The sequence below is a fragment of the Prionailurus bengalensis genome, chromosome F2 (genome assembly GCF_016509475.1).
Source record: "Prionailurus bengalensis isolate Pbe53 chromosome F2, Fcat_Pben_1.1_paternal_pri, whole genome shotgun sequence".
Taxonomy (NCBI): domain Eukaryota; kingdom Metazoa; phylum Chordata; class Mammalia; order Carnivora; family Felidae; genus Prionailurus; species Prionailurus bengalensis.
Window position 1 is genome coordinate 66,946,137 of NC_057353.1, and position 134,961 is coordinate 67,081,097.

General features: G+C 43.8%; 2 protein-coding genes, 2 long non-coding RNA genes and 1 pseudogene across 5 annotated transcripts; 2 read left to right on the forward strand and 3 right to left on the reverse strand.

The window, feature by feature from the left end:
* Window positions 1-30,873: 30,873 nt before the first annotated feature.
* KLHL38 (kelch like family member 38) lies at window positions 30,874-39,362 on the reverse strand. The gene is made up of 4 exons (XM_043601702.1): window positions 39,030-39,362; window positions 37,024-38,615; window positions 32,894-32,999; window positions 30,874-31,986 (listed from the first exon to the last, which is right to left on the reverse strand). Exons 2-4 carry the CDS (start codon window positions 38,410-38,412, stop codon window positions 31,697-31,699), a joined length of 1,785 nt encoding a protein of 594 aa, XP_043457637.1. The 5' UTR covers window positions 38,413-38,615; window positions 39,030-39,362; the 3' UTR covers window positions 30,874-31,696.
* Window positions 39,363-59,405: 20,043 nt separating this feature from the next.
* LOC122495785 lies at window positions 59,406-80,019 on the forward strand. The gene is made up of 2 exons (XR_006300574.1): window positions 59,406-61,085; window positions 78,931-80,019. It is a non-coding gene; the product is annotated as an uncharacterized LOC122495785 (long non-coding RNA).
* Window positions 61,342-112,961, reverse strand: ANXA13 (annexin A13). Its single transcript, XM_043601703.1, has 12 exons — window positions 112,856-112,961; window positions 111,348-111,470; window positions 89,039-89,114; window positions 80,861-80,955; window positions 76,923-77,093; window positions 74,569-74,602; window positions 74,384-74,463; window positions 73,712-73,780; window positions 72,960-73,061; window positions 68,240-68,315; window positions 64,793-64,905; window positions 61,342-61,923 (listed from the first exon to the last, which is right to left on the reverse strand). Exons 1-12 carry the CDS (start codon window positions 112,868-112,870, stop codon window positions 61,804-61,806), a joined length of 1,074 nt encoding a protein of 357 aa, XP_043457638.1. The 5' UTR covers window positions 112,871-112,961; the 3' UTR covers window positions 61,342-61,803.
* On the forward strand, window positions 83,793-110,581 carry LOC122495784. 2 transcript variants are annotated; one of them, XR_006300572.1, is made up of 6 exons: window positions 83,793-85,560; window positions 86,971-87,151; window positions 88,664-88,797; window positions 89,053-89,135; window positions 108,728-108,817; window positions 109,903-110,581. It is a non-coding gene; the product is annotated as an uncharacterized LOC122495784 (long non-coding RNA). The 2 variants fall into 2 exon arrangements; XR_006300573.1 differs by lacking the exons at window positions 108,728-108,817; window positions 109,903-110,581 and adding an exon at window positions 94,004-95,000 and having other exon boundaries at window positions 83,800-85,560.
* A 12,664-nt stretch (window positions 112,962-125,625) lies between the features above and the next one.
* LOC122496094 lies at window positions 125,626-126,581 on the reverse strand (annotated as a pseudogene).
* Window positions 126,582-134,961: the final 8,380 nt, after the last annotated feature.

Here is a 134,961-nt window from a genome sequence, read left to right on the forward strand (position 1 = left end):
AGCAGCTTTTGACACAAACACATCCTTCACCTGGACTCCGGATGATTCTTTTGCCTATTTGCTGGACTAATGTCCTGCTCCCAACCTGTAAAGTCTCACGTGGGAATACCAGGCTAGTATTGTCCAGTCTTGCAATTATTCCAGGAAGCTAGAAGCCTTATATTTGAGTGAAATTTCTCAATTTTTAATGTTGGAAATGAATTTATAAAATTTTAAAAACACTACCCAGGTCAAACAAAATGTATCTGTTGGCCAAGGACCTCTTTGAAATGATTGGAAGAAGGAGACAGAGAATAAGTGGTCAGACAGGTAGGAGGAGAACCAGGAGATTTTAGTGTCATTAAAGTCAAGGGAATGGAGAGTTTCTAGGAGGAGGCTATGAGCACGAGTCAAATATGAGAGGGAAGTTGAGTCAGCTAAGGTCTAAAGATTTACCAGTGGATCTCTTTTTTAGGGGGACACTGGGGATTGAAGAAAGAATGGATTCAGTGGCATTTGGGGCATGCACAATCCAAACTGCAGTGTGTTTAGGGGTAAATGGGTATCAAGGTAAGGAAGACATCAAAATGTCTGTATCAGGATGTTTTCAGCTATAAACAATAGAGAACCTTACTTAAAGTGCCTTTAAAAATTAGGGATACTTATTAACTCCTATAACAAAAGTCCTAAAAAAGGGGCCATTTCTGGATTGGTTAATTCTATGGCTCCATATTATTATTGTCGACCCAGATTTTGCCTGCCTTTTGGCTTTGCTACCCTTAGTGCATATCACTCAATCCAACTGACATCCACGTTACAAGATGGACACCACTTTCAGAAAACACATCCATATACACCAATAGTCAGAATCTGAAATCCAGTGTCTCTTCCTCTTCTCTTCCTTCCAGTGTGTCTTTCTAGGAGCTAAGATATTTTTTTCCATAAGTTACTTCTCCCTATATCTCATTGGTCAGAATTATGGCATGTGCCCATGGCTAAACCAAGACTGGCAAGGGCAGTAAGATCCCCCTGACATGCTTGGACCAATCCTGACTCCTAGCTTGGGCCTGCCCCCCGCCCCTGGCCATCTGGGGGCAGATAGCTGGAAATCAGCTACTGTGTTCAGGGAAGGGGAACATGGCTACTGTGTAGATGAGTCTTCTTAAGGTCCTTATAGGACCTTCAGGAGGCAGTGCCATATTCCAGGGGAATGATTTTCATAGCACTTGCTGAACTTGGGGAATAGCTATTTTGAAGTCGGAATATGTTTTGTCTCCTTCAGCTCATACCATTTGTTATGGTAGGATGGCCTCCCCCACCTTTTTATCAGGCTAATTCTGGGAGAACTTAGCATAAGCAAATAGCCCATTTTATTTTACTTAAAAATTGGCTTTTAAAGTCCATACTCACATGTGTTTTATCCCCTTGAATTGTCTGTGGATGGTGGTGGTCTGATCGAAATGTTCTTCCTAGTGATTCAGTCTTGGTTGGTGGGGAGGTGGTGGGGAGAATGGTATGTCTACCATGGGAAAGGTCAAATCCAGCCAAGTCAGATGTATTTGTTCCTTTCCAAACTCACAAAGGGAAATGAAAAGCTAGGGACAATTATTTCAGGAGAACCAGTCTCTGAATCCTAGTTCACAAGGAAGAGAAATCCCTTATTTATTTATTTTTAAAGACTGAATTGGTCCCAGGTGTTTTCCACATTTTTGAAACTCACTAAATAATTTCTCTGCTGCTGACAGAGCCACCCTGTCATTTTAGTTTAGAGGCTTCCTTACCTTCCTTAGATTTGGAACTGATCTCCAGTAGCAATGATTTTTTCTTTGCTCTCTGATTGGGGGTGTTTGTTTTAAAATTCACACCTATGAATCCCAGATCACCTGCACCCTGAACCCCAGGTTGCCTGTACTCTTAATCCCAGGCCAGCTGTACCCTGAACCCCAGATTATCTGTATTTTGCATCTCAGGTCACCTGTATTCTGGGACCACTTCCTGCCTCAACAGGAGGTTTAAAAGATTCTCTAGGCTCAAGCCTTAATGTAGCCCTTGGCCTTTGTCCATGTTGTTCCTCTGCCTAGAGTGTCTTTCCCCTTATTTGGAGGTGCTCTCCTATTCATCCTTTAAGGCCAAATGCATTTGCTTTTTGCACACTCTGCCAAGGCACCTGGCCCAGAGGGTGAGTGGCGCCTGAAATCTGGCCCATGTTCCTCTCACCAAGAGTTGACTCTGTGTCAACCCATAAGTAGGAGCCTCTTTTCTAGTTTGTCTCCCTTTCCCAAATTTGTTCAGACCAGCTGAGGCCCTATAGATTGACCTCCGACATTGTCCCCCTGCACTGAGCAGAGGATACTTCTCTTCTTGCTCATTCCTGGATTGGAGTCTTTAGGAAGTTGAATGATTTGGCCTGTACTCCTGTGTCTGTCTTATTCATCGTGACATTCCCAGCTCCTAAAATGTGGCCTGGACAGTAAGAGTTTGTTCCATATTTGAAACCTTTGTGTGCGTATCTCTGATTGCTGATGCTGGGACTCAGATGCCTGACTCCCTAAAATCCTGTCTGGTCATATCTTGGCCTGACTGTGACCCCCCATCTCCTCCTCTACTCTGGTATGTATGCTTCACTTCTGTGGAGACTGTTCTTGAGCTGCCATTAACCTGAGGACTTGAGTTCATACAGACAAGCCCCCTTTGGCTGCAGACACTCAGGATATAGGATGAACATGACCTGGGACATCATAATGTAGATACATGATACAGGAAGCCTTCCCTGACTTCCTTCTTTGTTTTTCCACGAAGCCAGTCTGGATCAGATATTTTTTTTTCTGGGCTCCATAGCACCTGGTGCTTATCTATTATAGTGTTTTATAACCATATATGTAATAGGCACAGACAAAATTCAGATAGTAACTGATACATAACATTGTATTAGTTTAGGTGTACAGCATAATGATTAGATATTTGTATACATTGTGAAATGATCACCACAATAAATGTAGTTAACATCTATCACCTTACATAATAGTTACACCGTTTTTTTTCCCCTTGTGATGAGAACTTCTAAGCTCCACTCTGTTAGCAACTTTCAAATATGCGACACAGTATTGTTAACGATAGTCGCCATGCTTTATGTTACATCTCCATGACTGATTTATTTTTTAAATTTGGAATGACTGCCCCCTTTTTTGTTTCATGAAGAATCATGAAAGTTGTCCTCTTATTTATGTGAATGTAAAGCTAGTGGACACCCTGGGTCCAAAGAGCAGAGTGTAGGAGGACGCTTTAGCAAAAGCCGTCTTTTTCCTAAGACACAAAGTTCTGGGGGAAGAGGTGAGACACCTACTTGAGTAATGAGTGGGACCTTCAGGGAGGGAAGGGGCTGATATCTCAACTTCTGAAGTCTTGAGACTGGAAGTTAGGGAGCTCTCACAGAATAGACTGGGATTGCTCTGATCAAAGCTTGCGACAGAAAATGGAAGGGGCAATGTAGCTCTTAAAATAAAATTACCTCAAGCAAGGGGGCATCTAGGCTGGGCCTCCAGCTACATGCAGGATCTGAGGGTTGGTGTGGGAGAGATGGACCAGCACTGTCTTCCAGCTGATGCTGGCAGGTTCTCTAGACCAAGCAACCTAGGCTAGCCCTGGGCCTAGGCTTTGGAGAATAGTGGCTTAGCAGAGGTATGGAAACCATAGAGAGGCACCTGCTCAGAGGGCAGCCCTGTGGGGTGGGCAGGATCCATGAGTGCAGTACTGTGACAGCAGACAAGCACCATCTGTTCAGCTGTGTGGGCTCCGTGGTCCACAGCAACACCGGAAGGAGTGGGAAGTGGAGGGATGGCTTCTGTTCTTCTCTGCTTGATATGGAAAAGGATAGATTCTGCCTGCAAGATTCTGCCTCGTCCCTCCAACCTCTTTAGACTAAGTCATGTCCTGAAGGAGATACCACATTTTCTGCCAATATTGGCATGTGGGGGCTGAGTTACTAACTGGGAAAACAGAAGTACATGCGAGCATTTCACAACCCTAAGTTGATGAAGCAAGTTGTACTGAATAGAGATGTACATATTTATAATTACCTGCATCGGTGTCTTCTTCCTCCACTAGGCTAAGACTTTGGGAAGGCAGGAATCATGTCATTTACATCTCTGAATCCCAGCACCCAGTATGGTTCTTGCCCCTCAGTAGGCACTAAATAAATGTTTGTAGGACTAAGAGTAATTAATAAACGTTAGCTTGATTTTTGCAGATTTAAAGCCAATGCATTTTAAGGCTGGGGAGAATAACATAGTGTACCACCTGTGTGCCGGGTGCTTGTAGGTCCTACGGAGAATAGAGAGGTGAACCAGCTTTAGTTCTTCTTGACACAGACTCTCCTTACTAAAGTATGATAAGATCTATAGTAATAAATCAAATTAAATATTATGGAATACAACAGGGGTAATTTATTTCCACCTGGGACTTAGGGAAGCCTCCAGGGTTATTTTGAATAGGGCATTATAGGATGAACCTAATTTCAACATGTGGTGAAGAAAGGCATTTCAGGCAAGAAAATGGCCAAGCAAAGACGTGAAGATATTATTATTCAGAGGTATTTAAAGTGTATCTAGGAAGAATGAAAGGTAGGTGGCAGAATGCTATAACCAGATAACTAATAGACCAGTTGGGAGAAAGACTGGAATATCTGTCAGGAAAAGAGGGTGTATCAGTCAAGATAGGCTAAGTTATGCTGTAGTAACAAACAACCCCAAATCTTAGTGGCTTATAATAACAAAGGTTTATTTCTCACCCATATTATATGTATATCTACTGTGGATCACTTGGAGGCTTGGCATCCTTTCAACTCAGGATGCCAGAGAAGTCACCGATTTGGGTGTAGGTAATCAATGAGGCAGAAGGAAAGTGAACTTTGGAGAGTATCATCTGGCAATGTCTTCTGGAATATGTCACTTCAGGTTGCAAGTGCTTGTCTGGAACTGGTCAAATGACTCTACTGCCCACAAGGGGGCCAGGAAGTACATTCCTCATGAACCCAGAAGGTGGAGAGCCAAAAATATCCAGTAAGCAGCACTAATGTTTACCCTGGATTACAAGAGGGTAGGATCATGGGCCTGAAATTCCTTCTCTGTTGGTGGGGTGGTAATGGTGGAAGGTTTGTGTGTGTCGAGAAGATACAGTGCGCAAGTGTATGTGAGGGGAAAGGGCGGCTTGTCTCCTTTTTTAATTTTTACTTTTTAAAGATTTTACAGTTTCTTACTGTGTTATATTTTTGTACCAATGCTAAGCAATACACCTGACTTCAATTTCCTCATCATGGCCGTTCCTCATCTGAACTTACACAATATTTTCAGCTTTCCCTCCCTCCCTCCTTTCTTACTTTCTTCTCTCCCTTCTTTTCTTCCTTCCTTCAATTATTTATTTCAGACAAACCTTTTATTTTGGCATAATTTTAGATGTATAGGAAAGTTGCAAAGATAGTACAGAGAATCCCCATGTACCTCTTACCCAGTTTCAGTTTCCCCTAATGTTGTCATCTTACAATTCTGTGGTACTTCTTTAGGTTTTAGGTTTTAAACCCACCAAGGACTATATCTTGCAAGATCTATTATTTCCCTGTGTCTCTCAGAAAACTGTGGCTGTTGGTGGTCCTAACTTGAAGGTTAAGCATGTCTTCTGTTGACTGCAGACATGTCTAGGCTTGTCCGGAGGCCAGTAAGGCCCATCTTCCATGGGTCGGTGAATAGGAGGGATTGAGGGGCCCTTTGGGAATGAGAGAGAGGGAGGTGGAGGTGGCCAAACAGTTGACTCAAAGGCCACGGGTTGGTGTTGGAAGGAAGGAGGCTTCTGAGCTCAGCAGGAAGTATGTGGTTCAAGAGCTTTCTCTCTCTCCTGGCTCTTTGACCAGGGGGAGGGAGATTGTTATATGACAGAGTCAGAATCTGACCCCGTGAAAAGCAGTGAGCACAAAGACTGTGAAGCAGAACTCAGTGGGTCACGGAAGTGGTGTGGCCTGAACAGAGGGCCAGACCAGCCTGCACCTGGATGGAGAAGGAGTTTCAGGGCCATTACTTTGTTAGGAGACAGACCCCATAGGAGACCCCAGAAGACAATGTTCTCTAGCTCACATGAGCACGTTCTTGAGGGCAGTCTGGGAAAGAGCTGGGTGGAGGTGGCAGTTTCAAGGAGTCACAAATTTCCCCCCAAATTTTGTGTTACTGTTGTTGTCATTGGAACCCTGTTGCACTCTCAAGGCAGATTGGCTGGGCAAATATGAGTGACATGCATGTTGGAGTCTGGATGTTTGGTAATATTGTTGACTCACTGCCCATTACCCTTTCACGTAAGGGAAAGTCCCCAGAGGCCAGGGCCCAAAGAGGTGAGTGTTTCCTTAGCCGGTGCTCCTCAAAGATATAAGTCACTCACTTGAGACAGTTGGGCACCAACTGGAGGCCAGTAATAGACACCAATGGTCTGACCCCAATGCTCTCTGACTGAGAAGAGGGGCTTTCATGTGGGAAGGGAACACCAGGCCCACCCAAAGGAGGAGCTCAGGAGATGGGGAGGTTTGGTGAACACCACCCTCAGGAATGAAAACAGAGATCCAGAGTTTCCAGGGACTTTCAGGGACTCTCCCAGGGAGGAGTCAAAATTGGGTGAAATTTTGTATATTTTAGAAGATTATCTGTATTGTTGTCTGTTGCTTAGTGAAGCTGTGGGTTTGTCTTTGGGAGCAGCAAGGGGTTGGGACACAAACCCATTCTCAGGAGAAGGTAAATGTGTAGGGTTCGCTGTGGCACAGCAGTGTGAAAGAAAGAAGTTACTATCTGAATAAAAAAAAAGTCTGTGCCTATTACATATATGGTTATAAAAAACTATAATAGATAAACACCAGGTGCTATGGAGCCCAGAAGAATGTGGCTATTGAAATTAGCTATGACCATTTATTGTTTACTGTCTGTCGGCCACTATGCAGTTGGAAAGTGCTTCACATGTGTTACCTAACAATGCTAGGAGCTGGATATTGATATTTTCTCATTTGGTTGATATAGGAACTGAGGTTTGGAGAAAACATTGAGTCACTTGTTTAAGGTCACACAGCTCATAGATATTGGAGTGAGAATTTAAATCCAGCCAATGGTACATAATGTTTAGTAGCTGTTTGACTCTCCTGCAGGATACCAAGTCTTGGGCTCAGCGAGGTCAACTCCCTCCTGATAGTTCTGGCTGAGTGGATCAACTGAACTTTCAGCCATTTGACACTTACATTTAATTGATCCTGAGGCTCTGCTACATGCTGTGGGGCCCCCACAGGGTACGAAGAATTACTTTCTCTCAGATACAGGGTAATTAAGGAAATAACTCATTTGCAAGAAACTGTAATAACTCACATGGGATTGCTGGGAGTTTTGTTCTGTGGGCCCATGTGTGTGAGGCTATGTGTGAGTGTGTACATGTGTGTGTAATGGGAGAAAGGGTGCGGGAAGAGAAGGCAACACTATGGGGGAGGGGAAGTGATGTGGCTCTAGCACCTGGTTCAGAGGGCACAGGGAACTCAGTGTCCTGCCTGGATGGTGAGATAAGAGGATTCTATGAGCGATGGTGATGTTCAAAGTCAAGTGGCAGCACACTAGAATATCTTGGGAACTTTTAAACATACCAATGCCTGGGCCCTGACTGAAGAGACTGATTTAATTGGGCCAAGTGGGGGATTGGAGATAGACAAGTAGTTTCTAGACGTCTCCTTTGAGATTCTAATGAATATCTGGACTGAGAAGTGGGCAAATGCATGCTTCTTAGCATCTCCTGGGCTCTCCCTGCTTTGAATCCAAGCCACAGATCTTTCAACAGACTTCTTGGTGCTGGGCCTCCTTGTTCTCCCTTTAGTGTGACTGCGAGGTCAGATGACCACGTGTGTGCCTGCAAGGAGAGGCCACCACCTGTTGCTGTAAATCTGGTGCAATTTCATCATCTCTTTGCCCCATGTATTTTCAGTATCTCATAACTACATCTGGATGGATAATCTGTTGTTTTCTGCCTTGTAGCAGCTTGTGCAGTCACAAGGGGATGTGTGCTGGGGCTTTTGCCCTGTAAATATAGACTGGGTGAGTTTATTTATAGGAAATTACGAAGATTACCTTTGATTGTTATTGGCCAGAGAAGGTTTTCATGTATCTCATCTGTCCTTAATTTGTTGTTGGGACAAGACTTTCAAATAAATCACTTTTGTAAAGGCCAAGTAAATTCTAACTACTTTAGAGAAAATTCCCTATGTGGCAGCTTCAGTGAGGTCTGAGGGAATGGCCAGAAATCCTCCCAGAGCAATGAGAAAGATGGAAAAGCTGGGAGAGAAGAGCTTTGTCAATGTCTTTGACAATGCATGAAGGCAGTTGTCCTCAATCTTGGCCGTATGTCAGAATCTTCCAGGGGGTTTAAAAGCAAAAACAAAGACAACAAAAAGCCCAAACCCCAGGCTGTACCCTGGAATAATTGAATAAGGGTTTCTGGGACATAGGAGCTGACATCAATATTTTTTAAAGCCTCAGATGATTTCAATGTACAGCCAGGGTTAAGAAGCACTGTGTGAAGGGATAAGAGAGGTTTAACAAATAAGAGGGTGCCCCTGTGAGTTGCAAGGAAGAAAGAAGAGTAAGAAGTCAAGGTTAGAGAATAGTCACATACTGCAGCTTTGGAATGTAATAGTTAAGTCCAGCCAGCTCCAAGAACTCAGCTTAGTCTTAAGAAACTGATGGCCCATCTCCAACCATCCTTGCAACCCCCAGGTCACGAGTCATTTGCATCACGAGGCCTGGGGTACATGTGACGGCTGATGATGAGAGCAACACCTCACTTCTTCTGTGCCCCTTGGCCCCGGGGAGAGGGGCGAGGGGACTTCAAGATCATTCTGAAATTTATGCAGCCAGTCACCCAAATGGATAACTGTCAGAGGGTTGGGAAAGTGCTGTGGGGTGGGGAGGGTATGGCTGAGAGAGCACTGCAGACGGATCAAGGGACACAGACAAGGCACAAGTCCATCATCCAAGGCCCTAGTGAACAGGTATAGTCCGTTTGGTCAGGATGTAAGCAATCACCCAGGGACACTTTTAAAAGATGTTTTATTTTGACATAATTTCAAAGGTACAAAAGAGTTGCAAGATTCTCCTCTAAAGAACCACCCCCCACCCCCGACCTTCAGCTCAGATTCACTGCTTGTTAACTTATAACCACATTTACTTTATCACTCCCCCTCTCTGTCTAGATGCACACATATTTTTCTGAACCTTTGCCCCTAAACACTTCAGCACATGTTTCCTACGAACAAGGACATTTTCTCATTATAACCACAGAACTGTGGAAATAAAGGAAGACCCACCAAATGAGAAAAGCAAAGGCTCTTTATTCTGGCTATAGCAAGGGAGTTGGCCACCATCACTTGAATTCTGGCAGAGACTCAAAGGTAGGCAGAGGAATGGGAAAGCTTTATCGGAGAGACAGAAGGCTTCAGGTGTGCCCTGACTGGAGGCTGTGGGCACGAGGAAGGTGGAGATGGGCTAACGAGACGTGGAGGATCCGTGTGGTTGCTCAGCGGTGCATGTTTGACTTTCCCTGCTTGGTCCTACGTTGGAAGCAGGGACAAAAATCAGCGAAGCTGTCAGGTATGAATCAAGTCCTCACCCTTTGGGGGCCAATGGTTACAGAAGTTATCGTTGGGTTTTCTGGATTGTCACTGGAGATGGCAATCTGGCTTCCTGCAAGTCTGGCTTCTAGGGCTGTTTGCTGAAGATAAGGGGCTGGTTTCCCAGGCAGGTGGCTGCAGGTTGTCAATCGGAGTTCTATTTTTATTATTTTTTTTAATTTTTTAACATTTATTTATTTTTGAGACAGAGAGAGACAGAGCATGAACGGGGGAGGGTCAGAGAGAGAGAGGGAGACACAGAATCTGAAACAGGCTCCAGGCTCTGAGCTGTCAGCACAGAGCCCAACGCGGGGCTTGAACTCACGAACTGTGAGATCATGACCTGAGCTGAAGTCGGACGCTTAACCAACTGAGCCACCCAGGTGCCCCTCGGAGTTCTATTTTTACATACAGTCTGGCCACTGTCCATTTGTATATTCAGTCTCACAATATAATGATTAGCTTCAGATTTAACTTTGGGTAAAACACTGTTATCTAGAATACACTCCAATATGCCAATAAGTTCCACAAAGAAAGAGTGGTCCTAATTATGTCCATTTAGTTGTAAATCTGTGTTTAATCCACTAACAAATAATTGATACCTAGCATATTTTAAAATAAAGCAAAATCTACAAGATACTGTAGAATTTCTTCATTCTGATAACTGTAGTGTAATTATATAATAGAAAGTAATTCCATAAGGGAATGTCCTGTTTTTTGGACATTTTGGATGTACACAATGAAGTGTTTACAGGTAGAGGGGCCTGACATCTCAATTAAGTCATGAATGGTTCAGATAGGACAGCATGAGAGAAAGCTGATAATACATCAAAATGTAATCAAAATTGAATCTGGATAAAGAGTGCACGGGAGTTCTTTCTACTTTTCTTACAACTTTTTGTAAGTTTAAAATTATATCAAAGTAAGAATTACACAGGCACATGTACATGTACAGGCATAACCAGGCAAATTGAATCTAAAATTCAATGTGAACATTGAATGCTAAAATTCAGGGTGATTGTTATCTTGGATGGCAAGAGTGGAATTGGAAGTAAATGGTGACAAGAAGGGACAATTAAGGAGTTTTCATGGGAAATCTCGATGTTCTATTTCTTAATCAGCATGCTGATTAACAAAAGTATCATTCACTTGATGAAATTTCATTAAGTTGTACATTGATGATCAGTACGTATGCGTTGCCATGTTTTCTGTATATATGTTATCCTTTAACATAAAGTTCAAGAAAAATACTACCAAGAGATGAAAAGTAGGATACACTCCGTATTCAAATTTTCTCAGTTGCCCTAGTCATACCAGATTTCCCCTCCTAGTCCAAATACTGGCGATTTCCCCTCCTAGTCCAAAATGGAACAGAAGATGATGCGTTGCATTTAGTGGTCATGCCTCTTTAATCCTCTCTAATCTGGAAGAGCTCCTCAGCTCTTTTTTTTATCTTTCACAACACTGACTTTTTAGAAGTATACAGGCAGTTGTTTGTGGTGGGGAGACCCTTGAAGACACACGAGTCCCTGCTGATGGTGAAAATGTGTCCACGGCCAGAGGCCCTCCAGGTCTTGCTCCTTAGTCCTGTCCTGGAGACTCCAGGAATTGCTTGGGTTTCTGCAGCTGAGGTAACCAGCTAATGAGCCCTTTATCGAGGATATGGAAAGTCACGTCTCCAGGCAGGGCAGAGGAGAAGCTTGTAAACAGAGATTGGTACCCACGGTCATGTCCTTTAGCAGCTAATCCTTTGCAAGGCCAACAGCGTTTGTGAAATATGTTTTGGTTCCGTTTGCGGAAATATGTTCTTTCACTAGCTCAGCCTCCCTCTGCACTTTGCATACATAGACACTGGGTTTTCCCCCTCTTCTAACCTCTCCCCTCTGTCTCCTCCTCGCTCCGGTTTCCCATCTCTGCAAAGATGCCAGAAACATTTTCCAGGCCCTGACGGGAGAAGGTCAGGGTGCTGTTCCTGCAGGATGGGGTACAGTGGCAGCCATTTGTCCCAGGACAGTTGAAATTGGTGCGCATGCGCGTGCGTGTGTGTGTGTGTGTGTGTGTGTGTGTGTGTGTGTTTGAAGAACATCAGGGACACAGAGAAGGTCTTGTTTAGGGCCTGAATAGCTTTGAGGGCAGGCCTGCCACTCTGAAAACATTCACCCCTCAGTCACTCCCAGCTGCTGTCAAAGAGTGATTTCTGGATCTGTCAACAGCCTGGATGGTAGTTAAAATTCCCTCTATCTTCATCCCTGCTAATACATTGAGCAATAACAAGCTTTTATTTATAGGGAATTGGACTAAAATAAGTGTGCTCTGTGTAGCCGTAAGATTATGGTCTTTGGTGTTTGATTGTCTGGCTTAACTCTTTTCTTTGACATCTCACCATGTGTCCCTGAACAAATTGCTTAACTTCAGGTTCCTTAGAAGTGAAATTGGGTGATATTAGTTCTTTCACAGTGTCACAGTAAGGATTAAATGTCATGATAAACGATGGCATTTAGCACAGTGGTTGGCAAATAGTAGGCCCTCGTCAAACGTTAATTGTTATCATCACTTTGCTTATCACTTAAGTGGAAAGTTAAAACCCATTTGCTAAAACTTATTTTCCATGGCCATTGTGGAAAGAATGTTTTGCTGTCACTGAGGTATGGATTTAAATCCTGGCTGTGCCCATCACTGGCTAGATGACCTTGGGCAAGTGACACTTCTCTGAATCTCAGTGTCTCCCATATGGAATAGGAATAATGTCTTCCTTGCAAATAGGTCATATCTAACAAGAGAGCCCAGCGCAGTGCTTGGTGCAGAGTGGATGCTTAATAAAGGTAACTGCTCCTTATTTTCTTCCTTCCTCTCCCCACTGCCCCCACATCAGCTGAGTCTCATTTCTCAAACAGGAAGGAGAACAGCTATTTTGACTTGTGTCAGGGTAGCGATCGGGCTAGAATTCCTTAGGTTCATCATTATTGGAGTTATTTACCACTTAATAAGCGTCTACGGGGGTCTAAAAGGCTCTCACCAGGACCAACGTCTTGCAGTTTTTCTTTAGGCCCAGCCAAGGGAAATAACGGGAAATGGGGAAAATTAGTTTTTTGTGCCTTGTTCCTGACTTTCTTTCCTTGTGGTGCCTCCAGCCTGGGGGTCCGGAGTCTTATGCTTTCCTTTGGTCCAGCAGGGGCCTCCCACCAGATTCCTCTCCTTCCTTAAGAAACCCCCATCTCCTAGATCATTCCCTTCTTATCACCCTACTCAAATTACTGGTCTTTTGCAGTATCCTCTAGGACCTATGAGAAAATGGGTAAGCTAAGCCACGAGGCTCATTTGAGCTAAACGGTAGTGGGTAATTGTTGATTAATATGTTGATTTTGTTTTCAGGGTATTTACTTGTATTTTAAACAGAGGCCTTTAATCTTGGGTTCCTAGTTATTTTAGGATTAGAGACTTTTCCAGGTTTGTACTCCTCATTTTCCTGTGAAGGTCAAGACCCCACAGTTAACAGCAGAATGTGGGTCAGAAGTCAGGTTTTCTGATTTCTAGTCCAGATTTCTTCCTGCGGGAACAGAGTCACTATGGGAATCTTTGGTTCCAAGGTAGGTGAGCTGGGAAAAGAACTTTGGTCAGCTGGGCTGATGTAGTACCTCCTTCTTGATGAGCGAGGGCCAAGGGCTGTGATGTGCCTTGAACTTGAACCACCCACCAAAACTTTGCCAAGAATCAGCCAGTAACAGCTTGGAGGGATGAGTGTCAGACTTCCATTTTTTAATTCAATTTTCGAGGTGGTTTTAATTTCTGGATTAAAAAAGAAAACAACTTTTATTCATTTGCACAGGGAAAAATAAATAGATTCTAAGTTACCGGAAAGGTCATTTTTATTCCAAAATCTAGACATATTCAATTACACCCTCATTAAGAATGAAATCTCCCCTCCCCAGTAACTAAGTTTTTCTCAGGGGCTCCACTGTGGTACCTGTGACTCCTCTGAGCCTCTATGTGTGCCTGGCACCGAGAGGGGGCCATGCATTGCTTTAAACCCTCTCAACTCACTGCCAGTGAGCCTAAAGCTTCAATCACTTGGTGCCCCGAGGGATTGCATCTTTGCTGAAGGCTAATAATAAAATCATCACCTATTAGTGCAGTGGTGAGGCAGTGGGAAGGGTCCCTAGGGCATGGGAGATGGGAAGGGTAGGTTTTGATGGAAGGGATGGGTTGGTTAAAAAAAGAAAGAAGGGAAAGGAGAAAACACTTCTAGAACTTAAGTTATTTCCTGAATAAGCCACTTGTGGGTGGGGAACCTTAGTTTGGGGAACAAGCGAGGAATGGAAGGGCAGTATGAAGAACAAAGGCCAAGGAAGAGAGAGGTCTTACTAAGAACAAAGTTGAGAGAAGGCAGCCAAAGTGAATTTCACCCACTTCCGGAGTTTGCTGGCATTGTCTCCATGGTTGAAAGCTCCAGGCTCCTCCCTCTGAGACCCGTCAAATGCCCCCTTCCATAGTATTTGTTTTTGGGGCCGGCTGTGGGAAGAGATGAATAGTACACCAACTTAACTTGCAGAGATCTTTTTCCCTCTTTTCCTTGTTCCCAAATAAACCTTCAAGCAAGAAAGAACACACAGACCTTGACCCGATTCATGTCTCACCAAAGCAGGACTGTGGGAGTCCAGTGCCTATAAATCAGCTTCCCTCTCTGAACTCCTCAAAGAAAATCTTCCCCAAGGCAGTCGCCTCATGCCAGATTTCACACACACTGACCAGCCCTTTGAAATTCTGTCTGCAGATAATGGCAGTTACAGCCGGCCTGTCTTATTGAGAGAATCGTGTTGGCTGTGATATAATCCAGAAGAATCCCCAAGGTGGCTGATGAGATTTGCCTTTTGGAGGAAAAAATATAACAAGGACTATATTGCATTTAACATTGTAGTTTAAAGACGTCTTTAGTCTTGCAGCCCTAGATATTTCAGGTTTCTAAAATTAGGCAGGTGATTGTCTTCAAGCTCAATTTAGAAGTGAACTGGGGGTTAGTGAGGATTCAAGTACCATCTCCTCTACTGGGTTTTTTATTGATGTGGGCTTTTCTTAACCTTGGGGTCCAACCAGACTTCAGGCTACAAATAGCTAACACTGGATTGTCAGGGGCTCAAGTCAAGGCCAGTTTGGGGACACAGGGTGAGGGAAAGTCTAAGTATATATGTCTGTTAGCTCTCTAAGTTGTGTATCCAAATTATCGTTTTAGTCCATGATATCAGAATCACCTGGATGCTTGCTTAAAATGTTTGCTTAAAATATTACCAGGCTGTACCCAATCTGACTGGTTCAGAAATTTGGGGGAAAGGTGACAGCCTGGAACTTTACATTTTATATAATTTCTCCATGTGAATCTAACGCACATCAAGGGTTGCTTTTATAAGATTCAACTCCTAAAAATTTTAATACCTGTTTACAACCTAAATTTCAAATTCTTGGGAGAGAAAAACCATGATTGGTTTCATGTTCCAATGATCTTTTGCTAAACAACAAATTACTCCCAAATTTTTAAAAAAAACAATTCTATCTCATGATGTATGGGTAAGGAATTTAGGCAGGGCTCAGCTGGTGGGGCTGATAGCAGGCTGAAGGGTCCACTTCCAGACAGTGCATTCCCATGACCAGCAGGTTGTTCCTGGTTGTTAGCTGGGAGTTCAGCCAGATCACCAATGGAGAGACCTCAGTCTCTTTCATATGGGTCTCTCCATGGGGCTGTTTGGCTTCCCCACAATACAGTCGCTGGGTTCTAAGAGCAAATGCTTTGAGGGACTAAGATGGAAGCTGCCAGCTTCTTCTGACATAGTGTTAGATGTCAGACAGCGTCACTCTACCATATACTGTAAGTCAAGAAATTACTCCCAGCCCAGATTCAAGCATAGAATGAAACACACCTCCCCCACGATGATGTGAAGAATAGCATGTGCATAGAGAGAGGAAAGAAATCAAGAATGCGCATCTTTGAAGACTTTTCTACTATACCTTGCTTGGCTCAGTTGTTGGCTCCTGCACCAATCAATCATGGACACAGGGATGGGGACATGATACAGATTTAGTCACTGGGGGCTCAACCTGGCATACTTAGGAGGGCACCCATTAAAACAGGCACTCTAAGGGATGTCTGATGATTATAGAATCTTATAGATTATCTAGCTTGAGCATTTACTCAAATTAGGAACTGCCCTTAGGCATTGGCTATCCTTTCCATAAGGCACCCTGTTCCATTTTCAGACAGTTATAGCTATTTAAACCTGATTCTGGTTCTCTGTAATACCCATCTATTATCCATTAGAATAACACTCAACTATGGATTGTTTTTTTAGACTGCAAGTTTCTCCATCAGGCTTAAACTCTTTAAGGCCTGGGCCTGTGTATTTTATGTATCCAGCCTCAGTCCCTGGCATACAGTAAGTGCTAAGTAAATGCATGTTGAATGTTCTTGAATGAATAAAAACATTTACTTTCCCCATCTACATAGATAGAGTTGAGTTTGAGTTTGATGTGGATATTGAGTTCCTATCTAATAGTTTGTTATTGCTCCCATATTTTTTTTAAGCAAAAATCATCTGAAGTAATTTATGGTTAAAATGTAGGTGATAAATCAAGTGAACACTGTCCTAAATATTGGCAACTGAAGCTAAATTCTTTAAAATAATAGGGAAAAACTTATCATTTTGGAGCCAGGGTTGAAACAGCCATAAACAAAAGCATTATGTGCTTTGTTGCTGTTTAATTTAAAGGAAAGTCAGCAAACTATACCCCCCACCCACCCTGGGCCAAATCCTGCTTGCCACTTGCTTTTGTAAGTAAAGTTTTATTGAAATACAGCCATGCCCATTTGTTTCCTTATTGTCTATGACTACTTTTGTGCTTCAACAGAAGAGTTGAGTAGTTGTGGCAAACTATGTATTCTCTCAAAGCCTAAAATATTTACTATCTGGCCTTTCACAGAAAAAGTTTGCTAACCTCTGATAAAGGGCTTGTCTTACTCCATTTGGTGTCATGAGAAAAATGCCATAAACTGGGTGACTAATAAGCAACAAACATTTATTTTTCACTTTCTGGAGGCTGGAAGTCTGAGATTAGGGTGACAGTGTAGTTGGTTTAGGGCTGTCTTCCAGGTCGTAGATTCTTAATGTATCCACATAAGATGAAAACTGGGCTAGGCAGTGATATGGGGTCTCTTTTATAAGACAATCCCATTCATAAGGGCTCCACACTTAGGACCTAATTACCTCCCAAATGCGTCACCTACTAATATTATCACATTGGGCATTAGGATTTCAACATGTAAATTTTGCAGGTGGGGGTGGGGACAAACATTCAGACCATTCTAGGGCTCTTCATGACCCTTTGATTTTGGTTATTTTACTTGGCAACTTTGAAGGAGTCTTATCTCCACATTTCACATTTCCAGACTTTTTTTTTTTTCCCAGCCCAAAAGAACTCTTCTCCAGCTTGTCCATGGTGGGGTCTCTAGTAATGCTGAACTTTTAGGTAAAAACAAAGTAATGGGATTTTAAAAAATTGCTTTACTTAGAAAATTAATAAGGGTAGATCATGAACCAGCATAAGGAGCAGAAGACTTTTAACTTAAGAGAATGGGTTTGGGACCCATCCAATTAAACCCTGTAATAGACGTTTATTGTTCTTTGGTTGTCCAGGTTGCATTTCTCCTTTCTTTGGGTAATAGCAACTTATTTTTTTTATTTTTATTTTTTTTAGAGTTTATTTATTTTTGAGAGAGAAAAAGAGAGAGAGGGAGGAGCAGAGAGAGAGAGGGAGGCACAGAATCCGAAGCAGGCTTCAGGCTCTGAGCTGTCAGCGCAGAGCCTGATGCAGGGTTTGACCTCAGGAATGGCGAGATCATGACCTAGGCTGAAGTTGGATGCTTAACCAACTGAGCCACCCAGGCACCCCAATAGCAACTTATTGACTTCTGGGTAATTATCTCTTTCCATTAAGTGCTGTCTTGGTTGAATCAAAGTACCTCACCTTACCCTACCCAAAGTTAGATATATGACTCAAGCTAGGGCTCTTTGACCCAAAGATGAACAGAATGTTGAAATTGATGCATCCTAGTAATGGTGGCCTACAAGACATCCTTCTCTTTCTGTTGCCTAGGGTCCTGGGGATGCTCTGGTCCCTGCCAGATTTACCAAGCTTTCCTTTAATTCTGTGAACCACCTGTATTCTTTCAACACTTCCTGTCTAATTAAAATTAGTCAAATTCTGTTTCTTACAACCAAAGACCCTAAATGATACAAATAGACAAATAATAAAAATCATATGAGAAAAAGAAATGTTCCAATAAATGCAAATTGAAATAAGTCTTTATAGCCTATAAAATTAACAGAGATTCAAACAATTGTATCAAGGATGTAGTGAGATACATGTTCATGCAAACTTTCTCTGAGATTGTTAATTGGTGTTTCCTGGCAATTATTTTTTTATAATATGTGTCAAGAGAATTGAAAAAGTTCATGTCTTTTGACCTGGCAATTCTGCCTCTAGGCACTTGTGCCAATAAAAGAACAAGATATGGAGGTACAGATTTATGTAGAAAGTGTTCAGTGTTGTTTATAGTAACAAGAAATAGGAATTTACTTAAATTCAATATATTAGGAGGATGGTTAAGTAAATGAAGGAGGTGATATTATGTAATAATTTAAAGAGTATGGACTCTGGAGTTGGTCAACCTGGATTTAAGTCCTATTCTGCATCTGACCAGCTGTGCAACCTTGGACCAATTGCTTAGATTTTCATCTGTAAAATGTAAACAAATGATTTTATCTAATTGTGGTTGCCAGCCTTCCAAGATGGTCCCCGTTGATAACTGCTTCCTGGTATTCATGTCCTTCTGTAGTTCCTTCTCACATTGGAGAGGCTGACCTGTGTAACCAGTAAGGTATTGTGAAAATGACAGAATATGGTTTCTGAGTCCAGGCCATAAAAGACATGTGGCTTCCATCTTGCTCTGTTTTGGATTACTTGCTCTGGGGAAATTGAGTTGCCATGTTGGGAGGGCACTTAAGCAGACCTCTGGAAAGGTCCGTGTGACAAGGAACTGAGGCCTCCTGCCAAAAGCCATGTGAGTGAGCCATCTTGGAAGTGGATCCTTCAGTCTTGATGAAACCTTCAGATAAAACATGCCGGATAACTGGTTGACATCTTGATGGCAATTTCACAAGAGACCTCTAGCCAGAACCACTCAACTGAGCTACTCTCAAATCCCTGGCTGTGAAGTAACAAACGTTTATTGTTGTTCCAAGCTACTAAGTTTTGGAGCAATTTGTTATACAGCAATAAATAACAGGTCATTTAACTTCCCCGAGCCTCAGTTAATTCATTTGATAAATGGGGACAATACTGCCTGCCCTAGCTTTTTGTGCAGAACAAATATGATTAGTGAAGAATTACAGGTCTACCATTATTATCTGAAATCTTAGGAACAAGATATGTTTGGGTATTAAGAATTTTTCAGCTTTTATTAAAGTGATAAGATGCATTATTTTAAATTTTTTTTAATGTTTATTTATTTCTGAGACAGAGAGAGAGCACACCCACACATATGGGGGGGGAGGGGCAGAGAGAGAGGGAGACACAGAATCTGAAGCAGGCTCCAGGCTCTGAGCTGTCAGCACAGAGCCCCACACGGGGCTCGAACCCACAAACTGCAAGGTCATGACCTGAGCCAAAGTCAGTCACTCAACCGACTGAGCTACCCAGGCACCCCAAGATGCATTATATACTATATTCTGAAACAACCCATTGGGGTCTGATTCAGCACCTCATAATCCAACAGTGATATTCTGGCATGAAAATGTATGAGTATGCACCTGAAATGGAGAAATAAAGACTAAAAATAGTCTCATGTCAGTTTTTCCTGTCAGGATTTGCTGCCAAATGAATTCACTGCCAATACACAAAAAAGAACAAAGAAGCAGAATTGGTTTTCAGAGCTTTTTGGATTTCAGAAATGTGGTAGGAGACTGTGGATTTCTATGTTTTTTATCATCTAGGTTGATTTCTTTTCAAACACTAGCTCCCTATCTTACATAGTTGGTCTCTGGTTATTTTTCACCCATTTATTTAGATTAATGAGGAAGAGACCAAGGTGGCTTCCATCACTCTTTGGAAATCCAAGGGGTGGTAGGTTGAAGCACTGGAAAAACCAGAGTTCCAACAAGAGCATCTCTCCCCTTATGAATTTAGTTCTCATTTCTGGGTGAACACCTGATAGTCATGACCCCAGAGGAGATCAGTGAATCATCCAGTCATGGGGTTTAGAGATGATTCAGCAAGATTGAAGTGGTATCAGGAGTGCTTTTGGCTGAAGATCTGGAAGGTACTGATTACACATCCAATTATGTAACTAGTCCTGAGGCTCACATTGTGGTACAACCTGATTCTCACCCAAACTAAGCATGAGACAGGGCCCTCACCTGGTGGGGCATGATTTCCTGGTAGATCCCAGGCCCTGGGAGTCCAGGGAGATTGTTCCTGCCAAGATAGTTCTCTTTCCTCTCTGTAGAGAATGGAAGATGGACTGAGAGTCAGCCCTGTCCATTTTAACCCTCTCAACATCGTCCTCTTTCTTTGAGGCAAGGCCAGGGGTGATTTTGGGGAACCAGAAACAATTCCTTGTCATATCTTCTTGAAGTGTTGTCTTCCAAACAGGTCTATGAGTGGTATTGGAGGAGGACTTCACTGTGCTGAATCAATTCCTAATGTCCAACATTCAATAATTAGAGACTCATTCAATTAAGACTTATTCCCTAGTTCTCATAGGTAGAATAATGTACTAGAACTAGAAGTCATGAGCTTGGGTTCAAACCCCATTTCTGCTGCTGACCATGAACTTGGCCAAGTCATTTTATCTTCCTGAGCTTCATTTTTATCAATCAAGTAGGGGGGGAAAGGAAGGGGCTCTATTAACTTTAATATTCTACAATTATCTTTGGGAATCTATGTGTGAATCCCTTATGTGAACTCTCCATTCATCCCACAAATATTTGTTAAATACTTATGTTATGTTTTATTCTAGGCATTGAAGATATATTGTCTCGGCTGCTAATTTATATCCTAATATGATAAGGCAGAAAACACATAAATCTTAAAAGAAAAAGTAGAGGTTGTGATAAGTGCTACAAGTAAAATAAAGCAAGAGACTAGAGAGTGAATGTGGTGTGGTGTGAGGGAGTACCCATGACTACACTAGGCAGTGGTCAGGGAAGGATTCTTAGAGGGAGCTGAGATTTGAGAAGGAACCTGGTTATCACTCGATAGTATTTGTTGAATGTATGAATGAACAAGAAGGAGATAGTCATGGGAATATTTGGAGGAAGAACGTTCCAGGCGGAGGAAACAGTCAATGGTAAAGATCCTGAGTTGAGAATGACCTTGGCATATTTGAAGACTAGAAAGAAAGAGGTGGGGCTGAAACATAGTGAGTAGAGTGTCACTATGAAGTCAGCAAGAAAGCCAAGGTAACCAGGGTCTTGAAGGTTTTATTCTGAATGCTAAAGGAACCATTGGCAGAGTGACATAATCTGATTTACACTTTAAAAATATCATTCTGCAATGTGATACCAGTTCCCACCCACCAGAATGGCTAACATGAAAAAGAAAGACAATATCAAGTATTGTTAAAGATGTGTAGCAGCTGGAATTCTCATACACTGCTGGTGGAAGCAGAGATTGGTATGACAAGTTTGGAAACTGGCCATATCTATAAAGCTGAACATATGTACACCCCATGACCCAGCAATTTTATTCCTAGTTACATACTCAACAGACAGGTAAACATATGTTCACCAAAAGGTATGTACGAGAAAGTTTATAATAGCTTCAAATGGGAAACTACATAAATGCCCATCAAGAGTAAAACAGAAACGTGAATTGTAATATCATTGTATGGTCGAGTATTATAAGCAACAAGAATGAACAAACTATAACTACACATAACCACATGGATGAATTTCACAAAGTTAATGTTGAGCAAAAGAAGCTGTACTGAAGAGTTCAAACTATCTATTCCCATTTATATAAACTTCTTAAACAGGCACAATTAATCTGTGTTAGAAGTCCAAATAGTAGTTCTTTTTGGAGAGTCTAATGACTGGTAGAGTTGTGAAGGGGCCTTTTGGGGTGCTGTAATGTCCTGTTTCCTGACCTGGAAGCTGGTTATATGAGTGTGTTTGGTGGCTTTCTCTAGTCATCCCTTTATTCTTGCTTCCCCAGACTAAAAGGATGTTGAGCCTAGAGGGGTGGAGTGAAGAATGTGGGAGGGTATTTTTTGCTGGCCATCATAGAGCAATGTCTTCTTTTCCCTTTACAGTTGCGATTTTCTTCTTCTTATTTTTTTTAAATGTTTATTTTTGAGAGACAGAGACAGAGTGCGAGCAGGGAAGGGGCAGAGAGAGAGGGAGACACAGAATCTGAAGCAGGCTCCAGGCTCTGAGCTGTCAGCATAGAGCCCAATGCGGGGCTCGAACTCATCAGCTGTGAGATCATGACCTGAGCTGAAGTTGGACACTCAACCGACTAAGCCACCCAGGTGCCCTGCGATTTCTTTTTATTAATTTTTTTAATGTTTATTTATTTTTGAGAGAGAGTGTGCACATGAGAGGGGGGGTGGGGAGGGGCAGAGAGAGAGACACACACAGAATCCAAAGCAGGCTCCATGCTCTGAGCTGTCAGCACAGAGCCCGACGTGGGGCTTGAACCCACAAACTGTGAGATCATGACCTCAGTGGAAGTTGGACACCCAGGTGCCCCGATGTGATTTTCTTCTTTTTAAAAAATGTTTATTTATTTATTTTGAGAGAGAGAGTGCTACTGTGCGATCAATCAAGTAGGGGGAGAGGAAGAGAGAATCCCAAGCACCTTCTGGGCTGTCAGTGTAGAATCCAACACGAGGCTCAATCTCACAGTCAGATCATGACTGAGCTGAAATCAAGAGTCAGATGCTTAATTGACAGAGCCACCCCGATGCCCCAACAGTTGTGATTTTCTCAAGAGTGTTTGGCAGATGAGATTCATTCATTTTACAGGCAAGGACATTGTAGCTTAGTGACCTGCCTGAGGAATCCATCTCTCTACAGGGAGAGCCAAACCTCAAATCCAGGTCCTCAGATGTTTTTTCATGAAGCCCACTGCTGTTTCTGTTTCTCCATGTTGTCTCTCTGGATTGGACCAACTGGTCACCCAGGCCTCCTTCCAACTCTCTGACTCAGAAATGTTACATTTGCATTTGAGAATTTGAATCTTGAAACTAATCTAAGAAAGTACAGTGCTTTGACCATTATGTTTATTTATGGAGTCTTATATCTAATTATTTTTCAAAGCAATGTTTTTAATTAAGGAGATAAAAATATTATAAGTTAAAAAAAAGAGGTGGAGAGATCTGTTAAACTTTGGGGGAAGAAATGATGGTTTTCATCATTAGATTTTCTCAGCCCCACTGCACGGACATATGGAATTGTGTGTGACACATTTTTGCTTTAACCACAAAATTTCATGAATTTTCAGTCACTGAATAATGAAATGAATCATCATTCTAGATGAAAAGGAGGCAATTTTGAGGGCAAAAAAATATTTCCCTGAAGACATTTTGAGAAACTAAGGCCTTGACCACATTCATCAGGACTGAGCCCTTCTGGGATAAGTGTACTGTGCCTTTGGCATGGAAGAGCAGGTCACGGTGTCCCCATCGGATGAGGAGCTGGTGGCCAGGTATCTGAGATCTATTTAGTCTCTTTTTCTATGTATCTACAGCTATAGCTAATAGGTAAACATTCTTTGTTAATAGGCAAGTAAGAGTTTTCTTTTTGGCCAGTTGAACTGGAACTGTGGGGCAGCAAGGAGAATAGCACTTACTGAGTGCCTATTGGGTGGGTCCTCCACTATCATTTTATTTGTTACCTATTCTGGTGGAGGCTATTTATTCTTCCACATACAAGGACCTCATAGGTATGGAAGTGAAGCTTGAATTTTTTGAGGTGGGAGACCATTGAAGGGGTTTAAGCAAGAAAGAGATCTGGCCAGGTTTATCTTTCAGAAAGGCAAATGGATCTATTGATTTTCCCCAAGCCCGCTAGGATTGCCCCTAGCAGGGGACGGGGAGCTAGAAGAGGAGACTTTGGAGCCAGGAAGAGTGGTTAGGGGGCCTGTTGTATAGTCTGGTGAGAGATCATTGTATCCCTATGCAATACACCCTTAAAGCTTTGCCACCTTCTCCCCCCCACCCCATCCTTTCTGCTACCATTGTTATTTACAATGTCATTGTAAATTTAAATTTTAAGTGTCACTGACATTCAAAATGTCACTGTACACTTTACTTCTACATCTGTTATTACCCCCAGCATTCATAGTGGCTACTGTTGCTTTAGACATTTATAAGGTCATCTCAGGTGCTTCCCCCTCATCAAGCCCTGAGAATGAGGAAAATATCATAATGCCTAAAATATAATTTGGCAACTATGTCCTAGTGGGGTAAGTGGTTTGCCTGGGGTCTTCTTTCACGTGGGAGGATTTAGAGGGTGACCGCTTAGGATTTTGTGTCTCATCATTATGTCCAGGGAGGAGATGGGTTACGGGCAAATGCCCACTGTCCTCTGTGACGGGCACAGACATGTGAAGACTTGTAAACTGTTACATTAGTGGCCATACCTCATCATCCTTCCTGGCGATGGGAATAGCCTGCCATCTAAACTTTCTGGACTTCTCCATGCTTCCACTGGTTGCCGGCAGAGTGATCTTCTTACAACACTCACCTGGATAAAGACCACTGTGCCCTCCCATGCCAGTCAACCACTTCCCCATATTTCTCCCCTTCTCCTGTGTCATTCCCCAAACTTACCTTCTCTCTCTTTTACGCTCATCCTAAATGCCTGGATTGCCATTCATTCAATTCATTCATTCATTCATTCATTCATTCATTCATTCATTCAACAAATCTTTGTTGATTGCCTTCTCTGTGTCAGGTACCAGGGAAACAGACGTGAACAGGGCAGTCATTCTCCATTCTCAGGGATCTTCCATTTGGGTGGGGATGTCAACTAAATAAACTCAGGAAAGCAAGTAAGACAATAAATAATTATGATTAAAAGGTGTGAAGGGAAGAAATAAGGAGTGCAAGAGGACAATGCAGTGGGTGGGATGGGGGCTAGGTTAGGGTGGTCAGGAAGGGTGCTGAGGAGGTGCGAGAAGCTTCTTGTGTTAACTGAGCTGGGTAATGCAGGTTCAGTGCTTAGTAAATGGGCAAATCCATTAACAGCTTTAGTTTACTCTTCAGATAAGTAAGCCAAATCAATCTATACTCCAAGTGGGGATTAATTCTGTTTTTTCTTTTTTTCTCAAATACTCGACAAAAGATAAATGTCTCAGAGACTCTGCTAATGAATTCTGCTATTTTTCTCCTTGGTCTTATCTTGAGCATAGATGTCTCTGCATTGCTTCCCTCCCAACCCCTTTTGGAAGGTTCTGATTTTGCAGTTGTCCTGAGGTGTCCCTCTTGTCTCTGAATGTGCGCAGTGCTAATGGGACTGTTGGGGAAACTACAAAGACAGCCTCTGATTCTGAATAGGACAGAATTTCCTGTCTGTATCTTTCTAACTTAGAAACACCTCACATTATTGAATCCCTGTCTGTGTCCTCAAAGCACCATTTTCCTGGACAGCTGGCTTGTTATGGGAGCGTTACTGGGGAATTCTGGATTGCATGCCCTGGAATTCTAATTAAATCAAATAAGTGAAATCAGGAGGAAGAGAGACTCATGGATGTCTTTAGGGAAAGCAAAAAACCAAATTCCCCACATGAAGAGAATAACGTGGCATTTGAATAGGAGCCTAGAATTCCTATAAGATTGCGTGAAAGCTGACATTTCAGAAAACAGACTTCCTTCTCCCCAGCATCCTTAGCATCGGATTCACTCTCATGACATCACCCCAAAGGCTTATGTTGGCAAGATCAAAAATAGGACATTATGGGTGACACTGTGCTAACAGATTAGTTCTCTCAGATAACTTCTTATGCCCGACCCTAATTCCTTCTTTTTTCTTTTACTGTTTATTTATTTATTTTGAGAGGGAGAGCAGAAGAGGAGCAGAAAGGGGTAGAAAGGCTGGAGAATCCCAAACAGGCTCTGTGCTGTCAGTGTGGAACTTGATGTGGGGCTTGATCTCATGAATCGTGAGATCAGGACCTGTGCCGAAATCAAGAATTGGATGCTTAGCTGACTGAGCTCCCCTGCAACCCCCCCCCCCGCCCCAATCAACCAATTCCTTCTTGATTGGCATTTGGCAGGTATTGTTCACCCTGTACTCTTGGGAAGCTGCTCAGAAGCTGTGTCTTGTGCACATTAGTCTCAGAGTCCATACAATGTTTGCTAGTCCCTGTGAAATGGTTGGATTTAGCTTATGCATGTTCACTGAGTGTCTTTGCAGTGCCAGACCCTGTGGGGCTGGAGTGGGGGATACAGAGATGAAAGACACAGTCCCTTCCCAGGAGGTGCTCCTGATGAGATGGGGAGAGGAGGAGTCCGTGCCACATGGCTCCACCTGGGGTGAGGGGGTGGTGGTGGTGAGGGCTCATCAAGGATGCCTTCTTGTGGGAGATGGTATCTGAAACAGGTTGAATTGTGTCTCCCCACAAATGCATGACCACCTGGAACCCAGAACATGACCTTATTTGGAAATAGGGTCTTTCAAGATGTAATGAAGGAAGGGATCAAGATGAGATCAAACTAGTTTAGAGTGCGCCCTAAATCCAATAAGAGACAGAGGAGGACTTACACAGAAGGAAGCCATGTGATGCTGGAAACAGAGACTGGGGTGAAATGCAGCTAAAAACTAGGGAATGGCAGTTTGCCTGATAATTAACTCCTTCTTTCCACCCAGAGCAGCCCATATACTCCAGTGATGTTTAGGGCCCTTTCACTTGTGCACCTGCTCATTCATTCTGTAGGCATGTCATCACTGTTTGTGTGTCAAGTACTGCCTGAACCTAGAGGTTCATAGGGACCAAGACTCTGTCTGCTCCTATGAAGAGCTTTCCTTCCAATTCCTTTAACAAGTCTCTACGGTGCTATGATGTAGAAGGAGCTGGAATAAAGGGAGGGGGAGTGCAGAGGTGGGTAGAAAGGCTGGAGAAGCCTCCACAGAGGAGGTGAAGGCTGAGTAAGAGTTCACGAGGCAGGGCAGGGGAAGGCGTCGTGGCAGAGGGAATGACGTGTGCAGAGGCACAGAGACATGGACAAGCATGGCATGTTGGAGGGGGGCAGCATTGTGTCAGACATCCTGAGAAGGATAAAGGGAGTAAAACCAGTCATAGTCCTTGTCCTCTGGGACATCGCAAATTTTTGTTATAGGTGGCGAAGGTAAATTCAGCCACTTTCTTCCTGCCAACACTGTTTTCTCTGCTGGCTCCTCTCCAGCTCACTGATTTATGTTGGGACAGGGTGTTTGATATTTTTGTTAGCGTTTTCTTGCATAGCCCTTGTTCTGTCCACTTCATTTCCATCCCCCTCCCTTGTTGCCTGTTGCAGTGATTAGTCAGGCTATCTGACATTTTTTACTTACAATGTTTTAGTTTAACTGCTGCTGGCTAAATATATTTTGACTTCAGCTCTGGATTGTGACTCTCTCCTTAGCCAGTGAGATGCACAAGCCTCATGCTAAAACCTCTTTCTTTTTGGACTGTGATTTCCTTAGCAGATTGCAAAGGGTCCCTTATGGCAGAAGGGCATTTCCTAACTCAGCTCAGATATGGGGTTTGGCCAGGCGGACCCCCAGGTATGTAAATGCACCTGCCACAGAGACCTCTTACTGGACGCACAAAGCGGCCTGCCGTGTGTGTCCCAATGTGTTTGGCCCTGGTGCCATCTTTCTTTATACATTCCAGGGGACAACTTACTTAGTGCTTCTGTGCCCCAGTGAGACTCATACAAGCTCCAAGTAGCCACAGATGCCAGCAGCTTATTAAATTTTGGATTAAGATGAAGGGAGAGAAAGCTGAGGCATTAGCAAGTCTCTGACAGAAGGAATTTTGGAGGCTGCAGGAGTTTACAGATGGCAAGACTCTCACTTCCAATTCCAGACAAACAGGACCCTCTAGGAGAAGCTCTCATCCTCTAGGCCTGACATAGGTAGGCCATGCTACATCTTCCCCAGGGTGGGAGAGAGAAAGAGGATAAAGGAAGTACACAGTGATCCCTTAGCAGAGGATCTGAGATGCTTGAACTAGGGCCTTTCCACACTGACCTCTGAGTTTGAGATGGATTTTAGAGACAGTGTAGATTCAGCAGCCTCATTCTTTTATCCATTCATGCTATAATTATTGAGGACCTACAATACATGTAGGCAATGCCAAGCCCAGCCCTGGCAATGTGGAAGAGATTGGACAGATATGAGCCTGGAGGGGAAGATAGTGATCAAGTAATTACAAGTAGGATGAGGGTCTCAAAGAGGATGTATAGGGACAATGGAGACATTTAATAGGAGAGAGAGCTGACCCAGGCAAGGGTGGGGTACACGGAAGTCCTCTGATGCAGTGAATTTTAATCTGGCTGGTATGACTTGAAATTATGTCAGGTGAAGAGGTGAGAGAGGTGTGTATTAGACCAGAGCAAAGACCCAGAGGCAAGAGAGAGGAGGGGGAATAATAAAGGCAGAGGCAGTGGTGGGCACTGTGGAGAGCAGCAAAAGGCAAGGTCAGAGACATGGATGGGTGCTGGGCAGCAGAAAGCCCTAGAGGCTAGATAAAGGATGGGGGGCTCTGTTCAAAGGTCTCTGGGAAGCTGTAAAGTCATTTAAGCAGGAGAGGAACATGAACAGTTTGTGTTTTTAAAAGATTAACCTGGCTGTTGTTTGGAGGGGACCCTGTGGGTGTGGTATCTGGGCCAAGCGTGTTTGGGTGGAGAGCACAGCAAGTGTGAACACAGACAGTGGAAACGATGTGTGAGCCTGGAGGCCAGTGTGGCTGATGCTGAGTTGGGGGACACGGTGCAGAGTGAGAGTAGCGGGGGCAGCAGTGTGGGGTCGCAGAGCAATCTTGCAGGTGTCTGAAAGTTGTCTGAGAAAGCTGGGACGGCTTTGGAGAGGTTTTTTTTTTTTTTTTAATTAAAGACATTTTTTAAATTAAGTTTTCTACTTAAAATTTTTTTCTAACTTTTATTTATTGTTGAGAGACAGAGAGAGACAGAGTGCTAGTGGGGGAGGAGCAGAGAGAGAGGGAGACCCAGAACCCAAAGCAGGCTCCAAGCTCTGAGCTGTCAGCACAGAGCCTGATGCGGGACCTGATGCCACCCAATAGCATAGGGGATTGAACTCACGAGCCATGAGATCATGACCTGAGCCAAAGTCGGATGCTTAACCAACTGAGCCACCCAGGTGCCCCAACTTTTCTACTTTAATTCCAGTATAAGCTTTGCAGAATTTTAAACAAGGGAAGGATCTATTCTCACTTATAAATTTGTGAAAGATGCTCCAAACTGATGGGTTGAGGGAGATTTGGGGGCAAAGGTGGAAGCAGAGACACCAGTGATGAGTTCAGATGAGAGAAGATGGCAGCTTGGACCATAGTAAGATCTGTGGCTGGTGAGGTGACTGGGCTCTGTCACACCTGAAACAGATGGAGTTGGGTGTGAGAGCCAAGAGCCAAGAGTAGCATCCAAGGCTTTGGGCCTGAGAAACTGGGACACAGGTGTTTCCCTCTCCCAGGATGGGGAAGCCTATCACGGGAGGAAAAAGTGTTCTTGAACATGTTTACATTGAGGTATTTAACATCCAAGTGGAAACATGGAGCAAGCTGTAGAGTCTGGAACTGGAGAACACTGGGAAGTCAGCAGCACATAGCTGGAATGATAAGCCCTACACTGGGGCGGCGGGGTGTCTCTTACCTTGGGAGTGAGGGTAGATGCACAAAAGGTGTAAGGGCTGAGCACTGGAGTGCACCTCCATTTATTAGTTGGGAAAGAAAGAAGAATGAACTGCACGCAGTAGGAAGAGACAGTGAATGGTGTCCCAGAGGTGGAGTGAGGAAGACATTTCTAGATGGAGAGAGAGTCATCTGTGTTGAATGGTCAAGTCAGATGAGAAATCAAAATGGACCTCCATTTAGGCACTGGAGGCATCACTGGAAGAGGTGGGATTGAGAGCCTGAATAGAGAGATTCAAAGAGAATAGGTTATAGTAAGAGGCCAGCCAACTGCTAAGGTGACAGTGATCATGATCAAGAGTAGGGGCTGATAATCTGGGCCAGGTGTCTGGACCACAGCCAAGTGGTCTGGGGAGCAGAGCAGAGCTTCAGACCCCAGCAGGAGAAACTGAAGGGCAAAAAATACAAATTATGAAGAAAGGGTAAGTCCAGAACATAAGCCTGAAGAGCAGGGTAGGAGAAAGGCTCCAGCTTGGGGTCACTCTGGTGCCAGGTTCAGGGCAGTGAGACCCATTCCAGATGCTTCCATTGCTAGAGAGAAGACTTTTACCTATGCTATTGGGTGGCGACAGGGCTGGCCAGAACATGCTGGGAAGCGGGTCAGCACACGAATGTTTCAGTACCTGCAGCCGAGCAGGACAGTGGTTCTTGTTTTTTTATTTGTTTAATTTTTAAAAAGCTTATTTATTTATTTATTTATTTATTTATTTATTTATTTATTTATTATGTATTTTTAAGAGAGAGAAAGCGAGAGAGAGAGCAGGGGAGGGGCAGAGAGAGAGAATCCCAAGCAGGCTCCCCACTGTCAGCACAGAGCCTGACAAGGGGCTCGATCCCACAAACTGTGAGATCATGACCTGAGCCGAAACCAAGAGTTGGTCACTTCATGGACTAAGCCACCCAAGTGCCCAGGATGGTGGTTCTTAATCCTGACCGCACATTTCAATGATCTAGGCTCCACCTGAGAATCCCTGTCTGTCCCTCCGGAATGCAGCTCAGCCCCATTTTCAAACAGCTTCCCAGGTGATTATAATGTGTCACCATCTTCAGTTTATTCTTGAGCTTGGGATTGAGCCAGCTTGGGAAGAACTTTGAGATAAAAAGGGCTAGGGGATATTCAGCCCTGGCATGGAGAGGGCAATAATTGCTGGAATCTGTGAAGGAATTTGTTGGCTTGCCTCGGAAGAGCAATTCTCATAACATTTACCAAAATGAAAATCCTGATTAATTCTGCAGGTTTATAGCTCCCCAGAGGCTGGAGGAAAACATCCTTTGGCACTAGAAACAAACTTTATTCTGGCAGCATAGATAATTTTGCAAACCCTAGAAACTGAATTGACATATTTCCCTGGAATCCCAATGTACTACATCCATAGAATGCAAAGAAACAGGGTCACGGTCAATGTCTCACACTGCCACCTGGACCACCTGCTTCTAGGGACTCTTCCGGGTCTCTCAGCCCTTTAGTTCTGGATTTCCATGATGATCTGGGCAGATGTGGTTTTGGTCAGCCCAGCAGTTCTTCCTTTGGGGAAACTGCCTCTATCTCATCATGTGCAGTGGATAGACTGTCAGTGATAACAGTTAACATGACCTCAGCCTGTAGGGACATGATCTGGGATTACACAGTAGCACAAGCCCTGGAAACAGTGATTGACTCAAGAGGAAGCCATGGAATTAAAAAACGTCCAATTAGGATTATTTTCAGGATTAATATATGGATGATGGTCAAGTTCTGTCTTGAAGATGCAAAGTTAGAAAATGTGAGTCTGAGTTTATCAGTTGCCATTGTCTTCATAATTTGTGGATCAAGAAACTTGTTTGTAGAATGAAATCTAGTAGAGATGAGGTAGAGAAGGAGGGAAAGTGAGGAGAAAGAGAAAGGGGGAGAGAGAGAGAGAGAGAGAGAGAGAGAGTTGTGGTGTGGACAGAGAGTTCTGGCAACAATATGTCTGGTTTCAGGCCTCCGGGCTCTGGAACTTTCAGTCCTGTGGGCACTTCCTGCATCCTTTTAGGGTTAAGCTCCTTGGAATTGGGTTTCTGTCCCTTGCAACAGAAAGCATCTTGATTAAGACCAATAGTTTCTCGCCGACTTCATGAGAAGGTGGGAGTGTGAGGTATGCACTGGAGAGTGAGGCAGGCGTGATCAAAGAGTTTGTGAGGAAGCTGTCCCTGGGATGTCCAGGTATCTGTCTCAGGGTCGTAGCAGTCAAAGGAGGCCAAGTCCTCGATGTTGCAATCTGTGGTCAGCCGCCGCCCACCCGTTACATAGATCTTGTTCCCCATCACCGTGGCCCCATGGTGCATCCTGCGGTCTTTCATGTCCGCACACTTGACAAATTTGTTGGATTGAGGGTCATAAGCAAGAATCCTCCTTGTGTAACCTGAAAACCAAATGGCATATCGGCAAGCTCAGTGTTGCTCAGTTGGGAATGGAAGGCTGTAGTCGGGAAACATGGCTGATCTCTGCCATTGCCCAGTATCAAGGCTGCACTCTGAACTAAGGTGTAGTATGCTTTGGTAACCTGCCCAAGGTGTGGGCACAGCTGGGGTTTGGACTCCAATCTGTCTGATTCTGGCCCCTGAATCCTTAGCCTCAAGTTAAGGCAGCATTATATTAGGAGCAGCCTCCTGATTCCAGTGGCTTTCTCAGCCTCAATGTCATTTTCGTTTCTTTTACACACTCCCCACCTTCCCCAAGAGCCTTAACAATCCAGAGAAGGAGCTGTTGGGAATTCAGGAATGATTTCCACGACAGCCCTACCTGGTCCCTACCAGTCCCCACTTTTAAAATTCCCATTTTACAGATGTGCAAATGGAGGTACAGAAAAAAAAAAAGATTAATAAATTGCCAGAGAGTATACAGCCAGTGGCAGAGTCAGGATTTGAACCCAGGTCTGACCCTAAAACCAGTCCTCTTAACCAAGACACTATACTGCAAATGCAGAGAAATTATCTCTTAATGGCTGATATTATGAACAGTAGCAAACATTATTTTAGTATTTGCCATGTACCCGGGAGAGTGCTAAGTGCTTTAGATATATGAACACATTTTATTATCACAACAATTCTGTGAAATAGGTATTATTTCATTCCCTGTTTATAGATAAAGACAGGGAAAAACTTCTGGATGAGAAAAAAAACTTTGCCAAGTCGTCCACACTCCCCTAGTTGGATGGATATGCTTTTAACAGCACTGTTTTGTAGAACAACATCTTTCTATTAGTGACCCGTTTTCCACGGGAGATGCCAAGTTTGTGTTCAGCCTCACGATCCTGTGTTCAAACTCACCTCCCACGATGACAATACGCTCCCCCAGCACCACTGCAGGGGCACACACATTCTTGATCATTCTTGTCTCCATTTTGAACCATGTGTTTCTGGAAATGTGGTAAACCTGAGGGAGAAATATAATCATGGTGCTGCATTGTAAAGGGATATATATTTTTAAAAAGATAGAAGTAGTAGTTAAGAGAGTGAAATAGGAGTGATTTTTTTCACTTTTTCCGAGTTTTTGAAATGTAGGTAGGTATAATACCTATTATACCAAGCAATATTGATATATTGGTATATACTAAGCAATACTGATATATTGCTATCAGTAAGATATAATTAAATAACAGAAAGAATATATTACTAGAAATTGGTCTTTATGTGAGCCCATGAGATCCTTGGCTATGTGTCTATAGAATGGACCAAGAGTTAGGCATTGTAGTATGTGTTTTCTTACCTTGCTTGGAACATTTTTTTTCTTTTAATGGGAAATGAAGCAACTTGGGTATTCATAAAACCAATGATTTTTCAATCATTTCTATTTCCGGCTCATGTTTAGGTTTCTAAATGTTCCAGTGTATCAGAGAGGGCCTTAGAGCCAAGAATACATTTGGGGCTAGGAGAGGAAGGCTTTCGAACAGTTTGTGCCTGAAAGTCATTAGGATCAGAGAGGAAGTATGAGAAAAGAAAAAAAGAGCATAGAGGTGGGGCAGGACTCCTTGGCCATGCTCTGAAATAGAGTCACAAATCATGATTTCCAGAACATGTTCCCCTCAGTTTAAATAAAGTTCAAATATCAAATATAAATTAATTCAATGTTAGCAAAATTTAACACAAGAGATTTAGGATGGACTCATATAAGAAAAGAAGGGGCAAAACATTTACCTACAGAAGAAAATGGCATTGCTTTCTATATGAAGTATAATTCTTTGCTGGCAATTCTTTCTATATAAAATATAATTGCCACCATATGAAAGACTCTATGTTTTGTTAGTTTACCAAATTTGGTCTTCACAATCATCCTGTGAAGTAGGTACCATTACTTGCCTCCATTTTTTTCAGATTAGATTGAGGCTTAGAGGGGTTAAGTGACATGTCCAAAGTCACACAGCTAGAGTGAGTGGAACAGCTGGTCTGGTTGACCCCACCCGGAGTCCATGTTCTTAACCGCCACACTCATGGCTCTGCCTGGGGCCATGTAAGTGTTGCCTTTCTTGATGGAGCCTTTGAGACTGGAGACCTCTTAGGGTCTCTGTCCGTTCTTGAAGTTGGTGAAGCATAGAGGAGGCCATGTGCTAAAGACAGAGGCAATCTTGATGGCTGTTAAGCCTCATGGTTTCATCTGAAAATACGTAGGTGACACTTTGGAAAGTAGGATCCTTGGAGCAAAAGCAAACACTGAATGAGTAATTGCCTCCTGACTTTCTGTTCTCTGTCAGCTTGGGGTATGGTTTCAAAGATAGATTAAACAGTTGCTCATAATCCTCATAATACCCCTAGAGAGGCTGGGGCAAGGATAACAAAAGATGGTCTTTGACCTGTGGAGGAAGTGATGTTATGGTGAAGGATTTGCTTAATGCCCTCCAGAAACAGAGGTAGAAAGAAGGCCAGGGAGAAAGGTACACATACACACACAAAGTGCACAGTAACCCCACTGCGGTATAGTTCCTCAAAGAATGCATGCCCGCAGAAGAACCATCCATTAAAGAAAACTCTGAACCTGTGCCAGAAAATCCAACCTATTCCATCAAGCAACCCCCAGCATTGATTTTACACTCTATTTGAATGAATAAAAATTTGGTATCAAAGTTAATGCTAGGTAGACAATAAAGGTTTCCATGAATACTTTTCCCCTTTCCCCCTTCTCACTACTGCAGTATAAAAGGATCACTCATTTGTTAGTGGATTTTTTTCTGCCTTTGCAAGGGTCTTGCTTGATGGTACTATGCATTTTTTGACGTGCCAGCTTAAAAGCTTTTCTGAGCCTTGTATTTATTCTTAGGAAATCAATAACAATTTTGCAATGTGAAATACTTAGCATAGTTGTTGACTTTATTTTGAAAAATATTTTTTAAAAGAGGGAGGGGCTCTAGCTTTACATAGAAGCACTTTGTTACATCTGAATTGTGTGGCCAGAGCTTGGTGGAGAGCAAAACATGTCTCTCCTGGCTCAAATAAATCATTGGGATTTGGAACAGACTCAGAATCTGCCTAGATGGTCAGGGAGGAGCTGAAAATATGGGCTGGAGAAGTGAAGGCAAGAAAAAACAGAAATTAAATTGGAGCTTTTCACTTTTCTCCATCTCCACTGGCACCAACTTAGCCCAAGCCACCAGTCACCCTGGCCTGGACCTCTAGAACAGTCCCCAGCTCTCCTGCTGTTGTCCACTTAGACCAGTCCTGTCTCCCCAAGCCATCTAAAGGGAACTTCTAAAAATGTAAATTTGATTACTTCAGCCACACTGTTACTCTCAGGCTACAACCCCAATTCCTTGACAAGGTCCAGAAAGCTGGTCAGGTCAGCCTCATCTGGACAAACACCCATCCCCTAAGAATGTTCCAGAATTTCTATAGTAGGGGCTCAGGGGCAGCAGTCTGGGTGGAGAGCACATGGGGACTAACCCCCCAGCCCTGCCTGGCATACCACCTTTCTCCTCCTGCTCTGTGTTGCAGCTACATTCTCAGGCTTTCAGTGTCTCCAGGCCATGGGCTGTGCCCCTTTCTGCTTCAGGGCCTTTGAGCAGCTGCTCCCTTGCCCAGCTTCACCACCTTGCCCTCAAAAGAGGACTCTGCCTCTGCTTAGAGAAGCTTCCCGTCTCCCTCCATGTCAGATCCTTCTATCCACCCAGTGGTTCTCCCTCTTCATTTACTCTCCTTCTCTCTTGCCTCTCTGTTCAAGTCAGCAGACCAACCTCGAAAGTCATACCATCCCCGATTCCTTCTAGACTGGTTTAAGGCACTCCCCATGCTCTTAAAGCACCCCTCCATTTTGCACCTGAATTGCAACTGTCCAGCAAGCTCCTGGAGTGTAAGTGCACTTTCTTCCTCATGCCCACATCCCCAGGGCTCTTACCATGGCTGGGGCTCAATATAGCTCTTGAATAAAATAAATACTAGGAATTTCCGTATCTTTAAAGATAGGCTCATTATTCAAGTTTTTCATTTCATTAGGTAAACTGCAGAGATTAGAACTTGCATGAAACACTTCATATTCTGACATTTTAGCCTCTGTTAATAATACTTCTAAGAGAGCTTGCTAGTGATATTAGCATCTACTTATCATTTAAGGCAAGGTTCCCCAACGTGGCTGCAACTGAGAATCTCCTGGAGATGTCTCTGATGTGTAAATGTCAGGACCCCACACAAAGAGATTTTGATTCCGCTGATTTGAGGTTGGGTTCCCAGGGATTTGGTAATGGACTGTGGACCAATGCTTGGGAATCTTACAGGGCCTTGCTGAATTGTTAGAAGCATCTGCAAAATTCCTATAGAATTTCACTATCAGGGGCGCCTGGGTGGCGCAGTCGGTTAAGCGTCCGACTTCAGCCAGGTCACGATCTCGCGGTCCGTGAGTTCGAGCCCCTCGTCGGGCTCTGGGCTGATGGCTCAGAGCTTGGAGCCTGTTTCTGATTCTGTGTCTCCCTCTCTCTCTGCCCCTCCCCCGTTCATGCTCTGTCTCTCTCTGTCCCAAAAATAAATTAAAAAAAAGTTGAAAAAAAAAATTAAAAAAAAAAAAGAGAATTTCACTATCAGACATTCACTGTGTTCTAGCTTGGACTTTTCCTCCAATGAAGATAAACTCTTTGTGTACAGAGATTGTATTTGATGTTCCTTTGTATGTGTTAATCTTATACAACAAGAATTCATAAATGGATGAAATCTTGCTGAATTTAAACTTTCTTCTTTCCTTCCTCCCTTCCATCCTTCCTTTCCTCCCTCCTTTACGCTTCCCCTGCAAATGATAGTGTGTATATATGTATTATATGTATGCATGCATGTACTCACATGTGTATATGCATGCATGTATATACATGTGTGTATGTATGCGTATATATGCATATGTGTATAAGTATGTGTGTGCATGCACTTGTGTGTATGTGTGGGTATACACTCATGCACTTACATGATGGGAAGGACCAGTCATTTACCTGGATAAGGCGCACAGGATTCTGCATGATGTCCTCTCCCCCAAAAAGGTAGAGTCTTTGGTCTTTCACAGCGACTGCAGGGTGGAGAACCCCCACTGGCATGCTGGCCATACTCTCCCAGATGTTCAAGATGCTGTTGTATCTCTCCATGGAGCCCATGACCTCCTGCCCTTCTCCAATCCCCCCAATGGAAAAGATGAAGTTCTTATGGGTAGTGCTTTTATGCGAGTAGCGGGCGACCAGCATGGGCTGCCCCAGCCTCCACTGATTGAGCTTCAGGGAGTAGATGTAGATGTTGTGGCTGGGCATGTTCTTCCCTGTGCCCACAGCCATGCCTCCCAGCACATAGATGCTGCGGTGCAAAGTGACAGCTGAGGCCTTGTACAGCCGGGTCGGGAGTTTGGCAAGGTTCTGCCACTGGCCGGTCTGTCTGTTGTACAGCAGAACGTCCCTGGTGGTCTGCTGGCTGTCCTTCCTTCCACCCAAGAGGACGAGGAAATCTTGGTAAGAGGTTCTTGGGGGGACATGCCATGGAGGTTGGAGGTCTGGGGCACTGGTGGCACTGTGCAAAGCAAACATCTGCCTCTTGGCTGTCTCCAGGATGGTCTGGCATGAGGGTGAGGACTGAAGGAGGGCATTGTTGGCGATGAAATGATGGAAGAAGGCCGGGTGGATGTACTGAAGCCTGACTTGCTTGAACAGCTCCTGCACGTGTCGTTTCCGGGCCTGGAGGTCGTGCTTGACCCAAACCATGAGGGCCTCAAACACCTTTTCCTCCTCCGCACAGAGCCCGTCGTCCCCCAGATAGTCTCTCAATTCCAAGACGCAGAGCTCCTTCAGGTCTGCCGATGCAGCCACCTCTGGAAAACACGTCAGGGCCACCTCCCTGGCTTTCTTCTTGAGGCTCTCACAACTTAAGATTTCAGAGAGTCTGATCATGCCCAGGCAGTTGCCGGGGGTCAGCTGGCTCTGGAGGTAGGAGGAGCAGGCCTCCAGAAGCTTGGGATACTGTAGCATGGAGGCTGCCTCCATCAAGGGCAGGACGTTCTCAGCCGTGATGTGCACCTCCCCAGTGTACACATACGAGATGATCTGGTCCAGAGTTGGGGGGTCGATGCCCCTCAGCTGGACTTTGGGCTCGCTTCTCTCCCGGAAGTTGCTGCAGAACATGGCCCTGAAGTAGGGGCTGCTGGAGGCCAGCACACTTCGGTGGCAGGGGACCTCCCAGGTCCCGGTACAGATGCTCACATCAGTCAGCATCCTGTTTTGCCTTAAGCCATTGAGCTGCCTCAGTAAGTCAGAGGAGAAGTCATGGTCTTTGAAGAGCAACTCATCTGGCAACTCCTCATCCATTCTACAAGGTGGGGAAGAGGTCCCAAGGGGAAGCATGTGCTGAAGTGTTTAACTGTGTTGGCTCCAAGACTTACAGCATCTATGTCTACTCACCAAGATGCTTGTGGATAACACCAAGAATGTTGCTTAGTGAAGATTGGAAAGAGAGGCCACCTACACCCAAGACCTCACAGCCAACACCTCTCTTTTTGGTTGTGATTACTCTCAAAGGTAATAGGCAAATAGCATCTTCAGATAATCTGAGAAAAATGAAAAAGAACCACCAATGTTGTTGGAAGTTACTTGATTGTCAAGGGCTTAATTAAATGTGAGCCTGAAGCAAAGTGACAGTCCATGCATTTGACCAGCCGAATTCTGTGAGCTTCTCAGCATATGTGTTATTTAGTAAACCCATCTAAGCATCTTTCTGGGTGTTAGTCATTCCCCAAGGATGTCATTCTGGAGGCGTGGCCCTCGGGTAACTAGACAGTACTAAAGGATGAAAATGGGCCTTTGCAACTTATTTTTTAAAACATGATTTCACACAGTCTTTGGGGTTTTGTTTTAAGCATGTGATAAACAGAAAGCAGAGACCAAACAGTACCCTGGGCAGGGTTTACTGGATGACATCTGGCAGTCTACCCACAGAAGAATTAAACATTAGAGATATTTACCTTCATTTGCTGCAGTGACATCCACTGATGATGCCTGGTCCGGCTGGTCCCTCCGGAGAGCTTCCACCTCTGGATCCAAGTGAGACCATAAACCCAAGCCTTTCCTTCAGTTGGCAGATGATTTGTCCTGGGAGAGTTCTGGATTTGTTTATGCTAACGGTACTTTCACAGTTTTCTAGAACTTCGGGAAAGAAGCACTGGGCAGGGAGACAGTGTATACATTCCAGGGCTAAGAATAGTTGCATATGTACTTTCCACTGTTATGACATGTGACTTTTCAGTTGCCTTTTGCAGCAACCCGAGGGACTGTGGGGCCGGCGCATGCCCACATGCCTTGTTTCCTTGGCAAGTGTTTACGTCGTCATAAATAGATCTGGAGGAACAGCTTCTCTTAGAGAAGACTTTGCTGCCCACTTGGACACATCCTGAGTCCCTTGTCCTAAAAGTGCCTGGGAATTCTAGATGTTTGTAAACAGGTTGCTGTGACCTGGGGAGAGTCACTGGAGATAGTTTGGGGCAAGCTGAAGGTGGTGGATGGCCTTAAGGAAGCTGGAACATGGGCCCAAGAGTACTGGTCGGTGGGTTTCTTATTTCCCATTGTCTGTTAGCAGGATTGTTGGAGAGGGCTATGATTTCCTCCTGCAGGCTCTGAGGTGATGGAATCTGTGACAAAAGTTGTTTTTAATATTTGTGGGGCACCCCGGAGTCTCCAGACTCTGGAAAACACAAAACTTTGTTGGTTTTCTGTTTTCTCCCATCAGGGAGTCTTGAGCTGGATGCAGGAGGCAAGGCACATCTCTCCAGGGTGTGCCAGAGAGGGAGGGGAAGGGAGGAGGGAGGAAAAGGAATAAGCAAGAAGAGAAGGAAGGAGGCAGAGAAGGGGGAGAAAGGGAGGGAGGGAGAAGAAAAAAGAAAGAGAGGAGGAGGCAGCCCCCAAATGTAAGAATCAGAGCCACAATGGACAGCTAAGGAACCACAAGGTTGATGCCAGCTCTGTCCTGCCTCTGCCCCCAGGGAGATGCTGATTTGACTGCACCAGCAGTGAGTGGCAGGGGAGCCTGGTTTTCTCAGTCTTGCTCACACTGTGGCAACAGCCTCTCCATATTGACTTTTTCCTTTGCTCCCAGTCTCTCTTCCTCTAATACAATCACCTTGAATAACCAGCAGAGTAACCCCGAGGAAGGCAAACTGGAATCTGCCAGTCCCCTGCATCATGCCTTTCAGTGGCTCCCCGTGTTGGCAGGATGAAGCCCAGACTTTAGCAGGAATCAGATTGGTCTGCTGCCTCCCTGGAGAACCATCTCCTGCTGCGTCTCTCTCCCACGTACATTTTTTATTCTAGCTCTAGTAGACGAAGTGCAGATCTTTATATGTGCCCGGTCTCTGTTGGGGAGGCTGGGCGGGCCTGGCCTTTAGGGTCCCACAGAGCATGGTGGAAGGAGGGGTATCTCTCCTTGTTAGTTGCAGATCACAGAGTGGATCCTACCCCAAAGACTCTAGAAGATCAAGGTCAGGCAAGTAAAACCATAACATGTCATTAGGGCCAGACGCCCAGAGGCCAGAACTAGGAGCAGAACACCTGAGCCAAGGGGGTCAGAGACCCATCGGGGTACATGCAGGGAGCTGGAGAGAAGAGCGGTTTAATAGCTATCAGAGCTGGTGATTATTTCTGCACTTCTGAGCCAAGCTGGCGATATGACAGGCGAGTAGCCAAATTCCTTAAAAGGTCCGAGTCCCCTCTGTTTTGTGCTTCTGTGCCTTTGCTTGCTCTTCCCTTTGCCATCTCTTCCACTTTCACCTCTGAACTCCTAGTCATCCTTCAAAATTTGATTTGTAGATCAGCCTCTCTCAAAGTCTTCCTTGACCCTCTCACATCATTAATTCCCCAGCCTTCTGTGTTATTTCCATTCCTATTGCATACTTCTAACATTACATGCCTCATTCCCTCAGTGCAGTCACGTTTACCTGACTGTGCCCCCCGTCTTAGAGTGGCAGTGTCTGGACAGCAAGAACCTTGTCTCAGTCGTCTCTCTATCCCTAGTGCCTAGCACGGTGGCTGACACATAGTGGGTAACTTATGTGTAGTTCTTGAATTGAGCATAGCGGAATGGAGACTAGGGAAAGAGGGGGAGCACTGTTAGGTGGGCTTCATACCCCTCCCCCCTCACCATACAGGTGTAGCAGGGCCTTCCACGTGCAGCTTGGCACATGTCCATTAGACTGCAATGTAAACAGCGCTCTGGAGCCATCTGGATGTCCCTCATTTCAATAAAGTCCAATAACATGATAAAGAGAAAAGTAAAATAATTGCTTTATACCACAGAGCAAGAATTATGAAGCTCAAGGTTGGGAGCTGATCTTCCCAACCCCGTGCTAGTGCTTTAGTCCTTGGCCTCAGAGTCAGCACAAGGGAAAAATAACTTTTTATTGCTCTGAAATACCTGCATTATTTCTCTTCCAGCTAGTGATCAAGCCAAGGGTTTGTTGTGAGGGCAATAGGTAGGGATTTCTGGGAGTGAACAAATACGGCGCCATCCATGGCAAGCATCTTGGAGCTTCCTCTATGTTCCCTAATTAATTAGAATTTCTGGAATCCAGCCCTGTCAAGAGTTCAAATGAGCCCTGGTGTGCCGTATCAAGGTCTGACCAACTTTAATAAATCCTTTGGATCCTAAGGTTTAGAAAAAAATAGGCCCATTCCATTGGCCTGGCCTACTAAGAGAATTCTGACTCTGCATTAAACGTCTGGAAAAGTCAGATTGAGTCTTGGTATTAACCTCATAGCAAACACACACAAATAACCCAAGTCCAATCCAAAAAGCATATCTACCACCCGCATGTAACCCCAACCAACCCACTTTCAATTCATGAATCTATTTGTCTCTGAGAGTTCTATACTTTTTGTCTTAACTTTGTGTCTTGACTTTCTCTGGAACACATCTTAGTTTAGGGTCTGAACATATGGAAACCTAAAATAAATGAGGACATTCAGCTCCTTGCCCCTCCTTTTGATGGAAGTCAGTACCATAACGAGTCAAGATGCAGGCTTTGGGAGCAGAAAGACTCAGGAGAATCAACATTTCTTCTCAGCATCCGTATGGTCTTGGGCAAGTGATTTATAGTCTTCTAGCCTTAGTTTATCATCTGTTAAATGGGGATAACCAACCTTGTCACAAAGAAATAATGTATGGGAAGCATCCAGTAAAGTGGCTGGCATAGTGTGTAGGTTCACAGTAAATCATGCTTAGTATTATATTGTTACTCAGAAAATAATCTCATTAGATTCCTATAGGTCTTGGTGCCTAGTTTTCAACATCTAATTTGATCTCCTTTCACTCTACCTCTTTCCTTTGCCTTGAACAGTTTGCTATGCTCCTCATTATCTACTCAGCCTTCAGGAATCCTGGATTTGTTCCAGTGAAGGTTCTGGCATGAACTGACTGTGTGTCTTTGGACAAGTCACTTAACCTCTCTGTACTTACTTTCTCACCTGGCTGTGATGGTATGGGCCAGGTGACATCTGAACCCTGCCTTTTCCAGTTCACCCTGTGGTTTGTGTCCTGATGTGGCCAGAGAAGAAACTGTTAGAGGCTGTGCCTCAGCAAAGGGACCTCCTCTGAGCTTCCGTACATGTCTGGCCTGAAGCCAGAAGCTCTGGCCTCAACGCAGTCGGGCTGCCAGCTGGTATTCTTTATTATTTTGCCTTTTTAAGTAAATTCATAAAACCTTCAGTTTCCTCATAGAGTTTTGCATTGACAATACAGGGCGCTTCGCCTCAGGAGGCCTCTCTCCTGTCTGGGTGCCCTGGGCCCGGATTCCTGTGGAGAGGCAGGCTGATTCGAGTCAACCACAGATCTGACAACTACAGTCTAGGAGGCCACAGAATGTGCTCCATCATGCCCAGGCCTCCTAACACCCTCTGGGGTCAGGCATCACTTTTACCAGCAAACCCTCGCTGTGGCAGTGCCCGGGAGCTGGGCTGCAAGAATGCACAACCGTGCATTTAAAGGCTTTGTGACAGCTTCTTGGTGACTGGAAGGCTGTCTCTGCTGGCACCAGAATATTTCCTGTTGCCACAGTCTGCAGATGAAGAGCAGAATGAGGTTTCGGTGAACTGGATCATTAAAAGCTGTAGGAAGGAACTTGACTCTTGCTATATGATTAAAAACTTTTCTGTGAATGTGAGTGCCTGTCTATCAGTGTCTGTATCTATCTGGCTGGATGTGTTTTTTTAAACCAGTTTGTGGAAAGCTGAACAGGGACTTTGTACTCCAGACAATGGCCAGAAGAGGATCTGCTCCCTGATCCCAAGGTTGCCATGACGACTGCCCTTTGAGAGCTACAAGTGCAACACTACTTTTACTAGGCCAGCAGTGCAAATGACTGCATCCACAACTCTTCCTCCACCCTGCCCTACCACCAGAAAATATCTTTTTTCCCCCTGGGAGGTCAGAGACGAAGTCAGGGCTGTTGGTGGCTTATTGGTATATAACCCAGCTGTCTACCCTGCCTTTTCCCCACAAACTAAAGTCTGACCTCACACAACATTTATGCCACAGATCAGCTTTCTGGGCTCTAAGTCAAACTGGGAAGAAAGAAATGTGATCAAGGATGCATTCTTACTCTCCCATTTTAGCACTGTGAGTCACAAAGAATAATACACTGCCTTGGCCTCGCTGCTCCCCAGGGCAGGTGCCCCCTGACGGTGAGAGAGGCATTTAGGCAGGAATATTACTCCCTCCAGGCTCCTCAGCCACGGTTTTGATTTGCTGCTGTGGTATAGAAGAAGGTGGGTGACCTGCAGAGGGAGGGTGAACTTTATTCCCTTAGAGGTAGGATTAATTAGGATCCCTAAGGGAAATGTAGATTGAGCAAGGTAAGGGTCTAATTAACTGAAGGTCCATTCATCTATCTGTCTGTCCATTTATCCATCCATCTGTCTGTCCATTTATCCATCCGTCTGTCCATTTATCCATCCATCCATCCATCCATCTATCCATCCATCCATCCAACATCCATCCATCCATCCAACATCCATCCATCCATCCAACATCCATCCATCCATCCAACAATCTATCTAGTAAGACCCTAGGGAGACAAACAAGTCCCTGCCTTTGTGGAGCTTGAGTCAGTATAGAAGACAGATGAATAAGTAATTTAAATGTTCTAGGGGCGCCTGGGTGGCGCAGTCGGTTAAGCATCCGACTTCAGCCAGGTCACGATCTCGCGGTCCGGGAGTTTGAGCCCCGCGTTGGGCTCTGGGCTGATGGCTCAGAGCCTGGAGCCTGTTTCCGATTCTGTGTCTCCCTCTCTCTCTGCCCCTACCCCGTTCATGCTCTGTCTCTCTCTGTCCCAAAAATAAATAAAAACGTTAAAAAAAAAATAAGTGTTCTGAAGGAAAGCCTTACCCAGCCTTCCTCCTTCCCACCTCATGCACCACCCACCATGAATTCTAAGACCCCATAAATGGAGAAATTAAACATATATTTTGAAAAGCTCTCATATCAGACAAAATGGGTTTCCATCTCTCTCCTGTACCTCCTCGGGGGCAAGGATAAGTCTTAACTCCCTGCCTGCTTTTTAGGAAAGGTAGAGAAGTATAATGGAATTGGTTGACAGAGACTGACACTGGAGACCTTTTGCTTACTTTTGACTTTTTCAGACTATTTATATTTTTACTAGTGGCTTTCTTTTAATTTTTTCCAAAAACATTTTTTAACGTATGTTTTTCTGGTGATCATAAGTAAAAACAAAATGATGCTTGTTGACTCCCTGCTAGGTAGGAAAAAGAATCTGAAACCCATTTACTTCTTTCTTCCTGGCTTTTGTAAAGATGACCCGGAATTTAAGGCCCTGATTATTATCACCAAATTACTTTATATTCTATATCTTATCTTTTATGAATGGCTTTACTATTTGCTTTTGCATCCTATTTATAACAATTATTTAGACTTAGCTCTGTGTTTGGCTGATTTACATTTTCACTGCCAGTTTCCCCATTTTTAAATGTTTAATTCTGACTCATATTTTGATCAACTTGAGTTCATTAACTTGCAATAGTTTTTTAGAGAGAATATGAGAGAGGTGCATTTTTCCAAATCCTTCCTTATCAAAGATTCTCTTTTCATTTCCTATCATCTACAAGCAACAACTTGGCTAGGTATATCATAGTTTAGGATCAAATATTTTTTTCTTCAAAAATTTCTGAAAACCACCCATTTTATTCTGGGAAGGCTACAGAGCTAGGGAGTAGAAACTTGATAATTGACTAATTTATATCTTTTTTTTTTTAAATCTTTTTTTTTTTTCAATGTTTATTTATTTTTCAACAGAGAGAGACAGAGCATGAGCAGGGGAGGGGCAGAGAGAGAGGGAGACGCAGAATCCAAAGCAGGCTCCAGGCTCTGAGCTGTCAGCACAGAGCCCGACGCGGGGCTTGAACTCACAGACCGTGAGATCATGACCTGAGCTGAAGTCGGATGCTTAACCGACGGAGCCACCCAGGCGCCCCTCTTTTTTTGTTTTTTAAACTCTTTTCTTCATCCTTTTAGTTAAAAAATGTTGCCGGGATGTGCCCAGGTATATGTCCTTTTTAAAGCATATAAAATATAGCTGTTGATTTGCCTATAAATCATAGGCATTGATTTGTATACTTTGGCCTTCACTCAGCATAGGAAAATTTTCTTTAATTATATCATTGATTATTACTTCAATTGCATTTTGGTTTCTTCATGTACAACACCTATATATTTTTAAACATGGCTTCCTCATGTAAATTTGTATCTCTTTAAATATTTACTTGCTTGTTCTTTTCCCTTACATTCTAGAACACATCCCAGATTTACCCTTTGTACTGTTGGTGTGCTTTTCACAGGATTACTTTTTCTCTTTACTCGTCCTAATGCAGATTTGAAATATGTTATTGCATTTTTATTGCTCCAAAATAATCTCATGGCTCTTCTAGCTTTCTTTGTGGTTAGCTTTGATCTTTATGGATTTCTGCCTATTTTACAGAAGAATGTCATTTTTCTTTCTATTGATGCTGAAATTTTTGAAAACATTTCTTCTGGATATATACTTGGGTCTTCAGAATGGTGTTGTTTTCCTTTGTTCTGCAGTGTTTTTCCATAGTTTGCCTCTTTTCTTTATTTATTCATTTTTTTAGTTAAAAAGACATAACTCTTTTATTTTATATTGCAATAAAAGAAATTAACATTACAGAAATGGAAGACTATAAAGGGGAATTGAAGAATGCAGCTTGAAGAACAATTGAAGAAAAATTTCCTGGGCTGAGTAATGGCCAAAGTATACAAACCAATGGCCATATTTTATAGGCAAATCAACATCTTGTCTAGTCAGCCATTTTATCAAGGCGCATGATCAATGTGGTAATACAATGGAAATGATGGCTATTGTGCCTTGTTTTACTTAATCATACATTAAACAGACCTGGAAATTAATGGAACTATTACTCTTAAATCCTATTTACATTGTATATTCCCAAAGATTAAGTTTTACTTCAAAAAGTAAGTGTTAATATTATTTTCATGTACTATGGGAAAATACAAATAGGTTTCAATTACTGGGTGTTTAGAAGTAAGGAGTTTTACCTACTAATTCATCTTTGAACGAGAAGATTTATCCAGACTCAGTGATGGTCAACCAACAGGCTATATGTAGCTTGCTCCTGGAACCACTATCCATCCTTTTGGGTGCTACCAAAATATCCTTCTTATACTACCAGTTGGAGGGATGGCTGATTGTTCTTCCCACTCCCTCACTCCATTCTGAAGAATCTAGTGGCATCCATGTAGTTTGGCACTGCTGGATTGGGGTGTGATTTTATATCTCTACTGTATGAGAAACTGTAACCCTCAACTGTCTAACAAATATCTGCAGTAGGCTCTTCCAGTCATCCCCACAGCTTTTAAAACTTTATTTATACTGACTCCATTCCACCTTCAGGATCCAAAGGGACTTCTGGCAAGGACACTCCCCACCATTTTCCGCCTCTTACCCTGTTGCTTGTTTGAGAGTTGCCATCTGTGTACAGATATGGAAAGATTTTGTGGTGTGTGTGTGTGTGTGTGTGTGTGCACAAACAAATGCACATGTGTGCATAAAACTGTACTCTGGCTGTTGTAAAAAAAATATCACCCCAACAGTAGAGGATAACCAGCTAGTTTTAAAACTAGAAGAGAGTTTTAGATCAATGTATGTCTCAGTGTCTATGACTCAAGGAGCAGGAATGTGGAAGAAATATCTTCTTGCTAACTTTCAGAGAATTAGGTTTCTTCTCTTCCACAGGATAAAGCATGAATAGATCAATCACTATTTCTCTCAAGTCAACTGCATCTGCTTCTGATATCAGGTTGGTTCTAATACTGGGTTGTAAGCAATCCTAGTCTTCCAAGATGTGGTAAATGTTCACCATTCCTTGTAAATCATTTTTGATGGGAAATAGAGGCTAGAGGAGAGATACCGTTTTCTATTAACTTTATACATTGTTCTTGAGGTTTCAGTCCTCAGAGCCTACCAGAGGTTCGGGAGCCCCTGAGGTAGAGGCTTCCCTGTCACCTCTTTACTTTCTTCTACACCTGAATAATCAAATGATAGAAAAAAAGTGTAGGCAAAGACAAACATGGTTGATTTGGCAACCCCCATTCCTAGGAAAGCTTGCCCATGTCCCCAAGGCTTTGAGTAAGGAAGTAGAGAGTATCTTGTGTTTTCCATTCCAATGGGCAGGCCAGCACAGGCCATGGAGTCTCAGACATGAGTTGGAGGTTGGGGAGTCGGCTATTTAAACTCCTTATAACACCTAGTGCATTGTCAGTTGTCCAAAAACATTGCACAATATTGGTAGTAATAATAGCAATCAGAAACCTGCCATTCCACTTGGGAGATGTGCACATTATTCCTATTGTCCTCTCCAGAATTCTCTTCAACACAAATGCCGGAAGGGGAACTTTCTCTCCTTGTGGCTCCCAAAGTAGATCATACAATGGATGTGGGGGACGGTAACTGGTGACGTGACTGAGATTCCCAATTGTTATGGATGTGCCTCCAGAAATGCTTGTGTAAGAACAGCACTAAGGATGACCTTTTCTGATATCAGGAGAGCTACCAGGGCATGCTAATTGATTCTTTCATTCCAACACAAAACTATTGAACACCTACTACACACCTACTGTATTCCCTGCTCATGGAATGCATTTGGAGAGACACACAAAGATCTCATTTTTACCAGACCATACACTAGCCCTCTCTTCTGCTTGAAAAACATTCCCTCTCATGAGACAACAATTAGAAGGAAAATGAAGGGGAGAAGAAAAAAGGTTGTTCTGGAAGGTGTTATCGAGATTTGAATTATCCCTAGAAAGAATGTTCCAGTCCTGTGATTAGTTTGTCAGATAAGCGGGTTGGGGTCTGAGAAGGGGCACCTTGGACAGGTAAATAGAACAGTGACAGACATGGGATATGGTGATGTATTAAGGTGGTGCTTTCCTTGGAATGATGTTTCTTAGATGTTGGGGGATTTCTTGACAGAGAGCTACTCAGACTTGGGGTTAAACACTGAAAGGACAGAGGGAACTTGTTTGCTTCCCGGCTGTGCCTGAGGTTTATTCGAGAAACTTTGAAAAGGTCCTCCTGCCCGTGCATCATGCAAGGTGCTCAGATGTTCTGATTTAGGAGGAACAGACCTTTCCCACTTGGCGTTTTCCCACAAGCTTTCTTCATGTGGTTTCCAAAGGCCCTATTTCCCTCAACTTTCCCCCTCACTATCTTCACATCTCATTTTCTCCTATTGTTCAGCGGAGTCATTTTTGTTTGCAAAACCACTATCTTGTTATCTCTTCTGTTGTCATAGCTCATGAGAAATGTATCTGGACTTCACTGGTTTAGCCACCAGATTCCAGCCTGTCTCCTTTCTTTCTTTGGGGACAAGGAGAGAGCAGAGAGCCCCATATGCTGTGCGGGGGGTATGGTTTTTCTGGGCCCATTTTCTTATGGAACTGAGTCAGTAATCCACCATGGCCATTTTTCTAACCTGTGTAAGGGGACAGAATTATTTCTTTTTGGCTGTTAGATAAAGGGAGAAAAGCAGTCTTTGAACAGACCTAGCACTACCCCTTCAACCAAGTGCTCCCAACTCGTGAGTTAGGGACCTATGAGCACTTTTCATTTGGTGTGTTATTAACCCTCAGGATAATCCTGTGAAGTGGGTTTCATCAAGCCAAGTTGTCAGCACAGGTATGGCCCAAATATTCACAAGACATACTTGTGCTAAAATATTTTCTTGTTCTATGAAATTCAAATTTAAGTATGTATCCTATATTTCTATTTATCTTTTTGTTGCTTCTTATTTTTGTTTCTGTTTTTAATGCATCCTGTATTTTTTATTACAATTTTTTAATGTTTATTTATTTTTGAGAGAGGGAGAGAGAGAGAATAAACTGGGGAAGGGCAGAGAGAGAGGGAGACACAGAATCCGAAGCAGGCTCCAGGTTCTGAGCTGTCAGCACAGAGCCCAGTGCAGGGCTTGAACCCGTGAACCGTGAGATCGTGACCTGAGTTGAAGTCGGACTCTTAACCGACTGAGCCACCCAGGCGCCCCTGGATCCTGTATTTTTTATTTGCTAAAGCTGGAAACCCTCCATTACACACTACAGGTAAGGTTATGTGACCTGCTCAGGGTGCTTTGATAAGTGTTAACTTCTTGCTCCTGTCCTTTCCTATCTCCACTATTCAAGCAGTTGAAAGAGGAAGAGGAAAGAAAGAAAATATTATTTAAAGTGAATGAATATACTCCGGCTTTCTGCCCATTTGCCATTCCATTAGACATTTTCAGCTCTTGTCAGAAGCTCCCGGGCAGCACTAAATTCAGTAGAGGGCACAGTGATGATCTGATACTTTGGCTGAATCCTGACCAGAAATTTGACCTTTGTGAAAGGGGCAGGGCAGAGCAGAGAGCCCAGAGGCCTTGGCATCCAAGGCTGTGAATACCTGCCCTGGCTTTGGCACAGACTCAGCTTATGAACCAGACCACCTCTGTTAATTCTTTTGTGAGTTTTAGTTTCCTTATTGAAAATTGAGATTGGGACTGCCGACCGTCATTCTTCAGGACGTGTCATACAGCATCTGATACCAGATAGGCCTGGGTTTAAATCCCAGCTCTGCCACTTACTAGCTGTGTGACCTGGGGTAAGCAGCTAGATCTCTGTGTGCCTTGGTTTCCTCATCTATAAATTGGAGATAATGCTAGTGCAAAACAGAATTAAGGCTGTGTGGTTTTGAGGCAAGGCTTACTGATTAATTCTTTCATTCACACAAACACTTAATTGACCACCTAGTCAACTTCTTGTATCAACAATTCTGATTAAGGGCTATGAATGAATGCCTAGCTCCATTCTAGGAGCAATGAAGGATAGTTGCAGAAAACCGGATTGATGCCCCGAAGAGCCAGTGATCCCATAGGAGGAGACCAGTTGTACCCAGGTGAAACAACAAGACAATAAAATCAAGGGTGTGATGATTCAGTGCAGATTCAGGCTGGATGCTAAGGAGGCATGAATAGCACCAGTAATGTCTTGTGCTTTTATACTGACTTCAGTTTATCAAGGGCATTTACAGACATTTGAGGTGAGCTGAAGACTGGCCAGAATGAGGAGGGGATGGGTGCAGGAACCTTCTAGGAGGAGGAGCTTCTTGAAGAAGTAATAGGTTTGGGTGGAAAGATGGCATCTCTGATGGCACAAATCCAAAGGGCAGAGGCAGGGGAGATGGTGACACCCAGCAGGACAGCGGTGGAGCTGAATTGGAGCTACCAGGAGACTGGGGCTGGGGCCTTTGTACTTGCTGTTCCCTCTGCTGGAATATTTTTCCCTCAAGTATTGTGCTGGCTGCTCAACGTCCAGGATCCGGCTTGGATATTATTCCAGACCCTTCTCTGACCACCTGAAGTAGCCTGCATTTCCTTACCTGTCTCTCTAGGTCACATCACCCTGTTTTATTTGTTTTATTACACTTTTTGCTTTATGGAGTTATTCTATTTGTAATGTTTCATTGTTTATTCTCTGTCTCCCTTAACAGAATGAAAGCGTCATGATAACAAGAACATTGGGCCTGTAGAAGTTGCCCAATAAGTATTTGTTGGAGGAATATATGAGCAGGTAGATGGAGACCTCAGAGTGCTAACCTTAGGAATTAGAATTTCATAGAAAATGATGAGGTTCAATAAAACCTATAGCAGTATTCTGTATGTCCCGGAAGGACCCTTTTGTGACAAGAATCAGTGAATGGTTCTTCTCTTTCCTCTTTGCTTAAAAGGAGTCCAGAGGGTGATGGGCGTGTCTAGGAGTGTCCATGGATGAAAATGGAGGCTGGGTTTCAGAGCTTCCTCAACCTGTGTTAGGCAGTGGTGCTCACTTGGCTTCACATTAGAGTCCCTGGGAAAATTTTTAAGTGCCCAATTCCCAGGCTGCACCCCAGCCTAAGTCCAATAAAATCCAAATCTTCAGGGGTGGAGTCCAGGCATCGGGATTCTGTAAGCTTGCCAGATTCCACTGCACAGCCAAGGGTGGGAACCACTATGCCAGACAATGCTCACATCTCTTATGGACTTCAGACATGATTAACTGGAGTATCTTATTCATAGTGAAAATAAAGTAGGAATCAATAACTTTTCTTCCTCAGAGGCACCCTGCCTCATGGTAAAGTGTAGCCAGCTGAGTTCTTGGGTGCATTTCTATATTTGATGACCTGTTTGGAATTAGCCAGACATTTCCCTGCACTGGGGTGGACCAGTTCTGGGCAGATCTCCATGCCATCCTGATGAAACCTTATTTCGGGGTTGGTTGTTGGCAGGCCTGAGCTGGCCTCTGTTCTGCTGGCCCCATCAGCAGGCTCATTCCCAGCATCCACTTTCGCTGCCCTTATGGTTGTCACATCACCCATGTCCTCAGCAATCCTGTGGACCTACAGTGACTTAACGTGGTTGGTATTATTTACATGTCACACGGAGATGCCAAGCTGACGTCACCAGCAAGTCTCATGCTCCTGCTCCCCAGCTGGCCCAGGTCAAGGGCCTGTAGAAGGTCTTCCTCTTGGAAAGGGACTTGTGAAACTCGTTTACTTTTGGAACTTGCATTTGAGACCTGTTTTGCTGGGTGTCATCTCTTCCCCCATCTCTGTATGCCAGTATCTACAATAATCTTCTTGGGCTCCATATGCAATGCAACCTCTGATGAAATCAAACATCTGGGCAATTATCTCTGGACGTGTTTCTAATTGGAATAATTGGAATAGAATTACTAGAGCTGCAGAGAGACCTGCTGCTCCTGTCTGGACCTCTAAATGCCAAACAAAAGAAGCAACCAAGTAGTAATTCAGATGGTGGATGCCTCGGGCAGTTCAAGACCCATTTTCCTCATTAGCCAAATCTCTGTTGCCCTCTTTCCCCTCTCCTCTTCAACATTTGCTTCCTAGTGTGATATAATTTTCATGAATCACATCCATGTGTCTTGTTTTGGAAACTATGAGTAACTGCTGTAAACATAGCATTGCATCTCCCTACATTTGAGTACCCTGAGATTTATAGTGCTTGTGGTGGCTAATACATTAATTAGGCCTTCATTTAATAAACATGTCAAATGAGTCATTTGTAAACAAATCTTTATTAAGCACCTACTATGTGTCAACCACTGTTCTAGTGACTAAGGCTATAGGTAGAAGGCAGACAATAGATAATGCAGAACAAATAAATCAATAGAGATGAGATGATTTGAGATAATGATAAGTGCTATAAAGGTGGCAACATGACTGAGAAAGGAAAGACTATTTCACATTTAGTGGTCAGGGCAGGCAAGGTGGTTAGAGGTATAGAGAATTACTATGTGTGTTGGACTGGAAAACTAGGTAAGATGTGGCCCTTGGTCTCAGCTGGAGATATGGGTAAAGAGAACGATAAAGAATAATGCAGTATGTGCTCTGATGGAGCTGTGTGAAAGGGAGAGCTTGGAGAGAGTAGCTAACTGCATGGGGAGAGGGGCAAGCAGGGCAAGGGGTTATGCTTGAGCCACAGCTGAAAGAGAAAATAGACTGGAGAAAGGGAGGAAGGAAATTGTGTTGGTAGTTCACCAATTCAACCACTTTTATTGAGCATCTACTATGTGTCAGGCATTATTCTAGGTGCTGGGATTACATGGTAAACAACAGAGAGACAGTCCCTGATGCCCTAGAATTTATCTTCTGATGGTGGGGGCAGTGGGGGTAGACAATGAATAAGTAAAGAGATAAGATACTTTCAGATGGTGACAATTGCTATGAAGATAATACAGGATAAAGTTAAAGGGAAATTTGGGGCATGTTCTGAGGGGTGTGGTGGAGATGGGGCTTGATAGGTTGGCCAGTGTAAGCCTCTTGAGGGAGTGACATGTGTGATGATGTTGGATCATGGAGTGGTCTGGGAGAAGGGGAGTTCTAGGCAGAGGGAACTATGGTGCAGAAGTCTTGAGTCTGGAATAAGGGTGACAAGTTTGAGGAACAGAAAAAGCCCAGCACAGTCAGTGACTGGTAAGTGGGGAGGGAGGTGTATGCCTGAAGGACTCAGAGATGAAGCAATTGGGGAAGTAGGAGACCAGTTATGAAGCTATATTGTAGGGGTCTAGGCTGGAGAGGATGGAGGCTTGACCTGGATTGACATCTATAGAGGTGGTGAGTCATGGAAACTTTAAGACGTTTGGAGACAGAGAGCTAGCAGAACTTCTGATAAATGGTCCTTGAGGATTGAGGAATAGAAGGAATCAAAGATGACTGTGGTTTGACCAGCTGACTGGCTGGGGGTAGTTACTGAGGGAAATGCAAGAAAGGAACTGGTTTTGTGGGGGAAATGAAGATTTTTCTTTGGATGCATTTAGTCTTAGATGCTAATTGGACATCCCAGTGGAGGAGAAGCAGCCCTGATAAAGGCTTGTGGTCTGAGTGGCCAAACCTCCACTGGGGACAGTGTGGGAGAGAGCTATCGTTAGGGAAAGCAGTGCCAGCTGTGGGGTGGGAAATAGCCTGGAGGAGGATGTGATGGGAGGTAGTGGGGGGTGTCTGTCATGTTAGTCCAGGTGGGAAAGGGTGGGAGGCATGAATCTATTTGGCATCCACACCTTGGATTTGCCTCATCGTGCAAGAGACTGCTTCGTGATTCCATTTCAGGGTTGGCTACCCCAGCACAGATGGGGTGACTTGGTTAGACAACCAAACAGCAGGAGTGTAGGGAGCTCTTGGCATGGGTCCATGTCTGTGCTAAGGGCTTCTGATACTTTATTTCATTTAATGTGCACCAAGATCCTATAAAGTAGGTATGGCTCCTCCACTTATTTGTAAATGTAGTTATCATGCTGTTGTTTTTCATAAGCGCAAAATGACGGAATAAGTGACCTCTAAAAACATCTCTTGTTAGCAGGGAGAGCTTCCCTGTTTGTCCTGGAGGTGGTATTGTTCTCATGTATGAAGGCTTTTTTTGCTTTTGGTCCTTAAGTGTGGGAGCTTCTGAACTATCACCATGCCCATTTAAAGATGAAGAAGCTGGGTCTCAGGAGAGCAAAGTGGTTTTCCAAAGTGACATGGCCTATGAGTGGAGCTGCCTGAAGCCTCTCCCTGGTCTTTCCTTCTCCTATTAATCACTGTGTGGAGAGTTAGGTATTGGGATATGTGGGAGGTGATGACAGTGACTTAGAGGTCTTTGACCTAAAAAAAAGCCTGTGTGATTATCATAGACAAATCAGTGTTTCAGAAGGAGGAAAAGATGTGTGCACCTTTTGCAAGATGGACCTTCAGAGTTGTCATTGATTCTTTTTATTTTAATCGCAACACACCTTTATTTAGTCTTTCCAAAGCTTTCAATTTAATGTTTATAGAAACAAGAAGTCCTTTTTTTTCCTATCTAATTAAATTATGTAATTACCATAGTGAGAACAATAGATATGAACAAATTTGGGAACAAATACAGGGCACTCTTGCCAAATGCATGATCTACCATAAGACAAAGGACTTCCTACTCAATCCTGTGCCAGCTACCAGCCTTCAGAGTCTCCAGGACATCCACAAAATAAATTCCCTAGAGAGCATGGGGCATGTTGGTTAATCTGGCAAATAGGTTAAATGAGATTCAGTTAAAAGAGCTGCTACTGGTAGAAATACATATACAGTGCATATTTTTTTGTGCAGACATGTGAATGAAATACTTTTATGGAAGTGATTATGCTTTTCTTTTATCTTCTGGCTCAACCTTTTGCAAAGACTGGTTCCAGTTTCAACTGGTCTGGTAGGATTTCAAAAACAATAGCTTTGATTTTGTTTTCAGTTCAATAAAAAAAAAATCAATACTTGGGTTGGGTTCAGAGTTCAGTCAATTCGTGTGTCCATTTTGGTTTGTGAGTCATATTATCCTGGCCCACATTACAGTGAGGAATGATTCAGATTCAGTGCTTTTTGTCTTCTAGCTAAGAGTCTAAAAATGCCTCAGGCCTTTTTTGTCGTAAGACATCCTTGTTCTAAGCAATCCTGAAGTGACACTTATTGGGGACCAAAAATCATTAACAGGAAGAGAATGGCATAAGAACCCGCTATTTCTTGATTTTGACACTGAAGGTGGTTGTCTTGCTCTCCATTTCCCCTTCATGGTATCAATATTGGTTGAACACATTTTGGATTCATTGAAAGTTTGTTACCTTAGGAACAGAACACATCGGTATTTCTGACTTAGTCACAAAAGAGTCACGGAGCATTCTCTTCAAAACCTAAGGACAATTCCATGGTGCCTGGTAGTGGAGGAGGTCAGAGGACCACTCAGCCATGGTCTACCCTTTCTTCCCAGACCTGGGCCAAACTTGGCCATTCAGAATGGAAATACAACCAGCGGCACATGCAGGGGCACTGTATGCTTTGCTTTGATTCTCCCCATGGATCCTTTCTCTAGGAGCTTCCCTCCCACTATCTTGCCTCCTTGTGCTGTTTTTAAGGTGTCAAAATCCCCTTTTTTAGTGTGAACTATATGGTCCTGGATGAAAATTGACATAGTATGAACTTGTATGTAATTTAGTATAGATACAGATGGATCTATGTCTGTGTCTAAATCTATATCTATGTCATATGTCTATATATATGGTACAAATATAGATATGTGTGTATACACATTTATATTTCCTAGCTCTGTCCACTGAGCGGCCTTAGAAGTAATGACACCCCAGTAGCAATGAGCACACCTAGTGCTCAGATCTTGGTTTCTAAAACCATTCTCCCATAAACAGAACCAGAGCTCCTTGGAGAAATAGCAGATTCTAGGGCTGGGAAAGGGAATATGCAAGATGAATGTGGAGCACCTAGCAGTGCCAAAAGTTCAAGAAGTACTAAAAAAGCAAAGTGAGGGGGTATGTCAAAGGGACACAGGAACCAACTGAAAGAACTCCCAATAGAAAAAGCTGGAACATTTTGAGTAACAAAATAAATAATATAGTATTGGATTTGTACCCAAAGTACAAAATAAATATTCCTAAGCCTATACTGATATAAATAAATTATTGAATAAATAAATAAAGGGAGAGAACAGACAAACCTCCTGAACAGAAGAATCCCAAATAATTTATGTAGATACTTCTCACTCAAAGAGGTGGAACATAATTTCCTACCCCTTAAGTGTGGGCCATCACAGAGACTTTCTTTTAATGAGCACAGTGGAGATACCTGACAAACTGCCTGAGCCAGATTGTCAACGTCAACATCAACAGTGATAAGTCATGTTGATAGCATGTACCTTTGATATGATGTGGTAGGAATGGCACTTTTCCTCTGTGCTCTTCCTCCCCAAATTCCCAGTCTATTCATGAGAAAAAAAAAATCAGACAAACCGAAACTGAGGAACATTCTGCCTGCCCAGTACTCCCCCTAAACTGTCAAGGTCAACAAAAACAAGGGAAGTCTGGGGAACTGTCACAGTCTAGAGGAGCTTAAGGGGCATGCAGACTAAATGTAATGTGATAGTCTCATGGCAATCTAGTACAGAAAAATGACATTAGGTAAAAACTACAGAAATGTGAATAAAGCTTTATTCAATTATAATGTATCCATGTTAGTTCATCAGTCATGACAAATGTTCCATATTAATGTTAGCACTATGAGACACTGGGAGTGGGGTATATGGGAACTCTGTAGTATACTCATACCTTTTTCTGTAAGTCTAAAATGTACAGAAATAAAAATAAAATAAAAAGTTTATTTTGAGAAATCGCCCCAACCCCTGTTGCCACTTCTTTTCTTTCTCCTGACCCTATGTTTCCCAACATATTAGTGTGCATCCTGTGCCCTGGTCATGCAATAAATTGCAGTGACACTAACAGGCAGCCTTCACATCTCTCTGAATTCAATGTGGTAGCTCTTGCTTGTTGGCATGAAGAGTTGAATACCACTTCTGGTTTTCCAGCACCCTTGTTTCTTGGCTTATCTAGTTTCTTGGGGCTTATCTGAGGCATTTTTATTGGCTATAATATGTCTGAGAAATACTTTATTTGCAGCTTAGTGGAGACTTGTGCATTGTCTCTTGCTGCTGGAGGAGACAGACTGCATTCCTAGGTCAGGGACACGTTGCCCTCCACGTGAGGATGGCAGAATCTTCCGGGGCTGTCACATCTAATTCTGATGACGCTGACATCTTCCTGAAGGCAGCCTGGGTAGCCCTCTTCTGCTTCCTTGTGCTTCTTCACCATCTATCTCCTTGAATGTGATAAAACCTCTGTTTCATCTTCTGGAGCATTATTCCCATCTCCTTTTTCCTCTTAATCTTTGCTTTCAAGTATTCTCCTAAGAATAGATTTGCAACGGGGCGCCTGGGTGACTCAGTTGGTTGGGTGTCTGACTCAGGTCGTGATCTCACAGTTCGTGGGTTTGAGCCCCGCGTCGGGCTCTGTGCTGACAGCTCAGAGCCTGGAGCCTGCTTCGATTCTGTGTCTCCCTCTCTCTCTGCCCCTCGCCTGCTAACACTCTGTCTCCCTCTCTCTCAAAAATAAACATTAAAAAAATGTTTAAAAATATTTAAAAGGTACCAAGGTACCAAGAGGTACCAAGAGGGGCAGAACTTAAAGTGTTTAGAATTAGAAGCTGATAACAAGGCATTCTGTCTAGGGAAGATCTCTTGAATGTCCCCTCTTAGGTAAAAGGGGTTACTTACCATTCCAGGACCACTCCATATGGTAGCTCTGTGCAAATTAGCAGGAAGTACCCTCTCTAGGCAGCAGCTAGCTACCTCTCTAGTTTCAGCCCTGCAGGCAAAATCTGATGGGGAAATTAGGACTGGATTTCAGGTCCCAAACGTCTCCTCAGCCAGTCAGCCTTGTGCAGTAGACAACATAAACAACTATTCATTATGACCCTGAATGTATGGTAGGTAATAATCCATTGCAGGGAAGAGTGTTCAGGATAACCACTTCTTATGTGAGTACCTGGAATCAGGGTTCAAATTGTCTTGGGAGTCCTCTGGAAGAAAGGGGTTAAGACCCATGCCAAGTGGAGTGCTGGACTTGGCTCCTATTGGTTCATGAGGTTTAATTATTAACTTTACAGGAGTTTTATGAGTTAGTTATTAAGCCTAGTGATTATTAAAAATTAAAGTATACAAACTTACAATTAAATTATATTGATACAAATGTAGTGAAAACCCAAAATTTATTACTTCCTAATTATTTGCCATATTTTACTATCATCTATGCTCTTGAAGTTATTTACATCTATCGTATCTGTATGGTGGAGATAGTACATACTGGTGTGCTACCGCTCATCTCCTGACTCTGTTCAGTGACATCATGTCAATAGCTTGAAATTGACCGTGGTGGCCACAGAAATAAGCAAATGCTATAAATCAGCTCCCACTCCCCCAGAAAAGGGAAAAGCAGGGAGATGGGCTGGGACCCACAAATGTTAGGGGTGGGCCTACAGGACGAGAACCACTTGGGACTCCCAGAGATCCTGAGAGGAACTGGGAGGCTGGATCTCCCATGTTGGTTGGTCGGGGACTTCCTTTGCTCCTCAAAGGAACATTAGCTTCTGCAGTGGTTCACTCAAGCAAGCGCCCCCAAGGTCTATGTTTCCATGTCCGGGTGACTCAGGCTGGATGAGCAGTGTTATGGAGCCCAATGGGGACTGGAACAGAATTTCATGGGGAAAAGTATGGCAGGTTACCACATGAACCCATGGGACCTGCTCCCTTCTGATGCAGCTCCACAGGTGGTGTTCAGACTCCTCCCCATCTATCCAAATATCTGGGGAGGAGCTGTGGCTCAGGAGAAGGGTGAGGAGTGGGGGACAGTGTCACTCAGTGGGAGGGTGACAAGGTAATGTTGCTCTCACCCTCTCTCTCTTCTAACTTTGTCCTTTCTTTCTCCCCTGAACCCCCTCCACAGGCAAGCCCTGCCTTTTGACAGCTCTGGGAACAGGGGTCTTGGGTAATGGTGAGGTGGGACTTGCGCAGGGCAAGGGTGTGTGGAGAGGAGAAGCAGGAAATTCCTGGTCTGCCATGGGGTGGGGCATTCCTGGGTCAGACCAGCTCAGACTTCTGAGGCAGCCCCCAGCAAGCACACAGAAATGGTCTTCTGCTGTGAACAGTGATCAGCTTTCAGCAGCTACAGAAAGAGGTACCCAGTGCCTTGCTCAGCAAAATTTTGGAGAGAGCACTTGTGGACCTGAGCTAGTGTGGCAAAGGGCTCAGGCATTAGAGTCAGAAGAACGCAGGTTTGAATTCTGGCATTTCCTGTGCGAGAACTTAAGCAAGTAAATGACATTTCCCCTCAGCCTTGCTCAGCCTGTTTCCTCGCCTGTGAAATACCTTCCTATCCTTTGTGTGTGAGTGATGGCCTTCAACAATCTCCAACAGTGGCTGTTTTTAATAGATCTCCTTTCACTCTGTTGGTTTGTTTTTCTATCCTTACCGTGAGTTCAGAACCCAAGAACTGGTTGTCTTGTTTCTGTTTTTAAAAGCAGCTTTGGCAACAAATAAGTAAACACGAGTATGTTCTATCACTGAGCTTGGCTCTAGAAAACCTTTTTATGTGTTAAAGCTCATAATGACAACAATGACTGCTAGACTGATAAAGCAGCATGTGGAGGACACAGATGTTATCATAACTTCTTAATGTGTCAGTCACCATTTTATAGCCACTAGAAAGGCACACCATGATATATACTTTTATACTGAGAGTTTGGGCTATTTGCTATATGTTGATTGCACCACCAAGTCAATGGCTAAGGCCCCAAACTGATCATGTTTCTCACTCCTTAAACATCTCCAGGGACCCCCATTGCCCAAAGGACCGGGCCCACGCTTGGCAGGCAAAACCATTGCTAATGTGATCCAAACAAACTTTTCAGCAGCTTCATGGCCTGCCTCCCCAACCCTCTCCCTCCTTTCACCGCATCTATGCCCAGGAGAATGGATTTCACCACTTCCTGAACATATCCTGCTCCCTCATGCTTCTGAGCCTCTGCTTTTACCCTTCTTATTTTGTTTCTCTGGAGAACATTCTTCCACATTCTTCAACATCCAGCATTAATACATCTCTGTGAATTATTCCCCAATTCCTTCAGGCAGACCTGTGTGTACCGTCTTTTTGCTAATGGGAAGAGAGCTTTACCTGCCTATATTAACTTACTTACAGCATTCTGTTGAATACAGAGGCATCGGTCTACATTACTGGCCTGGGAATGAACTCTCCAGTTTCTTCAACTGATACATGGGAGTAATAGTAACCTTATAGGGCTGTTGAGAGGATTAAGACATGAAAGTGTGCTACTGAGCAGTGACAGACACAAATAATCGCCCAATGAATGATAACTGTAATTATTGGATCAAAGTGTCCATGTTCTCTTGACAGACCCCTCTACATCTAGTAAGTCATGGCTGTGAGACAAACATCTTGAACAGAGATTCTATTGGTGTGGAACCAATCCATTTGAGAGTCAGACCATTGACCTTGATCCTGTTGGCACCATGCCCAGCCTAATTGTATTTGAAGATCAGAGGTAAGGCTCAAGTGGGTCAAATGTCTAGAGAAATAAGAAGAACCATTTATACAAGGTAGCCATGAATCTTACCCCTAGTTACATTCCACACGGGCACCTCAATTGTTTCCTTACTGCTAGCCTTGATTGTTATCTTTGGTGGTTATTAATTAAAGTTGTTATATGCATTTCCCACATATGTTTGAATTTCACAAGTCATATACTTCCAGGACAAGAGCCAAAACGAATCAACCCAGTCTTTGGAAAAGCAGCTGATGGGGCATAATCCACTTTAATTAACATTGAGCATTTGAGATTGAATGCACAGAAGGAACACTGATGAATTGGTTAATTTTGTCTTCCCTGTACCTTAACCATTCAGTCTTTACCCGCCTCTATTTGATACATACTCTTCTGAATGTTTTATTACAAGTATAGTGTTTTCATCAACTGCAAATTTCATTTGTGCTCAGAAAGCGTTCAGGTTGCCACGCTAAAGGAAAGCTGAAAGGCAGCTCAGATACTTGCTAAGCCAGCATTCAGGGTGACCTGCACAAGTGTCTTGAGGCTGCTGCCCTTCACCTAAACAGCTTGGCCTGGCTACAGTATTCAAGCTGGCAAGAAAATAAGCCAGAACTCTTCAGTACTTTTTGTGCTGGAGTCACATTTGCAAATCTGGTTTGAAATGGGCTCTTGACAAAGGTGGCTCCTCCCTGTCCTTCCACTGCTCTGGCTTGCTTCAGTGCAAGAGGGCCACCAGCAGTTTCTGGAAGTCCCCAGACGTGTCTGAGCAAACCATGTCAGACAGAGACTTCTGATACTTCTCTTGGAACTTTGCCTTTATCCCCTGAAGGTCCACCTGTAGGAGAAATGACGACAGCAGTGAGGACAAGGACATCTATAGGGTGTTCACTATGAATGCAGGTGGGCACTGTTCTGAATACATTACACTCATTTGCTCATGTATGCCTCAACACAACCCTTGGAGGTAGGGGGTATCACTATTATTACTATTATTTTATGGATGGGAAAAGGAAAGCCGAGTCTAGCTCCGGTTACAGAGGTGAATATATATATATATATATATATATATATATATATATACCAGTATAAATTTATTTATGGACACAAAAACTTGAGTTTCAGATGATTTTTATGTATTACAAAATATTTTTCCCTTGAGTTTTTTACAGTCATTTAAAAACGAATCATTCTTAGGTAGCAAGCCTATATAAAAACAGGCCCACCTGCAGGTCACAATTTGCTGACTCTTGGTATAAGGTTAAGAAAATTATCAACACAGAGATTTGAAATGAAGCTTTTTTTTTTCCTTCTTGTACCCTGATCAGCAAGACCATTAATGCCAATCAATAAAATTCAAATCGATACCAATTTGTAGGACTTATTTTCGACCTAATTCATTGAAAGCTTGAAAAACCTGGGTGCTGGAAATGGGCAGAGGACTCAGAAGAAAAACAAATAAGAAGATTGTTCCGCTCCAGATATTCTTAGAACCTAGTGAGGGAGACAATACTGGCAACAGAAAAGATGTAAGTACAGAGAGAACGCAGTGTGTCTCGTAAAAGAAGCAGAGCGCTCTCTTGAACCAGGAGTTGTGTTCTTTTTATAATTTTTAAAACTTTAGACTCTATCGTGCATTCCAGACAGATCCACAACCCATCATTCAGCCTTCTGGTTCTTTTTCCTCCTGCCCCAGTTGGAGGGATGGACTAAGAAAGAAGATGAGAACAGAAGGCAGGGGAATGAAGGATTGTGCCAAGCGGATGCTGAGCAGGAGGGAGACTCCGGCAGGATGTTGCCTGTGCCCCCTCCCCGTCCCCCGACTTGTCCGCTACTTGGCTGGGGGAGGGGGCAGGACGGTGTGGGTCAGTGCGGGGGTGGGATGGGGCACACTGGGGTTCTGTTCTAGGATTATGGGGCTTTGGGGAGATTAGGGTATAGCCAATATATCTGGCTGGGCCTGAAGCATTCCAAGGAGATGCTTAGTCTCCTAAACTATCCCAGGACATGTGGCCAATACTAAGATGGGACAGAGCTCTGGTGGGCCCTCCAGAAGGTTCCAACCCTCTGGGGTCTTTCAGAATCCCCACCCTGCTCCGTGTTGCACATGCTTCTATGAGCCTCAGAATCTCTTGAGACTTTGGCAGGAGCATGGGGGGATGGGGATGGCTTGCTAAGAGACAGAGAGACAGAGACCATGGAGATCTGGAGAGACAGTGGAGGAGAGAACTCAGGAGAGTGGCAGAGAGATGGGGAAGGGAAGGAAGGGAGAGCAAGAGAAACAGACAGTAAGCCAGAAGAAAACTATGAACAGTGGAGGGGGAGGAGAAATTCCTGGAATAGAAATAAAAACGAAAGAACGGTCTTGTTGCTAAGTTATATTTAAAAATGGTGTCAGATGTTAAGTATTATTTGTCAAAGCCATGGGCCAGGATTTGGGTTGGGATCTGTCCCCCTTCATTTAACAATTTTTTTTTTTTTTGAGGGAAGATGTCTGTGGTTTTTCAAGTGCTCAGTTACACTTCATTCTCCAAGGCTTCTCCCACTGTGGTCGAGATGCCATTTCCCCTTCACTTGCCCCTCCTTCCCTCTGTGACCCGTGTGCCAGAGCATCGGTGCTGAATCTCGACAGCTGCTCACAGGCCGTGGGTGCTCATCTCCCTCTTTCTTACAGTCATGCATTCCCAAAGGTGGGCGATATCGCTCCCAACAGGGCAAAAATGCATTCTTAGAGGGTGAAAAGAACCTTAATCTTTTTATGTCAAAGCGCGTGCGGGCACACACACACACACGCGCGCGCGCACATACATACAGAACAGAATCTATAGATGTATTTACAGAACACAATATATACATACAGAATATGACAGAATATGTGTAAACGGAACATAAACAGATACAAAGTCCCTCTGTGGTGTTCATGTTTTGGGGGGAGTGGCAGTTAGGAAAAAACTGGGCCCCAAAAGTCTCCTTAGTGGGACGATTACTACTAATAATTTTAAAAAAGGTTGAGGGACGCCTGGGCGGCTCAGTCGGTTAAGCGTCAGACTTCGGCTCAGGTCGTGATGTTGCGATTCGTGAGTTTGAGCCCCGCATCGGGCTCTGTGCTGACAGCTCGGAACCTGAGGCCTGTTTCAGGATCTGTCTCTCTCTCTTTCTCTCTCTCTCTCTCTCTCTCTGCCCCTCCCCTGCTCGTGCTTTGTCTCTCTCTCTCAAAAGTAAATAAACAATAAAAAATTTTTTTAAAAAGGTTGAGAAATACTGTCTTGTACTGATGTGTCTTTTGGGCAAAGCTGTGCTTCTGTGCTGTGTTTAATTAAAGGCCTGGCTGGGGAGCGAGGCAGTCATTTGCTCATTGTCTCTGCTGCTGGGTGACCTCGTCCGTCCCCATCCTTTCAGTGTCTCTGGTTCGTCTTCCTTACAGTGGAGCCGAGCGTGGGCTGCACTCCCCCAGGTCCCCCTGCACAGGCCCCGAGCTCTCTGGAGCCACACATGGCAAAAATAGAAGCAACTATCATTATTGTATTTTTATAAAAAGAAACAGATTGAAGCATGGCACAAGGTCTTCCACAAAGTCTGGGAAGGCGAGGGCTGTCTCTGTTTCGCTTTTTCTGTAAATAAACCCTTAAGAAAAGCTTTGTTGATGACATCAGCGGTGGCCAAAAGAGAAGTGGTGGCCCACGTGCTGGGAGTGGAGTGTGTCTTACCTCAGCCCTGGTCACGATGATGTGAATTAGTGTCTCCTCATCGGTGCCTGCACCCTTCATGGACTTGTACAGACGGTCAGCAAAATAGCCCTCCTGGTCCCGGGCACACCTCACTGGGCAGGACGAGGGACAAGAGAAGGTGAGGCTTTTACATGTTGTTGAAGAACATGGAGACCCGCTGAAAGAATGGAGCTGGCCCCCCGTATCACCTGGCTGTCCTTGGAGCTGACTCAGTTGTGAGACAGGTGTTTGAAAGGAGCAGACTTCACACTCTAGTGGGATCTGGAAGATTCCCCCGGGTCAGGGCACCTGGGCTCTTCAACCAAGAACTGAGTCAAAACCCCTCTGCTGGTCCCTGAAGACCCTTCAGGGGAGGAGGAACGCTGCGGCCACCCTCAGGCTTTCCCTGCCAAGTTCATGGTTCTTACCAGCAGGAGTAACTTTTCTTATCTGAATGAAATCTCTGATGCTGGCGTTGGGTTCAGAGGGGAAATACAGATTGGCTGGGGACTCTGCTGTAATAAAACTTCAGAATCTCGAAGACTCACTCAGCTGGACTGCCGCCAGGATGTGCTAAACATCTTTCCCGCCCTTTGTTTTTCCTCACTGCCTTTGCTCGGTGAGTTTCATCTTGGAATCTTTTCCAAGTGCCCCACAGTCAGCTCTCCATCTGGGATGCGGCCTCATGAAATGTTTGATGCTGTCTACAGGCCACCTTCCTGTGTTCTTGCTAGCTGCTCTTTTCTGGTCCTCCCCTTGCCTGCCAGCTTTGATCTCATCCACAGATTAGTGAAGCACAGTGCCTCTCTACTCCTGGAGAGAAATCATTGTTCCTCTCCCCTCCTCCCATGCTTAGGGGGGCCCATCAGGACAAACACTTTGGGGAAACGAACCATTTACTCTTTAGGTGTTGGCATTTACCTAGAACACTTAACATTTTTGATGTTAGTGATTGATAGCAAGTAATACATTGAGCGTAAGTGTGGGATGTGCATCCTTGATATGTCCTGGGATGGGAACTCTTGTTTTCTATGTAATTGCCTATATGATTGATGCTTCCGAGAATTGGAAGGGAACAGGATTAGGGAAGTAGCATCTAGGTGGGGGGTCTGTCTCTTTTATAGGACATGTGGAAGCCACCAGAGTTTCAGGAGAACAGAAAAGCCCAGCCCCAGGTGTCTGACCTCTTTATCCTGAGAACAATCCAAAAAGCTGCTGGATTGGTGGTGGTTGGTGGGGGGGAGCCTGTCAATTTGGGGAGTGGCATACTTGAGACTCACTTAAGACCCCCTCCCAGGCAGGACACGTTGATGCTGAAATGCCTAATGTCCGTGTGTTCCAACCCTTCATAGGTGTCTTCTCCCCTGACATTCCTTCTTCCTGATGTCCTGGGAAGAGAATTCTCAGCTTTTCTATTGTATGCAATCTATGCCTGGTGAATAAGGTCTGTTGTTAGCTGCCGAAGGAATCCCTCAAGAGTCTGGATGGGGCTAGCCAGGGAAAATGTGGGCATATACCCTGTGGTATCTGGAAGGGAGGATAGCCAGCCATCATGAGGAGAAGACAATCCCTTGGGGAGCTTGTAAAAGTACAGCTTCTGGGCTCCATTCTTGGAGATTCTAATAGGGAGCCTGAGATGGGGCCCAGGAATCTGTATTTTCACACACCTCTCTATAGGTGGTTCTGGTGCAGGTGGGCCCTGGAGCCCACTGGAAAAGTGCTGCCCCAGAGCATGCAAGTGGTAGGAATCATTTGGTCTCAAATTGAACCGTAAACCGGCATCTTTATGAGTCAGGTATGAGTGGGGGTGGGAAGTGTCTCGAAAATACACCTGTAAAGTCATGCTCTACAGCGTGTGTGGTTTATACTTAAGGTCGTTTCTAATCACTTTGAAGTTTCCTACCACCGGAGCATACCTAAGTCCTGCATTTTATGTTCCCCGTCTCCAGGGATGTGGCCGTTCCTTCCTCTGTACCCTCCTCACTCTGGTTGTTTTTGTTTTTATCTTTACTGTAACCTAATCTGCTGATTTGTTTGTTTCCACCATGGACTTGAAACTTCCTAAGAGCAAGAACTGGACCTATTTACCTCTGATCCCCTCACCAAGCACAACCCCCAGCCCGGGTAGGTGCTAACTAAATATTAAACAATTGAATGGTTTTGTTACTGTTAATAATATTGATAGTGGTTTATCATCATTGGTATAATCTTCTGACTGAACTCTGGTATTTTCCTGATTCTTTGCACTGCCAGCACAGAAAGGAAGAATTTGGAGCCTTTGGGTCAGGCTGTTAGTGGATCTCTCCATTTACTTAAGAGACTCATCTTTTAAGCCCCAAGGACAGTTGTCCCTGTATGTCCAGTTGGGGTCAGGAGTGACACTAGGGATGTTTAGGCCTCTCTACACCATGGTAGAGGTCAAATTAGTCGAGGCCCTGCTAATTTGAATGCAAAATGAGGACGGACTAAAAAAAATCAATTGCTGACATTGTTTAAAAAATTTTTTTAAAGCCCCACAAAAAGCAAAACAAAAAGTTTGGCAGATAGAGCACATTTTTTAACTTCCAGGACTACTTTTTCAATTCTTCCTCTTCCGGGGACCCGTCTTTCCGTTTCTTGTGCTATTTGAGATGGTGCCCTCGACTCCTCGCCACAGGAGAGTATGGACAATGGACAATGGCTTCATTCCGGGGCTTGCAGAAAGGAAGAAAGGAGCCTGCCAGACACAGCCCCATGCCCGTCTCTCCGCTCTTTCCTGCCTATGGGCAACACCTGGAGAGAAGGTGCTGGTGTGCTCGCTTGGCACAATAAAGATCTGGTCTCCCTCCCCACTCTTTCTCAAGAGACCTCATTCATTCTAAATGTTGAAGGGCATCAAGTGGAAAAGAACACCCTCGAGCCATCAGGCATATGCAAAAACTTGTTCATAGGTTGGAAACCTGGCTGAACCACATATGGCTCCCTGAGACTAGACAATGCTGCAGCCTGTTGACAGATGCTCTTCTCGTCGACCCACGATCTTAATGAGACTGTAGTGGATGCCATGATGCATCGCCCAGAGGCCCTCTTTGGGACCAATGCACTCATTCCATCTGCGGCCTACTGGCTGCTCACAGCTGAGTCCCTCCCCAGGAATGGCCCTCCAAGGCCCTGCCTTACCCACCATTGCAGATGCTCCGGGGTTGCGGCCAGCATCCACCGGTTGCTTGGTGTGTGGTTTAAACACCTTGCCCCCTTGCCTCCTGGCTCCAGGGCTCCATGGGGGACCAGCAAAGCCCCCGCCCCCCATTACAGCTGTGTCATGCTTACTCTCTCCCTTACCCAATGCTGCTGAGGTGTGTTGTTCCCGAACTATTCCCTAAAGTCTTCCCACATGCAAACCTCCGACTCCGAGCCTGATTCCAGGGAGCCCACCCTAAGTCAGGGACTCTGCTAGGTTTACTTTACCAAGAGTTAAGTAGGCCTTCTGCACGTCTCCCGACGTTTCTGCTTCAATGGCCTCTTCGATGTCTTTGTTGATGAGCTGGAAGGACAATCAAAGGCCAGCCATTATCATAGGTCTTGCTCTTGGCTTTGGCACTCCTGGGGTCACTTGTCTACAAAAAGCACTAAACTCTTCCAGATTTGGTCACGTGACTTTAAGGAACCTATCCTGCTCCGTGCCTTACATTTGAGTGGGGGCTCTTATGGCTGATGACTTTTGACCCCTAATGGATTTGATCCCTTCCTTGGATCAGGACAATTCCCTTGGCCTCAGTTTCCTCACCTGTAAAGTTGGGAGTGGAAGAACAATGAATATATATTGTAAAATAATTCTTTACATCTCTATAATAGTTTAGTTTCCAATATGTTCTTAAAATTCTTTTCATTTCCAATTCTCTAGGAGGTTGTGGTTATTAATCATCTTACCCACACTTTTCTCATCTCCCACGTCCTGGGACTGGGGACTCAGCCACCCACAGTTTGGGTGACATAAGTAGTACAGGCTGTGAAGTTCACAGTAAGGACTTGGTCCAACGTTTTTGATAGAACGGGGCTGCGTGGGCTGGAAGCCAGGGTGCTGACCATGTCAAAACGTCACTTTCCTTCACTCTGGGGGTGATTCTAAATGATCCTATATTCACCACCGGCTCACATATCACTCTGCACAGCATTACACGCTGGGTTTCTTTCCAAATATTTACAGAAGCTGAAGTTCAGAGTGTATTGTGACAATGCTTAATGCAAGTACCACCTGGGCCAAACTCAGGGCAGGCAAATAAAAGAAAGGAGAACTCTTTGTTGGGTTTGGGGAAGTGCAGTTAAGCATTAAGAATACAGAAACTTCTTTCTTAGAAGTTATTTTTTGAGGCTATGACACAACGGTGGTTCCATAAATAGTTGGGGCCTTTGAGGACACACCAGTCAGAGTGTATGTAGTTTATTCTGAAAACACTAGTAAACAAAATAGCCTTTGTGATGCACGCACAATTGATGTGGGGGGGGGGGGGAGAGGTCGAGATGTAATGAGGTTTCTCGGTCTCCTTGTCGTGGTTTGACACCTAGAGGTCTGGTGTGGGTGGGTAAGGGACGTAGACGGTGGGGATTGGCTGGGGGCTTTCAGTTCTGTCCCTTCCTTAGCTGCTCCTGGCCTCTCTTGGGTTTGATGTGGGAGCTGGTGTTTTGAAAGGGACTGGTACCACTTTCCCATGAACAGCGTTCTTGTTCTGTAGGCTGAGATTGCATTTCAAGAGGACATCTTGTTCACACGGGTCTGCATTTACTAAAAAAATAATCCTCACTTTAAACCGCTTTCTGTTTCTATTGTTAGTGCTGGGACAGCATTGCCAGGTTTCTGCTTTCTCAGTCTTTTTGCCACACAACTCCAGGGGGCACTGTTCACATTGCCCCCTCTTCTCTATCAATCTCCTGCCCACATTCCCCTCCTGGTAGCTACCAAGGCACCTCCCGGGGCTCCAGAGAACACAAATGGAAAACAATCGACTGGCCCAAGTGAATCTCCTTTGCAAATGGCAGGCTTTTCACTTCAGTTCCCGGAACACTTAATTCTTAGGGGGCTCTTTAGACAGATCAGGTTTTCTGATCTTAGTACAAAAAACATCACTGGGGTAGATTCCACACAAGCCTCAAAGGCCTCTCGTTACCAGGTAGCGTTGACCGTAGGGAGATTACTAGAAGAATAGGGGAGACATTTCTTTCTTTCAAAACCTATTCACCCATAGTGACAGCATTCTCATAGCAGAAGCCTATGCCCTCTGGGTTTGGCCACAGAAGGTACAGGACTAGAGGCTCTGGAACAAGCTCAGGAACACATAGAGGACAGGAGAGAAGTGGTGACTGACGCGGTGGGGACGCAGTGTGCCTGCGCTGTGGGTATGTGTACCTACAATTCATACTAAGCCCTGCGTAGGGAACTTCCTTCAGCTTTATAGCTGCACAAGCCTTTCATGTTTGGTCACCTTCGGGACGGTGATATTCCTGCCTGGTGTAGCAGGGCCGCAAACACAGTTTCTTGGTGAGGATTTCTGGGAGCGTTAGTAGTTAAGACTCAAGCTTAGAGGGCAAAACCCTAACGTTTTCATGCCAAAAATAAAAATTCATCTCTATGCCAGGGCAAGCTACGCAACGTAATAGACTCCCATGATCTCATGCTAGCGGTTTATTGCTTTTAGCCAGAGACCCTTGTGAAAACTTATGAACTAGGGTCATGAGATCAGGGTGAACTCACAAAAATCAGTGATAAGAATCAAAACAGATGGTGTTCTGGGGAAGTTTTGGGAATAGAGGAACAGGTAGCATTTTAGAGCTAGTTTCATGTAAAGAATCACTAAATCAGTAAATTATTTTATTGTCCATTTGGGCTTTGTTGGTTCACATAAGGAGACAACTGACAGTTGCTGGTGTTTACTGAACACCTATGGCATGCCAGCACTTTATTTTTAGCACTTTATTTCTATTAATTCATTAATCTTTACTAACCTTATGAAGTCAGTACCATCGTTATCCCTGTTTGACAGTTGGGGAAACTGAGGTCCGGAATCCTTAATGACTTGCTCTGGCTCATAGAGCTAGCAGTCTAGAGCAGACCTTTGCGATTTTAACAGGCACCAGAATCACTGGAAAGACTTGTTGAAACATACACCCTAGGACTCCCTCTGATTCAGTAGGTCCAGGGTGGGGGGCTGAGCATTCCCTCTCTCTTTTTTTTAAGTTTATTTATTTTGAGGGAGAGACAGCAGGGGAGGGGCAGAGTGAGAGGCTGAAAGAGAGAATCCCAAACAGACTCTGCACTGTTAGCATGGAGCCTAATGCGGGGGTCGAACCTACCAACCATAACATCATGACCAGAGCCGAAATCAAGAGTTGGACTCTTAACCAACTGAACCACCCAGGTGCCTCTCTCTCTCTCTCTCTCTCTCTCTCTCTCTTTAAATAAGAGAATTCTCATTTTTAACATGTTCGCAAGTGATACTGATGCTATTTGGGGATTAATTTTGAGAACAACTGGCCTGGAGAATATCCTTGTAGGTCGTTAGCAGTTCATGTATACACACGCACACACGCATACATGCACGCTAACATGTATGTGTGTTTCCACAGTGATCACCAATGGCAGCCATCCCCAGAAACTCCAATCATGGCCCCAGCCACGTGGGAAGAGGGTGTAGGTCATGGAGAAGTCTTCCAGCTCAGAGTCTACCCCGTTCCAGGAGCAGAGGCCAGAGGAACGCAGGGTCAGCTGGCTTTGATCATGACTCTGGGCATGATTTGAAAGCAAAAGGCCCTCCAGGCTTATATACAGTAATGATAAAATTCCCAAGCTTTATTGTCTTTTCATCTGCTGGCAACACATAGGAAATGCTATTTCGAGTGAGGAGTGGCCAGCTCCCGCCGAGGTAGAAGCTTGGGCTGGGGAATCTTGCTGTTCTCATCCACTTTCTGCTACCGGCTTGCTGTGTGGTCCTGATAAGTTACAGATGGCGCCTTACTCATAACAGACTTTCCTTGTCCAGCAGTTGTAGGTAACAATGGCTGCTTAGCCGACATTACCGTTACAGGATTGTTGTGAAATTGGAATGAGATACAGGGCACAGAAGTGCTTTGAATAGTTAAAAGCACTCTACAAATATAAAATAGGAGACCAAAAAAATCTGATACTCCACAAAAGGCTTCTTGCAATGAAAGACTGATTTTCAAGGAAGGACTCACCACTAAATGCTTTGAAGTAACTAATTCATCTTGTTGGCTTAAGATTATCATCAGATAAAAAATAATTGTAAACAGCAATTTATACACATCTTTTCAGGAGTATCTCTGAGGTATATCTCATCTGTCTTGGGAGTGGTAGGCACTCTGTTAACCCAACTATAAACTGGAATAATAGTAAGAGAGAACATTTGTGTGCTTACCACACGCCAGGTACTATTCTGAGCCTTTTACATTTATTATTTAACTTTTTTTAAATGTTTATTTTTGAGAGAAAGACAGAGAGAGACAGAGCATGAGTAGGGGAGGGGAGGAGAGAGAGGGAGACACAGAATCCTAAGCAGGCTCCAGTCTCCGAGCTGTCAGCACAGAGCCCGACGCGGGGCCCCGAACTCATCATGAACAGTGAAATCATGACCTGACCTCAAGTCAGACGCTTAACCGACTGAGCCATTGGGGCTCCTCTATATTATTTAACTCTTGAAAGAAGCCCAAGAGGGTGTGACGATGAAGATTATTGTCCCATTTTACAAATGAGGACAGAGAGTCTGCCAGTGATAGGACATGGATTTGAACCTGGATGTTGACTCTAGGGCTTTGCTCTTCACCTTGACACTCCTCTGTTTTCCTAGCCTCTGCTGTTAAGCAGGGGTTCCCAACCTTGGCACTACATTTGGGGCTGGATAAGCCTTTGTTGCGGGGCTGTCCTGTGCATTGTAGGATGTATAATAGCCTTGACCTACTAGATGTTCTTAGCGTTGCCTCCCCAACACCCAAGGTGACAACCCAAATGTTTCCAGATATCACCAATTATTCCTTGAGGTGGGGAAGAAGCAAAATCATCTCTGATCAAGAGCTGCTGTTGTAAAACACCCCCACAGTTCCTTATCCCTGATCTGGACTTCTTTTGGAAATAGTAGTTTTGGTGTGAACTCCATTTCCCTGGTGCTTGTTTACTTACAATCTGGTAGGCTTGAAAGGTGGCCCGTAATTGCTTGTGGCTCCTCTTGGCCAAGACTTCATTGAAGGCAAGCTCATCAGTGCCCCAGCGGTCCTCCCCTGCCTGCAGGACAAATGCAAACATTATGGAAAAGCCTTTTGCGTAAAAGACTGAATATACTGTTCTATGACCAGGCCTTGCTTACAGGCAGTTAGAAAATATGCACTGAATAGAAGTCAAATTGATCAACTAAGCACTATACCTGAGAGTTTACTTCACACATCTATTTATAATATTTATACCTTCCTTGTTCCAAAATGGACCTGAAGCAGTAAACTCTGAAATGCAAGAATAGGAACAATTCTTTTTTTTTCTTTAATTTTTATTTATTTTTGAGAGAGAGAGAGGGAGAGAGAGAGACAGACTGTGAGCCAGGGAGGGGCAGAGAGAGAGGGAGACAGAACCCGGAGCAGGCTCCAGGCTCTGAGCTGTCAGCACAGAGCCTGACGTGGGGCTCGAACCCACAAACCGTGAGATCATGACCTGAGCCGAAGTCGGACACTTAACCGACTGAGCCACTAAGGCGCCCCAAGAATAGGAACAATTCTTACAGGTTCACAAAGACTGTATATATTGAAAATATTTTAAAGATCATACTTATTTCTCAAGAAACTCCCATTTGCATGAAACAGAGGAATATTTGTTGAAAATAGTGCTAAGAAACTTTAAAAAGGACAAAGAATTGGCGGGGACTGGTGCATCTGCACACTTACATCATACAGATCCTTGGCATCCCGACCAGCTAGATCTCTGTCCACCTCATCTCCTTCATCACGATTAGCCTAGAAAAATTGACACGTTGTTATTAACTTGAGTTCCCACTTGACCACAGAAAACAAAAAGAGAAAGTCCTGGAAAGCTGGGGGTGATTGCAGAAGGGTGGTCTGGAGGAGATGGAACCTGGCAAAGTGGCAGTGTTGCTCTTTGCTGCCATCTTTAGGCACAACTGATAAGCAGGGTAGCTTCTGAAACAACACTTGAGTTTTTCTCGTAGAAACCAGGGTGGCTCACAAACCCCACTGACCTCTAAGCAGGCTGAAAGCAACCTCATGATGTTCCCTGGAGTGACTCCATTGGAAAGCTAATAGTGATCCTTTCAAAATATCTTATTTCACCTCTCGGGGGTTCCCAGTGCTGAAGAACCCTGAAACTTGGTCATGGAAGGTTCTGAATTCTAACCTGAGCCCTGTGTGGCCAGCAGAATCCTGAGTGGTCCAACCCTTATATGACCCCCTTCCCTTGAGTGCGGCTAAGACCTGTGAATATAAGCTGTCACTCCCACGATGTTATGTTAATATAAAAAAGAGATTTTACAGATGCAATTAAGGTCTGTAATTAGTTGTGTTGATCAAAGAAGATATTCCCCTTGGTGGGCCTGATCTTACCTGTAGCAGGGACACCAGAATTTTCTTTAGGGTTCCACTTGTATCAGCTTTGACATCTGATTCAAGGCTCCTGTCAAACACTTTCGAAGAAGAAAAAGGGAGGAGAGAAAGCAGATGATTTCATTTCCCAGAAGTATTTTGAAAGGAACATTCTTTATCCAAAGTCAGAACAAAAGGTCACTTACACCTTTGGTAGGCTTCTTTAATGGCCATGATCTCCTAGGAAGGGTAATAAAACAAAAATCAATACTCCGAGGTGGGGTTGATCAGTAGGAGACACAGAGATACACAAGGAAATGGCCAGAACCTGTCTCCAGGCACAGGATGCCTCCGTGACTTCCTCCAAAGAGAGCCATCCTATGGCTCAGGGCCTAGGCCTGGGGCGGGTCCCTGGAGGTGTGAAGAAGCCCCCGGGTGCAAACATCTCAAACCACACACCAAACACACGCATACATTCTCCTTAGTTAAAAGCAAAACTACCCCAGCTCAGCTAATGTCTTACTTTGCTGTCTCCTCACTCCGTCTCACGCTCCCATCTCTACTCAGGTGGCTAGTGTCACACAGTGGGTATCTTCCCAAGCATTTGTCCTTGCATTTGTATACAGATAGGTGTGCTACTGAAAACATACAGAATTGTTTTGTGTATGTGTTTCCAAAGTGGAATACTGTATGTGTCGTTCTTGGACTTATTTTTTCACTCACTAATGTGTCTTGGGGATCCAGCTACGCTTATCTGTAGTCACCTAGTGTTTTTTAGGTGGATACAAAACGTCCCGGCCTACAGCAAGCCACGGTGTATTTAGTGAGCCTCGGATGGATGTACATTCAGGTTGCTTCCAATTTTTTCCCTACTGGACACAAGGCTTCATGCAGTAAACAATGTGCTGCGTGCAGGGCTGCAAGTTTCTCTCTGGGGTGTGTACTGGGAAGATGTGCTTTGTGTTTCAATGACTCAGGCTAAGTGGCCCCGTCAGGAGCTGCCTCAGTTTACATTTAGGCCAGCAGTGTCTAGGAGCAGGCGTTCCCCAGATGTTCACTGGCAAACTGTTTAAGAGTTAGCAGCAGGCCAGGGAAAAGGCAGTGGGGACAGTGGGACGGGGGGAGCCTGGGAGGCCGGAGGATGTGGGAGTTGGTGGGAGCTGATCACTTGTGTCCATGAAGCTCTTTCTTTTCTTCTCCTTCTAACCCACTTCCAGGATGTGCCTGAACCCAAGACCTGCTCTCTCCCTACTTTTCTTTTTATTGTCAGATCGATTTGATTGTGGGGGAGAAAGAGAGCTTGTTTGTTGTTTGAGAGCAGGGCTTGAAAGAAACTAGGCTGAGGGAGAACCACATGTGGTCAGGTGAGATTAGAAAAATAATGATCAGAACCTTCTTGCCAAGGCAGCCTGCTGATTACCCTAATATTGGACGCCTCCTGGCTGGGACTGTGGAGCTTCTGGAAGGTGGGGGACCTCGACCGGGAACACCGTATAACTGCAGGACCGGACTGATACCATCCTCCTTCGCTGACCCTTCCTGAACAAAAATTCCTTGAAATGGAGGGTTTTTACTATCTTGTGGAAAGAAAAGAAGTCCAGGGATGCTGAGGAAAGGGGTTCAGGGGTTTGGAGAAATGTGCTGGACCCCACAGACTGAGCAGAAGGAACCAACCCAAGGTCATCTACATGCAAGGCTTTTAAAGTATTGTTTTAGCATCAGAGATCTGTTGAAGTTTTTCCTTGCTGTTGGCTCCAAACACTGCTTCTGTTTCCTACCTGGAGGCCTCAAGGATGTTGGGGACTTTCTGGCTTTTTCCTTGCTGGACTTCCCCCATTCTACATGATGAGTGGTTGCAGCAGAGAGTGGGGGTCTCCAAATAATGATTTGTGGACCCTCTCTACTCGTGATGAATTCCTTGGCCCTCATGGCTTCTGGAACCAAAGATGAATGAGCTTCGACTAAAGCCTTAACAAAGGCTCTTTTCAGCTCCTGAAATGGCAGCATGTGCCCAGGGACAGGGGGAGAGGTCTGCTGATAGAAGTAGATGGAAACCTCCAGGAAGGTGCTGGCAGCCACGAGAGGTGTTCACGGGGATCCCCTCTGCACCAACTGCTTCCCTGCCTCTTTATTGTCCTTTTTGTACTCTATGCTAGATGACAGCCATGGACAAGGCAGCTGCACAAACACGCTTAGCCCATTTATTGCATTATTTGTGCCGAAGACCTGCAAAGTCAGGCTGGGTGGAGGAAAGCAGAATCTTGCCTCCTGCATATAAAACTATGCATTCCTTTCAGAAATACAAAATCTGCGTTGACACAGCTGTTCTGGAAGGATCTATTCTGTCAAGCCAGAGGCGGAAACACGCAGACTGACAGCTGGAAGATTGGAAGAGGGATCTCTCCTGCACGTGCCAAACAGACATGTTTCTGTCCAGACACTTGCTCACCTCACGAATGGAATGTGAGGTGTAGTTTTCCTTCTGGCTGCTGCAACCCTCTCTGATGGGCATCTGGATGCTCCTTCAGGGGCTGGGGCTGAGGGCTTGGCTGGCACTCACCTTATTGGTTCTTGTGCACAGGACCTCGATGATCACTGCTTCATCTGTGCCCAGACCCTTCATGGCCTTTTGCAGCTGGCGGGCATCGTACTCGCTGGGGCGGTCCAGGAGGGCCAAGGCTGTCTTCTCAAAGCTTCCACTCAGTTCGCTCTTGAACACCTCCTCCAGGTCCTGGAGGAAGATAGCGGGAGCCCTGACTGGGGAATGGCCCAAAGCAGAGGACAGGCTTCCCGATGCATGGCCTCAGGGTCAACAGGAAGATTGCCAAGGACACATGGGGGAGGGGAGTGAGCTGGGCAGAGCTCTAGTGACATGAGTGACCTGCTCTGGAGGACAGTCGTCACTGTGACTTCCTCTGGGACTGGCAGAGAGGCAGAGAAGATCCCTTGCTCAGGGCTGGAGACCCCAAAGATGAATCACAATAACAAACAGCATTTTCTGGATAGTTTAGGGTTCAGAGAGCCTTCTCACTGAACTCCAGAATAGCCCTGGCAGGAGAGGGGAGAGGTATTGGCATCATTTCTATTTACTGACCTCAAAAAAATGAAGGACTCCCCCCCAAACACTTGTGCGACTAGAAAGGCCTGAAACATGAGTTTGTTGTCTCTGGAGGATCAGATCATTTGTCATCCAAATTTAAATGGTTCTTGTTTTGTTTTAGAGAGAGAGTGAGTGGAGGAGAGGGGCAGAAGGAGAATCTCAAGCAGGCTCCACGCTCAGCATGGAGCCCAATGTAGGGCTTGATCCCACACCCTGGGATCATGACCTGAGCCAAAATCAAGAGTGAGACGCTCAACTGACTGAGCCACCCAGGCCCCCCTGAGGTGGTTTTGAGAGTGAATGGGGGAAATAATAAACTAGCAGTAATTACAGCGGCATAACACGAATAAACGAGGGCCACCCTGAGCAAACCAGATGTGTAGTCACTTTGGTTAACTTGTTAAATCTGGACAGGGACACACGTGGGAAAGCACTCAGGTAGGGAGAAGAAATGAAATACATTAAGGAAGAAATGAAGTATATGAAATGCCCACTGGCGTCTGTTTTTAGCAAGTGCCCATCTTCAAGGATGTTTTTTGGGAGGTGCGGTCTTATAGGTGAACTGCCTGCTCCTACCTGTGTATCTCTGACATGATGGGTTAGTGACAAAAGGGACAAAAATTGGTGTTCAGTCTAACTAGTGTTGCCAATGTCCCAACTTTAGTGAAGGACCTTGAAGAGGGAACCTCGTGTCCAGATGTGGGTCAGACTGGGGACTCATGGAGCAGTTAGCAGCTTAGGAACTCAAATTACATCACGGAGTAGGTGTGGCCACTCAGCAATGTGGCATGATGGCTAATGACACGATCACAGCAGCCGTGTGACCTTGGAAATGTACTTTAACCAATTGTCAGTTTCCTTCTCTGAAAAATGGGGGTCTGATGAGACTCACCTCTTTTTTTTTAATGTTTATTTTTTGAGAGAGAGAGAGAGAAAGACAGAGCACGAGCAGGGGAGGGGCGAGAGGGACGGAGACACAGAATCCAAAGCAGGATCCAGGCTCTGAGCTGTCAGCACAGAGCCCAACTCTGCGCTTCAACTGACAAACTGTGAGATCATGACCTGAGGGGAAGTCCAACGCTCAACCGACTGAGCCACCCAGGCACCCCAATAGACTCAACTCAGGGTTGTTGGGAGAATTAACTGAGACAATCCATGTAAAGCCCAAGTCTGGAACACTTTAAATGTTCAGTAAGTGGGTATTACTATTATTCCACCCTGAAAGGAACTTTCTAAGAGAAGGCTAATCAACTGTTTCTTTTATGAACCTCTGAGCTCTGAGCCTGGGAAAAAAACCCGGAAGATTTTGCCTAATGAGTGGGGTTTGCAGTCTTATGTGGGGGCCGTGGTATCACTGCCTCTGTCTTCAGGCAGCTGCTCCATCTAACGCTGCATCCTCTAAAGGCAGGCCTTTGGTCAGTACTCTACAGTGTGGATCCATCCAAAGACTGGAAATGTTTTTTTTCAGGTCAGATGGGCATTGCGTAGAACTTCAGAGAAGAGAAACCCCAGCTGCCTACTCTTACAAGCCACAAGCATGAAAACAGATCCTTGTGTGTTTACATTCTGTTTGGACACAGAAGCCGGCTCAGGATATCTCAGCTCTAATCCTGGTTTTCCGGCTCACTAGCGGTGTCACCTTGGGATGCGAGTTCTCTTTGGAGCTCGGTTGCCATGGGGACTTTGATTTGTCTGTTTCTAACATCTTTGAGCTTCAGATGTGATTCTAGACCACCTCCTTGGCAGTCTCAACTGTCTGAAACAGCCACGAACTGGAAAGTAAGCAAAGATTGGCACGTGTTGGTATTGCAAAGTTTGGTGCTAGAGCATGCCTACTTTATCTTTAGCAGAGCGCCTAAGTCTTCACCTCGAACTCATTTACTCTGCTTTACACTCAAGTTTAAGAAGCCTGTATCTGACTTTCCATGTCAGTAGGGTGGGGGTACACATAGCACTTGAGAGGCTGCTACAGTTAGGCGTGCCGACAAGCATAAAAGTTCAATGTCATTCAATTCAATTCCATGCAGCTGAGCTAAAGATTCACAGACTTTCATCAATGTCATCAAGGAATGACACTGACAAGCCTGATTCTGAAGAGAGAAGCAGAAAAACTATAAAAGTGCAGCCATGTGGGCCATTTAGTGTAGAAATAAATAGCTCCTCTCGTGGCAATGAGTTCTTTAGGAGTGGACATTGGCCCTGGAGTCAGAAGACTGGGATGGGAGTGTCGGTTCTTTTTCTTACTAAGTGTGTGATTTTGCTTGAGTCCTGGAAACAGAGGAGCTCCAGGTTTCTTCTCTATAAAATGGAAACAATCGTACATAGGATAGCTTCCCTTTACTGATACGTGCTGCCGTTAGCCTGTTCGATTCTCTCAGCAACCTGAGAATTACATTTCATTCTGTATGTGAGGACACCAAGGCCTAAAGAGATTATTGTCTGCCCAACGTCAAATAAGTAAGAAAACCCATCTCTATATCTATTTATACATGGAGGGATTGAAACTGTAAAGGTTTTATAAACATGTATTAAAATATAGCATGATAATTAATATTCATTTTGCACGCTGATAATTCTAATGACAGTAAAAAGTGGTTAAATTGTAGGGGCACCTGGGTGGCTCAGTCGGTTAAGCATCCGACTCTTGATTTCAGCTCAGGTCATGATCTCACGGTTCATGAGTTCAAGCCTCCCATCAGGCTCTGTGCTGACAGTGCAGAGCCTGCTTGGGATCTCTCTCTCCCTCTCTTTCTGCCCCTCCCCTGCTCTCTCTCCCTCTCTCTGTGTCTCAAAAAAAAAAAAAAAACCTAAAAAAAAAAGAAAAGGTTAAATTGTGTTCATCTTATATTAATAAAGAAAATAGAAAGCCTACTGCATACTTAAAAAAAATCGATACATAACAACAGCAACAACAACAAAACAAATGAAAGAAAAGACACATAAAGAAAGAAAAAAGTGGTCATGCTTAACGAAATGGAGGTTTTTTTCAGTGTTCTATAACAATCACTTATGAAGAACATATCATTCTTGAAGACAGATGGATAAATGAAGAATTCTTGTATAAAGACCCACCTGTGAAAACTGATTTTCAAGTTATTGGCCTATCTGTAAGTTAGTATGTAGAATTATCAATGGGAAAATGACAGAGGGATTACTAGGAAAAGGAAGTCAGTTTTCAAAAGGAGTTAAAGAATATATTATATAGGCTATGAAGTTAACAAGGCAATTTCAGTTTTTCTGAAATCAATTAAAATTGTAAAGAGTAGTTTACTTTTGTTTGCTCTTGAGCTAACTTATTAAAGCTTTAAAGATATTCTCTGCTGCCTTGGGAAGGTAGAGAAAGCAGAGACCTCCAAGGCCAAGGCTGTGTGCCCGTTTTCAGGGATGCTTGGAATCACCTTGCCATACGTTGCCTTGTACTTTTGCTTTATTTGTTGCCTCTCATCCGATGTCCTGCTTGATAAGATTTCAATGATGGCTGCTTCATCGGTTCCTAAAGTGCAGGAGAAAGAGACAAGGCCAAGAGTGAACAAGGAAGAAGATGGAGGTTGATTTTACTCAATTCCAAGGAAGCTGGGGCATTGGTTAGAGGCTTCAGTGGAGCCTAGATGCATCCCTTAGCTTTAATATCTCGTGGAGAAGTGTGTTCTTTTCACTCACTTGACAAATATCCATGGAGGCCTCACATGGCATGAAGCACAGTGCTAGACATTGCAGTGGAAAGAGAAATGAGTATGGCCTTAATTTCACTCCCAGTATTCAAGAGAAATGAAAACAAATGGCCACACAAAACTTGCACACAAATGTTTGTTGCTTCATCATTCATAATAGCTGAAAGGTTTCTAACAACCTGAATGTCCATCAGTGAACAAACAGATGAACAAATGTGGTATATCCATACAATGGAATATTACTTGGCCAGAAAAATGAATGAAGTCCTGATACATGCTACAGTTTGAATGAACCTTGAAACATTATGCTAAGTGAAAGAATCCAGTCACAGAAGAACACATATATATATATTATTCCATTCATATGAAAGTCAAGAATAGGGAAATCTATAAAGGTAGAAAGGAGATTAGTGTCTGGGGATGGGCTGGGTAGGGAGGTGACAGCTAAAGAGTAGGAGGTTTCTTTTTTGAGGTGATGAAAATGTTCAAAGTTGATTGCAATGATGATTTCACATATCTGTGAGTATATTAAAAACCATTGAATTGTACATTTTAGGTGGGTGAATTGTATGGGATGTGAATTTACACCTCAATAAAACTGAAAAATCTGAAAAAAAAAAAGTATGGTCTGTTCCTTGGCCTCCAGGTACTTAAAGCTGAGTAGAAGAGAATAAAATATAGGCCCACATTGCTACAATATGAAGCCCACCCTTAAACTTGTCAATGTCAAGAGAGAAGTCCAAATTGGGACCATGATGGGTAATTGTCTCTTTAAGCTCCTGGCTGTTACATTAAAATTTTTTTTTATATATTTTTGAGAGAGCATGAACAGGGGTGGGGAGAGAGGGAGAGAGAGAGAGAGAGAGAGAGAGAGAGAGAGAGAGAGAGAATCTGAAGCAGACTCCACGTCATCAGCACAGAGCCCCATGTAAGACTCGAACCCATGAACCACAAGATCATGACCTGAGCCAAAGTCAGACACTCAACCAACTGAGCCACCCAGGTGCTCCCTGACTCTTACATTTTTAGATTACACTCTTTCTAAAAAGTTTTTTCCTCTGATGTTCCAAAAGTACCACATGCTCATTGTAGGCAATTTGATCAGTATCAAAAACTGTAATGAATAAGAAATAAGGGGAGAATATCCTTTTTAAGAACATGGAGACAGGATTGGAAAGCTGATCCAGGGATTGCAGGTGTGGGAATGAGAAAGTCTGTTTAGCCAGCAAACCCTGAATTAGATTCTTCAGGCTGGATTCAAGTAATTCTTCTACCCTTATGGACTATATGGCATTGACTGTATATACCATTGACCCTTGAATAATACAAGGATTGGGGTGCCAAGTCTCATTGAAGTACAATATTCATGTATAACTTTTGAGTCCCCCAGAACTTTAGTACTCAAGTAATAGTCTACTATTAACCAGAAGCCTTAGTGATAACATAAAGTCAATTAACACCTCTTTGTATGTTTTGTGTATCATATATTATTATAGTAAACTAGAGAAAAGCAAATGTTACTGAGAAAATCATAAGGAAAATACATTTACAGTACTGTACTGTAAAATTCTGCATATAAGTGGACCTGTGTTGTTCAAGGGTCAAACCTGTTTTGTTCAAAGGTCAACTATATATAGATATCACTGAGTCATTAAACCCATGATTTTGCTGATATTTTGTAAAGGACAGGGGTTGAATGAGTAGATTAACTCAGTAGTGCTCAGGTTGACGAAAATCATGGAAGGTGGTAGCTGAATGATCGGGGTTTGAAAGCCTGCTACAGAATGTAGACCTTTGGCAACAAAGGCACAGGGAGAGTGCCATGTGAGGACGGAGGACTGGAGAGATGCATCCATAAACCAAGGAACTCCTGAGGCCACCAGAAGCAGGGTAGAAGCCTGGAACAGGTCCTTCCTAGTGCCTTCAGGTGGGGAGTATAGCCTACTGACTTCTTGACTTGAGACTCTGGCTTTCAGAACTGGGAGACAATAAATTTCTGCTGTTTTTAGCCACCTGGTATGTGGTACTTCATTATGGCAGCCCTAGGAAACTAATGCACCCATTATCCTCAGCAGTGTCTCAAGACTTCAACAAGGTCTTCACAGCCTGAGTCTGGAGAATCCTGCTTTGGCCTTTTCCCAGCCCTACTCCTAATGGCCGCTCCCTGTGACTATCTAGCATGTGCTTGGTCATTTTTGATTGGAACTGACTTAGTTGAACTGGCGTGATCGCTCCTACCCAGCTGAGAGCTCAGAATCCCCGAGAAACAAGAGATGGTAGATGCATTTCATAGAAGAGTTGGGAGGAAGAAAAATCTGGGTCATGGGTGTGGGGAAACTGTGGAAGGGGGACATAACTACAGACAGAGGGACAGGAACAAAGAGACTCCCCCTTATTTCTTTGCTGGCGAAGGCTTGAGGTGTTCTACCCCTGCCTCGACCCTGGTATCAGTCCTCACGGCAGTATTTGGGGAGACAGGGATAAGAGAGCTGCGTGCTTGTCCTGGCACAGCCATGAACTTTGTGTCCTCAGACTATTCACTTAGTCTCAGGGATTAGTTCCACCTTTATAATTCTGGGAAGACCTAGCTGTTTGATTCCAAATGGAGAAATAGAAAATTCTAGGATGAGCTCACCTATAAGAACAGCAGGGATTAATTGCCTGCCTCGTTCTGGTTCATTTCCAGCACTGTTATTTATGTTGTTCCTCTTAATTTTTTCCTGCTGTTTCAGCTTTACAAGGGGTATCCAATTACTTCCTCTGTGACATTTTTTTTTTTTTTTTTAACTTTTGAGTGCCAGAAATCTCACCTCAGAAGGGGTTTCTTTTTCTGGTAAAAATCTCTTGAATCGGTCCCTTTCTTTCTGTGAGGGCTGCTCCTGCCCAGGTCCAGGGCCTCTGCATCTCAGGTCTGGATTCTTAGAGGTGTCATCCCTAAAAGGAGCCTTCCTGCTTCCCAGATGGCTCATTCGCTATATTGTGCCAGCCAGAATCTGGGGCTCATCCCTGGCTCGCTCTTTCCCCTCACCCCACTCCAATTAGTTACCACTAAGACCTCACTATTCTACTTCCTTGATATCTCTCAGATCCACCCTTTTCTCTCCACCCTCACCTCTGTCACATTGCTCAGCAGAACTACTGATATCCAAATGGGGTTCCTGCATTATACACACCTTTCCAGCCGGCATGCACTGTCCCTAGAATGTGCTTGCTTATGGGCAGCTCACCTGTATCAAAGCTTGTAATAAAGGGCCCTACAAATCCAGAATAGAGTCTCAACTCTTCAGTGGGGCATATGAGGCCTTTTAGAGTAGCTCCTACTTGCCTCTCAAAGTCATGTCCCTCCCACTCATGCTCTTTTGGGTTCTCCATAAAGCACGTGCAGCTCCTAGAACAGGCAACACTTTTCTTTCTCACCTCTGGCTCTTCCTTCTACCTGGAACACCTTTATCTTTGATCCTCACCTTCACTCCGTTCCTCGTTCAGGACTCAACTCACTGGACTTTTCTGGAACGGAGGAGTCACTCCACCTTCTATGTCCCTCACATGGCCTGTTCTCCGTCCCATTTCTGCCATGCCACACTGCACGTCCCATGGGACAGAGGGGGGATTTGCTCACTGCTGTATCCACATAGAAGCCTCTCAAAATTCATCAGATGACTTGTTGAATGAATGGATATTTAAATTCATGCATATAAATGTGAATGATTGAATGAGTGGAGACGTTTGCATAGCATCATGACGGAACCTTGTCCCTGCATTCGTGTAAGCTGCGCTTGCTGCTCGGACCAATAGGAAATCTACTCTGATGCCAGAGTCAACCCATAGCAGGATAATTCAGGAAAATTGAATTAAAATTTTAAAAATAACGTTTTTTAGATTTTCCTTCCTGGAATGCATTAGAAAGTGAGACTGGAGACCAACGCCATCCTGGGATGGCTTAGCATCACCCTGGAGGTTGGGGGGAGAGCCTGGAAATGACTAGATTTCCCTCAAGCTCTTTGAATCTGGTCTCAGGTTTATGCTGGGAGCCTTTCCCACTACCCGACCAAGAAGCGATTTACTGAACAATGACCTCATTTTACATTTCACAATATGTGTGTCATATAAGCAGTCTGTGCTGCTGAACGGTTTCCTGTAAACATTTACAATGGTTTGAGGCACCGGGGCCAGTCCCCAGTAGTTCTGGGAAAGACTTTTTAGAAAACAAGAAGGAACCTCTGCCCCAACTGTACATTGGACACTGCAGAGTAATTATACAGTAGAGGTCAGGCCCAGGGTGATAATTAGCCTTGGGGGTGCCAGAGGGCCTCCTCGCTTTTGCTCTCCCAGCAATTTTCTGGGAGGAGACAGAGCTGAGTTTCAGCAGGATGGAGGCCGCTGGGTGTGAAATGCCCTCCGCTTCACACCGGGGGCCCATGTGCCACGTGAGTGATCTGAGTGGTGTGCGGGCGGCGGTGGGGTCTCCGCTTTCCCCACAGGCCCCTCATGCCAGCCCCAGGGGCCTGGCTGAGCTGCGGAGGGGGGCAGGCTGTGGGCTTCCCAGTCCCTCAGTGTCTCCTTTGAAAATGGGAGTGCAGGTGGGGCGCCTGGGTGGCGCAGTCGGTTAAGCGTCCGACTTCAGCCAGGTCGCGATCTCGCGGTCCGTGAGTTCGAGCCCCGTGTCAGGCTCTGGGCTGATGGCTCAGAGCCTGGAGCCTGTTTCCGATTCTGTGTCTCCCTCTCTCTCTGCCCCTCCCCCGCTCATGCTCTGTCTCTCTCTGTCCCAAAAATAAAACAAAAAACAAAAAAAAAAAAACACGTTGAAAATGGGAGTGCAGGGAAGGCAGGGGAAGCAACGAGTGGGGGAGGATCTTGCATGACAGGGAGGGTACTTGTCTACTGTGTCAGTTTCCTGAGGCTCCTATAATAATTACCACAAACCCTGTGACTTAAAACAGCAATATATTCCCTCACAATTCGGAGGCCAAACGTGTGAAATCATGTCGGCCACACTCCCACCAGAGGCTCCGGGGTCAAATCTGTGCCTTGCCTGTTCTAACATCCGGAGGCTGCAGACAGTCCTTTGCTCAGCGTCTGGAACATTGCTCCACTCTCTGCTTCTGCTTCACGCGGCCTCTTCCTGAGTGTTTGCTTCTGCCTCTCTTGCTCTCTCTCCTTTTAAAATTTTTATTTATTTATTTAAGTAATCTCTGTACCCCGTGTGGGGCTTGAACTCAGAACCCCGAGATCAAGAGTCTCGGGCTCCACTGACTGAGCCAGCCAGGCGCCCCTCTCCTGTCTCCTTTAAGGACATTAGTCAATGGATTTAGGGCCCACCCAGGTAATCCAGCTTCATCCTTTCTCAAGTCCTTAACTTAATTACTTCTGCCAAGATCCTTTTCTCAGTTAAGGTCACATTCACAGGTTCTGGGTGGATATATCTTTGGGGGGAGCACCATTCACCCTGGTACACTCTCAGTAATAAAGAGCAAAGGCCACTCCGGGGGTGGGGGTGCTCTTTGCTGCCCATACTGATCTAATTGGCTTTGTGGGGATTTTGGATCTGAGTTTATCCTTTAAAAGGAGCAGATTAGCATGTAATGAGGGCCAGAGTCGTGCTGAGACTGTGCTGCCTTCTGCCTCAGCACCTGTCTGTAAGGAGGCATTATTAGCCCATTCTGCAGTTGAAATGGGGCACCAGTAGGTAGCAGAGCAGGGGCTCAAACCCAGGACTGAAGTTCATTCCCATGCCTGGTGAGGGGAAAGGGAACTGGGCTCAGGGTTACCAGATCCCAGTTCTAGGTCTGGTTCCACTCCGGTGTGGCTTGAGAAGCATTAACCTCTGTGGCTCTCAGATGGACTAGACCTTGCTCCCAAAGTGTGGTCTCAGGATCTACAGCATCAGCATCACCTGGGAGCTTACTGGAAATGTAGGATCTCAGAAACCACTCGGAGCTACCAGTCAGAATCTGCGTGTTAACATCCTGGCGACTCAAAAGCACGTTACATTTTAGGAAGTCATGAACTAGAACTAAGGTAATCTTCATGGCAACTTTTCCTTCAGAGAGACTGTTTCTGTGTTCCTTTGAGGGAGAATGACAAGCATCCTTTTACATTTCAGAAAGGATAATGGGTGTTGGGTCCATACGCTGTCAGGTTTAAGGCATTCTCTTCAGAGAACAACCTCTGAGCTTCAGCATTCTCTCTGTTAAGTTGTTATAATACAACTTTATAGGGTTGTTGAAAGGGTTACACGAGGTGATGTGTATGCAGTGCCCAGCTTAGCACTTGGCACATAGAAGGTGCTCTACAGCAGTAATCAGCACAACAGTGGTCCCACCTTCAAGCCACATCCAAAAGGGAGAAGAAAACACTGGGTGGCTTTGGCATTCAGTAGGTACTCTATGTTGAATGCACCGAGTGGCTGAAAGCACAGGGATGTATCATTAACTGCAGCTGAGTTATTCCCACACCCACTTTGCTCCTGTCTCCAACCCACATCCAGGTGTCAGGACCTCACTTGAGAGGCAGCAGGGAAGCACCTGTGAGGCTGGCTCAGCCACTCAGTAAAACTCAGAACTATAAACATCCTGCCACTTCCAGGCAAACATGGCTCCCGGCAGCTGTTGTCCAAATACAACATGAGCCAGGTCAGGATATGAGCAAGAAGCAGCTTCTCTCTGCTGAGCTTTTCTCTGATGCCCCCCCCCCAAACCAAGCAAGCTAGTTGTCATCCTTCATTTCCAGCTCCCTCTCCCTCTGATTTATTCCAAAACACTTACTATATAGAAATCCCTTTTACCACTCTCCTACAGGGTCGTCTCCAGCCCCAGCTCCCTTGGGACTTCTCCAACATTTCTTGGGCAAGACAGACTATTCTATATTCAGATAGGTCCTTATGTTGAAGCGAAATATGTCTTCTTAGAACTTAGTTCTTTCTGTGGAGTCTCAAGGAATTTATGGTCATATTTGTTCTACCACAAGTACCCATTCCTAGGAAAGTAAATCTTCACTGATTTACTTCTAAGTAAAAATCTAGCACTTGTTTTTGCAAAACAATATGCCAAGTGAAAGAAGCCAGACACAAAAGGCCACATACTGCATGATTCCCTTTAGATGAAATGTCCAGAATAGGCAAATCCATAGAGACAGAAAGTAGATTATGATTGCCTGGGCCTGAAGGGAGGGGGGAGTGGGGAGTGGATGCTAATAGAAATAGGGTTTCGTTTGGGGGCAGTGAAAATGTTCTGGAATTAATAATGATTGTTATCGATCCTGTGAATATACTAAAGCCCAGATTTCTGGGACTAAGAAATTTTTCATCAGTGATCTCCTTGGGTCTCAGAGCCTCTCTTCATGGTCTTATTCCTAGATGCTCTTCCCTTCATCTTAATTTGTTACTGGGGTTACCTTATTCCTGATCTCTTTCTCAGTCTCCTATTCTTGGCTATGCACTTACCTGACGCATTGATGTAAATAGTTTCCCTGGCCTTGACCCTTGATTCTTGACCTCGGCCACTGTTTTATGTTTACTCGATCTACTTCTAGATGCCATTCCAGATCCCTAATCCAGCTTTCATCAGACCTAATTCCCTACCACCTCTCATGAGAGGGACCAGAGAGACTTGGATGACATTAGGATTGCATAACTACACTTCTCATAAAGTTTCTTCCACCTTAAGGTCAGATGCAATGTCATAGTATCCAGTTTTTAACTATCCTATTGGACCTTGAAAAGCATTAGGATCTGATTATAGTTTGGGTATCTTTTACAAAGAGAACCCTAGAGGTAATTAACTTGGGTTAGTTCGGAATGTACAAGATCAGTGGGAGGTCATCTTCCTAAGATCATGGGAAAGTTGGACAAGAGATCAAATATAATCAACTTCAAAAGTAAATTTAAAAACAAAATAGATTCCATACCCATTCCTTTGCAGGCTTCGTTCAGCATTTTGGCATCCTGATCCACATCAAAACCTTGATGACTTCTTGCTTTGGCCTGGAGAAAATAATTGAAAAGGTAAGTGGACAATATGGGCATTCTTGAATTATCTCTGGCTGATGTTGGCAGCTATTTAGAAGATGAAGAAGTCATCCAAATGAGGGACCAGCTGCCACTTTATACATAGGTACATGCGGAAATCAGCTTGGGAAACTCTGGCCCCAGAGAGACGACTGGTACTCCTTGGAGCCAGCTGGCCTTGGAAGACCACTGACAATGGGCCTCTCTGTTCATAAGGACAATCAGCCTGGCCATCTCTGGGTTGAGCCATTTTGACATCAAGCCTACCTTTGTGTGACTGCCTCTGAAACAGAGAATAATACAGTGGGCCAATGTCCTGGAATGCTGGTTCTACCCTCTTGTCATGAGACATAAGTGTGTCTAGGGAGTAAGTGTTGCCAGGCAGAAGCTGAGGGTTCTAAGATTTTATGACGGATCCATCCATTTGGTGACCTGGGCTAAAGCTTTGCCATCCACACAATGAGAGACATAACATTTAGTTTGCCAGAGACACCTACCGACCAGAAATAGCAGAGTTACTGGTTTTTACTGTTCCTCAGGGAGAGAAAGTTCTGTTCGTATACTAAGTTAGGGTTTCTCCTTTTACTTCAGTCATTGGTATAATAGATGCACTAATTTGTCCACAGCTACCTAAGTCTATGTTATTATTATCTGCTTACAATTTTTCTTTCAGCTGACTTAGCTGGGTTTTACTTAAAGTTATTTTTAAAAGGAAATTTTCTATTAGGACTAAAATGGAAAAACAATATTGGTTGCCTAAACAAAAGCAACATAAAAATAAATGCATCACTATTAAAAATTTAAAGATGTGAGGTTAATTGCAGTGACACAACTATTAGCTTTGAACCTACCCTGTGTTTTTTGCAATTCTTTGCCTTTCCTCACAGAGATTATCTTTGATGACACGTGTCACTTATTTCCCACCCTTCAATGAAGGAGTGATCATGCTGCTGTCTACACCACCTACCCAATTCCCCTCTCCCGCCTTTCGTTTTCCTTGGCCCCCATTGGGAAGGCATAATAAACCACATAAAGCACAGTAGACATATTGCACTTATGCACAATGTCTGGCATTGCTATTCCTTTGGTAGGGGGCTTCCCTTTCCCCCATTTTATATGTTTTCATGGGGGCTGTCAGTCATGAGGCTTGAGCCTCCTTGTCCCGCCCTTGGGTGGGCACAAACCCTGCCACTCTGGCAACTGTGACTGGTTCAGGAGTAGGAGTATAATCCAAGCAGTATCAGAGTCTTTTCTTTGGTTGATATTGAGATAGAGAAAGAGATGTCTTCTGACTGGGCTTGTTCAGCTGAAAGAGTGAGTCTAGGCCTGCTGGTTGCCATTTTATCCTCTGCATGAAGGGACATGAGTTCAGAGTGAAGCAAGGCAGAGACAAAAAGAGTGGAAATATGGAGAAAGAGAGACTGAATACCACTGTATAAATCCTCGGACGCAGCAATGCCTGTTTCCTAGCTCTTCCCATTTTCATTAATAAACTATGACTTTCTCAAAGTCAGTAAGTTGGGCTTCTGCCCTTGCAACCAAAAGTGTTCTGAGTAATATCCACAGAATAGAGGAGGGCTGACTTCTAGGCCTTTCTTAATAGAGATTCATGTAATCCTAGAGCCAAAGGGATCTTCTAGGGCCGCCAGTCATCTCTCTGCCTTATGGGATCCCTCCATTACACAGCCCATCTTGAAGTATCTCTTTCTGAAGCATGCTGGGAAGGGGACTTACATCTCTTGAGCACCTGCCACATGCCAGACAATTTCTTCGTTTACAGACCTTTCTTCATTGTTAACCCAGAAGAGTAGCCATTAGGAGTCTAAACTTACAGAGAAGGACATCAGGCAGGTTAAGTAAGGAAGGTGTCTGAACACTTGCGGATATAGGCAAGCCAAGCGTGGTTTGCCTCCTAAAGCCCATGCTCTCAGTCCCATGCACCATCCTGCCTCATGCTCTAAGTAGGATGGGGGCCTTTATGTTCAGCATTTTTTTCTTTCCAACTCTCTTGTGTGGTGTGAGAAAGCTATCTGGTGCTGCTGAAGGCTTGCTGGCAGGACCATCGACAGAATTTTCAGGGCTCAATGCAAAATAAAAATGTAGGGTCCTTGTTCCAAATGGATTTAGAACTTCAAAATGATGACATCAGAGCATTAAAGCAAGTGCGAGGCCTTTCTGAGTGCTGGGTCTGTGCACCTGCACAGGCTGACACTATGGAGCCCGTCCTGCCTGTTGATCAAGTTCTCTGAGTGTGGGAGAGTGGCAAATGGCAATCTCAGAAGAGTGAATGGTGTCTTTGCTTTTCATTAGAAGGATTTTGTGGAAGGTTCGGGGAGTGAGGTGCCATTGAACCAGAGCAGCACACATCTCCTCTTAATAAGCTGTTCATAAACCGTTCTGATGTCATTTGAGCCTCATCAGGGCAAAGAATCTGGTGGGACACTTATATTTGCCCCACCTCACGTAAATTGAAACAGAGGCACAGGGCTCTGTGAATAGCTAGGGAGGTTGTGCCCTGGCTGAGGGGCAGGGGGGCTGGAGTCCAGCTGGGATTACATTTGCTAAGCCAGCAGGGCTGCTTCTCTCCCAGAGAGACACATTTTTTCCTCAGTTGCACAGAGATGCAGCCAGGACTTGCAGAAGCCTTGTGGAGACTTGCTTAAGATCCCCTGGCCAGGTGATGGCTGCGGGGGAGCCAGGGGTAGACTCGTTCTGTCAAGTATGAAGAGACACTTCCGTCCTTCGTCCCCTTACTATTTTAGTGAGGTGGGTCCTTGATACAAAAATAGAGTTAAAGAAGCCAAAAATAAAGGGGGGGGGGGGCCCTCTGAACATATCTAGTTTATCCAAGGCCAAAAGATGAAGTGTCATTTAGTCCCCAAATAACAGTGATATCGGGGGTGGGGGTGGGGAGGGCAGTGGGAGAATATTGAACTACACGTTAGGAGCAAAGATGACGTGGAGACAACTTTTTCTTTTTTGCTTAACTGAACATGCAGTATTGAGCTAGTGAGACCCTGTTGGACTTCCAACCTATAGAACTATAAGGCAATACGTTTATGTCATCTTTAAAAAATTCAGTGTACAAGTCCGCATCCGACACACTTCAATCTGCCATCAAGGCAGGTGGAAGTTAGGAGTTCCCAGGTTCCTTCTAAGGACCACTCTTAGCCATGTTGGTTATCTTTCCTAATCCAAAGAGTCTTGTTCCTCATCACAGCAGGCTATTTGATGTCAGAATAAAGAGATCACATGATGGGACTTATTTAAAGGCAGGGAGGGAGGCGAGAAAATAGGCTGTTAGGAATTTCCCCCTCTGCGTGGCTGGGACTGCCTCCACAAAGGACGTATTATTCATCAGTGCCACCCAGTGTTGATGCAAGGGGTGTCCTTGGCTTGTTCTAATGAGCTGGGTAACCATCTTCTCTGGAATGTATACGGAGCGGACATTCCACCGTTCATTGTTCATTGTTAGCGATCCAGGCAGCTGACTTTGGGACCTCAGGCCCATTTGCCCATCAGATTTCATTTTTGAAACCTGAGGCCATGGAGCAGAACTTCCACATAAAGCAGGTCTGCAGGAGTATGAGTCAGGCACAAAGTGGGGGTACAGGGGACTCCAGTATGAGGACAGATAGGACTGTGATGATTTGAGCAAATACACAATGTTCCACTTGCTTTCAACTTTAAGCAAAATAGAGGCAGAACAACATTCCTTTTTTGTTTTCTTTTGATTTGTTGTTTAACAGCATTTACACTGACACTCAAGGGACACATTAAAAAGACAAGATGTCAGATGTTAATAAAAATGATTATAGAAGTCTGGGCTTTGAGCCCACATGAATCCAAGTTTGAATGTGGTTCTAACCCTTAGCAGCCATGTGAACTTGAGCCAATAACCTCTAAGTGATCATTTCCTCACCTGTGAAACAGGGACAATGTCTGCCTTGTAAGATTTGAGGCTTATGCGAGATAACATTTCAAAGGCCAGATAGATAAGGAGCCACAGAACTGCTAATTTTTCCCTCTGCTTCTTTGGGCCATCTCTTGTTTTTTTTTGCCTTACAGTGAGGTTAGGTTTTCAATTCTGCATATTTCCACTTGACAAGTTTGAAAGATTTACATCTATCTATCTATCTATCATCTATCTATCTATCTATTGAGAGATGTCTTCCAAACTTGAAATTGTAAGATGTAGATCTATCTCCAGTGCTCGAAACTGTATTTGAATCCCAGAATAATTGCTATTACTCATGTGACCTTCGGCAAGTTTGGGAGCCCCTCTGTGCTGTGGTTTTGTCATGGCAAAATGTGGCCAATAATAGTTTCCACTCATAGGTCTCTTACGAGAATTTAAATGAAGTCATTCATACCAAACATCTAAATGAAGCCTAGCAGAGAGCATGTGCTTAAAAAAATGTAAAGGATTAATAATGGAAGGCAGATCAGCAAAGAACCTTCTAGAATATTTGAAACCGTCTCCTGCTCACAGGGTTTCTACCTTGTAAATGGCACTCTAAGGATCGGTTTTTCATTGATCACCTGCAGTTTGGATCTAAAGCTCCAGACACATATTTCACACCAGGCAGTGAAGTGGTTCACAATTCAGGCTGCACGGAGTCAGGTGACCTGGGATGACACCCAACACATTTTATTAACGGCCTCATTTGATTAGTGTGATAATTGGCACCTCATGGAGTGTGAGGATCTCACTGAGATGCAGCCCGGGTGGGTCACTTGCCAATGTACCAGTCAGGCTCACAATGGGAGCGAATACCATGAACTCTACAAGAGGCACTGCCTGGTGCAAAAATGAGCTGGGGACTTTCAGTCTTGTTTTTGCTTCCTTCCTTCCTTCCTTCCAGCATGTCTACATGTCACTTCTCTGTGTCTCCATGTTCCTGCATCTTAAACAAGGAAATGAATGATCCATTTTTCTGGAAGGAGGCGTTATACAAAATGAACTGAGATGCTATGAGCCTGGAAGCAGAATGAATGCCGAAAACACCCACTCTGTGAAATGACTCAGAGACAGGCCAACTTCAGCACATCGAGTGCCTAGGAGGGAGGTTGGCTGTTGTACCAATTCAGATACCACATCCCCTACCCTGCCCCACCAGCCACAAGGGCCAGAGTGGTGACACAGACAGCTGACCAAAGGCTTCTCTCCTGGTCCAGGTCAAGGAAAGCTTAACTCTTGGGATCAAAGGGAACATTGTAAGAAAATCTTCCTCCAGCTTGCAGCAAACTCTGGAGATGGAGTTTGTGAAAATTTAGCTGAGGGATATGATTGGCAGACTGTTGCTATGTATTATGTGGTAACCAGGATGTTCCAGGACCCAGCCTTAAGCGCACTCCTATTTAAGGCCACTCCCACTCATCAGTCCTGGTGACCTGATGTATTTGGAGAGCATCAAGACTGGGAAACAAGAATATACTTCTCACGAGAGACATGGGAATTAATTAAAAAGCAATACGCCACAGGCAAATTAGAATCTCCTCTGAATGGTTCCTCTTCTCTGCCCGCTTCCTTCTTCTTTCCTCCTCTTTTTTTCCTCCCTCCCCTTCCTTCAACAGACAAGTAGTGAGGGTCTGCTGTGGGGCCAGCACTGCCCTGGTGAGGGGGACTTGATCAATGAAGCGCAGGTCTTGTCCCCAGGGAAGTAAACATGCAAGAAGATCAATGACAATTCCGTTTATAATGGGGCATGGATGTTGGGTGCATATCGCTGAGAGGAGGAAGGGGAATTTTTAGGGAGAGATTGACATCTGTGCTCGTTCATGAAATATGAGTTAGGCAAGCATAATACATACGTATGTACATACACACATATATACGTACATACATACATACGTACACAAATAAGGAGGGGTGACCTGCCACTGAACTACTGCAGAACGGACATGATGGATCTAAACAATACACAACGATGGAATGTGGACTTGGGAGTGGGACCTACAGCGTTCAGTTATGCTTTGCTCCTTACTGGTTGTACGACCCCCGCCCCAGGCAAGCTGACCCATCTCTCTGAGCCTTTGTTGTCTCAGGTTTAAAGTCGAGGTGCACCTGTGCATGGGCAGCGTGAGGTTTGGATGCAGTCGTGTTGGGGATGTAGTGCCAGGTTACAGTGAGCACTTGGTTGGTGGCACGTAGGAGGTGCTCAGTGACATAAGGATGTAGGGGTCATTTGTAAGCCCTGAAGTATTATCAAAATGTAACGGGAGTGGCATTTTGTTTGCTCTTTCCAGTGCAGTTCCCCAGAAGCCCTGGCTTGCTGCAATTTGCTCGGTAAATATTTGAAAGTGGTTGCTTGGTATCCAGGCTCTGAGACAGGAGGACTCTCAGGAAGCGCTGGAGAGCAGAGGGCTCATTGTTACACTGATCTCAATGGTGTTGCTTTTGGAGCCAACATGAAATCAGGAGGAGGCTGAGGAGATTAAAAATGAGAGCCAGGATTAGAACCAGGTGGTGGCCTGGGCATTTTAAACAGGAGCAAGGTGGAGGCAGGCAAGGGTTGTGCCGGGGAGAGCCTCAGACATGCCTGAATTCTCCCCAACATAAGCAGTGACCGTTGCCCCTGCTAGTTAATGGTGCCTTGAGCCAGTGCTGGTGATTTGGGCTAAACCTGCATAGATTTTAGTCGTTAGAGAGTTAGGGAAACTGAGGTCCAGTTCGGGAAAGAGACTTCTTCGTGGTCACGTTGGTATCCATCCCCCCAAAGATGTCTACCCTTGAACCTGGCATGATGCTATTTTTCTCTCCTTACCCTTTCTAAGCGTCTCTTTTCCATCTGAAAGATAACAAGGTCTTGGGGGTTGTTACAAGGATATGCATCAAACATACTTGGCAGGAAGCTGGGCACATGGTGAGTGTTCAGTGTTATTTTTATTACTTCCTTCCATCTTGACCTGATTCCTATGGAGTGTTGAATGAGCCCCTGACATGTTGCTTTGTGTGGCACCTTTAAAATAACTGATTACATAATTTTGTCCTAAATCAGAAACCATTTTGTACTTAACAGATAAGTAGTAAGCTGGGCCAAGCGTTGAAGAGAAATTTAAGGGATTAACACTTAAAATTGAGAATGACAGCAAAATACAAAGCACTTACTATGTGCCAGGCACTGGCCCAGACAACTTAATCCTCACAAAAACCCTTTGAGGTAAGTATTATTACCTCCTATTTTGCAGTTGAGAAAAACAAGAAACAGAAAGGTTAATAAGTTATCTGAATCACACAGTTACTAACTGATGGAATTCAAACCTACACAATCTGGATCCAGAAATTCCACCATTGGCTTCTCATTAACTAATTTTTTTGTCTCTTTCAAAATTATTATTTTTAAATTTAATGGTAGAAAATCTCAGTCCAACCCTCAGAATGCTAGTATTTTATAGATACACCGGCTAAGACCTGTGATTTGTCCACTGATCAGGGAAGCCAAGGACCCCTTGCATAGCTGTGAGATCAGGAAATGTTCTTGATGAGACAATAGGAAGTGAAGTGGAAAATGAAGGCCAGCTACCACTATTTGCAAGGCAAAATGGATAGCCTCTCCCTGTGAGCAGAGCATATGTGCAGGAAGGCACTGTTGTCAAATTCTGCTCTCAGTATCTTTTTGAGTCAAATGGAATCATGTGTTCTGCTTTTCATCTGTGAACTAAGACTAATACCTATGTAGCAAAATCTTGGGAAGATGAAATAAGACAATGTGATTCACTACAGCATTATTCACAATAGCCAATACAGGGAAATAACCTAAGTGTCCATCAACAGATGAATGGATAAAGAAGACGTGGTGCACACACACACACACACACACACACACACACACTTACACTTACACACAAAATGAATATCAAGCCAACTTACAGAAACTGAGACTAGAATGGGGGTGGGGGAGAGGGGAGATGTTGATCAAAGTGTACAAATTTCCAGTTATAAAATGAATACATTCTGGGAGCCTAATGTACAGCATAGTGATTATAGTAATAATACTGTACTATATACTTGAAAATTACTAAGAGAGTAGATCTTAAATGTTCTTACCACAAAAAGAAATGGTAGTTATGCATAATACAGGCATTAGCTAAGGTTATAGTGGTAATCATTTTGCAATATATAAGTGTCTCATATCAACACACTGTTTACCTTATATTTATGTGATGTTGTATGTCAATTATATCTCAACAAAGCCATATGAAAAGATATTGTGAGGGTTCTGGGCAGGGAGATTTCATTATGATGATCCAGAGCTGGCAGGGGAGAAATTGGCTTTTCTGCCCTTCTCTAGCAGGCTGTCAGGACACCTCCTCCTTTTCCTCCTCCTTCCCCATCTTACCTCAAACCTTCCTGTTCCCTGTTTACTAAAACATCTTGCCCTTTGAGTAGTGGAGAGATCATAGCTAAGGGACTGTGGTGTGCCAAGGGGTTGAAATTTAGCAGAGGCAGTCTGAAGACAGAAAAGCATGAGGCCAGAAGGATGATCAAGGTTTCCAGCATGTTTATTCTTAGGGGTGACTGCTTTCCAGCCTGATAAACTGTCACATGTTTTCATAGGTAAAATTTCATTTCTCCCTACCTGCCGGAATCTGGGCAAACTGACTGCAGATTTACCTTATTAGGAAGGGTCCATGAGTGTTCAGTGGGGGAGGAAGAGGAGGGGTACTGCAAGCAGGCTCCTCACTGTAACTTCCCTAGTCCTCAGAGGGCCAAGGGGTTTGGGGGTTGACAGCACGGGCCTCATGCTCCTCCATTTCTTAAACACCTGGTTGCCCACTGTTGAGTCCACTGGCAACAGTGGAGAATGTATCTACTTAAGGGAATTTGCTGAACCTGTATCTCCTCTCTGAAACCACTTATGACCCTCTTGGGAAGGATTGAGGACTTTCTGCCAGTTGGGCCTAAGGTGGCCAACTGATTGCCCAAGACTCAGGGTTTCCTAGGATGTGAGATTTTCAGTGCTAAGACTGTGATGTTTCCAGGCTAATCAGGATGGTTGGTCACCCAAGCTGGAGCTGACTTTGCAAGCTTTCAAGAGACAATTGTGTGCATCTCTTCCCAACTCTGTGTTCAGTGAGGCCATGTTGGTAACTTGAAATCAGCTGTGATTTCATATTTATACTATGGAAATTGGCTCATGGCACAAATTGGGTTTTTGTCCTCCCCCGCCCCAAGAGCTGGTTGTGAAACATTTTCTGGCACACCAGTTTCTTTTTTGTGCTTATACTCCATTCTAGAGACTTCTATAAGATCTTCTTAAGATACATTATTATATTTATTCACTAATTTATCTCCCTCCCTAGATTGTAAACCTCTTGGAACCAAGAACCATGTCATATTCCTTGTCATATCCAGCACCTATCATAATGCCTGGCACATTATAGGCACTTGGTAAATGTTTACATATTGATGGAAGCTCATTTGAATTCTCTGCAGCTATAGGGTATTTCTCTTCCCTTCTAGAGGCGGAAGAATCTTCTTCCTTTGTATGTTACAGAATATGCCACATCTCTTTTCCTTTGCATCCTGGCCTTACTCTAGTTTGTATCAATGTCAGGGGTCAGTGGCAAGAGTGGAGACAGAAGAGGGGGAGAGTGGAGTTATCCAGTTAGACATCTTGAACTGATAATGATGTCAAGCCTCCTAGGGTAATGAAGCAGAGAGAATGATAAAAGGAACAGTAAACTTAATCAGGACACCTGGGAGAGCTCAACTGGACCTCACTTGGAGGCTTAACAAGAAACACAAATGAAAGTGAATGCCTAACGCTTTTAGGTCTGGAATAGTTTGAGCTAAATAGAATTTGATGCTCTTAGACTTAAGACCTATGGAGGAAATAGTGGACTCTGAGGAAGATGCCCTGAACACAGATGGATAACTTTTCAACCCTGGATACACATCAGAATCATTTGAGATAGTTTTTTTAATTATTTGAGAGAGAGAGAGAAAGCAGGGGAGGGGGCAGAGAGAGAGAGAGAGAGAGAGAGAGAGAGAGAATCTTAAGCAGGTTCCATGTTCAGTGTGGAACCTGATGTGGGGTTCAATTCCATGATCCTAGGATCATAACCTGAGCTGAAATCAAGAGTCAGACACTCAACAGACTGAGCTACCCAGGCGCCCTGAGATGTTTTAAAATAGACAAATGACTGAGTCCCAACCTGATCCTATTAAATCAGAATCTCTGATATAAGTATTTGCAAAACTTACCAGATAATTCCAACGTGAAGCCAGGGTTAGGACCCACTGGTCTGACAGAAATTAGAAACTTTCCCATTGACATCCCAATGAATCAGAAAGACAACTTAAAAATGTGCTGAGGCTTTACACAAATAAGAAATCCTAGACTTTATTAAAGGAGCAAAAGATAAAGGGAAGAGGTTTATCATAGATTCTGAGGGTAGAAATTCAACCCAGGGTTTTCAAAATGGGTGACATGGAACACTGAATGTATTAAAGCCTGTTGGACTTTCAACTGAAAAAGGAATTCTTTTTAAAATTCTCTCTCAGTTCATCATATTGAGTCATTCTTTGCCTCGTGATAGTATGTCTTTCACACTCTTTCAACCCGGAGATTGGCAAACTATGGGCTATGGTCAAATTCTGGCCCATCATCTGTTTTTATAAATAAAGTTTTACTGGAACATAGCCAACCTACTCATATACATTTAGTCAAAGGCTGCTTTCACACTTCAGTGGCAGAGTTGAATAGTTGTAACAGAGGTTGTGTGGCACACAAAGGCTGAGATAATTATTTTCCCAACCCCTTCTCTTCTTTATGCAAATAGATTTTTTTAATCAGAAAACAGATGACAGAATCTGAGCCTTCAGCTGGCAGTAGTATTTAGCTAGAATTTAATATAGTCTTTTTGCCTTCATTTAGTTGTCCACATTTATATCAACTGGTAATTGATTTTCCATTTATGATACTAACATAAAGTTTCTCTTTAAGATTAATTTTTTATGTCAAAAAAATGAGGGAATTTAAAGAAAAGAGATAACAGAGCTATTAGCAGCATAGACAGCATATGTGTTTGGCAACATTCATGAAAGTCGTATTCAAATCTGAAGTTTGGGAAACATTGAATGTATATCCAGTCCTTTCATTTTACAGGTAAACTGAGGCCTAATTGTTGAGTCATCTGCACAGGGTCACTTACTTGCTTATGGAAAAATCTGGAGCCCTCCCTCTCAGGACAATGTTCTTTTACCTCTCACTGGCTACTCATTTGTACTTTGAAACTAATTAGCATGAATGCAAAGTATTGTACTGTTCACGGATTCAGAAACACAAAGATTCTGGCAACATTTCCACGGGCATGTTTAGTAGACATTGATGGGCAATTTGAAACACAACAGAGGGGCCATTCACATCTTTAAACATGAATCTTGGGTGATAGTGGCATATTGTTTCATTAAGTTGATTGTTTCTTAGGCATGGTTTCCTTGGAACAATACATTTGACTTTTTTTTTTAAGTCTTGCTTTTTTTGTTGTTGTTTTAAATCAAAATCTACTTAAATGCTTATAGAGCAAAAAGGAGACTACTAATTAGAAAAAATATATATATTGCATTGTACTCTGTGGGGTCTATTTAAACACAGTTTCAGGGGCGCCTGGGTGGCGCAGTCGGTTAAGCGTCCGACTTCAGCCAGGTCACGATCTCGCGGTCCGAGAGTTCGAGCCCCGCGTCGGGCTCTGGGCTGATGGCTCGGAGCCTGGAGCCTGTTTCCGATTCTGTGTCTCCCTCTCTCTCTGCCCCTCCCCCCTTCATGCTCTGTCTCTCTCTGTCCCAAAAATAAATAAAAAACGTTGAAAAAAAATTAAAAAAAAAACAAAACACAGTTTCAATCGTATAAGAGTATTTGGTATTTCACCATGTACTTATTGTTCTATTAGCATTCTCCATGGTCATAGCAAAGTTGATTCCTCCATTCTTAGATCGTCTGCCCATTTGGACCCTTTCAGAGATCTGTTAATCAAGGAGGTCGACAGGATAGCCAGTCAGTGTGTAGGAAGCCTGAGAGTTCTAGCTAACCTTAAAAGGTGATCAGAACACATAGAACTGTTACACTATTGATCTATCCTTTCAGAGATGCAATTTTAAAGTGACACATACGAGGGGCACCTTGGTGGCTCAGTCGGTTAAGCGTCTGACTTCAACTCAGGTCATAATCTCATAGTTTGTGGGTTCAAGCCCCACATCAGGGCTGTGTTGACAGCTCAGCGCCTGGAGCCTGCTTTGGATTTTGTGTGTCTCTCTATCCCTCCTCTGTTCACACTGTCTGTCTTTCTCTCAAAATAAATAAACATTTAAAAAATTTTTTTAAAAAGTGACATGTATGAAATATGTGTTTGGCCATCATTCTAAATGGATAGGAATATTTGCATCATTTGGCAAATAAGTCTGAAAATAGAAAAAACATCCACTTGAATCAGATCTTGATATGATTTACATATGTATGCTGACTGTGTATTCTTGAAAAATGAGTGAAACTTTTCAGTTAAAGTAAATGACCTGTCTTCTAAACGTGGGATTATCTATACGTTGGCATTTTGAGACCACTTTTAATGAAGATTGATATTGTTAGATCATTTTCCAGAAAGACAAACTTTCTCAGGCTATGCTTTCTGCGTTATACATTGAGTTGGTGTGAGTTGAGTTGGCATTATGCATTGAGTTGGTGTGATACATTGAGTTGGTCACCTATCAAAAGGTGACTAGAAGGTGGGGACCTGACCTTAAGGAGATCTGACCTTAAGACTCTCCAACATCTAGCGCCCGAAGGTGGTGGGCACCATCATTTCTGAAGGTACTGACAAGATATTCAGAAGTACAAACAATGTGACTGGCCCACCATGCACTGAGCTCTGATATAGGGAGACTATATGGGGCAGTCCTTTCAGGGGCTACACTCAAAGGAGAGGTGAACAAATGGACTCATGATTGTTTCAATCAGTGACTTTCCATTGAGCACTGCTCATCTGGGCAGGAAAACTTAGCTCAGCTCAACGGCCTCAGTGCTGGATATTTCTGTAGAGAAGCCTCTCTCACTCTGGCCATCAGAATTACTTATGGATTAACAGTCTTTTGGGGGGGAAACCGCTGCCTCTCGCCTGCTGTTGTCACTATCAGGAGGACAAGGGTCAATCTTGAAGATGGATTGGCTCTACCCTGTGATAAGAAAGGCAATCAGTGTGAGGGAATATCTAGGCCAGAGGGGCAGGAATACATGGTTGCTGGTAGAAGTTCAGTCAGATAAAGACATTATGGGGTCATCTCCTGCCCTATTGCCTTGCTTTCCCTAAGGTCTGTGTCTCAGAAGCAATTCTGTCTCTCTGGGGACATTTGGCAGTATCTAGAGACATTTTTTGTAGTCATAAGTAAGGGAGTGCTACTTATCTCTAATCCTAGAGATCAGCAATTCCTCTAAACCATCATATAAGGCACAGAACATCCCCTCACAGAAGAATTTTCTGGTTCCAATATCAATAGTGCCAAGATCTAACATGATGAGTGTCTACCACCCTGGCCTAATGACTGCAACAATGCTATAAACATGTTTCTTTAAAAGGTCTTGAGGGGCGCCTGGGTGGCTCGGTTGGTTAAGCGTCCGACTTCGGCTCAGGTCATGATCTCACGGTCTGTGAGTTCGAGCCCCGCGTCAGGCTCTGTGCTGACAGCTCAGAGCCTGGAGCCTGTTTCAGATTCTCTGTCTCCCTCTCTCTCTGCCCCTCCCCTGTTCACGCTCTGTGTCTCTCTCTGTCTCAAAAATAAATAAACGTTAAAAAAAAATTAAAATAAATAAATAAATAAAAGGTCTTGAGAAGGCTGGGCTTCTGGTGCAAATGGCACATAGGTACTGACAAAGGCAAGGTCCCCAGTGACAAAGAGCGAATTGCTGTGGTTACATAAAAGGGAGGATTAGAAGTGGACCATGATGTCTTTCTTCCTTTAATTTTATTTCAAAGAAACTAGATGACAAATCTGAAAGGTAACTGGGTAACTAGGAGGAAGAATCTGACTTAAAGTTGGTCATCATCCTGTCATCATCCTCTGTTCTTTGTCTGCATCACAGTTGTAGGCTTCACAGCCTCAGCTGGCAGGGGCCTCATCAGGCAGCCTCAGCTGACTCATTCTTAGGGGCCCTTTAGTATTGTGGTGGGCTGGACAGCTCAGAGTTTCTACTAGAGGTGGAATTACATGCCCTGTATGGAAACAAGATCGCATCCTGGGGGAAAGTGACTGCTTTGAGGTTGTCCACAGATTGTTTTGGGAGTCAGAGACCTCTAAAGAGTGTTAAAACTCCAGATATCCAATTACTGCTGTATTGCATCAATGAAAATGAACTTGGAGGATAAGGTGATTGTGGGGAGATGATGGTCATTCCTCAACCATGAAAGGAACCATGCCTTCAAGAGTTATGAAAAATGAAGCACTTTTCTCATTAGAAAAGAACTATCCATTTCCTTCTTCTATTGCCAAAGGCCGTTTTTCTGCCAATTCAATGAGAGTATAAACTTGGGATTCATTGCTTGCAGGAAAAAAAGAAGCAAGTGTACTCTGGAGTCCTCAAGAGTCAATGATAAGTGGGTAGACGGAATTAGAAAGAGAAAATAGTGGGGGCTGAGCTGGGTCATTACAGCATTGAATGGTGCTGTGTAAAAGGCATAGCCAACAGTATGTGGACAAGTTTTGATTTGCTAAAAAGGAAACAAGGTAAAATAGCTAAATTTGCTTTGAGCAAATTTCTGTCTCCATCAGAATCAAAACAATGAATGTTATTCTTTCCCCTGGTAAGACTTTAAATATGCATTGGATCCAACCCTATTAATTACTTCTTTAAAATTCTTTTAAACATTTTAATTTTCCTTTTCATTTCCACCACAACCATCCAAACCCCCATTACAGGAAGGGTGAATTATTTGACTGCCTTTCTATCTTATCTTTGAGTCATCATTCCCTATTTCAGTCCATCCAATACGGCAGCAGACACAGCAGTAGTAATATTAATAAAAATCATAGTTATAAGAAAGCAATATGATAAAGCAATATCCCCAAGCCCCAAGGATTGGTAAAGCCAACCTCTGCCACAGTGACAGTTCAAGGATTAGGTACATGACCCAAGTCAATCAGAATTTTTCCCTGACATGTGATAGAAACTTAGGGGAAAAAAAAAACCCTCTTTTCCTTGATGTTGTTAACGTGGAGTACGTGAGGCCATGGCCCTCTCTGTGGTGACCAAACTATCTGTGGCCATGCCTCTCTCTCACCAACAACTTTTGCCTCCCACACCACTGGGGAAAAAGAAAAGGTTCATTTTCAGTGGGAGAGAATGAGCCCAACATGTAGAAAGAAGGAGAGAGAGCGAGAGAGTGAGATTGAGGAAGAATGCGCTAGTTGACAAGATGATATCTCCAGCCCCAGGGATGAATCACGATTCATGGCTGTCCTCTTCCCCTGGGCCAGTGATTGGTCTAGGGACAGGCTTTTGACCAACTCTGACTAATGAGATGGGATGTGATGCCTGCTTGGGGGCTTTCCAAAAAGATTATTCTCAGTGATAGGGGAGTGGTAAGAAGAAACGTATTTTTTTCTCTGTCCCCTTCCCTCTTACTTGTGATCCTATCGGGTGTGATCATGAACTTAAACACAGACCACTATCTTGTACCCATGAGGGGAGCTGCTGCGAACACATCAAGGGTGGCAGAATGGAAAGGTAGACATGGCATGGGTCCTTAATGATGTGACTGAGCCACTCGACCAACACTGGAATCCCCTGCTTTCAGACTTCGTATGAAGGCTAATAATTAAATGTCTTTGTTACTTAAGCCACTCTTAGTCTTGTAGTCTACTGCTTGTACTCACATACTGACTTGAAAACAAAACAACTATGAATTTGTACTCCTCAAATTACCTCAAGTGCAGCCTTCTCTCTTGAGTTTCAGATCCAGCTACCTGCTAGGTGTTAAACCCAGGTGTCCCACGGATATCTCAAACTCAGCAGATCCCAAAGCCAAATTCATCCTCGAATTGAGCAAACTTCCAGTTTGTTCTATCCCCAGGATGCACCCCATTCACCTGGGTACATAAGCCAGGTACCCGAGTCACTCTGTAGTCCTCCTTGTCCCTCACCTACCTGTCCACTTAGCCAGTTACATCTATTTGACCTTCCCATCAGTCCTCTTCTCTCTGATCCCACTGCCACTGTTTAAGTTGGGAACACAGGCTCATCATCTTTCTCCAGGGCCACTGCCTCCTAAGTGTTTTATTTGCCTTTGGTCAGGAATCTCTCCAAAACTTTCTCTACTAGCTTCTAGCATGGTCCATCCAAAGTGCATCTCTGACCTTGTCATTCCCTTGTCTGAGATTAGTTATGGCTCCTCTATTGCCTAAGATACTAGTTCTCAAAGTGTAGCCCCTGGACCAGCAGCATTAGCATCATCAGGTAACTTGTGAGAAATGTAAAATTTGGGGCCCTGCTCTACTGAATCAGACACTCTGCAGATAGGGCCCAGCTCTCTGTTTAAACAAACCTTCCAAAGGAATCTGATGTACGTCGTTTAGAAAACACTACTGGCCTAAAGCAAAAAAAAACCAATTTCCTTGGTGTAGTAGGTTGAATAGTATGCTCCCTGAATGCATGTCTACTTGGAACCTCAGAACGTGACCTTACTTGGAAATAGAGTTTTTGCTGAGGTAATTAGTTAAGAATCATGGGTGAGATCATCCTGGATTTAGAATGGGTCCTAAATCCAGTGACTGGGGTCCTTAGAAGAAGAGAAATAGAGGGGTGGGCCATGGGAACATGGGAACATGAGATTGGGACTCTCCTGCCCTGAGCCAAGGACTACAATGCCTGGGGCCACCAGAGGCTGAAAGAGGCAAGAAAGAATTCTTCCCTACAGTCTTCAGAGGAAACGGTGGCCCTGCTAACACCTTGATTTTAAATCCCTAGACACCAGAACATTGAAAGAATACATTTCCATTGCTTTCAGCCACCCAGTTTGTGGCCCTTTGCATATTAGCCCTAGGATACCAATACACTTTGCATAGCAAACAAGGGCCTTTAGGACACCCCTGTGCATCCGGAGTCGCTGCTCCCTGATCAGTGATCTATCAAAAATATGCGTGGTGCGCCTGTTATGTGTCAAGCCCCAGTGATGGAGCCGTGATGAGCGGTGGCAGTGCGGGGCTGCAGAAGCTCCCGGCCAGGGGGAGGGGCTAGCAGCTGCACAGGCAGGTGATGTTTGACGGATTCAGTGCTCTGCAGGGCAAGAGCCTTCTTGTACCTCTCTGCACGTATTCTGGCACCGTAAAGATTGCCCTTCTGCACCTTAGGAAGCCTCTCCCACTCCTTCCTCCCACACAGAATCACTCTCTCCCCTAAGTTTCGGACGTGTTTCTATTAGTGCATTCGTTGCACATCGTTGTAATTGTTTACTTGTTTGCCTCCCTTGCTAGACTGTGAGCCATTCAGAGGGCATGGACTGTGCTCTTTTATTCCCCTTTTTATCAGTGGTGCCTCAAACAGCACCTGGCTCATGGGAGTTTCTTTAAAAAAATGTGTTGAACTGATAACGAGGATGAAGAGTGGTTTCCTTCCCCTGTTGGCAGAGGGACTCGAGCTTGCTTTTCTCCATGCAGCGCTAGGATGAGTTGTGGGAGAGACTGCAGCCTGGGGTCAGTGGAAGGGGCAGAATGGGGCAGTTTCCTGGACTGCTTTTGGTGTCAAAGGCCCTGGAGGAGGGTGTGGGACTAAGTAGGCTTTAAAAGCCATCATCCGGGCATCTCTGCAGGCTGAGTGATGGGAATGGTTCAGTCAAAGCTGGGGCACAGCTCCAGCCTATGCCTGTGAGAGGCTTTTGCTTCAAAGTTGATTTTCTTTCTTCCTTTTTTTCCCCAAAGTTTATGTATTTATTTTGAGAAGGAGCGAGGAGCGGGGGACGGGCAGAGAGAGAGAGAGAGAGAGAGAGAGAGTCCCAAGCAGGCCCCACACTATCAGCACAGAGCCCAATGTGGGGCTCGATCTCATGAGCTGTGAGATATGACCTGAGCCAAAATCAAGAGTCAGATGCTTAACTGATTGAGCCACCCAGGTGCCCCTCAACACTGATTTTCAAACTTGAGTGTACATCAGAATCACCCGGAAGGTTTGTTCAGGTGCAGTTGCTGGGCCTTTGCCCCAGAGGTTCTGATTCTATAGATCTGGAGTGGGGCCCAATAATTTGCATTCCTAACGGATCCTAGGTTATTCCATTGATGGCCTGGGGGCCACATTTGGGCACATCCCTGCCTGCACTAGAGGAACACGTGACATAAGACCCATGGTTCTCAACTTTGGGTACATTAGAAATTAGTTGTGGAGTTTTTAAAACGTACAGATACAGGAGAACCTTACTCACACATTGGTCGGGGTGGGGGGTGTAACTGGTCATAGGGATTTGGACTCCAAATGAGTAAAACATTGGTTTGAGTAAGCCTTTCCCGTAAAACATAATGAACTGATGAGTTGATCACACGTTTATTGAGCATTTGCTATGTGCCAGGGTTTGTGTCAGTAATGGGGATAGAGAGATGAACAAGACACTGTCCTACCCCCAGTGAGCCATCAGTCCAGTCTGGGGAGGATGTGTGAACAGCTAGTTCTAAAATCCTGTGGGAGGGGAGTGATGACATTGTACACAGAGTAGCATGGAAACACTAACGGGGAGCATCAGATCTAGGGGAAGAGGAGGAAGCTCAGGATCAGGGGTAAAGAGGAGATAATGGTCCACTTCAACAGATTTAGAAATCCCAGTAGGTTAGCATCTAGTTGGTATAATGTGAAGAATTTCTACCTAAATCCAAATGCATGCTTCACCTCTCCTTGGTCAAATTACCTCATCTCTCCGTGCTTCACTTTCCCCAGATTGCAAAGGGGATAATAATCCTGTCTCCCTCACAGAGTTGTGTGGACCAAAGGACCAAAAGGACACGTGTACATGGGGGACTTGGTAGAGTGAAGGGCTCAGAGTTCATGCACACAGCCCGGGCCCCCAGAGCAGCTCACAGTCTAGCAAGCACTTGAGAAATGTCAGTTATCCTCATCATCCTTCCAGAAGGCCCCCTTGAAGCCTCCAGTTATGCCCACCATCACTGGGAATTTGAGTTCTGGGTGCTGTACAGCAGGGCAAGCATCTGCCAGATTCCATCCCCTACACCAAGTGGCCAACGGCCCCGCCCAGGCTCCTACAGTGTTAAAGCTCTTGTGTCAGTTTTTCAGTTTGCAAGTTCTTCCTTCCATTGGTATATTTGTCCTTGGCAAACTTTCCCCCCACCTTTAAATGACTTTAGAATGGGGGCGCCTGGGTGGCTCAGTCGGTTAAGTGGCCGACTTCTGCTCAGGTCATGATCTCACAGTTCATGAGTTTGAGCCCCGCATCGGGCTCTGTGCTGACAGCTCAGAGCCTGGAGCCTGTTTCAGATTCTGTGTCTCCCTCTCTCTCTGCCCCTCCCCCATTCATGCTCTGTCTCTCTCTGTCTCAAAAATAAATAAACGTTAAAAAAAATTTAAATGACTTTCAAATGACTGCTTTTTATCTTCCAGAGACAAGAAACCCCTAAGGCCAACATCGTGTGTGATTGTGTCTCAAATGCAGCCAACTTTGAGTGGGAGGCTTGTTTTTAAAGGAAGAAGGTATGCTTTCGTGCATGTCCTGTTTTGACATCAGAGGCCCTTTTTGTTTCCTTCTATACCCACGGTGGTGTTCAGGACTAATTTGGGGGGATAAATGATTTCCTGATAGGAGAGGTAGGACTGTGTGGTCTTAGTTTCTTTCGTGGTTTCTTTAGGGTTTGAGAATCACACTTCAATGCACACTCTTGGTTAAAGCCATACTTACTTTATCCCAAACTCCCACATTTTCACTTCCCTCCAGAGCCTACCTTCTTTTCCCAGGCATCTGGACCTATTCCCACCTCATGTGTTCCTAATTCCCTCCTGGGTGTTCCTAATCCACCTGCCTCGGAGCTTGCCTGTTCATCTGCTCCAAGTCCCAAACTGTTTTCCATTTTAGACAATATTTACATTGGCTAAATATTGGCACAAGCAAGTCATAAAATGTGGCATGCTCACAAACAGCATGGCAGATCGCTGAGCAGATGTTCTAACATTTACAAGTCGGTTTTCACTTATGGACATTTATAATGACACCTGCTTTCATTGGCGGTATGCTGATCTGTTCTTGTAAGAATAGTGTTATGCTCCAGTTCTGCGTTTCTCAAACACAGCTGCACATTTGGAACCACCTGGGGAGCATTTGCAAATCCCAGTGCCCAGACCAACCACCAGACCAAGTAATTCAGACTCTCTGGGGGTAGAACTCAGGATTCAGTGTTTTTTAAAACTCCCCCGGTGATTCCAATGTGCGGCCAACTGTGAGCACGAATTCCCCAGTTTAGTGCTTCTCAGACTGTACTGTGCGTAAGAATCACTTGACGATCTTGCTAAAACGCAGATCTGATTCGATAGGTCTTCAGGAGCTTTGGGTTCTGCATTTCTAACAAGCACCCAGGCCATGTAGATGCTACTACTAGTCCAGAGACCACACTTGGAGTAGCAAGGCAAGTCGTGCCCAGTGCCTTGAAAATAATTTTCCAGAAATCATTTGTCCTCTTGAGTTTGTCCATGGCTCCCTCCCTATTGCTCTGCCCATACGCCACAGCCACACTCCAATGGCGAAGGGATTTCACTATTGATTTCAATTTTCTATTTTCCTCCAGATAACGATTCTTCTGAAAACAACCCACACAAGAGAAGAATCATCTAGCTAAATCTGAGCAGATTTTCCTGTGGATCTTATTTTTCTGTCTATGCACAAAGCTCACTGAGCACAAGGTCATGTCCTCTAGGCTAAGCAAACTCTTTGAATATTGCTTGATTAGCAAATGATAGTAATCGCGATTATTACTGCTCCAAATAGGTTAGTCACAAACACAATGTCTTCAGTTGAAAAGAATCATTAATGAAGGCAAAGGGATTGGGGGAAAGCGCAAAACAAAAAAGTAAATTTTCAATTCTCAGAATTGGCTAGGAAGCCCTCTGTATCACAGCACCTTGGAAAATGTAATTTCCTGGCCAATATCCTACTGGCTTTGGAGTATTGTTTGTCAAGCATCTGTCTGTGCATCCTGGTCTGTGGACATATCCTTGGGACTTTGTAACTTTCCTAGTAGGCTTTTAAAATATGTATTTACTGCTGGTAATAACTTAAAAACTAAATATAAAGCATATTGAGTCATTAGGATGACCAAGGCTAGCACATGATTTCAACGCCTGCATTTGTGTTTCTATTTATGAATGTGTATATGCCGAATAGCCATATTTTAATTGTTGCAAGCGAATGATAAAAGAACAGAGAACAGAGGGAGGTTTAATACAAAAATCACACATTTTAGCCAAGAGAAGCCCCGATTGTTTTATAGGGAGTCTTACAAACAAAAGTTGCTCAGTTTTGGATAGAGAAACATAATAGTAGAACTAAGAAATCGTGCACCACATCATATTTTAGACATGCTGCAACACAGAAGAAACCACATTATAGCCATCAGGACCATTTTAACATTGAGTGTAGTCATTTAATCCCGGCAAAATAACATGGTCTATTATGCTAAATCAATAACATGCATTTATTTGCACATTAGCAACTTGTATTTTACTAGTATTTAATTTTATATATTTGTTTTGGTTATGTAACTGCTTCAAAACTACCAGCATTGTAGTTTGAAGCTTGTACATGTTCAAGTAACTCTCTAATACGAGTATTCAAGTCATTACCAGGACAGTTTTCTGTCCAAAAAGGTTTTGCATTTACTTATTTTGAAACACAGTCTTAGAACATATTCATTCCTTGTGCAATGTTAAATTCCACTAGTATTTTCTAAAATGTCCTACTGGCCATGCTCTCCATTGTAAGGCACTGTTAAGGGGACACCGATGGGAATGGAAACTGAGCTCCTAGATTACATTTTTACATTAGCGACAAACATTGAAACAGACATTTGTTTGTGTGGGGAAAGATTTCTTTGCTTGGAAGTAATGCCTGATGATGACATTTTCAGGCCAGAGGATTGTGGAGGATCCACTGTGACAAGTCATTGGTGAATAATACTGGGCCCATGAGAGAGCCCAGTCATACCTATGATTTGGAGGGAAAATCAGTGCTTACAGGCTGTTGGGCCTCTGGCTCTCCATTCCCTGGTGCGTGGCTGAGAGGCTTCACGGCTGCCGAGGGTTGGATGTCCCCTTTGGGCAAATGTTGACTACCTTCTGAGAGGGAGTAAGACTGGCTCTGAAGATTCAAAAAAGAGATACATAAAAATGCTAGACCACTCACACAAGCCAGAGGCCCCATGGGGTTGACATTCAAAAGATGAAAATGTCCTCCTGAACTGCTATGCCAGGGACCACTTATTCCTGAGGCCCTCTATGGCTCTCAGCAATATCTTAAAAGTAGGCTTCAGGGGCAGCTGGGTAGCTCAGTTGGTTAAGCGCCCGACTCTCAGTTTCAGCTTAGGTCACGATCTCACGGTTTCATGAGTTCGAGCCCTGCATTGGGCTCCTGCTGAGAGTGCAGAGCCTGCTTGGGATTCTGTCTCCCTCTCTCTGCCTCTCTCCCACTCACGCTGTCTTTGCCTCTCTCAAAATAAATAAATAAACTTAAAAAAAAAAGTAGGCTTCAGTTTCTCTGAAAGATATACTGAATGTAAGGCTCATAATCTTGACTGGCAAGAAAATGTTATCTACAGAAGATTTTAAATATAACACCTCCCCAAAGAAGATATTTGTAGGCTTGCAACCATTGAGTGCAAATTTAGTTTATAGCAAAGGGAAAAAAACCTTCATAAACAAAGCGATAGTTTACAGAACATTTTTGAATTTTTTTGTCTTTGCTTCTAGTTTACATACAATAAGTCATTTCTTGCCAGGGGAAGCTACAGTTGGTGCAGTAAAACCTTATTAAAATTTTTATTGCAACAGTTTTAGATATACATTTTTCAATGTTAAAAAAAAAAATCACAATTTAACTCAGACCTGCCTTGTGTATCGTTGGTTTCAAATGGTAGTATTTTAGTCAATTTTTAGCCATTAATAGTTTATAGACACAGTATTCACATGAGCGTAGACATTTCAGAATAAAAACCTAAATGTTAAGTCCATTCCTTGGATATCTGCAAATATCTGAATATTTGATGCTGCTTAGAACTAATACTGCTTAGAAATAATATTTTCACTTTTCAGTCCAAGTTATATGGCCTTGGCCTCATAGGAGTACTCTTACCTTGGTTTACGGATATTTGTAACATGAACATGTCGTCCCCACAAAACCCTTATGGGCAGAGCCTACCAGATTTTATGCAACTTTGCTACAACTAACAGCTTTAATCATACATTCCACAAACACGTATTCACCATTTGCTCTCTGTGGGGCACTGTTTACTATCTTGTTTTAAATACTTCTCTTTAGCCTCTCCTAAGAGATTTTTGACCAATGGAGAAAAAAATATATTCCAAATGCATTTTAAAAGCATGGTATGCTGTTGTGAAAACCAACAGTAAGGAGTAATCACAATGGTATAGTGCAAAATTATTAATCATGATTTCATAGTTTAAATTTCTCCACATGCTAACTAAAATGAAAACTTTGTTTGATTCCCAAAGGCAATAAATACTTACATGACGATTGCCCATTTTCGTTTTTCTAAGATAGTTGTTCTGTATTTCATTAAGAGATCAGGTCTCCTTCAGGCCAAGTTTATAATAGTTTTCCCAGGGTGTAATATCTCTTGTGTTTAATAAGTAACTTTTGGCATTGAATTTGAATACATTATTGGGGATGGGTAGGGAGTGGTGAGAGCTACAAATGAGCTTAAGCTTCCCAAGCTACTTTGTAGACCATCTTTTTAAAATAAAATATTTATTAATACATCAAGTATGGGCTTTTTTTTTTTAAATTTTTTTTCAACGTTTATTTATTTTTGGGACAGAGAGAGACAGAGCATGAACGGGGGATGGGGGCAGAGAGAGAGGGAGACACAGAATCGGAAACAGGCTCCAGGCTCTGAGCCATCAGCCCAGAGCCTGACGCGGGGCTCGAACTCACGGACCGCGAGATCGTGACCTGGCTGAAGTCGGACGCTTAACCGACTGCGCCACCCAGGCGCCCCAAGTATGGGCTTTTTAAGTTGAATAGAGAGCTGCTTTTCAACTAAAGGGCTAAACCTGTCTCACTTCTGGATTATTGAAAGGGTCATAATTTGTTTATTTTGGGTGTTTATTTAAAATTGTATAGCTTGTAATAATAAAAGCATTAACCGAACAAGACTGAAAAATCTTACCGTTTTACTAATATCACCATTATTATTACACAGAATCTTTTTGAGGGTAACATTGAGTTATGTTAACATCATCTTTATAATCTAGCTGGTTTTTGAATTAAAAAGTAATATGTGCAGATGGTAGTTTTTTTTCTAATAGTGTGAAAAGGTACTGTGAAAAGTAAACCTACTGACTTCCCAGGCCCTCCTCCGGGTGGCTTCTTGTGAGTCCTTCCAGAAATTGTTTGCATACACAGCCATGTCTGCCTGTCTATTTACCTTTCTTTCTTTCTTTCTTTCTTTCTTTCTTTCTTTCTTTCTCTGGACTGTGTTTTTTTGTTTGGTTTTGTTTTGCTTTGTTGTCAACACGTGGGTTTATACAATGCATTCTTTTCCATGCCTTGTATGCTTCATATACTAAAGACATAATATGACACGGACACATTTCTTTTTCAGTGACCACATAGTAGTTTACTATGAATATGAACCAAACCTTACATCATCAGTCCACTCTTCAAGGTCATTTTGGGTTTTTTGTGTGAGTATTTTCATTTATACATCTTTGCCTGTGTGTGCGTGTTTATCTTTAGAATAAAATCTAAAGATGTAATTGCTGGACAAAGAGTAAATGCATTTATAATTCTGACAGATCTTGCCCAGCTGTCCTCTGCACAGGTATTGAAACATTGAACTACTCTCAAAGTCCAGCTAACCCATGAGCCTGACTTCATTTTTTAAAATTAATTAATTTAATTATTTTGTGAGACTGACTTTTTTATTTTTATTTTTTTTAATGGTTATTTATTTTTGAGAGAGACAGACACAGAATGTGAATGGGTTAGGGGCAGAGAGAGAGGGAGACACAGAACCCGAAGCAGGCTCCAGGCTCCGAGCTGTCAGCACAGAGCCCAACGCGGGGCTCAAACTCACCAGCTGTGAGATCATGACCTGAACCGAAGTCAGACGTTCAACAGACTGAGCCACCCAGGCACCCCAGAGACTGACTTTCTAAAGACAAAATGTATATCCCCCTAAAATAATATGCCAGTGTCCATATTTTTCTACATACTGGCCACACTAAATATTATGAGAGTTTTTCATTTCTTCCAATTTCAAAGATGAAAAATGGTTATCTCAGTGTTTAATGTACATTCCTTTCTTTTGATATTCTTTTTGTTTCTATATAGCATCATTTTAATTTTTTTTCTGTAAATTTTTACTTAAATTCTAGTTAGCTAGCATATAGTGTAATACTGTTCTCAGGAGCAGAATTTAGTCATTGATCACTTACATTCTTTTTTTTTTTAATATATTTAAAAAAATTTTTTTTAATGTTTATTTATTTTTGAGAGAGAGACAGAGCATGAACAGGGGAGGGGCAGAGAGAGAGGGAGACACAGAATTGGAAGCAGGCTCCAGGCTCCGAGCCATCAGCCCAGAGCCCGACGCAGGGCTCAAACTCACGGACAGCGAGATCATGACCTGAGCTGAAGTCGGACGCTTAACCGACTGAGCCACCCAGGCGCCCCTCACTTACATTCTTTTGATATTCTTGATATTATATATCACTTCCCTTAAAAGTCATTTGCATGAATTTTTCTGTGGTCTGCTTATGTCCTTTATTTTTATTTTGAGTTATAAGTCTTTTCGTTATTTATTTATAACAACATTTTATAATAAGATCTAGGCCTTTGTCAAATGTAACAATTATTTCCCCCCAATTTGTTGTTCGTCTTTTGTTTCTGTTTGAGTGTGTTTTGTGCGTATATGTGTGAGTGCAAAAAGCGTTAGTTTTTGTGGATGTATTGACTTGCTTAGAAAAACATCTCTACATTGAGATGATCAAAACTTCTTGTACACTTTCTTCAAGTTTTTTAATGGCTTCTTTTTTAAAGGCTTACATCTTTGATCCATTGTAATTGACTTGATGTAGAATAAGGAAAGAATGGATTCAGATTTAGTTTTGGTTATTCAATAAAGCCTAGATAGTTATTAAATAATTCATCGTTCCTCATCTAGCCCAAGATTCCATCTTTATTTATTTTTTTCAAGATTCCATTTTTTTATGCTAAACTCCCATATAATATAGTGTTAAAAATTCTGGTAGGTTTATTAAATTCTGATTGTATATATTTATACTTTTGTTCTCACCTTTATCTATTGAGTGCCTTGGATGTGCTAACTGGTAGGACTATAACGGGGAGCAAGATAGATTTGAATTTTCTCTTCCTAGAATATAGTCCAATGGAGGAGCTATTCAAAAAACAAACCATTACAACATATTGTACAGCCTGTGAAGAAAATCAACAGAATGCTATGATAGAGGATAGTGTGTGTGTGTGTGTGTGTGTGTGTGTGTGTGTGTGTGTGTGATTTACTTTAAAAAGAGGTAAGGCTCTTCAAGGAGATAACATTTAAGCTGTGAACAAAAGGATGAGAAGGAACCCATCATTTGAAAAGAGAGTGTTCTAAATCAGATGCTCGTAGTTTACGCTGAGGATCAGAAATAAGAAAGAGCTTTGCTAATTGCAGGAAAAGAAAGATGGTGAGTGAGGCTGGATTCTACAATGCGCCAGGTGGGGGGACAGGTGCAGGAGACAAACAAGACAAAACCCTCCTCCAGGAATTTGCGGTGAATGTGGGGGGAGGGGAATGACAAGAAGACATGAATTAGCAACTTAGACTTTGACCATTCTCTATGGTTTTGGGCTTGAAGTGTCTAATTTGGGCTCTGTAGCCCAAATTGGGACTCCCAGCCCCAGACTTTTCAGGGACAAGTTGTCTTGCTCCATGTCTCTCTGCTGGTTTGGAACCACCCTCTGCGTCACTAACCCTTCCTAGAGTGCTTGATCAGTGAAGTCTCCCTCCCTCCCTTCCTCCCTTACCCCAGGCTGTCAAAGCTCAAAGTTCAGGAGGAACAGGGCAATTTCATGTGCAATGATCGAAGTGGAGATAAGTTCTGTTTAGGGCTCACAGGAACTGGTACAGTAGAGATACAGTTTATGGCCCCAGGGAGGTGAGATAGAAAGCTTAGAAGCCAAGTGAGAAGTTGACAGACCCTTTTATTTTTCTAGAATGCCACCACTATAGCCACGTCTTGATAATTTCACTTTGCCCATGCTCAAGTTTGGATCTGACTGGAACAGAGCTGTTCTAGTGTCATCTTCTTTCTGCTTCCCCAGCTGGATGGGCCCACAGGAAGGTGGCTGGAATAATTCCCAGCAAGAGCAGCAGGAGGAAGGAAAGGGAATTCCCTGTGACCCCACGTCATGTCTGGGAGGTCGTCATGGTTGGGGGCCCAGCGGGAAGGGAGAGGATCTGCCTGGGAAAGAAGAGTAAGCGGACATTTTAGGAGAGAGGGCACAGAACAGTGAGGGAAGGGTTTTTGTTTGTTTGGTTTACTATCATCTTACAGATTTAGTGATTCCAAATTATTACAGGTGCCTCATATTTTTCTCTACTAGACCTCTACTAGGTCTGTTCATTTACATCTCGTGAACTTTGGTGGTTTTCTTTTTTTTTTTTAATGTTTATTTATTTTTGAGACAGAGAGAGACACAGCATGAGCAGAGAAGGGGCAGAGAGAGAGGGAGACACAGAATGTGAAGCAGGCTCCAGGCTCTGAGCTGTCAGCACAGAGCCCGACACGGGGCTTGAACTCACGAACTGTGAGATCATGACCTGAGCCGAAGTCGGACGCTTAACCCACTGAGCCACCCAGGCGCCCCGAACTTCGGTGGTTTTCAAAGTGGTGATGTCAGCCAAAGTTCTAATCTCCTTCTAACCTTATGGGTCTCCATAGCAAGTCATAGATCAGTCTTGTCAAAGAAAGTCTCTCCTTCTGTATCACCCACCAAGGTTAAGCTTCTAACACTTCTTAACAATGTCATTTATGGGACACCTGGCTGGTTCAGTCGGTTGAGTGTCTGACTCGTGATTTCAGCTCAGGTCATGGTCTCACAGTCCATAAGATCGAGCCCCGTGTGAGGCTCCATGCTGACAGCATGGATGGAGCCTGCTTGGGATTCTCTGTCTCTCCCTCTCTCTCTGCCCTCCCCCCTCAAAATAAATAAACGAACATTTTTTTAAAAAGGTCATTTATAGGGGCACCTGGGTGGCTCTGTCGTTTAAGCATCTGACTTCGGCTCACATCATGATCTCGCGGTTTGTGGGTTCGAGCCCTGTGTGGGGCTCTGTGCTGACAGCTCAGAGCCTGGGGTCTACTTCAGATTCTGTGTCCTCTCTCTACCCCTCCCCTGCTCATGCTCTGTGTCTCTCTGTCTCTCAATTAATAAATGTTAAAAATAAAAAAAAAAAAAAAAAGAAGAGGAACGCACCACGTGAAGACACAGACACACAGGGAGAAGGCCATGTGATGATGGAGGCAGAGGGCGGGATTTAGGGTGTAAGGTGAGGGACGCCAAGGACGGCCAGCCACCATCAGGAGCCAGGAAGAGGCAGGGAAGTATTCTTCTCTACAGGTTTCAGAGGGAGCACGGCCCTACCAGCCCCTTGATTTTGGACTTCTAACCTCCAGAACTGTGAGACAGTAAGTTTCTGTTATCTTAAGCCACCCCATTTGTGGTACTTCGTTATAGTAGACTTGGGAAACTAATAAAACCTCTAAAAGAGCAAAAACAAACCCCAAACTCACCAGCTGCTGCGATTACCGCAACACGTTGTGCTGTAGAATTTGTATTTAATAAAATTTCCGTTTAGAAAGACTTTGGGAGAATTTCATAGTATGTAATCAAAAGGCCATAAGTATTTCAGATTATTTTGTAGGCTTACCGTGCTCATTAAAATAACAAAAGCACATAGAGGCTACTTTTCTAAAGATAGCAGTCAAGTCGCACATTTCTACAGGGATAATTAGCAGTATTTTATGGACGTCTGGTCACTTAGAGAGAACCCAAACGTTACTGTTGATTTTTGGACTGATATTTTCCTCTACGTAAAAAAGCCAGAAAATGTTTGTCTTTTTGGCGTGTTTGTCTGTCGTTGTTTTTCCCTCCACATTAGTTCATACATTTTCAAGTGCAGAGACACGCCTGTTGCTTGACGAGTCTTTGCATTGTCTGTGTGGAATGGCTACTTGACTGAGACAAAAACACTGGCATCTGCAGGCAGTGATTACAGCTGCTGACAACAGCTGTATTTCTACACTCTTCTACTTTTCTAGTACTAAAGACCCTGCAGGGCGCCTGGGTGGCTCCATCCGTTAAGCATCTGACTTCGGCTCAGGTCATGATCTCACAGTTGGTGAGTTTGAGCCCCACATGGGGCTCTGTGCTGACAGCTCAGAGCCTGGAGCCTGCTTGGGATTCCGTGCCTCCCTCTCTCTCTCTCTGTCCCTCCCCTACTCAGGCTCTCTCTCTGTCTCTCAAAAAATAAATAAATGTTAAAAAAAAAAACTTAAAAAAAAAAAGACCCTGAAAGTAACACATTGTCCGGCAAGCATAAAAACAAACATCTCAAGGTATAAAAAGCCTTCTTAACTCAGTGACTGGCTAACCTGTACTTGCGCATTTGCCACGGGCAGGATACCGTGCTAAGCTAAGGACATGTGGACAATGTAGGACATAGGTCTTATGTTCTAGTAGGGGAAATAGAACATCCATGGAAGAAAAAATGCCTCGATTTGATAGAGCATTTTGTGGCAGAAGCACCATGGCACTGGGAGAGCAAAGACCTGGGTCTAGGGTGGTCTCTGTTACAACTTAGGAGTGTGCTCATATTAGAGTCACGCTCTCTCCGTTTCTTCGGTTACTGTTATATAAATGTAAGGATTGAACTCATCTCTACATTTACTTCCAGACCTAAAATACTACGAACAATTAGGAAGACCTATTGGGACTCTTTGGGTTACAAGTGACTCAAAACTTGGCTCATAATAACTTAACAAACAAGGAATTTATTGGCTCGCACAACTGGAAAAGTTAGTTAGCTTCAGGTGTAGTAGGATCCAGCTACTCAATATATATCCCCAGGATCTATGGTCTCTCTTCACTTCTCAGTTCTGCTTGCTTCCCTCTCAAAGGGATCCTCCTTCTCAAGGGCAAGATGGCTGTCGGTGGGTCCACATTTTCTTCCTCACAATTCCAAATCCAGTGAAAAGAAAATGAGAACTTTCCTTTCCTCCAAATTCAAATACACATCCTGATCTGAATCCCTGGTGCCAATTAGTACTCATACTCTCTCTGAGCTGGCCACCGTAGCTGGGGGGGACGTAGTGAGGACTGGATTTCACGTCACCTCTAGAGCTGAGAGAGGAGTCAACCCCACCCAAACCTTGTGGTCTGAGAGTGGAAGAAGGGGTGGGCACCCAGAGAAAACTTGTGTGCTCTTAATGAAAGAAGGGTGAATGGATGGTAGACTGCTCAAAGCAAGAGATGTCCATTGCAGAGGGCCAACAGAGCAGCATCAAGGAAGTAAGAGGAGACAATGAAAGGGAAACAGGAGAGATCCTGAGGATGGGAAGAGAGGTGGAAACAGTAGCCCAGAGTATTTTGAACCCAGTGAGAGGCTGAGATGCAACACCGGAGCCTCCAAAAGAGGAACAAAGTGCCCTTCCCTTGGAGCTGTCACTTCTGGTACAACTTTTTATGCATCCTCTTGGGCAGCCTGCCTGTGGTTGGCCACTGCTAGGGACATGCTCAACAGCTGCCCATGCACCCGTGCAATGCCCCCTCTCTAATGGCTCCATCCTTCCTGTGGGTTTTGTCCTGTGAGCTTTGCTTCAGTGCTGGCTGATAGACAGGGCTCCACTGTCCGTCATTCCGTGAAGATGAGCCACCACGTTTGGCCTACACTGCAGCATTTCAGAACTCCACTTTCATTCATTAGCACATGTATCATTTGCTACATTGGGAGAATTATAACGCTGTGCTAAGCTCCATGGGGCAGAAGAAAGGAAGGTAGAAAACAAGGTGCTTTCCCTCCAAAAACTTAACATTACCTTTCTGTAGGGAATAAGATATAAAAAAATAGTAGGAGACCAGGATGTCATTGATGTACGAAATGACTACTACAGACTATATTATAGACTCTTATAGACGAATACAGACTAATACAGGCCATTCTGTAACTAGTAGGTTACAGGAGTTGGGGAAGAAGAAATGGCAACCCAAAGGAATGAGGGAGGCTTTCATGGGGTCATGGGCCTCACTCTGGGAATGTGGAGTGGCCAGGGCTGGAAGGGCCTCGAGGGGAAGGGCATGGAGGGGATGGCATTGGCAGTGGTGAATGAGTAGGGAATGAGCAGGAGGTGGCCAGAGTAGGCTGTGTTGAGGGGCAAGGGCAAGCTGAGGAGCTTGGGAAGTTCATCTAGATGGGAATGCCTGCCCTTGAATTCCCTGCAAAGGGGAAGCTATGGAAGAAAATCCAAGATTTCAAGTGCGAGTCGCGGGTGTTCAGTGCTGCCATCTTTAGTTATGGAACTGTGTAGGATGGAGCTGCTCTAGGAGGCAATGTGGGCACCCAGGTACCAGACAGCCTGCAGAGAGAAGAGTTTCGAGGGCAGGAGGAGGAAGAGCACTGGATTTGGCTGAGAAGTCAGGGATGGAGCCGTTTGATCCATCCACACAGAGGGATGGTAGTGTCTTGAGATGTGTGTGGGCAAAGGAAGCAGAAAGAGAATAGAGAGCTGAGGTCAGGACTTGGGAAGCACATTTGGAGGGTGGTGAGAAGACGTCAGAAGGTTCATCAGAGGAACAGAGACAGAAGCAGCAGAGACTAAGAGCAGAGCAAAGCTGGAAGACTGTGATGTCTCAAAAGGCAAGAATGTCTCAAGAGGGAAAGTAGTTAACGATGCTAAATGCACCTGAGAGCAATATGAAGCAAACAAAGTGTCTAAAATACGTTTTAATTGTACAAATGCACCTTACAGGTTTTCAGGAATATGCCTGTCACCTGACTGGAAGCCATCTTTCCTCAGTTTTAGTTTTTAATGACTAATTAATAATAAATAGATTCTTATTGAATTAATTTAATTTTTAAAGATTAGTAAATTTATTTTAATTTGTGTAAAGAGATTTGATTACAGTCAGAGTCGGTCTAACTGGGTTCAAGTAGAGCAGATAATGTCTCACAAGATCATGGAAGGACATATAGTTGTCCCCGGCCACCTCACCCTCAAGGCACTCTGCACCATGTCGCTTCTCTGGAGTAAGCTTTTGTCTTTATGGCCCTTTGTGTTTATAACTGTAAAGCAAGGGGGTTAGACCAGTACCTTGTAAGGTTCCTTCTATCTTATAATCAAAGACTACTTTGATTATAAGATTTCAGGTGGGACAATTTATTTAGTCCTTTCTTACTGAAATGTACTAGCATCAGTGAAAAAACTTTTGTTGGTGTTGTTCCAAAGATTTGCTAATCTGTTAGCGTTGCCTGCGTTAATGTGCAAAAGAATATTTTTATTTCTGACTTTTCGTTTCGTGATTCTGGGCCAAGCAGTGGCCTATTAGGAGCAGACTCCTATTACTTTCATGCCATCTTTTAAAGCCTGTTCCATGTTAGAAATCAAATTTTGCTTTATAAGGTACACAGTGACTAAGATACCTGAGATAAGATGTCTTTGCTCCCCGCCCCCCCCCCCCCCCCCCACATTTTGGCTCTGTTTTCCTGGCTGACTTCAAGACCTGAGCTTTTTATCAAGAAGGTACATATTGAAAGTTATTTGTTCCGAGGCCCTTTGCTCTTTCAAGGACCGCAACATGTGTGGGCTCCCCTCAGGAGCTTTGTAAACTTTGTTTGATGATGTACACATGGCAAAAGGTAGACTACGGCAGTGCCATAAAAATTGTTTTCAGCCTGCATTTCAGATCTCTCGAATATTCAAGATCTATCTTTAAATAAATGCTATAGAACATTGTAATATTAGTTATGCATAGCAATAGCGGATAAATAATTAATAGAACAGGAAGCTAATAAATCACCTGCTGACCAATATGCCATAGAAAACACAGTTGCCAAGGGTGAAGTGATAAAGGTTACACATCACTTTTTAATGGATAACTAAGTCTTGCTAACCTTTCCTGAGAGTCAAGACTACTTACAGAGATGGAATTCTCAGAGTAACAATGGAATCAAGTGTTACGGGGAATTTAATTAGTAATTAGGTACAACGATGTATTTTATTTTCCACAATTTCATTTTTAAAATTCCCCCTTTTCATTCCACTCACATTTATCAGCCACCCCACCCCCCACTCCGCCCCGCCCTGAGAAGAGCAAGTTGAAATTTTGTATTTCATTTCTGGGGTGCATGGTAAGTGGCTAGAAAACATGAAACCTTTTAAATTAGCAGTGAGGGAAGATACCTAGCCAGATGCTAATCACCCAGGGATGTTTAAGAGCTAGCTGAGAAAACCAACACATGGACAAAGTGATTATGTGCTAAGTAGATGCACAAAATGAATGGTGGTAAGAATTGAAAAAGACAGTCCCCCCCCCCCCCCCCGCCCTGCTAGCAAATATAAAAATCCCATACGGATTTTTTTCTAATCCTTTTCTATGTAATAATATTCATTTGTTGTTGATTCAGTGTCATCAGGAGAATTCTGGTGGTTGAAGGGAGCCCTACTGAGGCAAGTGCTTAAAACTAATTACCACAATAAAGACTATTAGAAGGAACATTTTTATTTGGCTGAAAAGATACACAAAAACCTTGTAGAAAAATCAACCGCATTGTATAGACATGTGGACATCACTCAAGGTCAACAATAGTGAAACCCCAGGTGGCTAATTATAGATATTGCATATGTTGCAGATTTTTTTTTAATTTGGTAGAATTTTGTCCACAGCAACCACCCCAGGTAAGATTATACTGTGGTAGCTGAAGAGAATCTAGGTGCCTGCGAGGCCAGAGAGGACTGGAATGGAGAGGAAGGCCAGAAGTCAGTGTAGTTTGGGTTGGAAAGTATGCTGCTTAAATTTATGTTTTAACTTGACTGGGCTAAGGGAAGCCCAGATGGCTAGCAAAACATTATTTCTGGGTGGGTCTGGAAGGGTGTTTCCCGAAGAGATTAGCATTTGACTCAGTAGACTTGAGTAAAGATCTGCCCTCATTGAGGTGAGTACCAGCATCATCCCATCAGTTGAGTGCTCCCCCTCCTCCCCCCCAACCACATAGAAAAGGCAAAGGAAGCGCTGATTTCTGCTCTTTTTTCTTGAGCTGGGATGTCCATCTTCCACCCTTGGACAGTGGTGCTCCCCGTTCTCAGGCCTTTGGATTTGCCCTGAATTACACCACTGGCTTCCTAAGTCTTTGCTTGCAGAGGGCAACTTGTGGGACATGTTGGGCTCCATAACTGTGTGAGCCAATTAATATAATATAATATAATATAATATAATATAATATAATATATAATATAATAGTGTGTATGTGTGTATAGGTCAGTGATAAGTATATTTTCTATTGATTCTGTTTTTCTGGAGAACTCTCAATAAAAGTTTTGTTTTGGTTTCTGGAGAACTCTTACAGAGAGTTTTGTTAAAGCACACAGTACTGAGTTGACTCATGGTTTTGGTAATTAGAGGTATTATCACCCACCCCTAGGCTTCATTCAACTTGACAACACAAGATGTTTTATAAATGTCTGCCAAACCCAACTCTCTCCCTACTATATGCTGAGCACTGTGCAAATGCTAAAGATATAAGTGATAAAGACGTTACTGGTGTCACTGCACAATTGCTGAAGAGACACGTAAGCATCATTTTACACGATGTGGAAAGTGCTACGTGGAGGTTGTCCTGCTGTGAGGCCTGTGTAATCTGGACATTATTCTTGTTTTGTTTTGTTTTGTTTTGTTTTGTTTTGTTTTTGAGGGGTGACACCGAATTTATTGAATTAGATTTTTCTTTGTTTTAATCTTTTTTTTTTATTTGAGAGAGAGAGAGAGAGAGAGCACGAGTGGGAGAGAGGGGCAGAAGGAATGAGAAAGAGAATCTTAAGCAGGCTCCACACTCAGCACAGAGACAGACATGGGGCTCAATCCTACAACTTAGGATCACGACCTGATCTGAAATCAAAAGTTGTCTGGACGGACGTTCAACCGACTGAGCCACCCTGGTGCCCCAAATTAGAATTTTCTATTCACAACTGAGCTAATATCTACGTGCTTGTCTACATGGGTACGTTAATCCTAATGAGTTTAGACTTACTATGAATGGGCTCAATCATACAAAAACACATACTCACTCACTAATTGTCTTAAAACAGTAGTACATACATTACATACTCCTGTAAGGCCAGCTTTGATGAAAAACCTCTAGTTTGAAAGATTAGTCTGGTTTTGAAGATGAACCAAGATACACATTGTATGATTCTAAAATCTATTTCAGCCATTTTGTCCAGTTGCTATCTTTTTGGACTACAGTATATGTTTTTTTAAAAGGACACAGACTAGGGGCACCATCCAGTGTTAACTTCAACCACAGCTTGGGCCCCTCTCCACAAAAATCTTCGGCCGAGAGTTCTCCGTCGTCGTGAAGACTGAAAGGGCCCAGTGATACTCTGGTAGCATGGTGGTAACAGAAGCAGGCCCGGGCCCTCCTTTGATTCTCCCACACCGTGCAACCTGCACATGGTTCTGAAATTGGAACATATGCCGCCATACTTAAAAACTTTGGGACACGGACCATCAACTGATGAATGGATAAAGAAATTGTGGTGTATATACACAATGGAGTACTACGTGGCAATGAGAAAGAATGAAATATGGTCCTTTGTAGCAACGTGGATGGAACTGGAGAGTGTGATGCTAAGCGAAATAAGCCATACAGAGAAAGACAGATACCATATGTTTTCACTCTTATGTGGATCCTGAGAAACTTAACAGAAGACCATGGGGGAGGGGAAGGAAAAAGAAAAGGTTAGAGAGGGAGGGAGCCAAACCATAAGAGACTCTTAAAAACTGAGAAAAAACTGAGGGTTGATGGGGGGTGGGAGGGAAGGGAGGGGAGGGGAGGTGATGGGCATTGAAGAGGGCATCTTTTGGGATGAGCACTGGGTGTTGTATGGAAACTAATTTGACAATAAATTTCATATAATAAAAAAAAAATTCAGGTTAAAAAAACAAAACAAAACAAAACCTTAGGGACATGGAGAGTCAGCTATAATAGGGGGAAAGAAAGTCATAGGTGGTGGTGGGTGGGGTAGGTGGGCACATGTAGAGCCATGCTGATCTGTCCAACACCTGTGTGCGTGAGCTTTAACTAAATGAACTCAGGAGGCCAACAGCAGTAGACCTGCTCAATTCACCTTCCAAATCAGAACAACAAGACTTAAAAGCTCAGGCTTGCACTTTGCACCAGGCAGAGGTTTCACCAGTGATGGGGGCTCAGAAGCAGGATCTCTACTCGTCCTGCACAATCTGATGCATGCACACAGCACGCCCAGCAGCTGAATAGCTGCAAATGCCCGCACAACCCAGATGATATGCATCATGATTTCTCGTAGCTCCTTCACAACTAGAGCCTCACATCTCTCGGCGTAGAGGTCGGAGTGGTGGGCCAGACCGTTGGAGCTGCTGGTGGTCTCTCTGCACAGCTAAGAGGGACACTCTGGTTTTTGGTTTCCTTGAACCGGTCTGGATTGTCCCAGTCTGAATAGTTGTGAATTCCACAACAGTGCAGCTATCTCTGTATGTGATCAGCAGCCGGGCTAGTGTCACTGGGGTTGGTTCCACTGTAGGCCTTATATACACTTTCTGAATGCTGCAGTCAACCTCATTTTTCACCTTTGCTCTGTAAACGTATCCCCAAACCACTACAACAACTTCTGTGACAAAACCAAGAGTAGGTTGATGACAAACGTGGCGAGTCCGCATGGCTTTCTCAGATCGTGACCCGTGAGCCAATGAACCCAATAATGACGAGCAGGGGTCCTACAGCTATGATCACTACGGAGGGGATGAGAGAGTTCACATCTTCAAAGAAACAGTCCGGTTATAGTCCTTGGAAGTGATAAAGACATAGCCTCCCGTGTAGCATAAAATGCCAGCTGCCCCCCCCCCCCCCCCCCGGAAGATGAGGTTAAGAAACACCAGCATGGTCTTGGAGGAGGTGATGTTGTGCTGGCCCATGGTGCCTGCAACCTGCTAGGAAGTGGACAGTACGCAAGGCACTCACTGCAGAACCCGTGCCCTTGGGCGGGCCCCGCCCCAGCCCCGCCCCACCCCAGCCCCGCCCCGCCCCAGCCCCAGCCCCAGCCCCAGCTCCCGCAAGCTCCAACACTCCCGGCTTGGGAGAGTCACTATTTCCTGGTTCCGCTTTTAACCAATGGGAGGCTGAAGACAGGAAGGAGCCAACAGATTCTTCACCGCTTTGCCCCACAGTAACTGTTTTGAGGTACAGTCGTTTCATATTGCTTCTTGAGAGGCATCACACAGGACTAAGCAACTCACTGTGTTTCCTCGAGAAGCTGTGGGCCTGTTGAAGGAACACAGTTCCTTATATTTGCTTTCTGGCCTTTCCTGCCTTATGTTGTTTCTCTTGTACTCTCAGTGCCCTGGGATTGTACTCCCAATAAAGTGTTAGCATGCACTGTATTCACCTGTTTGCTATAGAATTGGGGCTAAGACATTGTCTTTTAAAGGTCTGGAATAGGGGCGCCTGGGTGGCGTGGTCGGTTAAGCGTCCGACTTCAGCCAGGTCACCATCTCACCGTCCGTGAGTTCGAGCCCCGCGTCGGGCTCTGGGCTGATGGCTCAGAGCCTGGAGCCTGTTTCCGATTCTGTGTCTCCCTCTCTCTCTGCCCCTCCCCCATTCATGCTCTGTCTCTCTCTGTCCCAAAAATAAATAAACGTTGAAAAAAAATTTTTTTTAAAAAATAAATAAATAAAGGTCTGGAATATTATCCTATCCCTTGGTGCTATGGGGGGACCTAACCTAAGGTGAACGAGTGGGGGAGGAAGGAAAGGGAGAGGAAATCAGGGAAGGCCTCCAGAAGGAGGTAACCCTTGAACAGAGTTTAGAAGGAAAAGTAGGGTATCATCGGGCAAAGTGGGGTTAATAAAGGAGGATGAAACAACGCGAGCAAAAGTACAGAGACATGGAATTGTGTTATATTCAGGGACTAAAGTTTCTCTTTGGAAGGCTAGCAAAAAAATCTGGAAGTTCTGAAGTCTTACTAATATTGATTATTTATTATTGTTACTGCTACTTAATAATGTTTATAATTAATAGTATTATTACTAATTTTGCAGGAGTAGAGACAGGCTGCTTTAACTGCTCTCTCAGTTAAATCTTCCACTGAGGACACAGTAAGAGGTGAGAGCATTTAGGAATACCCTGGAGTTTGCATACGGTGGCCTGACAAATGAAGCTGACTGATAGGCATGTCCCCATCAGTATTGCCCACACCATGGGTTATTGTCTAATTTGAATGGGTTGCCCATCAGATTCACACAAAACTCTAAATTCCTGTTTCCCTTGAAAAATCAGACCAGATAGCACAGGGTTTGTATCCCCACATGGATCTGATCAGCAGGTGCCTTCGTTAGGTGAAGTGCAGATGTTCAGGCTGACAGGGTCCTCACTACCCCCTGACTGGGCTCACGTTTCTCTTCCACATTCGTCTTGAAGTTCTTCTAGCATTTAAGTCTGCAATTCTGGGCATTCACTTGCTACTGGGTCACTTGAAGTAGTGAGAACATTTCTGCCACCTTAACCTCCCAGGGCTGGATGCACCTGGAGCCATGAGAGCTCATGTTGTTGAGACTGAGCCCATGGACCCCATGCCTTCTTCTTTTGGTCACCAGCTGCTGATTCAGACCCAGACAGGAGCACGTCTGAATGTTGAAGCTGAAGGCTCATGCTCACACCTTAGCTGCAAAGGCAGCTGAGAAGGAGAATATTTGGCATTTATAGCTCCTCTGATGGGAGGCGGGCTCTGCCTCCAAGTAAGATCCGTAATGTTTAGACATTCAACAGTCAAATGAATGACAAAAGTCTGCTAGAGAGGGGTTGGCTCTCGAAGAATGGAACGTCTCCCAGTGGAGCACACGAGATGATCTTATGTGGAACACAAAAAAACGTTGCCACCCAGGTGCCCCTAGAGTACTCGTTTTGTTCCAAGTGGTTTGTAGTCTAGGGGACAGTTCTCAATGTTGACATTATTGACATTTGGGGCCAGATGATTCTTTCTGTGTGTGTATGGGGGAGGGGCTCACCTATGGATTTTAGGAAAGCATTCCAGCATTCTACCCACCAAATGTCAGTAGCATCTTCTCCAGTTGTGACAACCAGAAATTGCCAGATCTTCCCTGGGGGCAAAAATTGCCCCCTGGTGGAGAACTTCTGGTCTTGAGAATTCTGAGGTATCCCAGTGAGGAGATAATACCCATAGGATGAAATGAGGTGACTAAGCAGTTCTGGTATGTTCTCCTGGGTGTTGTTGCACGATATCATGTCATTATTTGCTATTTGCAGGTGTGTCTACCTTCTCATATCAGAAATATGCAGTACCAGCTTGTACCAGTTATCATCCTTTTAATGCTGTGTGTGATAAACCTATGTGTTTTACTTACAAAATGAACAGCCCGCTTCTTATTTTTCTAGAATCCAGTGGCATTATCCTTGGCAGGAAACTACAAGTGATCTCAATCTCTTTACACATTTCTTTCTTTGACTGGGTGTTAGAAATTCTTTGAGGGGGGGTTCTCTGTAAAAATAGGACAGATTATAAACTAGGTCCATTTGTTTATTAGTATTTTACTTATTTATTTATTGAGTTTTTGTGTTTTTTTTGTTTATTAGTATTTTCAATACAAAGATCAATATTACGATCGTGATATATTAATATAGCACAAAACACTGAAGAGCTAAAGAAAGACAGCTCTTCCCTCAAGTGAGGTTTTCTGGTCACCAGGGTCTAACAAGAGCATCACTCAATCCTTTTTATTTTAGCGTGTTCTGGCCTCCATGGCATCTTCCATACCATTTCTTGCCAGCCCAAGCACCTTTCCCTCCAATCCCTTAGGATCCCTTCAGGCAAAAACACTACCTCCTCTGTGATTGCCTCCAGAATCCTTAATCAGAAGAGCCACTTTCTCCCACTAGACCCTTTATTGTCTTATACTCATCATTGTTTTCTACTTTGGTTTCATCAAATTAAGAACCTGGATTCTCAACCCTGCAAAACTGTAAATCACTTAAGGGAGAGGATCATGCTTTATTCATCTCTATTCCCAAATAGTTACCATAGTTCTTCGCACCTAGAAAGCACTTGGCAAATTTTTCTTGAAAGAATGTATCCTTTTGTTAAATTAATATTTCTCCAGAATCGGAAATCAATATTTGGCAGTGGGACAAAAATCAATTACTCACTCTATTTCTGTTGTTGGGCTGCAAGAATCAGGAGGGTGGTGAGATCCAGGCGGAGAATCTTCCCATCTTTCTCCCTGATGTACAGAGTGAGAGATTTTCCTCTGGGATTTTCTTTAGTCCCAATTGTTGTTCGCTCTGTGTTTCTTTCACACTCGGGAATTAATTGCAGTCTTTCATGTTAATTTCATTGATCGAATCCACGAAGCAATCTTGCCCTCTATACTCTTTTAGCCCCGGTCAGGGTTGTCTGCCTAGACAACCTGTCTGCCACAGGAACTTAATCCCTCAAAGGACTCTCATAGTTCCCTTAGATACAGGCCCTTGGTAAGTCACAGTTTGGGCCTTCTTAGCCATCCCACTTTCTCAGTGGCCCATGGGACCTGCCGTGCTTCCCCTCTTGACAAACCCTGCTGTTGTTTACTACCTGGGATCCTAATATGTGGCTACTGATACTATCTTGGAAGGCAGATAGTGAGGGACAGTCCCTCCAGCTCAGCCTTGCTCCTTCTTATCCTCCATGTGCAGAAAGTAAATCACGGCTCAGATTAAAGCTGGCAGGTGTTTGGGAGGTGAAAATGTTCACATGTGACTTTACAGACAACGAAAATGTAGCTGTTTTATTTTTGAAGATGGATTTTATTATCTTCACATCCTCACCCCACTGGGTAGTGTTAGGGGTGGGGAGTGGGGCCTTAAATCTACTAATTAAGATGCTCTTAAATCAACCTCTTTCTGTTGAAGTCCAGTCATCTCCCTGGGGTGGGAGGGGGAGGGGGTGGGGTGACTATTCCCGGAAATACTCTACCTTGAAGGTTTCATCTTCCCCTTCTGTTTTTCCTCAAGATATGCCAGTGGGAACTAAAATAATTTAAAAAACCTTTCTCAACCAAGCCTAGCTTCCAAGACTACTACTGTCTTGCTCACTCAAAAATCCTACTTTTTATTTCCAATGGTGAACCTTGACTCTCTCTTTCCCTTTCTTTGTAGTAATCCTTATCTTCTCAAAGGCAAATGGATGATGTTGGCCTTTTAATTGATTTTTTTCCCTGACGTTTGCTTTCTTGGGCCTACCTTTTACCTTTTACCGGGTACATGGTTCAGTTGGGTTCCTATTAAAAAAAAAAAAGAGAGAAAGAAAGAAAAAGAAAATCACTATGCATTAAATCTATACCAAGTCTAAGAAGACATGTCACTAACCACATTTAACTATATCTTCACAAATTCTAAAAGAAAAGAGAATTCCACATTTCTGCAAAGTGAGAGAACAAATGTTTACAAAGACCTGGGCCAAGAAATAGATGATTTACGTTGTTCTGGGATCAGTTGTAGATGTACCCAGGAAGGTATCTATCTGTCACTCAAATCTCACTAATAGGGGTCATGAAGCAGTTCCGCTATATGTGAATTTAATCCCTGATCACAGTTTACACCAGTACATAAACTCTTATTTCTTGTTAGACAGTCAAGAGATTACGTGTTGCTAAAGGTATAAAATTTGGATGACATAATGTAAAAGGAAACAAAAAATACTTCATTTCAGCCAAGTTCTAAGCCACTGTGACAATACACCCAAATAAACTAAAACTATCTGAGATGGACCCAGGTGTAACACAAACTCAGATAAGTTCCATTAGTCCAAGAGTGTGTAATTCTTTATTTCTCTCAGGGCTCTCCCAACATTATCGAGAGAAACTAGGTCCTTAGTCTATATGAATGTGGAACAGATGCTTGTGTGTATTTGTGTACAAAAAAGCCTGGGGCAGACTGGGAGAATTTTTTTGCATATGCAAAGTAAATTATTTTGGCTGGTCATGGAATTAATTGTGTTGTAGAGTTAGAGTGCGCGTTAGATGTCATCTTTGTTCGTCTCCTCATTTTATAAATTCAACAAATTGCTTATTGATTACCCGAAGCCCGAAAAGCCCTGGTAAGTGGTTACCAACCTTTGCTGTACGTTGAATCATTTGGGCTCCAACTGAGGAATTCTGATAGGATTGATCTGGTGTGAGGCCCGGACATTGGTAATTTTAAACACTTCTCAGGTCATTCTCGTGCTCCTGAGACTACTCCCTTCCCTTCATTGAAAAAACACAAAATCTGGCATTAAAAACTTTCATTCCGTATCTTACCCACATACGTAAATGAACTTATTTGATGAAGTCAAGGGGACAAAAAATGAGAAGAGCTCTCCAGATGGCTTCTCACTTTCATAGGCTTTCATAACTTCCTCCCTTTGACCTCTTTATTTTTCCAGCGAGTGCCACCTTTTTAAAAAGATACAGTTGAGGGGCATCTGGGTGGCTCAGTCAGTTAAGCCTCAGACTCTTGATTTCGGCTCATGATCTCACAGTCTGAGTTTGCGCCTGCATTGGGCTCTGCACTGACAGCGTGGAGCCTGCTTGGGATTCTCTCTCTCCCTCTTTCTCTGACTGCCCCCCCTCCTCCCCAAGCTTACAAGCGCTTGTGCTTTCTCTCAAAAATAGATAGATGATTGGGGCGCCTGGGTGGCACAGTCGGTTAAGCGTCCGACTTCAGCCAGGTCACGATCTCGCGGTCCGTGAGTTCGAGCCCCGCGTCAGGCTCTGGGCTGATGGCTCGGAGCCTGGAGCCTGCTTCCGATTCTGTGTCTCCCTGTCTCTCTGCCCCTCCCCCGTTCATGCTCTGTCTCTCTCTGTCCCAAAAATAAATAAACGTTGAAAAAAAAAATTAAAAAAAAATAAATAAAAATAATTAAAAAAAAATAGATAGATGATAAATAAATAAAGAAAGAAAATAATTTAATACCAATGGTAGAATTCACAAATCCCATTCACTCAAAATGTAATTTTACTCCTCATCATGGGTACCATGAAAATACTTTCAATTAAGGATAAACCATGCTTTGTAGCTGATGGATTTTCTTGTCTCCCTGGCCTACCAAGAAGCAGAAAACTTGAGGCTCAGGGGTGCCCTTGAGATTGTGCAAACGTCAGTTGGACCACTGCCCCACAGCCCTCACTGCATCAACTTCCAAGGAAGAACTGACAACATTTGGTGCTATCAGATATGGGAGAAAAGCTCCAGTAAATGAAAAACTTAAAGGACTTTCAGGCCTGAGAGATTGGTTTGGATAAAAGTCAATAAAAAAGGAAGTGAAGAATTTGCAGGTTTTAGGTATAGAAATGTTGTGTGAGATCAGCCCCTAGTGGGCACTTTAACTATTACAAGAGTTCAGCGTTTTAATTGTGTGGAATGTTCATTTCCACACCAGACATGTTCTAAACGCAGACTGACTTCAGATGGCAGAAATGTGTCATTTCCGATATTATAGATAAATATAGAATATAAATCGTTCACAGGCTCTATGACTCTGCCTCTCTCTAAAACAGACTTGTGACTCTCAGTTGCTGTCCAACATTTGCAGAGGAAAATCCTAGAAACTCCCTAACGTAGAGAAAAATGGTCCCACATTTCTCTTGCCCCTTCCTGCTTCTCCAAGCTTGCCTCTTGATTCTTTAGTACTCTGTTCACAGTGTCAGGATGAGAAGTTTTCAATGTAAGTAAAGTAGGGGGAAGCACACAAGAGAGGGGTTATCGTATTTGGCATATTTAGGCAATGGCAAATGTCTTCATGTTTCTAAAGTGTAAAATGCAAGAGAGGATGGACAGCTGAGTCTTTCAGTGTTTTTCTTGTCTTTTCAACTTTCAACACATAATAATACAGAAAATTTTCTCCACTCCAAAATAAATACAGTGCAAGTGGGATATTTTCACAACTGATAGTCTCCATGACAGAGGTGGTAGGAAAGAGTCAGGAGTGTGGTCCATGGGAGAGTCCATGTTCCCTCTGAGCCAGATTACCTGTCCTCAGCTTCACTGACTGGTGGGAGAAGGGGGTCTGATGCTGTGGGATTTTTCACATTTGTATTTTAAAATAGGGAAGAGATCTGGGTTTGTTTCAAAATAAATGTTGTATTTCTGAACTCTTGCTTTCTTTTTTTTTTTTTTTTAATTTTTTTTTCAATGTTTATTTATTTTGGGGACAGAGAGACAGAGCATGAACGGGGGAGGGGCAGAGAGAGAGGGAGACACAGAATCGGAAAAAGGCTCCAGGCTCTGAGCCATCAGCCCAGAGCCCGACGCGGGGCTCGGACTCACGGACCGCGAGATCGTGACCTGGCTGAAGTCGGACGCTTAACCGACTGCGCCACCCAGGCGCCCCTGAACTCTTGCTTTCTTAAAATATTTTCCCACTGATTGCAAGAGATCAAATTTCTCAGAAGACTTAACTAAACTTTATAGCATTTAAATATATTGATTACATGTGCTATGTTATAATTTAATTTTCATAATTAAAGAACATGGGGATTTATGTTTAGCATTACTTGTCGTACCCATGAGGAGTTCCCAATAATGTGCACATGAAGAAATCTGGACATTTTAGAAGACTTTAAGAATAGGTAATTTCTCTCTCTCTCTCTCTCTCTCTCTCTCTCTCTCTCTGTATTTTGCATGTTTCTAACAATGGTTGTGGGCTGTAAGAATAGAAAGTTAAGAAGTTTTAAGGCAATTGTAATTAGATTAAATGTTTTCTATTGAAGCATAATTGACATACAATAGCTTATGAGTTTCAGGGGTACAACATAGTGATTCAATATTTTTATACATTACAAAATGATAATAAAGCTAGTTACCATTGTCAGAATACAAAGTTATTACGACATTGTTGACAATATTCCATATGCTGTACATTATATCCCTGATTTACTTATTTTCTGACTGTAAGTTTCTAACTCTTAATCTCCTTCATCTAATTTGCCTGCCCCCACCAACTTCCTCCTTCTGGTAACCAACAGTTACCTGGACCTATGAGTCTGATTCTGTTTTGTCTTATTTGTTCATTTGTTTTGTTTTTAGATTTCACATTACAAGTGAAATCATATGGCATTTGTCTTTCTCTAACTTATTATTAGGTAATTATAGTACCCTCTAGCTCCATCCATGTTGTCACAAATGACAAGATTTCCTTCTTTTTATGGCCGAGTAATATTCCATATGTGGGCTGTTGTAAATAATGCTGCAGTGAACATTGGGATGTATGTATCTCTTTGAATTAGTGCTGTTATTTTCTTCAGATAAATACCCCGAAATTGCTGG

What these genes read in the sequence shown, in the direction of transcription:
- KLHL38 (XM_043601702.1), bottom strand. Translation starts at nt 38,412, where the DNA reads ATGCTTCCCCTTGGGACCTCTTCCCCACCTTGTAGAATGGATGAGGAG. An exon ending in ATCCTGTGCGCCTTATCCAG is followed by an intron (nt 33,000 to 37,023) that starts GTAAATGACTGG and finishes TTTCTCCCTCAG; the next exon opens with GTTTACCACATTTCCAGAAA. An exon ending in GCGTATTGTCATCGTGGGAG is followed by an intron (nt 31,987 to 32,893) that starts GTGAGTTTGAAC and finishes TTTGGTTTTCAG; the next exon opens with GTTACACAAGGAGGATTCTT.
- ANXA13 (XM_043601703.1), bottom strand. An exon ending in CCTTTCAAGCCTACCAGATT is followed by an intron (nt 68,316 to 72,959) that starts GTAAGTAAACAA and finishes TTGTCCTTCCAG; the next exon opens with CTCATCAACAAAGACATCGA. An exon ending in TCATCGTGACCAGGGCTGAG is followed by an intron (nt 61,924 to 64,792) that starts GTAAGACACACT and finishes TTTCTCCTACAG; the next exon opens with GTGGACCTTCAGGGGATAAA.